Raw genomic sequence first — 144,179 nt, forward strand, 5'->3', positions numbered from 1 at the left:
AGAGAGAGAGGAGGGCAGGAGGAGAGCAGTGGAGGAGAGAGGAGAGAAGGAGAGAAACGGGAGAAGAAAGAGAGTGCAGACATTTCGGGTTACAGAGCAGCTCTGTGGAGAGGCGGTCCCCACTCAAAGTGAAAAGAATATTTTTGAAGTCATTGTTGTGCATCAGAATCACCAGCAACTAAAAAAACCCAAAAGATAGATCAGTTTAATGCCATATTGTGGGACATCGCAGGCAAAACAACACCTCACGGAGATCGGCAGGTTTATTTTTTATAATTTATTTGAATATTTACACTAAACCCACCTCACCCTCAGTGTCCTTGTCTAGATTCCTTGATGCAAAGCTCTATATAAAAATGTGTCTGTTTATTTATATGTGAAACTTTTGAAATGATATTTAGTTTGAAATTGCTTAACAAAAATCCATGGAAACAGGATGAACATTATATAAAACCCAACTGTTAATACCTCACGGAAAACTCTTCAGTCACAACAGGCGCCTCACAAATGTAACTCCAGATTGAGTAAAGGGCCGATCCCATTTGGCGTCATCGACCTCAGAGTTTTACCGTTTATCCAATAGTGAAAGAGTTTAATTATACATACAGCCTTAAGCTCATCCAACACTATTTCCCATCGGAGAAGCCAAACAGGGTAAAGGAAACTCGGATCGATTCTAGTCTGGGATTTTAGCCTGTTTTATTCATTCATTAAAATAAGAAAACAGTGAGAAAGACGAGGAAACGACTCTGAACTCTGACACATTTGTATTGAGTATTTTAAACCTTTTATCACTTTAAGGATGAATAAAAAGTTTTTATACTTTTTAAATGTTTAGGAAGTTGAGCGATAAGATTAAGTGCCTGATATTGATGTTTTGGAGATGAAAAACTGCATGGCTAAGACGGCAGGACGCGAACAAATACACACAAGTAACACGTACTTTCTGCTAGATGTGAAAGGTAGTGAAGTACAAGTACAAGTACAGTTCATCCTTTCACTACATTTGAGAGCAGTATCTGTACTTTCTCCTCCACTATATTTTTTTAACTGGACTGAAAATGCAGTTTTTAAGCCGATAAACCATCACAGAGTTTTACCAGTTGTGATGGTAACGCAAATAACAACTAGCATGCTAACCATTTACTTCCTAATTATTGAACAATAAAATACTCGGTCGCATTTGGTCACATTTAAATATATGGCACTTTTCCTCTTTCAAGGCACAAAAACAGACCTGGAGTTGTGTTTTGTTTCATTCACATGTTTGAGTCACACTTTATTATTAGTCTGTAACATTTCCAAAGCTCAAAACGCTCTGTTCCACCTTGTGATGTCATGAAGTGTTAGTTTTCAAGTTAACAGCTACGTTTTACCTTTAGTTCAGTTGAGATAAGTGGCAATTCCAGAGGTTGAAATGATCCAAATGATTCTAGAAATGAAGGTGTGTGGAGTTTAAAAACACAGCGGAGCACTTCCTGTTTTACCACATGATGACATCACAAGGTGGAACAGAGTGTTTTCAGTTTGAGAGAAGAACTCATCTTAAATCTGCAAAGTTTGTGTGTAAGACATGTGTGAATGAAACAAAACACAACTCCAGGTCTGTTTGTGACAAGGAAACAACATTAGACCAGATCAGAAAACAGAATAATATGTGCTCTTTAAGTCAAAGTTTCTCTCTGCAGATCTGTGTTTTATCGTTTATTTTCACACAGGCAGCTCTGGTTTTTCTAAACGAGAAGAAACATTCAAATTCAATCTTGTCTCGAGAACAAAAACAGCTGTGAGCAAAACAAACAAGAACACGCTCCATAAATGTGAAGTTTGTGTCTCTGCAGCTGCTCTGGAAACTGAAGCATCTGTCACTGACCAGAGAGAAACACACAACAACAACAACAACGTGAAACACAACAACAACGTGAAACACAACAACAACAACAAGAAACACAACAACAACGTGAAACACAACAACAACAACGTGAAACACAACAACAACGTGAAACACAACAACAACAACGTGAAACACAACAACAACGTGAAACACAACAACAACAACAAGAAACACAACAACAATGTGAAACACAACAACAACAACGTGAAACACAACAACAACGTGAAACACAACAACAACGTGAAACACAACAACAACGTGAAACAAAACAACAACAACATGAAACACAACAACATGAAACACAACAACAACGTGAAACACAACAACAACAACGTGAAACACAACAACAACGTGAAACACAACAAAAACGTGAAACACAACAAAAACGTGAAACACAACAACAACAACATGAAATACAACAAAAACGTGAAACACAACAAAAACGTGAAACACAACAACAACAATGTGAAACACAACAACATGAAACACAACAAAAACGTGAAACACAACAACAACATGAAACACAACAACGTGAAACACAACAACAACCATGTGAAACACAACAACAACAACATGAAACACAACAACAACGTGAAACAAAACAACAACACGAAACACAACAACGTGAAACACAACAACAACATGAAACACACATTGGACAGTTACCTCAGTGTGGGGAGAGAGATCGATCTGAGAGAGGGAGAGGAGGGAGAGAGGGAGAGAGGGAGGGAGAGAGGGGAAGAGGAGGGGTTGAGAGGGAGAGGAAAGGGGGGGGCTGGACAAGGGAGGGAGAGAGGGAGTGGTAAATAGGGACGAAGGGAAGCAGAGAGGGAGAAGGGGGAGAGGGAGGGGGTAGAGAGAGAGAGAGGGAAGAAGAGGAAGGGAAACAGGGCAAGAAAGAGAGTGAAAGAGGGCGGGAGAGGGGAGAGAGTGAGGGTGGAAGGGAGAGAGGCAGGGGGTGACAGGGAGAGAGGGAGGGAGAGGAGGGAGGGTGGGACTGAGCAAGGGAGGAAGGGAAGGGAGGGAGAGAGGAAGGCAGAGAGGGAGGGAGAGAAAGAGAGAGAGAGGAAGAGGGAGGGAGGAAGGGGGAGAGAAAGAGACTGAGTGAGGGAAGGAGAGAGAGAATGGGGGAGGGAAAGGGAGGAAGCGGAAGGCAGAGAGAGAGGGAGGGAGGGAGAAAGAGAGAAATATGGAAGGAGAGAGAAAGGGAAAAAGGAGCGAGTCATAGGGAGAGGGAGAGAGTGAGAGAGAGAGGAGGAGGAGAGAGCTGGTGCGTCAAAGAGAGAAAGTGAGGAGGGAGAGAGAATGACACAGAGAGGGGGAGGGAGAAGAGAGAGGGAGACAGAGAGAGAGAGGAAGAGGAGGAGTGGAGAGGAGGTGTTTTATGCAGCTGGAGGTTTTGTCACTGCAGGTTTAGAGTCTCACACTGTTGGACTTTATGAGACGTGAGAACTTAAGACGTGAGAAGAAAGAAAGAACTGAGCTTTATCGATTTGTAGACGCGTCTTTATCTAATTTAAAAATATTCTGTGTTAATGATGGATTCAGTAAGTCTCTTTTTTTTGGCATTATCAGAGCGACCAACACCATAAAACACATAATTATGCAAAAATAACAGCGATATTCAAGATATTCAAACACATTACATCACATTAAACATCCCACTCCTCATTGTCAGCCGTGGTTAAATACTTTCTGCATAGCCACAGCTGTCCTGGGGCAAACCGCTGAAAAAATGGCTGCCTTTTCTGCATCATGACCAGTGCCATCTATCACCAACACATTCATTATTACGCATTTTTATATATTTTATTTTCAAACAGTAGTGCAACATTTACTTTGCTGAAAAATATGTAGTAGTTATTTAACTTTTTTTCTTGCTAATTCCATATATTTTGATGTCTTCCATATGTATAAAATAGTAAATAGTATTTTTATTTTTATTTTTTAAGTCTATTTTTAAATTTTTTTTAAGCTATTATCTATTATCTTGTTTTATTGCATGTACCATTTTCCTGTTTTTTTTTTTTTTACTGTGCGGTGCAATACTGGAATTTCCCCACTGTGGGACTAATAAAGGCAGATCTTGTCTTATCTTATCTTAAAAAATAGTAAAAAATAAAGGAAAAAAACATACATTTAATAAGAAACTGCGTTCAAAAGTTCCATCTTGCACCTTTAAACAAATTAAATGTGCAAAAAGGATGTTGTTGTGCAGATATCAGTTTCCATTTTGGTGGTTTGCCGTTTTATCGACTGGTCAAAAGTGTGACTATGTTGTGGCCGAGCTGCTCTCGCTCTGAGGGTCATGAATGTTTTAAGAGAAAAGGAGACACTGGACTTAAGAGAGCAGAGAACTCAGAGCAAACAGGCCAGAAAAATGCACAGGTTTTAGCAAAAAGATCCAAAAACATGACTGAAAATGGCGGCAGTCGCGTGTTTGAACAATGAGCTGAATCGGCTGGTGAATCGAAACTCGCTCTCAATGTAAATGTCACTGGTGGAGTCCAGCAACCAGATGAATGGTGTTATTGTGTCCTCAGGCAAGACACTAAACCCACCCCAGTGTCCCCCAGGACTAAAAGAGGACTAAACCAGGATTAAACCAGGATTGAAACAGGATTAAATCAGGACTAAAACAGGACTAAACCAGGACTGAACCAAGACTAAAACAGGACTAAACCAGGATTAAACCAGGACTAAAACAGAACTAAAACAGAACTAAAACAGGACTAAACCAGGACTAAAACAGGATTAAACCAGGACTAAACCAGGACTAAACCAGGACTGAAACACGATTAAACCAAGAATAAAACAGAACTAAAACAGAACTAAAACAGGATTAAACCAGGACTAAACCAGGACCAAAACAGGATTAAACCAGGACTAAACCAGGACTAAACATGGACTAAACATGGACTAAACCAGGACTAAACCAGGACTAAACCAGGACTAAAACAGGATTAAACCAGGACTAAACCAGGACTAAACCAGGACTAAACATGGACTAAACATGGACTAAACCAGGGCTAAACCAGGATTAAACCAGGACTAAAACAGGACTAAACCGGGACTGAACCAAGACTAAACCAGGGCTAAACCAGGATTAAACCAGGACTAAACATGGACTAAACATGGACTAAACCAGGACTAAACCAGGACTAAAACAGGACTAAAACAGGATTAAACCAGGACTAAACCAGGACTAAACATGGACTAAACATGGACTAAACCAGGACTAAACCAGGACTAAACATGGACTAAAACAGGATTAAACCAGGACTAAACCAGGACTAAACCAGGACTAAACCAGGACTAAACCAGGACTAAACCAGGTCTAAACATGGACTAAACATGGACTAAACCAGGATTAAACCAGGACTAAACCAGGACTAAACCAGGACTAAACATGGACTAAACATGGACTAAACCAGGACTAAACATGGACTAAACATGGACTAAACCAGGACTAAACCAGGACTAAACCAGGACTAAAACAGGATTAAACCAGGACTAAACCAGGACTAAACCGGGACTGAACCAAGACTAAACCAGGGCTAAACCAGGATTAAACCAGGACTAAACATGGACTAAACATGGACTAAACCAGGACTAAACCAGGACTAAAACAGGACTAAAACAGGATTAAACCAGGACTAAACCAGGACTAAACATGGACTAAACATGGACTAAACCAGGACTAAACCAGGACTAAACATGGACTAAAACAGGATTAAACCAGGACTAAACCAGGACTAAACCAGGACTAAACCAGGTCTAAACATGGACTAAACATGGACTAAACCAGGATTAAACCAGGACTAAACCAGGACTAAACCAGGACTAAACATGGACTAAACATGGACTAAACCAGGACTAAACATGGACTAAACATGGACTAAACCAGGACTAAACCAGGACTAAACCAGGACTAAAACAGGATTAAACCAGGACTAAACCAGGACTAAACCAGGACTAAACATGGACTAAACATGGACTAAACCAGGGCTAAACCAGGATTAAACCAGGACTAAAACAGGACTAAACCGGGACTGAACCAAGACTAAACCAGGGCTAAACCAGGATTAAACCAGGACTAAACATGGACTAAACATGGACTAAACCAGGACTAAACCAGGACTAAACATGGACTAAAACAGGATTAAACCAGGACTAAACCAGGACTAAACCAGGACTAAACCAGGACTAAACCAGGACTAAAACAGGATTAAACCAGGACTAAACCAGGACTAAACCAGGACTAAACATGGACTAAACATGGACTAAACCAGGGCTAAACCAGGATTAAACCAGGACTAAAACAGGACTAAACCGGGACTGAACCAAGACTAAACCAGGGCTAAACCAGGATTAAACCAGGACTAAACATGGACTAAACATGGACTAAACCAGGACTAAACCAGGACTAAAACAGGACTAAAACAGGATTAAACCAGGACTAAACCAGGACTAAACCAGGACTAAACATGGACTAAACATGGACTAAACCAGGGCTAAACCAGGATTAAACCAGGACTAAAACAGGACTAAACCGGGACTGAACCAAGACTAAACCAGGGCTAAACCAGGATTAAACCAGGACTAAACATGGACTAAACATGGACTAAACCAGGACTAAACCAGGACTAAAACAGGACTAAAACAGGATTAAACCAGGACTAAACCAGGACTAAACCAGGACTAAACATGGACTAAACATGGACTAAACCAGGACTAAACCAGGACTAAACATGGACTAAAACAGGATTAAACCAGGACTAAACCAGGACTAAACCAGGTCTAAACATGGACTAAACATGGACTAAACCAGGATTAAACCAGGACTAAACCAGGACTAAACCAGGACTAAACATGGACTAAACATGGACTAAACCAGGACTAAACATGGACTAAACCAGGATTAAACCAGGACTAAACCAGGATTAAACCAGGATTAAACCAGGATTAAACCAGGACTAAACATGGACTAAACATGGACTAAACCAGGAATAAACATGCACCTGGACTAAAGTTCCCACAGTTTGCTTGAAGTCATTTTCCAGGACACTTTCGTCACATAATCACAGCGTCTACAAACAGATTACTCCATTTATACAGATTTTATAATAAAGACGTCATCTCTGAATTTCCCCTGCCCAATGGAAGCTGACGTCCATCTCCTTCGCCCTGTCTTTGCTCCTCCACCTCGCCTCCACCTCCCACACCATCACCCAGACCACCACGACTTTAGCGCAGTTTGCACGTATTTATTGCCACTTGTAAATAAAAGCTCCAGCAGAGAACTTAAACCCTCTGAAGCCTTTGTTGTGGTCTATTGAGCCGAGCCAGAACGCGAGCAGGGGCCGTTATTTCTCAGTGTATCAGGAAGAAACAACCCAAGAAGGAAATGAGAGATTCTGGGAACTTTGTTAAACATTTATATATTAATCTTTCTGTGGCTAAAGTCCTTTAAACTAATGACTAACTAAACTAATTTGATACAGTCCAGATAATGTATTTTCCCATATTAAGCAAAGGATTTTTCTGGTTTAATCAAACTCAACAAATCTTCTCTGTGGTGGAGACTCTCTAAAAAAGGGACTGACGATCCTTCAAACTCCACCAGATCGTCCTTCTATCCTCCGTGGTACAGTTCCGCTCGTCTCAGTCTAGTTTTCGTGCGTTTGAGCTCAGTACTCAGCTGTTTTTTCTCGTTTTTCGCCAGATACCCTGCTCCTCCGCCTCCGACCCAGCTCACCCCGACCGGTACGAGCACCCCAGCCTCCGACGCAGCGACCTACGACCTCACGCTCTGCCATCTGCTCCGTCAATCTACATTTACATTTCTGCGTTTGTAAATAAACTTTGTTCCCCCAGACATTACGGCAACTTTTAAAATTAGTCTGTCTACATCTCCAAAGCTCAAAACGCTCTGTTCCACCTTGTGATGTCACGACGTGGTAGTTTTCAAGCTAACACGTACCTTTTAGCTTGTATTCACTAGAGATTGGCAATTCCAAAGCTGAAATTATCCAAATGATTCTAGAAATGAAGGTGTGTGGAGTTTAAAAACACCCTGCAGCACTTCCTGTATTACCACTTGATGACATCACAAGGTGGAACACGGTGTTTTCTCAATCTAAAAATGAAGGGTTTGTGCGTTTAAACATGTGTGAATGAAACAAAACACAACTCCAGGTGTGTTTGTGATGAGGAAATAACATTAGAACATAGTTTGGCTGCTACAGGGAAGTTAAAAGTAGGTCAGCGTCGCATCTAAGAGACTCGTTACGTAAAACTTCATTTTTTTAATCAAAGGAACTACAGTGTGAGGCTGAGGGTGCAGAGTGATGCAGATGTTTGAGTGAGACGAGGCTGGTGGGAGTATTGTGTTGATTCAGTGGTTTATTATCAGCTGTGAATCAGATCAGAGGTGGAAGAAGTGCTCAATACTGTAACTTAAGTAAACGTACTCAAGTAAAAGTAAAAGTATCACATGAAAAAATCAAGTTAAGTAAATGTATTAAAGTACTTGTTTCAAATGCACTTAAAGAATAAAAAGTAAAAGTATTTCTGGCTGATTTGGAGTTTTAAAAAGCTTCAAATGTGGTGATTTTGATCAAGATTCAAGCTGAATTTTGTTCAACAGAAACAACTGAATCGATCATTTTAGTGTAGCTGTTTTTATTTGCATTTTTTTTACTTGCTCAAACTATGAATGTGTTAAAAATAAACCCTCAGCCTTTTCAGCAGGTGTCAGACAATGATCAAAAATACTTTTACTTTTCAGCCGTGTTCAAAAATGTAGTGGAGTAGAAAGTATAGATACTGCTCTCAAATGTAGTGAAGTAAAAGTAAAAAGTATTCACTGTGAAATGTACTTAGGTAAAGCACAGAAACGTACAAATTTGACTTAAGTGCAGTACTTTTAAGTTGTTATGTTCCACCACTGGATGAGAAAAACATTTGTTTGTTTGTTTTAAAATATTTTTTCATAAATCGATATAAAAATAGATCCATTGGCTGCTGGCCTCATCTGAAAATACAGGGAAGTACGGGGGACACTGGGGGTACGGGGGGACACTGGGGGTACGGGGGACGCTGGGGGTACAGGGGGACACTTGGGTTGACCTCCGAGTTAAAATAAAGGTTGAGTTGACTGGTATTTCAATGTAAAATATTAGTAGTAGAACATTCATCCTTCCTTCTGTTTTATTGGATCATTTGGACATAAATGTGATTAAAACAAAGTGTAATTGTTATAATTGGCATCACAGTAAACACATTTATAATGATTAAAGAAACACTGGTGCCATTAACAGGGAGGACTCAGAATGTGACATAAAAATTAAGAGGGAACTGCAGACAAAACAGAGAACAGAGCAACATATTTAGAACAATAGAAATACTTTACTTAGTAGAAATCAGTTTATTTTACTCATATTATTATTATTATTTATTATAGTTATCATTAGTTTTATTATTACAGTTGTTGTTGTTATACGGATTTGGTTATTTATCACAAAAGAAATGGACAAAAGCTGTTTTTTTCTTTAGAAAACACCTGGACCACTGAGGGATTACACATATTTTTATTTTTATTTATTTTCTTTATATTTTTTCTTAATTTTATTTGTATTTTTCTTCATTTTATTTTTATTTTATTTTTATTTTTATGTTTTTATTTTTATTTATTTAATTTTTATTTTTCTTTATTTTATTTTTCTTTATTTTGTTTTTATTTTTCTTTATTTTATTTTTATTTTTATTTATTTTATTTTTATTTTATTTGTATTTTTATATGTTTTTATTTTTCTTTATTTTCTTTTTCTTTTTCTTTATTTTATTTTTCTTTATTTTCTTTTTCTTTTTATTTATTTTATTTTTCTTCATTTTATTTTTATTTTATTTGTATTTTTTATATGTTTTTATTTGTATTTTTATTTATTTAACAAATAAGCCTAATACATAAAAAAATATTAGTTAGATTTTTTTAAACAATTGAATCCTAACAGTAAGAAGCAAAATAACCATAATCCTCCTTCTCGCTCGTGTGTTAAATCCTGTGGGAGTTTACCCGAGGCAGCTCCGTGTTCACAAAGACAAACACGACGCGTCTCTTCGTGATGTTTTGCCTCCGCCCCTGGAGCACCTGTGTCCGGAGGCTCCTCGTGACATTCAGCCTCTATCCCGCCTCACGCACTTCCAATTAGACACTTGTTCCTGGCCAATCCCGTGCCCCCTCCCCCCCCGTCCCAGCATCCCCATCACCGGGACTAAAACCGACACTAAACACATGATTATATTACTGTTTCCAATCAAATATCGACAGTCACTTGGTGCGATTTCATTCCCCAAATATCAGAGCTAATGAGGCGTGACATTAATGATCCTCGAGCCGTCCTCCCACGCGCTCCTCCAGCCCACTCCTCTGTGTATTTGAGGCGCCTCGGAGCTCCGGTCTCACAGCAGCCAGCGCACCGGACGCGCAACACACTCCCTGCGCATGGGAGTCGATTGAGGGGACTTTTTCAACGTTTCCCTGGATAAAAACCAACAACAACCAAGATGAGACTCCTGTTTGTGTTCGCTACCGTCTACAGCCTCCTATCCGGTGAGTACAACGCTCCAAATTACACATTAAAGTGAGCGGAGCCACTTCAGCACCACGGACAGAGACAGACGCTTTTTACGCACGCTTTTTACGCACGCTTTAATGGCGCTAATGGAGTTTTTCTTTCACCGCAGACAATCAAGCGCTTCCCGTGGGTAAAGAAGGGCAAAGAGAAGACGTGGTAATGTTTGATACAGCTGTTAAAAATGGATGATTTGAGCGGTGATGCTTTTTTTTTTTTTTTTAATGCTGCGTAAATGTCGCACACTGCAGGTTACGCGCTGTTTGGTGGAAGTCCTGTCCAAAGCGCTGTCCAAACCCGACTCAAAGCTCGACCAGGAGTGTAAAGACATCATATACGCGGGTGTGTATGACATTATCACAACTAATGGAGAGTATTTTAAGGTTTGGGGCAAGAAATGAGTAGCGCAAGACAAAAAAATAATGTTGGATGCTGCAGGGATTAGAGCATTTTAGTGATTAATTTAGCACAACAAGAAAGTTCAAACTCTTCTACTGTGCAATATGTAAAAATAAATAGGCTAGATTTAGAATTAGTTGATAAAAAATATGCTTATCTTGCTGTCTGATTAATTTTTGTTTCAGGATTTAAGATTTTGCGTTCAGTTCTTGGCTTTGGAAAATATATCTGCAGTTTTCTTTATTTCTTTTTTTTTTCCATAAAAGTAGAAAACTGCACAAGTAATTTAATTAAGGAGAGACAAAACTATTTATTTTTTAAAATGTTTTGGCCAGTTTGGACATAGTATACAAGCTACTGTCCACTCTGCACCAAAATATGTTTTAATATTTAATTAAGTGCACTCGCCTTCACAGAGTTATATGGGACAGTGGAACTTCAGAGGCTGTTTTCTCAAAATGTATTTTCGCCCATTGGGATGTAAGGATTGGTTCTTAAAGTAGCACCTACACACAACAAACTTTACAATCTTGGACTTAATAAGATAAAGGAATTTTTTAATCTAGTTCCAAGTTTGATATAGTCAAGTTTTAACTCCAAAAAATGAGGCGAAACTAGATTTTTAAAGCAAATTTTCAGTCCGATATAATTTACTCAAACACTAAATAAGATAAAAAAAAAAACCCTCTGTGTATATTTGTTTCTAAAATGACAAAAAAACAAAGAAATTTAAAACTGTCTCTCTCCTGTTTATGTTTTGATTTTCGATTTTGGTCATTTTTACACATAAAACGCCCTATTTTTTATATAAAAACATGACAGGATGAACAACTTGTAATACATTTTTTTCTTACATTTATGTGAGTGAACTACAGCACAAGTTTCAAAATGATATCTCTAAGTTTAATTTTTTTTTCCTATTCACCTGCAGCATCTTGCTTTAGTAAAACAAGAGAGGATCAAAATTTAAAGTGGGATATTCCTTGAAAACAGCTCTGCTCTGTTTATGATTTAAGGCTGTAAGACAAGTACAAAGTTTATTAAAAAAAATATATAAAAAATGAAGAAAATATATATATGATGTACATGTAATTGTGAGGAAAATGTGCCCTCAAATGAGACGATAAAAAAACAATTCGTAGCATTTATTTGTGCTCTGATCCGTGTGTTTTTGTGCTGTAGGCGTCAAACATGCCCCTGCAGTGGACAAAAAGAGCAGTGACGCAGCATTGGCTCCAGCAGCGGGACTCGCGGGTCAGGCCCAAGTCCCGGGATCCGACGGAGCGGACGTGAAAGACATCGAAAACCTGCTCAAAACTGTGGGAGAGAAGAGAGAGACACCGGGAGGAGAGGAGGAAGAAGAAGAACGCAGTCAGGAATCGTGGAGTTTGGGAGGAGAAGGAGGAGAGAGAGAGAAGAGGAGCAAATGGAGGCCGGGACGGTATCACCACAGGAGGGGCAAACGAGATGAAGAGGCTGAGGAAGACTTCGATCGCAGTCAGGAGAGCTGGGGACTGGACAAAAGAGGAGAAGAAGAGGGGGATGAGGAGATAGAGAAGAGGACAAGCTACAGGCCGAGGTAACGATGTTCATGTTCTAACGAGACTTTAACTTGAAACCATCCTCTGAAGTTGTGTTTGGAACGATTCATCTTTAATCGCTTCTTTTCAAGACGCCATTTTGTCGATCAACCCCCCGTTTTCACCTCCACCTGTGACGTACGCACTTCGTTATCCGCTTTTATTTTCTTAATCGTGATACTCGTAGGATTTGGCAGCATCGGTTAGTCATTTTCGCTCGCCAGTGTGATGTTGCAGCTGTCCATAGGGGGCGCCGACAGCTACACGGCTCTTTGTTGCTCGAAAATCAGTGGACATTTTTCTTTTTTTAACTTGTTTTTGATGAATATTGCGATTTAAAATGTGCAAATTTTAAACATAATGATCCACGAGTGTCACAGATTATAAATATAGAGCGACATAAGCACAACGGGACTGCTTTAAAGATGTGCTATGTAACTTTTCTGGTGGCGGAGACGCTTTCGTTACCCGCTTATCTTTGTGGAGATGTTACTGCTCGTCAAAAATCCCTTGAAAAACACGCATTTTTCCTCTGAGCAGGTTTGCCTCTCTACATATCTCACTTATAGCTTAATCTGGTGGCATGAGCTGCTTGTTTCTATGGAGTTTAATGCCATACTGCGGAGCATTCTGAGCACAAGGAAATGTTAGAAACTCAACGTGAAAACTTACAATTTTAGTGCAACTTCAGTCATTTTCACGGCCCAATATTAAAAGTATAATATAATGAAACGGATAAAGTAAATGTCCGTCTCTCCTGCTCAGATACCAGCACAGGAAGAACAAACGCGACGAGGAAACTTTGGGATCGATAGAAGGAGACGACGAACGAAGCCAAGAGAGCTGGGACAAAAGAGGAGGAGAAGAAGAGGAGAGAGAGAAGAGGGTGAGCTACAGGCCGAGGTAAAGACATGCATGTTCTAGACTTTAACTTTAACTTTAAGCTGTGACACTTAGGATCAAAACTTTCAAAGCTGGTTCTGATAAATGTTTCCTTTACTTCAAGGAACCAGTTACACCAAAGTTTTCAGACCTATTCAGCAAAATGGACTTTGCAAAGATTTTAAACATGTCATAGTTGTTTGGTTCTTATTTACACCTGTCGAAATTGTGTTTGGAGTCATTTGTGCATGTTTGAGCATTTCAAGACCTCCACTGTGACACGCCCACTGTGACACGCCCACTGTGACACGCCCACTGTGACACGCCCACTGTGACGAACACTCTTCATTCTCCAGTTTTTTTTAAATAATTTGAATTTTAATAGATTTTTATTTTGTAATTTCCATTTTTTTTTCTTTTTTTTTCTTTTTTTATATTATTTTTTTATTGAATTTTTGCTTTATACAGATTAAAGTAAAAAAAACCCCAAAAAAACCCCAAAAACACACAAAGAACAACAGCACAGCATATTCTTTCCCCAGTTTTACTTTCTTAATTGGTGATACTCATAGGATTCGGCAGCGTTACGTAGTCATTTTGGTACAAATGAACAAAATCTGCTACTTGCTCGTGTGGTAGAAGTAGTTCAGGTATCCATAGGGGGCGCCGACAGCTCCACGGCTCTTTGTTTGCGATGACGTTTACGGCGACGTCAGCTCCATTGGACACTGCAGTTTTCTAACTTGGAAGTCAGCGGGTTTGTTTCTTTTATTAAGTTGTTTTGGGTGAATTTTGTGATTTAAAATGTGCAAATTATAATTTAACGATCCACGAGTGTCACAGATTATAAGTATAGCGCAGACACGAGCATAATGGGTCTGCTTTAAAGGTGCACTGTGTAACTTTTCTGGTGGTGGGACTGCATTTGCTCATATCCATCTCGCAGTTACAATTAAAACTGCTTATTGCTCAAAAATCCCTTGAAAAACATGCATCGTTCCTCCTGTCTACATATCTAACCTGTACTGTAACTTAATCTGGCGTCTTGACCTGCTTGTTTCTATAGCGTTTCATGCCGTACTGTGGAACATTCTAAGCACAGTAATAACATCTCCCCATAGAGACAAGAAAATGTCAGAAACTCCACTTGAAAACCGACATCTTTAGTGCAACTTTAGTCATTTTCACAGCCCAATATTAAAGTCATAATATAATGAAACAGGTAAACAAAGTAACGACAAAAGAAAATCCATCTCTTCTGCTCAGATACCAGCACAGGAAGAACAAACGCGACGAGGAAACTTTGGGATCGATAGAAGGAGACGACGAACGAAGCCAGGAGAGCTGGGACAAAAGAGGAGGAGAAGAAGAGGAGATAGAGAAGAGGACGAGCTACAGGCCGAGGTAAAGACATAGCAAAAGACAAAGTTTAAATCTGTCAACTGGACAAATTGTTGTAAAAGTGAAGATGTTTTGCTGCTCGTCCAAGACACTTCTTCAGTTGTGGTCAGATTACTGCTGGACACTGTCTTATATCTGAAACTGTAAACAGCTTTTGTCTCCAGTTTCAGCCTTAATGACCCTATTTAACCTGTAATAATCCTCAAATTGTTCTCTTTGTTTCTTTTGTTTGCTTTGGGTCTGAGGGTGGACTCATAGATCTGTGAGAGATGATGTTTCAGGTCCTCATTCCGGTTTAAGGAAGGATTGTCTTTCCGAACAAAAATGCTTCTTTAACTCTCCTCTCAAACCATTTCTTTTCTCTGGCTAAGATCTGAACTTGTCGTGATGTTGGGTAATGTGGACCAAGAAGTGCAGTACTTGGGGAAGTTTTACAGTGTTTATTTACAATATGTGAAATGTCATTCAAAAGTGGGGGTAGATCTGGCGGGGAGCAGGAAGCTGGGTGCGGGCGGAGCGATGGGGCAGACGAGGCGGACAGAGCCGGGATGGGGAGCGGAGCGTGAGCCGGGGTCCGGGAACGGGGAGTGCTGAGATGGAAGCAAGGCAAACTGAGCCAAGACAGGGAGCAAGGTGCGGAGCAGGGTCCAGAGACGTGAGATGCAGGAAACAAGATGAGACAAGACAATACGAGGACAGGAACGAAGCCGGGAGCGCAGGAGCCGGGAGGAACCAGTGAATGGGATGTTGACACACGGACAATCTGGCCTCGAGTGTCTGGTCCTGGCTCCTCTTATCAGGACAGGAGGAAAAACATGGGGCAGGAAGAGTGCGGATCGTGACAGAACTTCACTCTCTTCAAAGGAGTGGTTAGTGTGTTTGAGATGGAGATGCACAGCAGATCGTGGTCCTGAGGAGCAGTGGTACATTGGAGAAAGTAAACAGCAACACTTCATAAAAATTTTTACTAACACCGTTGAGAGAGCAGCTCAGGACCCCAGTCTGCCGTCCATCTCCATCTCAAAGACAGAGAAAAGAAATGGTTTGAGAGGAGTTAAAGAAGCTATTTTTGTTAGGAAAGACAATCCTTCCTTAAACAGGAACGGAGGCCTTAGACATCATCTTTCACAGATCTATAATTCCATCCTCAAACCCAAAAACAAACAAAAAGACACAAGAGAACAAAATGAGGACTATACAGGTTGAATAGGGTCATTTATAATGTAATGAAACAGATTGACAAAGTAACTACCAAAGAAAATCCAACTCTTCTGCTCAGATACCAGCACAGGAAGTACAAACGCGACGAGGAACCTTTGGGACTGTCAGAAGGAGACGACGAACGCAGCCAGGAATCTTGGGACGTCGACAAGCGCTACTGGAAACCCACCCACCGCTACCACCACAAGAAGAGACTGCGTCCAAAACGAGGGGACGAAGACGAGGAAGACGACGGTGGGAGGAGCCAGGACTCGTGGGGTTTGGATGAAGAACGAGACAAAAGAAACTGGAGACCTGGGAGATACCACCAGAGGAGACAGAAGAAGGACGAGGAGGTGTCTGAGGAGGCCAGGGAGGAACCGGACGAGGACCGCAGCCAGGAATACTGGGATATAGACCCCCGGAGCAAGAGGGAGTGGAGAGCTGGGAGGTAAGAGTACAACTACTTCTACTACTACTACTACAAATACAACTACTACTACTAATGTCACCACTACTGCCACTACTACTACTACTACTGCTGCTGCTGCTGCTGCTGCTGCTGCTGCTGCTATGACTGCTACTACTACTACTAATGCTACTACTGCTACTACTACTAATGCCACTACTGCTACTACTACTACAAATACAACTACTACTACTAATGTCACCACTACCGCCACTACTACTACTACTACTACTACTACTAATGCCACTACTGCTACTACTACTACGTTACCACTACGATGACTAAGACTACTACTACATCTACTACTACTACTGTCACCGCTATCGCCACTACTACTACTACTACTACAAATATGACTATTACAGCTACTACTACTACGACTACTTCTACTGTCACTACTACTGCCACTACTACTACTACCAACTACTAGAGCTAGAACTACTACTACTACTACTACTACTACTCTGACAAGGACCACTAGTACTACTACTACCACACCTACTACCACACCTACTACCACTGGCACTGCTACCAACTACTACTACCATCTACTAGTGCTAACATTACTACTACTGCTATCGCTCAATTACTACCATTATCACTACTACTACTACTACTACCACTACCAAATACTACTATTAGCACTACCTACTACTACTACTACCTTGAAAAATGGTAAAACGTTTTAAACTATGACTTTTTTCAGGTATCACCAGAGGAGACACAAACGTGACGAGGAGTTCACTGAACCGGACAACTACCGGAGCCAGGAATACTGGGATTTCGACTTGGACAAGAGGGACTGGAGACCCGGGAGGTACCACCAGAGACGACACAAACGCGGCGAAGAAGAGGACGGGGAACGCAGCCAAGAATCCTGGGGCCTGGACAAGAGGGATGAAGAGGGATGGGAAGAAGAGGGGGAGGAGATAGAAAAGAGGATCTGGAAACCAACGCACCGGTACCACCACAAAAAGAGACTCCACAAACGCGATGGAACGTCGACTGAGGAAGAGGAGGCGAGCGACGAGGAAGCTCCTGTGGACAACAATGAGGTTCTAAGGTACTTTTACAACTCATAAAATACTACATAAAGTACACTGCGCTATTGGAGCGTTAGCAACCTTCACGAATATGTGCTGAAAAAACGAAATATAGACTGTTAAAGATGAATTGTGTAACTTTTCTGGATAAGGTTGAGCCATTGGCGTGTTTCCAAGGAGATTTTTGAATTTTCCGTTGGTATTAAACTGGTCAAACAGGCCAAGTTACAGGTAAGATCTGTGGAAACTGGAGAGACTCAGTAATACACCGTAAGAATACATGTTTATCGATGTATTCCTTAGCCATAAATGTAGGATATCCAAGTTTAATGCCATATTGCGGAACATTCTGTGGACTGTAATATGAGCTACGTGAGACGAGCAGGTGGCGAACACTCCTCTGGGAAAGTTACACAGTGCACCTTTATGTTGTGGATTTTAAAATATGTATATATGACTTGATTTTAAAGTACCAGTAAAATTCAGAATATTTACGATAGAAACCTGCCTCAGTGTCAAGGCAGCAGACAAATCCAATAGTCTCTGTGCACATTAGCACGCTAGCTAGCTCACTGAGTCTTAAAACTAACAGTCACTTTTATTAAAATCTGAAAACATAAAATAAACCTGTTAAAATTCACATTAATTAAAATAAAGACTAGCTAATTGGTTTTAAATGTAGATTACTTCAGTTTGTGGTGTTGTTTTAATGTTTATTATGCCTCAAAATTAGCATTAGCATTAGCATCTGTTTTTCTAAGCAGTTCCCTGTCCACTGTCTGACCTTAACCCCTCTAACCTCTGACCCCTGACCTCTAACCCATGCACAGCTTCCTGTCCACTGTCTCATCTTCAAATATTTATTCATTTTAGCGCAACTCTGCAAAAACCACAGAGATAAAACTGGACAGGAAGTAGTGACGCTAACAGTGACGTTGCCGGTTGCTTGTTGTGCAGATCCTATAGTTATTGGAGCAGCAATAAAAATGTAGTACTTTTAAATATCATTTTAAAATCTGTCATTTCTGTTATTTGCCCATTTGATAGGATTTTTAATAAACCAGGGGGTGACATAACATTTACTTTTCCAATTGTGCTTGAACCAGACTGGGAGAATCTCCATGAATCACTTTTGCAAAAGTTATTTAAATTTAAATCAGGGGGTTTTAATGAGATAATATTAAAAAAGAGAGTCATTATCTGTCCCATATGGAGAAACTGTGGAAACTGAATTTATACTTTACAAGGGTTTCAATTATTATTTTATTGCTATGAACAGAGACTGGGACTTAACACAGTGTTGCATAATAAAAAGATAATAAAATTTACAAAAAAATAAAAATAATAAAAATAAATAAATAAAAATAAATAAATAAAATTAGATACAAATTAAAATAAAATAAAAATCATTAAATTAGATAAAATAAAAAAATAAATACAAAAAAATAAATAATAAATAAAATCAATAAATACATGTTAAAGGTGCATATTATATCTATGTAGAGACACCCCTGAAAAGACTTTATGGTTTCCTAGGTATCATTAGTTATAAAAAACACCTGTACTTGGCTGAATTCTAGATACTCACGTTTAATCCCTCTAACATCTTAACATCTCTATGGAGACAAGTCCTCGGGAAAGTTACACAGTGCACCTTTAAGACATAATCTATTACTGGACCTCATTTCTTTTCAAAGTTTGCCGTTGTTTTTAGCTATAGTTAAGCTGTGGTTTCATATTCACTATTTTTCTTCAGATACGCGATGGAGAAACGTAACCCGTGGATTTACAAAGGATACTACCATCCCGCCTGGTACAAGAGAAGCCCGGAGTCTGCCGTTTCTGGGAAGGTAAAAACACAGCGATTTAAAGGACTATATATAGCGATCATTTAGCCCATTCTCTCCACTCTCTAATCTTGTAATTGTGCGCAGATGGCGGCTGAATTGTTAAGTTATAAAATAAACCAGCTGGTCGACCATTTTAATCAAGACGAGCCAATAAAAAACACGCCTCAGAGAACGATTACCCCCCAGGAGGCGAGTGCTTAAGTCAGAAATAGACCCGTTTACTTAATCACCCAAGTCCAATAGTCGAATATAAAATGTGCCGTTATCAAAGAGGCTCAACCAATTTGAATCTGGATTTGAAAATAATCTAACTGTGATTTTGCCTCCTCACGTTGTCGATTTAAAGCGTTGCTACTTTGCAGTTGAAGTTGTCAGCGTTCCCTAGCGGTGTGATGCTAATGCTAACTGTAGGCACTGCTCTGTCTGAGGTTTTGTTAGACTTTAATCTGAGGTTTGTTTTAACGTAATCTGGCCGGAAAGAACTCATTTAGCTGGAATTACGGCAGGGGAGATGATTTGTGCTGTTAAACAAGTCTCTCGCACATTATAGTCACAAGCTAGCTAGCGTTAGCCAACAGTTTTTCCAGTTAGTCAGGACCGTAAATGCTCCTCTTGATCACATCCTCCTAAAAATGCGTTGTTTAAATCTATTTTGTATTTTGTATTTCTATTTCGGACAATCTTAAAACAATTTTTTGGCTCTTTGCTAATGTTTGCATTGCGTCTCCATGGTAACTGCCGAACATTCCGCCATAGACATACGTGTAGAACATCGCTAGTGTGACGTCACTGCAAAGTATCAATAGTGAGATAAAAAATGGCTGTGAAAAAGTTAGAAAAAATATCATTGTTTTGTTGCAATTAGATTTTTATTTTATCTGGGCCAAAAAAAAAGAAAAAAAAAGTCGTTGCTGTGTGAATGAATAATGTGTCAAATAAATGGACGAGTCAGTTTATATGACAGAAGTAGAAATATCCAGTGAACTTGTGATCTAAATAGCGCCCTCTACCTCACTGTTAGCGTCACTACTTCCTGTCCAGTTTTATCTCTATGAAGTTTTTGCAGAGTCATGTTAAAATGAATAAATATTTATAGATGAGGCAGTGAACAGGGATCTGTAGGTGGGTCAGGGGTCAGGGGTCAGAGGTTGGAGGGTTAGGGTCAGACAGTGGACAGGGAGCTGTGGATGGATGTCACTGACAACATGTTAAACACAACACAAATAAAACAAATACTTCACCAGAGACACTTCTGTGTTTAGAAAGAGACATGTTTGTGTCTCAATGCTAACGCTGATGCTAATTGTGATAAAAATAAATATGAAAACAACTGAAGTAATCTACATTTAAAAACAATTGTGTAGTATTTTTTTTATTAATTTGAATTCTAACAGCTTGTTTATTTTACGTTTTCTGATTTTAATAAAAGTGACTGTTAGCTTTGAGATACAGTGAGCTAGCTAGGGTGCTACTGTGCACAGAGCCCATGGGAATTAGTTTTGAAATAGACTAAATGCAAATTTCCACATTTAACACTATAGATCCATAATGCAACAGAAATACCTTTAGCAGAATCAAATGTGTTTTATAATTTGTTTGTAGAAAACGTCTAAACTACAGGATTCGCCAGTTTTACTTCCTAAAAAGACGTTTTGTTTCATGGGGACATTTGTTACATAAATAGAAATTGGTTCATTCTTATCAAAGTGACCATTCCTTTCTTTTTTTCTTTCCTTCTTTACTTGCTTTCTTTCCTTATTTTTCTTTCTTTCCTTTTTTTCTTCTTCCTCTTTTTTCTTTTCTTTCCTTCTTTTTTCTTATTCTTTTCTTTTTCTTTCTTTCTTCCCTTTTTTCTTTCTTTCCTTCATTTTCTTCCTCTTTTCTTTTCTTTCCTTATTCTTTTCTTTCTTTCCTTCTTTCCTTTTTCTTTCCTTCTTTTTCTTTCTTTCCTTCTTTTTCTTCTTCCTCTTTTTTCTTTTCTTTCCTTCTTTTTTCTTTACTTCCTTTCTTTCCTTATTTTTCTTCTCCCTTTTTTTCTTTCCCTTTTCTTTTTCTTTTCTTTCTTTCCTTTTTCTTTACTTCCTTTTTCTTCTCCCTTTTTTCTTTTCTTTCCTTCTTTTCTTTCTTTCTTTCCTTATTTTTCTTTCTTTCCTTCTTCTTTACTTCCTTTCTTTCCTTTATTTTTCTTCTCCCTTTTTTCTTTTCTTTTTCTTTCTTTCTTTCTTTCTTTCCTTCTTTTCTTTTTCTTTCTTTCCTTCTTTTCTTTTTCTTTCCTTCTTTTCTTTTCTTTCTTTCTTTCCTTCTTCCTTTCCTTCAGTCCATGTCGTTTCCTTCAGTCCAAACTCACATAAAAATCATTATGTGCCGATTTTCACTCAAACACAGAGCAGCACAAATGAACTGGACGGATGTCGACACATTTGATTATTTAAAATGTACTTTTTCAAATTTCTAGTAAAATTATTCAGACTTTGCTCCCGTCTGTAGCTGATTCCGTCTGACGTGTCTAAACTGTGACTCGATCAGCCCTGAGTCCAGCCTCCTCGCCCCATGAGTTACCGTCGTATTATGATTCTTCAGCCACACATCACATCACTGCACAACACCGTTTAGAATAATGAGAAGTGCAGCGGAGACGTCGTGAATGAACCGTCATAACCAAAAGTGAATCTGAAAACAAGCAAATCATTCCTCTGCTCTTCCAAATACATAAAGACGAAACTGTTACGAGACGTGGGCTACACTCTCTCTTAACCGGACGATACTTGACTTTATTTTCTTGTTCAGGAAAATGGCGTCTACTCCACTCACTGTATTATAAAAGCAGCTATTTGTGAGTCACGTGTTACATTTGCTGCCGTAAATTTATCAAAACGGGCCAAGTTATGGGTCTGATCCGTGAAAAACAAGCTCACGCATAGTAAAAATGCAGTTTTTCAAGGCATTATTAAGCAAAAAATATCTTACAATAGCTTTAAAATTCACTATATTTACCCGAAAGACCTGATCCAAGGCAGTACGCAAACCCATTAGTCACTGAATGAATGAATTTGAGTTTGTTTGTTTATTTTTTTAAGACAAAACAGAACATTTTTTTCATTAATTACAACCAAAAAAAGGATCGGGTTGAAACCACGTGCTTATGTAAGACCGTCCTGACCAACACGTAACTCCACAATAGTAACGTAACACAATTTATTTACTTATTCAAACCTAAGTGAATAACAAAACATTTACAGCGCCTGCCGTGAAAAATAATAAATGTTTTAATAACCTTAAATCTGTCAAAGTTCGACCATGACGCTCACTAACGTCACGGATCAACAGAGGATTGACTTAACGACGACGCAGAAGAGGTTAACGGTTTATTCTGAGACGTGTTTTTCACTTACGGTTCAAATTTGGACAAAGGCGCTGAACTGGGTTGTCAAAAGTATCGAAAAATAAGGTAGTAATCGATGTTAAAACTGGTATCGAAACTAGATACTCAATAGAGAAGGTTTCGATATTAAAAAAGTCACATTCACAGGACAGAAATGAACCTTTCCTGAACAAATATAAAACACACAGACTCACACCATGGACCTACTGGACACTGAGCTCTGTTCTCCACTTTCTCTTTCCCCTCTTCCCTTCCTCTCTCTCTACATTCCTTTACGCCCTTTCTTTCCTCCACCTCTCCTCGACTTCCCCCTATCCCCCCCTATCCCTCCCTTGTATCTCTCCCTTTTCTCTTACTCTCTCTACTCTCTTCCCCCTTTACTTTCTCTTTCTTTCTCTCTGTTTCTCTCTCTGTCTCCGTTTCTCCCTTTCTGTCTCTCTCTGTCCCTACATTCCTTAACCCTCATTCTTTCCTACCCCTCTCGTTGTTTACCCTCTATGCCTCCTCGTTTCTCTCTTACTCTCTTCCCCCTCTCTGCTTTTACTCCCCATCTTTCGCTTTCTTTCTTTCTCCCTTTCTGTCTCTTTCTCTCCATGTCTCTCTCTCTCCCCCTCTCTCCCTATATTCCTTCACCCTTTCTTTCCTACCCCTCTCCTCGTTTCCCTCTATGCCTCCTCGTATCTCTTCGTTTTTCTCTTACTCTCTTCCCCCTCTCTCTGCTCTTACTCCCCATCTCTGTCTTTCTCTCCCCCTCTCTCTGTCTGTCTCTCTCCCTGTCCCTACATTCCTTTGCCCTCTTTCTTTCATCCCCCTCTCCATGTCTTCCCTCTATCCCTCCTTGTATCTCTCCCTTTTCTCTCTTACTCTCTCTACTCTCTTCCCCCTCTCTGCTCTTACTCCCCATCTTTCTCTTTTTCTCTTTCCGTTTCTCTCCCTGTCTGTTTCTCCCTTTCTCTCTGTCTCTACATTCCTTAACCCTTTCTTTCCTACCCCTCTCCTCGTTTTCCCTCTATGCCTTCTTGTAACTCTCCCTTTCTCTCTTAGTCTCTTCCCCCTCTCTCTGCTCTTACTGCCCATCTCTCTTTCTCTTCCTCTGTCTCTCTCCCTGTCCCTACATTCCTTTGCCCTCTTTCTTTCATCCCCCTCTCCGTGTCTTCCCTCTATCCCTCGTTCCTCTCCTCTCTCCCGTCTCCTCTTTCCCTCTTTTCATTCCTTTACTCTCCTCCCTCCTCTCCCTGTCTTCCTCTCCTCTTCCTCTTCTTCTTAGACTTAGTGCTGAAAATCACATTCCACTGTCCAAAAAGAGTGTTTTTTGTTTTTTTTTATATATCATTGTGGCATCGGAATCAGTATCGAGTTTATTCCTTAGTATCGAAATTGAGTTTGAAATTGACTTGCGGTTGAAGCAGCCGTTGGCGCATATTGGCAGCCACTTCTGTCAGTTTGTCCCAGGGCAGCTGTGGCTAAAGATGGATTTTCAAAACTGGAAAACTTTGCATTATTATTCAATCGTTTTGGCTGGAGCCTCTTTTGCTTTAGACCAAAGTGAGAAAGTTTTATCTGTAGTTTAAGACTGCTGATGCTGTACATGAATAATTAATCTATATAAACTCTGTATAAAAACAAATGCAGTAGTTTATGGCAGTGATTTTCAAACTCTTCACACTAAGCACAACCTAAGACGATATTTTTCGAGTATCGCCAGATCTAAACCCGGGACTATAGTGTTAAAAATGGTCTAAAATGAGACTAAACCAGGTCTAGTCTCAGCCTCGGGTGGGTACAGACGAGAAGAAGGTAGTTTTTTAATCTCAAAATACTCAAACTGCACAGAGTTCCACGTACCACAGTTTGAGAAACACTAGTTTATACGAATGGAAATCTTAAGAACTCATCATGTACGGGCAATAAAACTCAACAAAATCCTCGATCGACTTTATACGTGCTGCTGATCGATTAGTCAAGTACGTCTCTTTATGTATGTGACCCAAGCTGCACTTACAAGACTACACCAGCAGGGGGAGTTCACGCAAAAGCAACTGTTTATGCAGAAAACGTGTCAGATTAAAGCGCCCATATTACGATCTATGTTGTAATGTTGTTTCCTCATCAAAATCAGAGCTGGAGTTGTGTTTTGTTTCATTCGCACATGTTTAACACACAAACCCTGCGTATTTAGGCTGAGAAAACGCTCTGTTCCACCTCGTGATGTCATCATGTGGTAAAACAGGAAGTGCTCCGCTGTGTTTTTAAACTCCACACCCCTTCATTTCTAGAATCGTTTGATTGATTTCAGCTCTGGAAATTACCAATCTCTACTGAACTAAAGGTAAAAAAAAATAGATGTTAACGTGCAAAACTACCACTTGATGACATCACAAGGTGGAACGGAGCGTTTTGAGCTTTGGAGATGTAGACAGACTAATAACAAACTCACTCAGACATGTGTGAATGAAACAAAACACAACTCCAGGTGCGTTTTTGAGGAGGTAACAGCATTATAACAAGACTTAAACCTCACAAGAGTCAATTCTGCGTAATATAAGACCTTTAAACTTGTAAATTTTTACGTATAAATGCCAAAATATACCCAATCTTCAGCTAAGTTACTCATCAACTTCTCCTTTCTGCTTCCAAAGTGCTTCACATAAGTCAACAAAACAATAACACTTAAATATCCTCTCTAGCTAGTATTAAATGCCAGGGAGACGTGCACAAATACACCATCGACTACAGGACTGTTAGATACAAAACATGCCTTTCTTTTAAATGCATCTGTTCCTTTCTTTCTCTTTCAGGAAAAACTGGAGAATCTTGCTGCGATGGACCTGGAGTTACAGAAAATTGCTGGAAAGTTGCATGGAAACACGGCATAAAACTCCAGCGACGTCGACATCTTCTTAGTTCGTATCTGACCGCGTGTTTGTTCATATATTGTGCTTAGAATGGAAAAAAAAGACCACAAAAATAACATTCCTGGAGCGTTTTCATTTTGCTTACCTCGTATTAGTGATTAATCAATATATTCTGCATGGGAATGTAACTGTTTGTATAGAGAAAACACTAGGGAAATGTCAAAGCCGATCTATTGAAATACTGTAAATGTTTAATTATGTCCCGTCAACTTGTCTCAATAAAATGAAATATTCTGGGACCAAATGTTGAAGTATTTTAGTTTTATTTCTGTGCATTTGCAAATAGAATTCACAGGTTGGACTGGCAAATCTATGTAACAGATTATGGCACAGGAAGAATAAATAAACTAAAAGATTTTCAAATTAAAAAAATGGCCAGTGTAAAAATTGTTATAGCAAATGAATTTCTGAAAGCGAAGACGTTTTTCAAAATAAAAGATCAGAGTTTTAGCGTTTTACAAATGGAGGCAGAGTTTGAATGTCATGAAGTACAGTGATTCTCAAACTGTTTGGATTAAGTACTACCAGGACTGGATAAAATGGGACTAAACCAGGACTTATCCAGGTCTAAACCAGGTCTAAACCAGGATTAAAGCTGGTCCAACCAAGGTCTATACTAGGTGTTAAATAGCTCTTAGGAAGATGACTGAAAAATACACAAAGAATGTTCATCAAAATTGGAATAAAACCTGGACTAGACCTTGTTTACATCTGGTTTAGTCCAAGTACAAAACAGGACTAAACTAGGACTGAATAAGGTCTAAAGCAGGACTAAACCAGGTCTACGTCAGTCCTTAAACACAACTAAAAAAGAGCTAAAGCAGGACTAAAGTAGGAATAAGCCGAGCTACAATAGCATTAAAGCTGAACCAAAAAGGTCTAAAACAGGTCTACAGCAGGTCTACAGCAGGTCTAAAGCAGGACTAAAGGTGGTCTAAAGGTGGTCTAAAGCAGAACTAAAGGGGGTCTAAAGCAGGACTAAAGCTGGTCTAAAGCAGGACTAAAGCTGGTCTAAAGCAGGACTAAAGCTGGTCTAAAGCAGGACTAAAGCTGGTCTAAAGCAGGACTAAAGCTGGTCTAAAGCAGGACTAAAGCTGGTCTAAAGCAGGACTAAAGCTGGTCTAAAGCAGGACTAAAGCTGGTCTAAAGCAGGACTAAAGCTGGTCTAAAGCAGGACTAAAGCTGGTCTAAAGCAGGACTAAAGCTGGTCTAAAGCAGGACTAAAGCTGGTCTAAAGCAGGACTTAAGGTGGTCTAAAGATGGTCTAAGCCAGGACTAAGCCAGGACTAAACAAAGACTAAACCAGATCTAAACCAGGACTAAACCAGGACCAAATCAAGTCTCAACCAAGATTAAAGATGGTCCAACCAAGGTCTAAAGTTTTGAAAAATACAGAAAGAATGTGTTAATCAAAATTGGAACTAAACCTGGAATAAAACCTAGATGAGACTGGGACTAACCCAGGTCTAAATCAGGACTAGATAAGAACTAAAGCAGGACTAAAGTAGGAATAAGCCGAACTACAATAGCATTAAAGCTGAACCAAATAGGTCTAAAACAGGTCTAAAGCAGGACTAAAGGTGGTCTAAAGATGGTCTAAGCCAGGACTAAGCCAGGTCTAAATCAGGACTAGATAAGAACTAACGCAGGACTAACACAGACCTAAAAGGAGGACTAAAGTAGGACTAAAGCAAGAATAAGATAAACCAAACAGAACAAACCAGGTCTAAACCATAATTAAAGCTGGTCCAACTAAGGTCTAAACTAGGCCTTAAATAGTCCTTAGGAAAAGAACTGGAAAAAAAAGAATATTCATCAACACTGGAACTAAACACGGAGCAAAAACTGGACTACACTGGGACTAATCCAGGACTCGAACAGGACCAAGCCAAGTCTACATCAACACATAACTGGGCTCCAACTAGAACCAGACCAGGACTAGTCTGAACGCACCGTAAAAATGAACTTACCCGACCAAAACAGACAAAAAAACACGTCCTACAGTTAGAAAACCACTGTACTAGAGTCACACAGAGTCTTTCCTCTCATTTATTTGTGTCACGTCGGCTCAGCGTCCCGGGAGCAGCCGAGCGCAGCCCTTAGAACAATCTCACACTCATCCGTCAGTGTCCATCGTCTTCAGTCTCTTTGCTGCGGGCTCTTCTTTGCTTTGCGATTCAGCTGGTTTGAACTGGGCCGGGTTAGTCTGGACCGGTTTAGATTGGCCCGGTTTGGACGGGCCAGAGGCAACTGTCGTCCCTGAGAGAAGGTAGCCGCCGCCGCCGCTCATCAGGAGCACGGGATGGGTCCGATTGGGCAGCACCTAAAAATGCAACGAGTTATACAATGAGAAATACAGTCAGAATTAGAGACAAATGATTTTTCAGACGAGAACTGTGATTATAATTGAGATTTGTGTTTTTATAATAGGATTTGGTTCCAAGTTTACATTTTTAAATCAGACCTATTACGCAAAATTGTGTAAGGAGTGATTCATGTTTGAGAAACCTTAAAATCGCTTATTTTCCAGACGCCATTTTGCCGATAAATCCCCGTTTTCACCTCCACTGGGACACACCCACAGTGACGTATTTTATTTTTATTTTGTTCTATTTTTTTTTTAATCGGTGATTCAGGGTTTATCAGCGTTGCGTGGTCATTTTGGTATAAATTTAAAAAAACCCGCTGCTCGCTATTGTGATGTGCATCTGTCCATAGGGGGCGCCAGCAGCTCCCATTGGACACAGCAGTTTTCTAATTCTGAAGTTGGCGGATGCGTTTCTTTTATTAAGTCGTTTTAGATGAATATTGTGATTTAAAATGTGTAAATTGTAACATATGAAGCAGAAACAAGCACAATAGAGCTTCTTTAAACGTGGCCAGGAGACAAAAAGACTGATATGAACTGACAAACTAATACAAGAATCACATTTTTGTACAGATCTTAGCAGTTTTTATGCAGAATAAGACGCACGGGAAGGACATCTGAAACACAGGGACATTTCAGAACACGTTTGTACAGATCTAAACTACAGGGTTATTAGTTTTTATGCACAATAAGACTGGATATTTTCTTGTTTGTAGAGGAAATGATAGTCCATAGCATATAAAAAAGCAGCCATGCCAATACTCCTGCAACACCAACTCAGAATAGATGAGTTTTACAAGAGAAACAGAAATACAAGGGCAAGATATGTGGCGTAAAACTTAAATTCATACACCAGTGCACACAGACACTGATGGTGAGGTGGGTTAAGTGTCTTGCCCAAGGACACGATGACAGTATTCGTCTGTGGGAGCGGGAATCGCACCACGGATGCAGCCGCTCAACCAATGATATTTTTATGTCGAGAGCGGGAACTTAGACAAACTATTGATCCAGTAGGGAAATTACTTGGACGCAGCAGCTCACGATATAATAACAAAAAGACAAAAATATAAATTGTAAAATAATGAAATTCAAAATAAGGGTTTTGTTACAAGTCTAACATTTTCTCTGATTTATGAGACAGTTTCTCGTGAAGTGATGCAAAAAGAAAGTTATTAAATTTATCAAGCAAATGCATATGAGGATTTGGCAATAAAGAGAAGTCATAAAGTAAAAGAGATAACAACTATAGAAGGGCTGAGGCAAAAAGTCATGTTTTTTGGTGCCATCTCGAGTTTTGAAAAGAAAATCAGTTGACAAAGATAAAAAGATTTGAAAATATAATAAAATTGTACTAACTAAATAGACAAGTAAAATAATAACAATAATAACAACATTATTATTATTATAAAATCTATTTTTATTAACTTGCAAATAGTCATGTTTTTTGGTGCTGCCTCAAGTTTTGAAAAGAAAGAAAAAGATTTGAAAACATAATGAAATTGTACTAATTAAATAGACAACCTGTTCCCCGTTTATGGATGCGTATCCTTTGTGTTGGAGCCAAAAAATTAAGTAAAAAATAAATAAATCAAAAATTCTAAGTACAAAATCTTATTAAAAAAAAAAATAAAAAAAAGAAATCACAAAATTATTATTGTAACAATAACATTATTATTATCATCATTATTATTATTATTATTATTATTATTATTAATGATAATAATAATAATAAAGCTATTTTTATTAACTTGCAAATAGTCATGTGTTTTGGTGCTGCCTCGAGTTTTGAAAAGAAAATCGTTTGTCAAAGATTTAAAAAAAAAAAGCTTTGAAAACATAATAAACTTGTACTAATTAAATAGACAATCTGTTCCCTGTTTATGAATGCGTATCCTTTGTGTTGGAGCCAAAAAAATTATTAAGTAAAAAAATAAAAAATAAAAAACTCAAAGTACAAAATCTTAGAATTTTTTTTTTTTTTTAAATCACAAAATTATTAAATAAAATAATAACAATAACAACAAAATTATTATTATTATTATTATTATTATTATTATTATTATTATTATTATTATTATCATTATTATTATTATTATTAAATCAATTTTTATCAACTTACAAATAGTCATATTTTTTGGTGCTGCCTCGAGTTTTAAAAAGAAAATCGTTTGTCAAAAATAAAAATAAAAAGATTTGAAAACGTAATAAAATTGTACTAACTAAATAATCACTTTTTTTTTCTTCAAATTTGTAGCTGTGACGCATGTGTGTTCAAGTTGAAAACATGTAGGAAGAAAAGGAGATAAGAAAAAATAAAGACAACTGTTAAGAAAAGAAGCAAAGATAACAACTGTTTAAAGGTTTGAGGGAAAAATATTAACTTTTAAAGCGGCTGTTACGAACATAAACAGATGGATGAGCGACAGATAAAAAGTGCTTTGGAAATATAATACAACAGAACATGTTTTTCCCTGTTACCCTTTGTGTTGGATCAAATCAGGACTAGAAAACAGAAATGCACGGCACTTTCATTTAAAAAGTAAACAAAAAAAATATTTCTAATTAAAAAACAAATGATTTGAAGTTCGCAAACCATTTGAAATTATGTCGAAAGTATGCCGGAATAGGATTTGTGCACGGTAGCATGATAGCTAGCTCATGCTGTAAGCTAACTGTTTATTTTATGTTGCCCAATTTGAATAAAAGTAACTATTAAAATTCAAATTAATTAAAAAAGACTATCCCATTATTGTACACGTAGAAAAATTCAGTTTGTGGTGTTTTTTTAAAAATGTGTTACGCCTCAGAATTAGCATTAGCGTTAGCACACAAGAATCTATTTTGCATTAACTCACAAGAAGCTATTTTGGTATAGGATCTTTAAATATCGAGCAAATTAACACATTCTTGCAGAGAGCACATCTCAATTAGCTCTGTGTACAGTAGCACGCTAGCAAACTCATTCAACGCTAACAGTCACTTTTATTAAAATTGAAAAACATAAAAGAAAGAACAGCATTAATTAAAATAAGACTACCCAATTATGTTTATATGTAGAATACTTCAGTTTGTGGTGTTGTTTTAATATTTATTATCCCTTAGAATTAGCATTGGCGTTAGCATTGAGACACAAACATGTCTCTTTCTAAACACAGAAGTGCCTCTGGTGAAGTATTAATTGTATTTGTGTAGTTTTTAACATGTTGTCAGTGATATTTATTCATTTTAGCGTGACAAATCCTCAGAGATAAAATAGTACAGAAAGTAGTGACGCTAACAATGCTAATGAGGGCGCCGTTTACCTGATAATGCCTGAGCCAGGTGTTTGTGAGCTGGAGGTTGACGGTTCCTCCTTGTTCCTTGAGTTTAGAGTAGCACTCGACCAGCGGCTGCAGGGGGATAAGAAATCGTTATGAGAACCGCAGAGTCAACACAGTGACAATCAAGCCGCCGTTTTAGCGTCTGGATCACACACAGAAGCACCGAGGACATTAGCATTTACGCCGCTAGCCCGCGTCAGTCCGAGTACTTTTACTGTAAAGTGTCGCTGCATTATTCAAATTGTCCCATTACATTACTACAATACATTACGCTACAGCACTGTGTAACTTTTCTGGTAGAGAGGATCCACCCCATGCTTGTCACTATAAAAGATTCCATTGATTTGCCTGGGATGTTCCACAGTATGGCATTAAACACATCTATCTGTCCTTTTATTTCAGTACGAGTGTTTCCATTGCTCAAAAATACCTCGAAAAAACATTATTACTGACAGCTGGGTGGCCCGTCCGCAGCTTTGACGTATAACTTGGTTTGGTGGCTCAAATTGTCTCCATGGAGATCGATAAAAACGATGGAGCGAAGCATCAATTGGTGAATATATTGGGCCAATATTTGGACTTTTTAGCGTATTTGCCATCGGCCTTAAATCTGCAGTTTAAGCCAATATTTTGTTTTGGTCAGTTGCCTAAAAAATACCTACAAAGCTTTATTTTAACACTTTAAAACGAAAAGGTAGCTGCACAAAACATGACTACACAGCTCTCTCTCACAGGTTTGTGGTTAAAAAAAAAATGGTTTGGGAGGGAGTTTGTAGTAAATTTTAATTACATAGTTTGAGAAAAATAATTAAATCACCCCCAAATATAAAAATATCGTCAGATCGAATCAGCCATCGGTTGCTCTGGATTCTAAACAATCTGCATCAGCCGTGAAAACACCCACATCGCTTCATCTCTAATCTGTAAGCTTTACTGTGGAACATTCTAGACAGTAAGAACTTTATGGGGACAAGATTTGGCCGACCTTTCATTAGAAAAGTTACGCAGTGAATCTTTCAAGGTCCTATATCACACGAAACTGACTCGTGTGAGGTTTAAGTCGTGTTATAATATTGTTTCCTCATCAAAAACAGACCTGGAGTTGTGTTTTGTTTCATTCACACATGTTTGAGTCACACTTTATTATTAGTCTGTAACATCTCCAAAGCTCAAAACGCTCTGTTCCACTTTGTGATGTCATCAAGTGGTAGTTTGCAAGTTAACAGCTCCTTTTTTTTAACCTTTAGTTCAGTAGAGATTGGGCAATTCCAGAGCTGAAATGATCCAAATGATTCTAGAAATGAAGGTGTGTGGCGTTTAAAAACACAGCGGAGCACTTACTGTCTCACCACATGATGACATCACAAGGTGGAACAGAGTGTTTTCTGTTTGAGAGAAGAATCTAAACAAGCAGGATTTGCGTGTGTGAATGAAACAAAACGCAACTCCAGGTCTGTTTGTGACGAGGAAACAACATTATAACATAAATCAGAAAATTTAACGCAGGAAATTCCAAAGCTAAAGTGTCCAAAGAATTTAAAAATGTAGATGAATCATTGTCGGTGACGTAAATCGAGCCGTACGGACTCACTGAAGCTGTGAGCCGTAAAAAGACAACTCCAGCTAATGAGAGATCCCCAGAGTCCATAGTAACTAATAGCTGTCATTTGACGTGGCTCTAATACTGTTGTCGTTATTGCTCCCGTAAATTACAGCGCTCCGGACTCACCTCTTTGTACTGGGAATATACCACAAAAGGCCTGGAGGGGGCGAGGAGGGGGAGCAGGCCCATTAGAACGGGACACGGGTGAAATCGACTGGCGATGACCAACCTGCGCGGAAAGACAAAGAGACCGTCAAGCAAAACTGTCACTAGAGGGCGACTATCCGATTATTAACAGTACAGTGGATGTTTTATGTGTGAAATAGACAATATCGCCCGGCAACCGCACTGTTAGCGTCACTACTTCCTGTTCAATTTTATCTCCGTGAAGTTTTTCCTAAGTCAGGCTGAAATGAATAAATATTTAAAGATGAGGCAGTGGACAGGGAGCACACAAACATCTTTTTTCTGTGTTTAGAAAAATATGTTTGTCTCAGTGCTAACGCTAATGCTAATTTTAGAGCAGGGGTGTCGAACTCAATTTCACCGAGGGCCACATCAGCAAAATGGTTCGTCTCAAATTTGCAAAAATATAAAAAAATATGTCTGTGTAACTGCGTAACTCCTGATAAACTGACATTTTAAGACAGTCATACATTTAAATTTGCCTTGTCGCGGGCCACATAAAATGACATGGCGGGCCGCATTTGGCCCCCGGGCCTTGAGTTTGACACATGTGTTTTAGAGCATAATAAAGATCAAAACAACTCTACAAATTGAAGTATTCTACACATAAAGATAATTACGAAGTGTTTATTTTAATTAATGTTGTTGTTTATTTTGTTTTTTAATTTTAATAAAAGTGATTGTTAGCTTTGAGTGAGCCAGCTAGCGTGCTACTGTGCAAGAATAATTTGTTGATTCGCTTGATACTTAAAAGTTATATTACGCAAAACTGACTCTTGTGAGCTTTATTATGTATTTTTTATGTATTTATTTATTTTTATTTGGACATTACATTCAAATCAAACATTATTCAACTTGTGTAAGGTTGTACGTAACATTTCTATCATCACCGAAAGGATTTTTTAGGCTGAAGTAAAAAATACTTAAAATGTCTAACCCATTTTAATAATAAGGAATTCAAAGTTCTACAAAAAATTACTCACTATTTAAACAAAAAAAACAAACAAACTACAAACCACGACAGTTCACATGAATCATTCCCGAGTCCTGTAATTTTCAAAAAGTAATGTTTTATACTGTACCTCTTTTTAAATGTTTCGATTGCGTAGAAGCTTTTTAATTTATCGTCAAGGTTGTTCCACACACTAACCCCTCAAAAAGAAATACAATAATATTTTTTACTGGTTCTAGTCTTAATTTTTTGGAATAAACCTGTTTGTCTGAGATGATATTGATGTAAACAAGTCATGTCATAATGTTGTTTCCTCCTCAAAAACAGACCTGGAGTTGTGTTTTGTTTCATTCACAGTTTTATATTATTAGTCTGTAACATCTCCAAAGCTCAAAACGCTCTGTTCCACCTCGTGATGTCATCAAGTGGTAGTTTTGCACGTTAACAGCTACTATTTACCTTTTATTCAGTCGAGATTGGCAACTCGAGGGGCTGAAATGATCCAAATGATTCAGGAAATGAAGGTGTGTGGAGTTTAAAAACGCAACTGAGCACTTCCTGTGTCACCACACGATGACATCACAAGGTGGAACAGAGTGTTTTCTCAGCCTAAATACGCAGGGTTTGTGTGTTAAACATGTGCGAATGAAACAAAAAAACACAACTCCAGTTCTGTTTGTGACGAGGAAACGACATTAAAACATAGATCAGAGAATAGTGTAACATGAGCCCTTTAATCTGAAGATATTTTGGCAAAAGTTTGGTTCTGAAATCGTTATCGGGGACGCCTTACATAACATAACGCATCCGCCATCAGGACAACACCTTTATTTTTGGAAACGGCTCGTCGGCGTTATTGGACAGAGGCTTATGAATGGTGCACGGAAGGCTCGCAGATTTAGGAGCCATTGTTAAGATGAATCCCTTGTTTTATGTTGGTGAATGAGAGTTCATAAAATGGCTTGATTTACCGCCCTCCGGGAAATTGCGTTCCGCCGGTGCTCTTTATGAGGGCTGTGCTATCATGCGGAGGAAGTCGATATACGGTCCTGGCTTTGGAGGCTTTGGGGGACCTTCGTTCATCCATCAGAATATTGCAATATAAAGCAGATATTTCATTTCATTTGAGGTAAAAGTGCTAAGCCATCACTTTGTTCTCCTTGTAAGAGCAGTAAAAATCACGAGAGGCCGCGGTGACAAAGGGACACATAAAACAACACGGGGATCGCGCTTACAGTCGACGCTGCCGGGTTTGTCCATTAGCGACACTTCACATTAGGAAGAATTATCACAGCGACAGTAGCGTGTAGAGCGTTTGTCCACTGATCTGAAGGTTGGGGGTTCGAATTTACATAAACGTTGGATCTCAGTGTGACTCTGAAGTGCTGTACGTTTGCAATTTGTTTTCTCCCCGACAAAACCCACAATGTCGATGAAACGTTCTGCACCGACAAAGACGCCTACGAAGGTTTGAACTTTGAGAGAGTTTAAACGAGAGAGAAATGTGAGAAAATGTTAACGCCTGTGTGAGAAAAGTGTATAAAGTGTGTGGTGAGGGGGGTTTACAGACAAAAACAGAGAGAATAATGTAAAAAATAAAGCCGATACTGCGCGGATTTCGTCTATTGAGGGTCATTTACACTTAAACAGTTTCAACATTTTTTGCGTGCTCCTTTCCAGCTCTGTGTTCTGTTGATTTGAGAGTGCGTGAGTATGAAGGCGAGTCCAGTGATGATTATTACACAGACTAAAGTCGACACTCACCCGTCGGCGTTCCTCCCCTCCAGCACCGCTGCCGCCGCAGACAGCTTCTTACGCTTCTCATCTAATCGCTGCTTCTTCTCTTGCTCCTGATCGTAATCGTAAATATATTAGAAGCAAAAAGGAACGAGTTTGAGACATTGTAGACTGATTTTTACAGATTACACCGACGTGGAACTCTGCAACTTTTGGCAATAACTGTAAACAAGTCAAATCGGAATCAGAATCAGAAGACTTTTATTGCTATTGTCGATGAACAGACGAGGAACTTACTTTGGTGATAAAGTGCAACATAAAAAGACTGAATAAACACAAATAAGGGCATGCACAAAGTTAAAAAAGATATTCTGAAATCTCAAAAGGACTAAGTCAAAAATAAACTGTACTCGTTGCGCCTTTTCCATCCTTATTATTAGATTATTTAGTTTAGAGCACATTAAGTTTGTCAAAAAATGCACTACGACTTAGGGATGCACCGATTTAACTTCTTCTGATATTGACGATGATCCTACGGCTTTAAGTTTCTGCCGATCTCTGATATCAACCGATACGAGGGCAGAGACTGACACGCAAACAGCACAAGGTCAAAACTGATCCAAAGTTTAACATTATCAGAGGTTTTGGATCAATATTAGCCAGTAAATCGTCTTATTACACCAGTTTATAGACGAAAATGGGACACTGGCTGAACCGATATCTTGGAAACCAATATCTCACCCACAAAAAAATCAATATATCAAATGTTTCCAGGCTCCAAAACGGTTCTGTTTCGCTTTTATTCTGCACTTTTCTTCTGTTTTAATGTAATTTTATGATGATTATTTATGTTTTGAGTTGCTGTATTGTGATTTTAATGTGTTTCTTCTTCTGTAAAACACTTTGAATAACAATTAGTATCAAAGACGGAATTAAACAACTATCGACACTTAAAAAAATCTGATGCATTTCTGGTTTAGTTTTACATTGGTCTCGATCTACGCCTGAACTTTAAGATGATTTAAGGAAGATATAAAATCTGACTCATGCAAAAAATTATCCAGAGATTCACTTAAAGGGCAAATCATGTTACACAATGAGTTACGGTCATGAAGCCTGCTGGTGTGTGTTGTGTGTAGTTGTGTACGTACTTTAGCCTCTTTGCGTCTCTCCTTCTCCCTCTCCTCTGGCTCCTCTGGCTCCTCCGGCTCCAGGCTCTCAGTGTCAGCAGCTCTGGTCTCCACACTGAGCTCCTCTGGACTGCCCTGCTGTTCTGCTGCAGGCTTTCTCTGCTCTTCCTCCGCATTAGCAGCCTGTTCATCTGTACAAAGAGAAGCGAAAATACAAAGAACTGAACTTGGCATTTGGACGGTTTTATACACAACTGCTGTCTTTAACTTAGTGCAAATGTACAGACCTTTTACTTTTATGTGTTTACAGAAGGGCTTCAACTATCGATTATTTTACCTCCTCAAAAACAGACCTGGAGTTGTGTTTTGTTTCATTCACATGTTTGAGTAACACTTTATTATTAGTCTGTAACATCTCCAAAGCTCAAAATGCTCCGTTCCACCTCGTGATGTCATCAAGTGGTAGTTTTCAAGTTTACAGCAACTTACCTTTTGTTCCAGGACTGAAGAGATCCAAATGATTCTAGTGAAGCTGTGTGGAGTTTAAAAACACAGTGGAGCACTTCCTGTATTATCGCTTATGTAATACGCCTTTAAACGTAGTGATTTTGATGATGATTTGTGCTGAATTTTGTTCAACAGATTAATTCAAATTCTAGCCTCTATTCTCAAACAATAAACATGTTAAAAATTACCCCACAGCCTTTTCAGCAGGTCTCAGATAATAATAAACATATTTTTACTTTTCCTGTTCAAAAATGTAGTGGAGTAGAAAGTACAGATACTGCTCTCAAATGTAGTGAAGTAAAAGTAAAAATGTATCCATTAAAATCTACTTTAGCAAACTACAGATGCCTAACATTTGTGTAGTACTTTACTTATCGTCCATGGGCAGTTGTGGAATGTAATGTAATGTAAAGTACCACTATGGAACCTACCTGGACACTGAAGGATTAAACAGATATGGGAATATAAAAGAAAATACTACCATTTAATGTTGAAAATCACATTCTACTGTCTAAATAAAGATGATTTTGAGTTTGAAATTTTAATATCGTGACAAAACTAACACACAAACACAAAAAACATAAAAAAATAAATTAAAAAAATCATATTATAAAGATCATGACTCAAAACATTTCCAACCGTTTACATAACTTGGACACTGCACTATTTTCTCACCAGCGCCGGGGTCTTTGCCCGCAGCCTCCAGAGTCCCGTTCAGCAGAGCGTTGACGCGGCAGAGCGGGAACTCGTGCAGCGTGTGGTGGAAATGGGCAGGGAAGCCAAAACTGTCGACACCCGCTCGGACGGGCCCCCCTCCTGGGTACATCTGGACCACTGAGCCGAAGCCTGGATCAGAGCGACACGGGTCAGAGGAAGGTCACTGGAAAGACTTTCAAACTGTTTTAGATGCTGTTTTGATGACGACTTACAACTTTCTAATTTAAAGCTGCACTGTGTGACTTTTGCGGTGGCCTGCTTGTGTCCACGGAGACGTTATTGCTTTGATTACTGCGTAGGACGTTATTAAATGCGTGCCCGAGTTACAGGTCAGATCTCTAGACAGGCGAGCGCACTCACAGTAAAAATGCAAGCGATTTTGGAGCAATAACAACAACTGAAATTGAATAAATGTCAGATGGATGATTTTAATGCTATACTGTGGAACATTCCGAGCAAAGCAATTACATGTGCTCCATCTCAGCTCGTTTATACTTTAAAAGGGCACATATTTTACCATTTTCTTATGTTATAATGTTGTTTTCTCATCAAAAACACATGTGGGTTTGTGTTTTGTTTCATTCACACATGTTTAACACATAAATCCTGTGTATTTAGGCTGAGAAAACACTCTGTTCCACCTTGTGATGTCATCGTGTGGTGATACAGGAAGTGCTCCGCTGTGTTTTTAAACTCCACACACCTTCATTTCTAGAATCATTTGGATCATTTGAGTCTAGGAATTGCAAATTTCTACTGAACTAAAAAGGTAAAAGGTAATGGTAAACTTGAAAACTACCACTTCATGACATCACAAGGTGGAACAGAGCGTTTTGAGCTTTGGAGATGTGACAGACTAATAACAAACCGTTACTCAAACATGTTTAAATGGAACAAAGCACAACTCCAGGTAAGTTTTTGATGAGGCAACACCATTATAACATGCCTTATAGCTCACAAGAATCAATTTTTTCATAATATATAAAAATTGATCTCCTGCCAACATTCATTAAAATGTGAAAGATGTAAGTGACCACACCTCCCATCCTCTCCATAACGGCTCCCAGGACTAAACCGGCACAAGTTTCAAACACCACAACTTTGCTTCCGGCGTGAATGTTCGCCAGTGTCAACATCTGGGCCAGTGTGTCGTATCGAAGGTGACTGCAAGAAAATACAACCCACACATTTAAAACACAATAACTTTCATCATAATTAAACGATACTGAAAATGATACTGTTGAAGCGACTGACCAGATCTTTCCTGGTTCTCTGCCGTGGTACATCATCGCCAAGATGCGGCAGGAAGGTTTTAAAAGAGTCACGCTGTTTTCATATCTGTAGAAAAGAAATTATAGAACAAATATATTACTTTTGTGAGTGATTTGAAGTTAGAACTCGTTTGACAAAGCTGTTGAATTAAGAAGACAGAGGACTAAATGAGGAAACAGTAGCTCAGCTGGTAGAGTGTTTGTCCACTGATCCGAAGGTTGGCGGTGCGATTCCAGCTCCCACAAATGCATGCTGTCGTTGTGTCCTCGGGCAAGACACTAAACCCACCTCAATCCCCCTGTATGAATGCGTATGTGACTGAGTGAGTGAGTGGTTCCTTGCCTTGAAAGTGGAAAAGCGCTGTATAAAAATGTGACCTTTTACCAATAATTGTACAAATCAGATGAGGTAAAGTATATAAAGGGTAAACATTTTAACAAGAAGATAGATTTGGCACGTTTTCAAGGCAAATGCCATATTACTCTGATGGGAAATGAGTATGGAGGTGAAGTGTCTTGCCCAAGGACAGGTTCCCTTAGACAAAGTTCCATTTGCTTGTTTTCTGTGGATTAATTAGCTCGTCTGTTTCTGTTTCATTGTTGAATTTCTAACTTTCTGTTGGTTAAATCGATCCTCATCTTCAGCCCTAAGAGGCGAATGCTGTTGTGATATTATGAATTGAATTTAAACCGGCAAACTTAAAACAACACTATACCAGTAGTGCAATTTTATATTTCTCATCAAACTTACTTCTTCTTTTTCTTCTTGATGTATTTGTCCTGTGCATATTCGGTCTTGTCCTTGAATGTGGAGCTGTTATCTATCAGTTGCTGGATGATCTCCTAGAAATAAAACAAACCAAAATGAGACAAGTTGTATTTCACTTCAGAATCACAAATTAACTCCTAACGTGTCACTGTATTCTGTGTGGAAATGTAAGTTGGTCATCTCATTTAATACCAGATCACATGACTCTGTAAAGCTGTATAAAACTGAGATGGGGAAAAAAGGGCTTTTGGCGGTTTTGCCTCCCATAAACGGAATAAATTATACACTTTTTTGTTCTGTTTTTTGTGTGTATTATGTTTTTGAACAGGGCAGCCATGAAAACGAGTCTGGGTGTTCTCATTGGGTTCCCTTGTATAAATAAAGACAGGGAAAGAAAGAACTGTAAATAAATAGATAAACGTACCTGTCCCTTTAGTCCTTTCTCCTTGAGCATCTCTATATCGTCCCTGGTGAGCTTCTGTGACTTTCCATCATCTACAATATTCCTGTTATCAACACCTGCAGCCTCCTTTGAATCTGCAAACAACCGTATGAATAAAAAAAAGATGACACAAACAGTAAAAACGTATTTTCAAACAGTTATTTTAGAATTAAAGCCAGAGCACTCAGTGAAAAAAACAGCAATTGATTCAGTAACAAAAAAGCAAATATCAGTACAATTCAATGTATTTTTAGGGCTGAACATGATGAACTGATTTAACCAACAGAAAGTTAGAAAATCAACAATGAAACAGAAACAGACAAGCAAATGAATCAATAAAAAACAAGCAAATGGAGAACTGTCCCAGAGCGCCCCCTGTCCTTAGACCTTCCTTCTCAACAAGGAGTAAAAATGTGAGAAAAAATGTGAACCGTAAGTTGACCTCTATAAACAAGTTCTGGAATGTATTTTATTAGTTTAGCAGTTTATATTTCGGTCTGAGAGAAATTAACATTCTTGGATGAGCTTGAAATATAATAAATTATTTGCCTGGGATCCAGAAGACACACTTCTTCTTTTTACTTTATGAAGAAGGGCTGGATGAAGAACTTAATTTTGTTACTTAAGTAAAAGTACAGATACAGACGGAAAAAGTTACTCAAGGAAAAGTAAAGGTATCGCATGAAAAAATCTGTTTAAGTAAAAGTATTAAAGTACCTGTTTAAAAATGTACTTTAAGAGTAAAAAGTAAAAGTATTTCACACAAGTGTTTTTAATTTGTTAAAGCGTTAAATGTAGTGATACTGAAAAATGAGAAATATAACCACACTAACCATGTTTTGAACTGTGAATATTCAATGCTTCCATCTGGGCGACGGTTCAGTGTTCCACGATTTAATAAGGTTAGGCTGAAGCATTCTTTTGTTTATCAGTCAATGCTTAAAATAAACAAGGGGCTTAATCCATAGCTATCAAAGTGCTAGAAAGTATTATCTATCTATCTATCTATCTATCTATCTATCTATCTATCTATCTATCTATATTTTGGTCACAGTAACAATATGAATCAATTTATTCTGATGGGCGTGATTGATGGGTGGATTAGCCAATCAGGGACACACATGGTCTGTCCGTATTGGAACAAAATAAAGGAAAAAAATCTCACAGGAGGCTGAAAGACATTCTGGATTTCTGCAGAATCAATGAGAGAAATGTGATGTTAGTTGTAAATCATCAGTGCCCAATGAGCTCCTTCGTTTCACACGTGTCACTGAAAAAAGCAGATCTGATTGGACGATCATGTTTGACCGGACTTGACATGCAACGGAGGAGTGGGGACCAGACCGATATCAGTCTTAATTTCCCAAGTAAATAAGTGATCGCTATTGCAATGCTTACCAGAAAAATCACAATTAGTAAGACATTTTCTAAAATCACTCTTCTGTACACACCGGCTGAACCCCCTGTATCGCTGGTCTTCTTCAGCTGGAGTTGTCCACTGTGGATCTCAAACGTGGAGTTGTACAAATGTCCCACTGCGTTGTCAAGAAAGAACCACTGCTTCTCAAAGATCACCTTCCTGTAAGAGCAGAATACATGGATTTGATTTAGAAACATAAAAATCCAAACAATTATGAGTCAGTCAACAAGTCTAAAGAACAAGAAAACAGGGCAAAAACGTTTCAATTGTAACTGATATGGAAAAGCCTTAACATGCATGGTTTTAGTTATTTAAATGTGTTTTTACTGGGAAAATTGGGACATGCAGTAGTCCATAATATTGTGTGACATTTGGGGATGTTTAACTGTAACATAAACTGAAACTACACAGATTATCTCAACTTTTACACTTATTTGTATTGGAAAAACAAGGTATCTACAACAGCTAAACGTAAAATAAAGCCAAATCAGACTGTTAAAAGATATTTTTGTGGACGTGAGACTCACTTTTTTGCTACGATTTGTGCAGCTTTGAAGATATCTCCTCTCTTCAGCACTACGTAGTCCCCTTCTTTCATTCTGTACTGAGAGTCATCGTCCCCGTTGTCCGCCATAATAAGGCAGCGTTTCAAAGTTAAAAATAAAAAAACAGGTTATCAAGAACTTAAATATATGTGTAACAAGCAAGGCACGACGAAAAAAAGGCACTGTTCAACCCTGAAATGTAAGCAAAACACAAGCTGCAGCTACTTCCACGTGTTAGCCATCACTTCCGTAGCAACACAGGAAGGCTAATCGATCACAGATAGAATCAGGACAAAGATCACAGATAGACTCAGGGCAGACAAGACTAATGGATCATCGCTCAATCGAACATAAACGCACCAATTTACATAAAAAACATCTGAATAATAATAAACTAATTGTGCTGAAGCGTTAAAGTCTTATGATAATATTGTAATACTTTTGAAATATATAAATATATTGTGTTTTTCAGTACAGTTAAAGTTCCTATATTATGCAAAATTTACTCTTTTGAGCTTTTAGTCATGTTATACTGTTGTTACCGCCTCAAAAACATACCTGGAATTGTGTTTTTTTTTTCATTGACAGATTAGTCTGTCTACATCGCCAAAGCTCAAAATGCTCTGTTCCACCTTGTGATGTCATGTAGTGGTAGCTTTCAAGTTAACAGCTACATTTTTGTTTTTGTTTAGTAGAGATTGTCAATTCCAGGGCTGAAATTATCCAAATGATTCTAGTGAAGGTGTGTGGAGTTTAAAAGCACAGTAGAGCACTTCCTGTATTACCACACGATGACATCACAAGGTGGAACAGAGTGTTTTCTGTTTGGGAGAAGAACTCTGTCTAAATATGCAGGGCCTGTGTGTTAAACATGTGTGAATGAAACAAAACACAACTCTAGGTATAGTGTTTAGCAAATAAAAATGCTAAAAAAAAATGGTTTGGGTAACTTTTTTTAACGCCACAGACAATTTACAATTTGGGGGAAAAATAAGGCAAAAATATATAAAACCATAATTAAAAACAAGAGTTATAAAAACACTTTAATGTTTGCACAGACTATTTTCCTGGTTTGTATCAAAGAAAGTCTTCACAATATGACAGAATGAAGTGAGAGAACATATTTACATTAGTCCTGTTTGTAAAAATAACATCAACAGTGGTATAAACTTAAAATAAAAGCAACAATTGAAGTTCAAGATTACACAAATGGAGGAGATCCTTTGGACTTTAATACTGGGGCAGATGTTTCTTAGGTTGAGGTTGGAAGTTCTATACCTGCTACAAACATCGTGTACTGTCAAAGCAAGACACTTCACCCACCTTGCCGTATACTTTAGTGTGACTGAGTGAAAGTTTATAAAAAAGAATGAATAACGGACGAGAATGTAAAGCGATTTTGTCTGTAAAAAACATTCTAAGTAGGGGTGGGACAAGATACAGTTTTCACAAGATGAGACATGAGATTGGATCCACAAGAACGAAACAAAAGAAGATTTTGACATCACTTATAATGAAGAAATTGTGTAGTTCAGTTCACAGTTTTGGCTTCACCATTTTTGATTTATTTTCATTGCAGCTCTGCTTTTTGGAACTAAAGCTTCTCAGCACCACTTAACTTTTCTGTTAGCCAATGTAAACGCAAGGGGAACTTTTATAACTCACACCTACACCTGTTTTTAATGTTTTATATGGACTCGTTTGCTTACGTTTTGCTTGTTTGTATTGTATTTTTAACAGGGAGGCCATGAAAAAGAGAGTCTAAGTGCTTTTAATGGGTTTCACCGTATAAATAAAGATAAAGATGAAGATAACTATCATAGACTGTTTATATAAATGGACATAGCTAACCTGCTAGCTGCTAAGTTCCAAACAGGAAGTGATCATGGGTTCACTTCCGGCTCCTTCGACTCTCTCCAATTCACTTTCTATTGAAAACTGCTGCTGTCAGACTCGTCATTTTGGTCTTAAATGTTCGTATTAACCCTCTACATGATCCTGGTGCTTTTATTTCACTATTGTGTCTGTAAATCAAGATATGAACATTAACAACAGACAAATCAGGCGCCTTCTTTCCACAAGGTTGCTCCCGCTAGCGTTAGCAACAGGTTTGATTGACAGCGTTGCTAAGTGCCTGTTCCCTGCTAAACCAGTGGTGTGGGAAGGGGCGTTACCTTCAACAGCCTCGCTCCGGATTGGCTCTTTGGCTCCAAACTGGCCCCTATAACTGCTCTAGCCTCGATTAGCTTCATTTGACTTGACCGAACGCTACGGGTGACATTGTGCTCACTTATTCCACTTCTTTACACAGTCTGTGATAAAGACAGAGAAAAAGATGAAGACATATGTACAGTCTTGTGGCAATTTTCGTCTCGCGAGATCTGGTCCCATCCCTAATTATAAGCCTAATGCGTTTCTATTGCTACACGTGTATATTGAGGCAGTCACATCAGCTTAAGACGGGAGTTTGGCCGACTCTCCTCATTCTTGACCTCCAGTGAGTTTATGGAACAGTTCTTCGTCTAGAGTTTCGTTTTGGTCCTTGGATCGTGTGGAGAGGAAAATATATCCTCCGATGAACTCGTGGACCACTTTGCAGTCGCAGCTCACGCAGCAGAACGCTATTGTCACGTTCTGGTCAAATTCTATGGTCACCTGTAAAAACACACACAGAAAAGAAGTAGCATGGTAAAGGGTCATGTTTTTATGTAGCACTTTCCCACCTTCAAGACACTTAGAGTGCTTTAAAGAACGAACCACTCACTGATTTGCTCACGCATTCATACGCCAGAGTACATGCAAGGTAGGTTAAGTGTCTTGCCCAATGAAAATTCATTTATGGAGCTGGAAACGCATCACCAACCTGTGGGTCAGTGGACAAACGCTCTACCAACTAAGCTATTGTTGTCCTAGCATGGGATATATTATGTACATTACAGCCAGAGTTGGTAGTAGCCAAAGTTTGAACAAATAAATTGTATCTGTGTTTGCTTTTAAAATCTGGAAATGTATAAACCCAGTTAAAAGTTTTCAATAACAAAAAAAAAAGGTATATAGCCTACAGTTTATTCCCGAAATAACCTGAGTAAATGCATTTGAGTGTAATAGCAGCAGTAGCAGAAGACTCATTATTTCCCATATTTATGTTTGTCCCTGTTGGCAATTCTTTCCTCTGCGTTTGATCCATCCATCATCCCAGAGTCGACCTGTCAGGAGCAGTGGGTGACCGCAGTGGACCCACCTCCAGATATTGAGTTAGGTTTTGTCAGGACTTAACTCAGCAAAACACAATTGAAAATAAGGCTAGCTGGTTTATAATATCAATCTGGAATGACACCCGGTGGAATTGTTTGGGAAGAGGAGAAACTGTGTCGGTGTAACTCAAGTCATTTTGGAAATAAACTGTAGGCTATATAGTATTTTTATTACACTTTTTTGGAAAACTTTAACTAGGTTTCTATGTTTCCAGGTGTTATTAGCAAACGTAGAATACAAAAACAAAACAATAGAGTGAGCCAGGATGCCAACAGGTGTGGAAGCATCCATTAAGAGCTGAATGAATATGTTAAGTACGTCTCAGGCACAGTGCACACTTAGTTTAGCTCAACAGACCTAGCCTACATACAGAAACTGTAAACAATAGCTATTTCCAGTTTCAGTGTAGTTAGCTCCTCCCTTCAGACAGATATAAGGCAGTGTCCAGCAGTAATCTGACTAAAACTGAAGAAGCGCTTTGGACGAGCAGCCAAACGTCTTCACTCCTACAACTTTTTGTCCAGCTGACAGATTTTACGTTTGGCTTTTACAACGCACAATACAATTTATGTGTACAAATTTTAGCTACTACCAACTCTGGCTGTAATGTAAATAAAAGAGGAGGAAGGTTCAGCTGTGTTTTAGCCAATGAGCTAAACATCAACAATATCGCTTTGGCTTCATTATACATTGCTTCCTTTTTAAAGAATTATTTATGAAATGTTTTTGTCAGAGAATTTACACTTTCTGCTCTGCACCAAAAGTTGAGCGGACTCGAGGGATCAGCACAAGCCAAACGAGATAATGAATTACTGTCAAACTCAAACCTTGGCTAATCATGACTAGCTAATTTTGCTTGGTTTCAGATGACATCACGACATTCTATAGGGAAGGTATATTTGATACAGATAGACAGAAGTTAAAATTTAAATAGTTAAACTGCAGATTTTCGTTGTAACACAGTGATTTTTAGGGTACAACATTTGTGCATTTACCTTTTGGACATTTCATGGCAAAGTAAATGGTAAACGGTCACATTATTATCCAGCGTTTTTTGACTTTCGAGGGATTCAAAGCACTTTACATCAAGGAACCGCTCACCCATTCACACACACACACAGGCGAGGTGGGTGAAGTGTCTTGCCCAAGGACACAACAACAATATTCATCTGTGAGAGCTGGAATCGCACCGCCAGTGGATCTGACCACTCAACCAATGATGTTTATGTCGCGTGCGGGATTCGAAACGCCACCTTTCGGGCCAGTGGAGCGCTTTACCTGCTAAACTACGTAATAAAACTCTCTTGCCCCCCCATCTGGCCGTAGACGTCATTACATTTTACAATCGGAAAACCACCAATGGAGTTTTTGCGTTTTGTGTTTTAAGTTGTGTGTGTCTGTTGTGTTTTAGTTTGATGCAGAAAGGCAGAACACCCATATAAAACCCACCCAGACGCAGAGAAAATACAAAAGCCACACATGAAGGGTCCACAGCGATAACAGTTATATCGATTTTCAGGGTGTATAAATTTATCTCAGATGCCCCGGTCTCCTCTCACCTGTCTAATTTCCCAGTTGACATTCCACTGCTTCATGTTGGCGAACCTCCATGTTGTGACAGGCAGCCCGGAGGACATGTCGATTCGAATCATCCGGTTGTACGAGATGCCAAGGATTTCGTCTTTCCTGCAGCCTTTAAATCTAAAACATGCACACACATTAATAATATTATAGTCCGACAATATACGCAGATGGTGAGCACATGTTGTAAAGGGTGAGCACGAGGTAAGAATGAAGAACCAGAAAAATCTATGGGTTGTTTTTGGAGTGAAGAATGTGCTGCTGAAGTCAATTTATTACTACTTTGAAAACCATTAGCTTCACTCTTTCACTCAGCCCTTCGTTTCATAACAGGTGATGAATTTCAAACCCATCACTGTTCACTCCATGAAAAAGCAGGTTGGCCATCGCTGTCTGTCAGAACAACCCTGTATAAAATGGATTTATGAGGGACTACGACGATGGACTGACTCAATATCTCACTTGTTTGTCGAACTTTGATAGAGAAACTTTGAATACAAATGATGTGTTTTGTTTGGTTTTGTTGGATTGTTCTGTACTTTAACTATCTGGAACATTGGGTTCTCCGTGTATAAATAAAAATAAATGAAAATTATGGGGGCTGTGGACCTAGTGTTTCTGTGATATTTTCCAAAGAAATATTCCTCCTAAAAATGTTGTACCTGACCATTTAAACGAGGTAATATGCACTTAGTTCTCTCTCTTTTTATATTTATTATTAATTATTTGTATTTATTTATTTATTTGCCTTGACAAAATATATCCAACTATATCCAGTGGTGGAAAAAGTAGTCAATTTTGTTACTTAAGTAAAAGTACAGATACCAGAGCAAAAAAAACAAAAAACAAAATGTATAATTCTCAAGTAAAAGTAAAAGTATCACATGAAAAAATCTACTTAGTATTAAAGTACCTGTTTAAAAATGTACTTAAAGCGTAAAAAGTAAAAGTATTTCATGCAGATTTTGAGTCTTATAAAGCTTGTAGAGAGTAATGTAGTGATTTTGATAAAGATTTGAGCTGAATTTTGTTCAATAGAAACAACTGAATTATTTTTTTTCCATCTGTTTTCATTTGTATATTTTTGTTTTGCTCAAATTATGAACGTGTTAAAAATAAATCAGAAGGTCTCAGACAATAATAACAAACATATTTTTACTTTTCAGTCCAGTTAAAAAATGTAGTGGAGTAGAAAGTACAGACACAGCTCTTAAATGTAGCGAAGTAAAAGCAAAAAGTATCCACTTAAGTAATGTTTTAAGTAAAGTACAGATACCTAACATTTTTACTTTTTACTTTTAAGTACATTACTACTTTTACTTCATTACGTTCCACCACTGCCTATGAATAGAAACTTCCTTCAGAACACAATCAGCATATTAACAACAGATATTCACGTCGTATTTAAAAAACTATCTTGATATTTCAATATTGTTAGACTGAATTGTGTATTAAATGTCTTGAGAGCCATGTTCTAATGCTGTTTCCTCCTCAAAAACAGACCTGGAGTTGTGTTTTGTTTCATTCACACATGTTTGATTAACACTTTATTATTAGTCTGTTACATCTCCAAAGCTCAAAACGCTCTGTTCCACCTTGTGATGTCATCAAGTGGTAGTTTTCAAGTTAACAGCTACATTTTACATTTTGTTCAGAAGAGATTGACAATTCCAGGGCTGAAATCAAACAAATGATTCTAGTGAAGGTGTGTGGAGTTTAAAAACACAGTATCACCGCATGACATCACAAGGTGGAACAGAGAGTTTTCAGTTTGAGACAAAAACTCAGCCTAAACATTCAGGGTTTGTGTGTTAATGAAAAGATCCACAGCTGAAATGCATGTGGCTCGGAGCAGAGTTCAGACTTTTTGTTAAATTACAATCATTAAAACTCTTATAGATGTTCAGAAAATTAATATTTGTTTTTAGTAAGGCAAAATAAAATAGAATAAATACATGTTTTCCTATAGTTATTCCGATGGACGGTTGAAAATGGAGTTTAGCCATGAACAGATTAAAATCCCACCATATTCTATTGTTCATTGTTAATATGCAGAGTGCTGTCCTCTTAGAAACACAAAACAATATGCAAACAGCTCCTCATCTCAAAAGACCTATAAATACGATGCCAAGCCAGAATTACCTGACGATGTAGTAGTTGATGCCAAACTCTGGGAGCGACTGCCAGGCCTGAATGAAGCGCATCTTGGCGTCCATTAGCGACAGACGCGCGATGTTTTGATGAGCCTCCAATAGTCGAGTTGTCAGCTGAAAAATAAACAAAAATGCAAATTAAGTTGAACAAACTTCCAAAAGGATACGAATACCAAATGCTGTAGTCGCTGCTGGCATTTGTTTCATTCGTTAAAGGTGTTTTTATGTTACGCAAAACTGACTCTTGTGAGGTTTAAGTCGTGTTATAATGTTGTTTCCTCGTCAAAAACCGACCTGGAGTTGTTCCACCTTTTGATGTCATTAAGCGATCAAGATAACAGCTACCTTTTACCGTTTGTTCAGGCTAGATTGACAATTCCAAGTCTGCAATACTCCAAATGATTGTTGTTTTTTTAACTATACACCTTCACGACACAGTGGAGCCACATGACATCACAAGGTGGAACAGAGTGTTTTCAGTTTGAGAGAAGAACTCAGTCTAAATCTGCAGGTTTGTGTGTTAAACATGTGTGAATGAAACAAAACACAACTCCAGGTCTGTTTGTGACAAGGAAACAACATTGTAATTACAGCATAGATCAGAAAAGTGCGTAAAAATGGGCTCTTTAAAGGTGCACTGTGTGACTTTTCTGGTGGAGGGTCTTCTACCTGCTTGTCTCCATAGAGCTGTTACAGTTTTGTGTGGTGTTTTGCACAGTATGGCATTAAAATGTGTCTGCTATGCATTTTTTTTCAATTCCAGTTGTTTGTTTTGCCTAAGAAATACCTACCTAATTGCCGCTCCATAGATCTTATCTGTAATTTGGCATAGTGGGAATACCTGAAACACTCTACCAACTGAGCTACTGTCGTCCACTGTCACTTGGATCCATTTGAGGACATTGGAACGTTCCAGATCAAGCAATAACATCTCCATGGAGACAAGCAGATGACAGAACCTCAACCAGAAAAGTTAGACAGTGCAGCTTTAATAGAAAAATACATTCTTGAAACAGTGTCCAGATGAACTGAAGTGTTATTGTCTGTGTTATTTATGTAATCGTTATGCACTTGTTTAAACGGCTTTGGACTGGTCAGACCTGAAGCACCCACTTTTTGTGCCCGGTGTGCTATGTTTTTAAAATATGTAATATGTTTTAACTTTTGTAATGTCAATGTTGAGTGTGAGCTGATGAATCTATGCTACGGTGTGGTTTTTATATTGTTGAATGTGTTTAGATATAATCTGGTGCAGTACATCTCTGTTTTATGAGCATAATGTCTATGTACATTGTCCCTTCAAATAAAGACTAACTAAAATTTAAAAAAAAAGTTATATTTAAAGGTCCTATATTATGCAAAATTGACTCTTGTGTGCTGTAAGTCGTGTTATAATGTTGTTACCTCCTCACAAACAGACCTGGAGTTGTGTTTTGTTTCATTCACACATGTTTGAGTAACACTTTATTTTTAAAAGTTATATTTAAAAGGTATAGGGCCTTATTTCTTACAGAACAGATGTGTCGTTTCAATGTATAAAAGCTACAGGATTCACATAATCGCTTGTAGGACGCACCTGTTTAGTTTTGTGCTTCTTGGCGTAACGTGGAGAAACAAAGCATTCTGCATTCATGTCCATGGCCTCAACATCGGGAGCTTCTTGACCAGGAGGTGGCGCTAGACTCTTCATTTGTAAAAACGACTGAATATTCTTCACTTCATGCTTGTACGAGCTGTAGGCCATCGTCTTGCCTTTGGACGCTAGAATGCACGCGGCTTTCCACTTTGCATACTGGTTTTCCTGGATAAAAAAGCAAGATAATCATTACGTTTGGTTAATATCGTTTTATATTTTTATTACATTTTATATTCCAACAAATATATTCAGGGTTTTACACTCAGAAAGTAAAAATAGATGGATGCAAATTTTAGCTAGTTAGCAAAACATTGAGTTCACTTGGCCACTTGGATTGACTGGTTGGATTTTCAACACATTTTATCCATATAAGAGTCAGATTTTTAGCAGTTTTGATGGTATTTAAGGTCTAAAGCCTAAACAGTCTATGAGCTCTGTAAACCACTACTCATAAATATCAATAGAACTAATGCCATTACAAAATATATGTGAAAAAATGCAGCAATTTGAATTTTTGGCATCACTAAAGAGTCTAATAATACTGTAAATCTGCCAAATTTCAGAACATTAGACATTAAAAGGGCTAAAATCCTAAAAGGCAGTGGTGGACGGTAACAAAATAAATGTAAATGTTGTCTTTTTAATTATGTAACTGTATTTTTTATTTTGGCCAGGACTCCCTTGAAAAAGAGGTTTTTAATATCAATGGGACCTTCCTGGTTAAATAAAGGTTAAATAAAAAAATTTAAAAAAGTATAAAGTACTGAACTTAAGTAAAAAATGTAGGTACTTTACTTACGTAAGTTGAAAGTTTGTCTGAGTCTAATTGTGATAATGTTCATGTTTCTGATGAGGTCAACAGACAGTGGGCTTATTTCTTTATAAAGTTTATGAAAATATTTAAAAACAAAACAAAAGTTGATCTCATTCAGTGGTGGAATGTAACAAAGTAAAAGTTGTAAAGTGCTGTACTTAAGTAAAATGTTTTGGTATCTGTACTTTACTTAAGTACATTTTTACAGTGGATAGTTTTTACTTTTACTTCAGTACATTTGAGAGCAGTATCTGTACTTTCTACTCCACTACATTTTTGAACAGGACTGAAAAGTAAAAGTACAGTTTATTATTGTCTGAGACCTGCTGAAAAGGCTGAGTGAATTTGACCAAAACAAAAATATACAAATATAAACAACTAGGAAAAAAAATTACTATTCTGCTCTATTAGATCTCAAAATCTGTGCAAAATACTTTTATTTTTTACTCCTTAAGTACATTTTTAAACAGGTACTTTAATACATTTACTTAAGTAGATTTTTTCATGTTATACTTTTACTTGAGTGTTGTTTTTTTTGCTCCGGTATCTGTACTTTTACTTAAGTAATAAAATGGAGTGCTAAACGGCATCTTGCTTTATGGTCCCCCTTCAAAACGAAATACTGCAGCTGTTCTGAGGGGACTTTCCATTCATAAATTTCAGTTTTGCTGAAACTTTTGAAGCTCTAAGTACAAACTGAACTTGGTTTTCCTTAGGCAGGACTTACATTGTCACACCTGATGTAAACCTCGTTCATCCCATCAGCCACTGGGAGCAGGAGCTTTATACCAAACTTCTTATCTGTCACATTAACATCAGGCACAACCTCACAACCTGGAATAGGAAATATATGTTTAGTTATTAAAGACTTTTAACTATAGTTTTAATCTTTTTGATGTAATGATAAGAATTTAAAAAACCTCACCTCGTAAATGCAGCTGGTCGATGGGTTCTCCCTGCGCTGCGTCCTTGTTCTTATAATAGGAGATAGTGGTGTCTTTGAACACAAACCAGTAATCTTTGTACGGCTTAAGTGTCAGTCTTTTTGGTCTAAACATAAACATAAACATACATTTTTATATATATGTATTTCAAAAAATGTTTAAAAAGTGCAAATCAAACACCACAGAAGCGAATATCAATGTGCAGTGTATAACTTTTCAGCTGGAGGGGGGTTTTTGAGGTGTTTCTTTGGTATAAAAACACCTGTAATTTAATAAATGCAAGATGGATAAAAGGTTTAATGTCATATTGTGTAACATTCTCAGCAAACCAATAACAAACCGTGTGGCAGATCTGTAAAGTTACACGGTGCACCTTTAAAATCTTTGGAGTTCAGAATATTAATCTTAACTCACAATCACTTTTCAACATATTTGGAACTGAAAGCCACAATAATCAAAAAGCAGGTCATTTTGCTCATTTCAATCATACAACAGGCTTTGTACTTCCTGTCCAGTTTTATCTCTATGAGGTTGTTGCCAGATCACACTAAAAATGAATAAATATTTAAAAATCAGGCAGTACACAGGGAGCTGCGGGTGGGCTAGGGGTCAGGGGTCAGAGGTTAGGAGGTCAGGGTCAGGCAGTGGACAGGAAGCTGTGGGTGGACGTCACTGACAACATGTTAAACACGAAGCAAATAAAATTAATACTTCACCAAAGGAAAGAAACAAGAGAAAGAGACATGTTTGTGTCTCAATGCTAACGCTAATGCTAATTTTGAGGCACAATTAATATTAAAAAACAACACCACAAACTGCAGTAATCTACATTTAAAAATAATCAGATAATCTTTATTTTAGTTCATTTGAATTTTCATAGGTTGTTTATTTTATGTTTTACGATTTTAAAAAAGTGACTGTTAGCTTTGAGACACAGTGAGCTAGCTAGCACGCTACTGTGCATAGAGCCAACTGGAAAAATACTTAAACTACATTAACTTATAGCTAATACTTCTGGGTATATAACATGGAAGTATAATAACGTCTGGAAGGTGAATCCAAGATGGCGTCATATTGTTTTCAACGGCCTGCGCTCGTTGGCGAATGGGCCCAAAAAAAGATTTCCTGTTCTTCTAATTACTTCGCATTACTCTCTCAATACGAGCTTGCGCCTCCCAACTTGCAAAAAATGTTCATGTTGTGAAAATACAGAAGAAGCCCTACAAGACCCGACCTTTGTGAAAGCTGTGGATGCCCTGAGAGCCGAACACGGACGGTTTAAATTCTTTTAAAAAGTACATTGCGCTGGGCTGAATCTCCAGAGAGCTGCAGTACCTGGAGCGGCCACTAGTTGATCTCTCCCCAAAACGGACGGGGAGTGTCTAATCCAGTTCTGATTATAAATCCTGGGTACATAAATCTAAAGCTAATGTCCGGAATTCAATCATGGAAGTTTTCAGCGTAATTGTAGAAAATACATAAATAAAAAAATAATGAAATGATTATTCTGAATGATAGTGTTATTACTTGAACAGCCGGAGGGTATCAGCCAGCTCTGGTATGTCCGTAATGTCTTCCTGAAAGTGAGATAAACAACCGTGTGAGTAATTCTTTAGCTTTTAAACATATCATTACGTTAGACTTGCTCGCTAACCCTAACCTACGCTCAAAAAAAAAACAGCTGTCTTGCTGTATTCAAACGAGAATTCAAATAGCTTAAAAATGTGTTTACCAGGATCCGGTCGGCGTGGCCTCCCTCCAGCGTCACCTCCAGGTTGGACAGAGCCGCCTCCACTTCGTCGATCTCCGGTTCGTCTGAGTTGTCCTGTGGTTCGCTGGTCATAGTGAGCTTACAAATGTGATACTGGGAAAATAAGAAGGCAGAATGTATTAATATAAGCTGGTATTTAAAGGCACACTATGTAACTTTACTGGTAGAGGGGTTGTCAGCTACTTGTTGCCATAGAAATGTTGAAATGTCCCAAGAATTTTTCACAATTTAGTATTAAAGTTATCTATCTCCCAAGTGTTTTTATTGCCAAGAAATACCATGAAAAACCTGATTTTAATGTGAGCAGGGCTGCCTCTCCACAGATCTGACCTGTAATTTGACCTGGTGGTGTCAAAATGGGTTATCTTCATGGTTTCATAAGTTTAAAGCTACACTGCGGAACACTCCAGGCAAAGCTTTTCCATGACGACAAGCAGGTTACACTATTTTCTGCTCTATAATGTTGTTTACTCATCAAGAACAGACCTGGAGTTTAGTTTAATTCACACTTGTTTAACACACAAATCCTGCATATTTAGTCTGAGTTCTTCTCTCAAACTGAAAATACTCTGTTCCACCTTGTGATGTCATCATGTGGTAATTCAGGAAGTGCTCCACTGTGTTTTTAAACTCCACACACCTTGAATCACTAGGATCATTTGGATCATTTCAGACCTGGAATTGCCGATCTCTATTGCATTAAAAACTACTATTGTACTAGATGTAGATCAGGGGCGTCAAACTCATTTTCATCAAGGGCCAGATGTGACTGTGCGGCAGGATAAATGTCACTAAATGTAACCAAATGCCATGTAAAATAAATGTAACTACTTTTAAACTTTTAAACCGTGTAACTGTGTATTTCCTGATAAACTGGCATTTTTAAAAGTGTATATCTGGTCAGAACCTTCAGCTCTGCTTCAAAAAACAGCCTTTTAATTACTGGACGATTTGTTGTTTTTCTTGCAGACAAACTTTTTCATACTTAGCTCCATGTTTGGTGTCAAAATGTCGACATAGATTGTACCGACCGCGCCTCATAACACAAAAAACATACAGATTTTCTCCTTAAAACACAAACTTATATTCACCTTTAGCACCTTTCTTGAAACTGCCTTCCACACCGACAATTTTCCTCTTCCTGAACAATTTGGCATGATTATTTGCAAATATTTCTCAGTGTCACTTGTTGGGGAAATCTCATTAGTTTATGGTCAGTGCAAACTTTAAAGCAGCACAGACTTATTTTAAAATGACGGTCAAGCCTTAATTTACCTTCTCGGGGGCCACGTAAAATGATGTGGCGGGCCGCATTTGGCACCCGGGCCTTGAGTTTGACACATGTGATCTAGATAGTTAGGTTTAATGCCCTACTGTGGAACATTCTACACAAAGCAATACCATCTTCGTGGAGACAAGTTCCATAATCCAGCTTTAAACGATATTAAAAAGCAGTAGTTTTATGTCATTAATTACTCAAAAACACAACTGTATTTTAAATAAACCCGTGTACAAATCTATCATCTGCCAATGTCTACCACTTCATGACATCACAAGGTGGAACAGAACATTTTGAGCTGTGGAGATGTAGACAGACTAATAAATCAGGATTACTCAAACGTATGCAAATGAAACAAAACACAAATCCAGGCACGTTTTTGATGAAGTAACAACATCATAACGTTGCTTAAAGCTCATAAAAATCCATTTTGTGTAATAACGGGACCTTTAACCTACCCACAATTTCACAATAAATACGTTACTATCAAATTAGCAGTAAGATTTTGTTATTCGCACCTTGACAACTTTATCTATTTCGTATGACACTATTGCTAATCCGTGTTTTAAAATGATACGTTTGTGTGTGAGTCATAGAGATGGTACAGTAAGTTCTTGGTACAGCACAAACTCTCCCTGTGAATCAGTTTATTATCAGCTCTGAATCACATCAAACTTCTTGTGAAATACATTTACTGTACTGTTACTGTAAGAACGAAATAAAACGAGAAGAAAACCCTCGTCTCCACCCGCCCAGATCCGCCCACCACCTGATCCGCCGCACCCGGACCAGTGACCAGAGGGTTCTTGGCTGTAGTGACCTCAGCTGATCTTAAGTTAGTAGTTTATTTTAGTATTAATGAGTTATGCAATTTATACACATACACATTTATAAACTTTTGGTAAAATAAATATATGATTGTTTATTTTTAAGACTCCACGCTCCTGTTTTTGTTCTACGCTCAGTTCTACATCTTTTAGTTGCCGTACTATGTCATTTTACTTAATTTTTTTTAAAATTTCGAGCACATTAATGAACACATAAACACATATATCCACTACACTTAATGCATATTTCACATATTTTTTTTCTTAAGCTCAAAAAGGAGAGGAAAGAACAAAACGTATTAAATCCCACCGTTATCTTCTATTAGAACATAAATTAAACCTAAAAATGTACCATAAATTTAACCTTCCTAAACCAAGGGGCGCGTAACAAAGTACTTGATACGTTTTGACGTTTTAAATAGAAAACTGCACTGTGTAACTTTTCGGGTGGAGGGTCTACCAGTTGCTCGTCTCCATGGAGATGTCATTCAGCTTATCGATCTCTATGGAGACTTCGCAGGGGGCTAAGGTCAATATCAGATCTGTGGAGAGGAGACGCATCTTATTTGTTTTTCTGGGTAATTTTGAGCAATAAGAACTACTACTAATTGATCAGATTAATACCGTACTGTGGAACATTCTACACAAAGCAATAACATCTCCATGGAGACAAGCAACCAGCAGACGCCCTACCACAAAAGTTCCATAATACACCTTTAAACAATGACTGAAACATATCTGCGGTGTATTTTTTTAGTTTATTTATTACTGAAAAATCGACTTATGTGTAAAATAAACCAGTGCGCAAACGTATCATCTCCTCTTTTTACAAGTTTTGACGACTTTCTAACTCATCTTTAAAGGTATATATTTTGTTGCGTATAATAACACGACAATCTGGATATTATCTCGAAAGCAACCTATCATTTCTATTACCGCCAATCACATAATTTGTATTTATATACGTTCTGTTTTCTTCTCCACTTCCTTAACTCCCAGCCTCTTTTCCTGCTCCGGCAAGTCCACGCACACAGTAAAATACCACTTCTTCTCAGTTAGATAACAACAGGAATTCGACATTTGGTCGCGTAATATGAATAATTTGTGACGTTTTAAGTCTGTTTCTTGGTTTAAATGGCACATATTACTCTATTTTCTGATCTATGTTATAATTTCCTCGTCACAAACAGACCTGGGGTTGTGTTTTGTTTCATTCACACATGTTTAACGCACAAACCTGAATATTTAGGCTATTATTTCTTCTCTCACAAGGTGGAACAGACTCAGAAAACAGTCTGTTCCACCTTGTGATGTCATCAAGTGGTGATACAGGAAGTGCTCCACTGTGTTTTTAAACTCCACACACCTTCACTAGAATCATTTGGATGATTTCAGCCCTGGAATTGCCAACCTCTACTGAACTAAAGTTAAAAAAAGTAGCTGTTGACTTCAAAACTACCACTTCATGACATCACGAGGTGGAACAGAGCGTTTTGAGCTTTGGAGATGTTACAGACTAATAATAAAAAGTTACTCAAACATGCGAAAATGAGAGAAAACACAACTCCAGGTCTGTTTTTTGAGGAGGTAACGACATTAAAACACGGCTTAAAGCTCACAAGAGTTCATTTTGCGTATGGTATCATAGTCGCTTTAATATTCCAGTGTTTGTTTCTCACCTGTAGAGACGCAAACATCAGCATTTCTTCTTCTGTACAGTCTATCTCTTCAAGCAGAATGGCCCAGCGAGCCTGTTCATAGAGCTGAGTAATCCTAACGGCGTCATACTGAAAAACAAGCAGATTATTATTATTATTATTATTAAAAAGTTAAAATCATGATTAAACGTTTGGGCGGTATTAACTCTGTGGCGCTTACTTTGGGATTAAGATCAAAGAAAACGTTGTACTTGAACCGAAGCAGCATCTTGTCATCCTCAAAAACATCTTGCTCCATCAGAGAACGGGAGGAGTCCAGCCAACTAGAAATTACAAACACGTTTTTGTATTGGGTTTATTTTGCTGTACCAGTGACCATTACAGACACTTTTAAAGGAGCACTGTGTAACTTTTCTGATGTAGGGTGTGCTGTATGTTTAATGTTCAGTATGGCCTTCAATCAGACCTATTGTCGCTCTTTCGTTATAATCTGACACTCGTTATAATTTACACGTTTTAAATCACAATATTCATCAAAAACGACTTAAAAAAAAAGAAACAAATCCGCTGAGTTCCGCATTAGAAAACTGTGGCGTCCAATGGGAGCTGACGTCGCCATAAACGTCCTCACAACAAAGAGCTGTGTAGCTGTCGGCGCCCCCTATGGACAGCTGCACATGACACTAGCGAGTGAACAGCAGATTTTTTTTTCCAATTGCACCAAAATGATGACGTAACGCTGTCAAATCCTACGAGTATCACTGCTTAAGAAAATAAAATTCAATAACAAGTAAGTCGGTCACAGTGGGCGTGTATCTGTGGCGGTGAAAATGATTACTAAAACATGCACAAACCACTCCAAAAACAACTTCAGAGGGTAAATAAGAACAACTATACATGGTTAAACGCTCTGAAAAGTCCATTTTGCAGAATAGGTCAGATTTAACCCTGTCTATCTTACGTTTATTCAATGACAAGTGTTTTTATAGCTGAAAAACACCTTAAAAAACATGCATTCTATTGTGTGAGTAACCGCTCCACAGATTAAACCTGCAAATTGCTCTGGTAGCAACAATGCCATAATGTGGAACACTCCAGGCAAAGCAATAACATGAGACGATTAAGTGGTGGGACCGACATCGGAAAAACATATTACACCATTCTCTGATGTCTGATATAATGTTTCCTCATCACAAACAGACCTGGAGTTGTGTTTTGTTTCATTCACACATGTTTAACGCACAAACAAACCTGTATATTTAGGCTGAGTTCTTCTCTCAGACAGAAAACACTCTGTTCCACCTTGTGATGTCATCATGTGGTGATACAGGAAGTGCTCCACTGTGTTTTTAAACTCCACACACCTTCACTAGAATCATTTAGATAATTTCAGCCTTGGGATTCCTGCCAATCTCTACTGAACTAAAGGTAAATGGTAGCTGTAAACTTGAAAACTACCTCTTCATGACATCACAAGGTGGAACGGAGCGTTTTGAGCTTTGGAGATGTAGAAAGTGTTACTCAAACATGTGTGAATGAAACAAAACACAACTCCAGGTCTGTTTTTGAGGAGGTAACAGCATTATAACACGACTTAAAGCTCACAAAAGTTCATTTTTTGTACTATAGGTTGACAGGTCATTATTACGTTAAAGTACATTACCCTGCGTTGATGTTGGCCTTGTCCACTAGAGACAGGGACTGGTATATTTTGGCGAGCTCAGCGGGAGGCAGGTTGGGTTGACTTTCGGCAAGAGGGTTTTCTCCAAACCAAAGACTGGTGGAAGAAAGTGGCATCCCGTTCTCTGGGTCGTATGTGGCTGTCATGGTTTTACTGTACATGGGACCTGATTGGAAAAAGAGTTAAGATCATTCGGAATCAATAATGCATCTTCTAACATGGCTTAAATCTCACAAGAGTCTATTTTGCGTAACGTAGGACCAGCGCTTCCATTTAAAAGTGCATTTCAGAATCGTACCTGACCCCCCAGCGCCTTTCGTGAGCACGTCTATGTCCCAAAGCTCCTCCAGCGCTGAGTTTTTGTCTTTCTTCTTCTTTTTCTTATCTTCAACGGGCCTCAGGAGGGACAGTTCCTCTGATCTTCTTATGTCTGAAGTGGGTCAAAAACGCAAAAAAACTGGTCGGTCATGTGTTTTATTATACAACTAATGGAGCGGCAGGATACAGGTAAACAAAACTATGATATTGAACAAAAATGTATAATACTGTTTTCATTTAAAGGAGCACTATGCAACTTTTATGAAAGCTTTATTTGTCCATAAAGGGAACAAACGCTTAGCAATACTATCAATCAAACCGGTTGATAACGCTAGAAGGAACAACCTCTGGGAAAGAAGGATTTGTCTGTTATTAATGTTCATATCTTGAGTTACAGACACAACAGCAAAATAAAAACCTCAGGATCACGTAGAGCGGGTTAATACGAACATTTAAGGCCAAAATGTTGAGTCTGACAGCAGCAGTTACAGAGAGAGGAGGGTAACAATTTGTCGATGGAGCTGGAAGTGCGCTCATGCTAGCAGGTTAGCTATGTCCATTTTTATATACAGCCTATGCCCAGCACAAGCGAATTACAAAAAAGTAGGTATGAACAAACTGTTTATAATCTAGGAAATAGTCTTTTTTACATTTTTTATTCTGTTTGATTGATTTTGAGAAAGATCAGTACAGACAAAAGCATTGGTTTAAGCGCTGATATTGTAAGGTATTAATTAAATAAAAAGGCAGGACTCACTTAGGATTTGGCAGATCTCGGCCACAGCTTTGAAAACCACATTGGAGAAGCTGACGGTCATTCGGACGGTTTTCATGTTTGGGAGCTGCAGTAACAGAGGCTTGTGCTGAGGAGTGTAGCGCAGGAAAGCGTCGGCCTACGGAACAAAACAGTGAAAATACAGTCGTTAAACAAGCAATTTAGATTAAGACAGGCTGTGTTTTGTTCATTACAGTTTGTGTTAAGACGACAATCCTCAGCCGTGTTTCGCTGCACTCAACAAAAATAAATTACAGTTATGAAACACTATTTTTGTACCATTGACAGAGCAGATACCAAGTGGATCGGATGAGTGCTGTCGCTGTGTCTTTGGGCAAAACACTTCACCTAAATTGCTTAATGTGAACACTGGATTGGCAGCCTCACTTTATGCAAACTACCCCACGGCAGCTGTGGCTAAGCACGGGACGATACTGACCAAAATAATAATGAAGATAAAATCACGATAATTATTAAAACTACTGCTAAATATTATGAATTTATAACTATAGTCTTAGTATTATCAATAAGTGATAATGATAAGTGATAAATGATTAGACAACTATTATAGTATTGTGTTGTAATCCACAAAAACATGTTAGCTAGCGCGCGGTGTCTCAAAGCTAACAGTCACTTTTATCAAAATTGTAAAACATAAATTAAAATAAACTAAAACTAAACTAAAATTCAAATTAATTCATATAAAGTCTACCCAATTATTTGTATATGTAAAATACAGTTTGTGGTGTAATTTATTATGCCTCAAAATTAGCATTAGCACTAGCATTGAGACATCCACCCGCAGCTCTGTCGACTGCCTGATCTTTAAATATTTATTAAATTTAGCTTGATTTAGCTTGGGAAAAACCTCACAGAGATAAAAACTGAACAGGAAGTAGTGACGCTAACAGTGAGGTTGTCTTTTTATAAACAGCTATAAACAATATTACATTTTTGTCCCATCCTCAACTGCACTTACGATAACAAAGGGTGGCGTGAATTAAAAAAAATACTTGAGTTTAACTCTAGGACAGATTTTCAAAGCTGTAGTGAACCCTGACACCTGAATGCCGTATTTGTCCAAGGTCCAGTGGGTCTTAAGGAGCCAGCATTTTCTTTGTTCCCACCACAGGGCATGATCAGACCAGTCCTGGGGAGCCCCTGTAAACAGATTTTATTAGTAAAGCCATTGCCTTTTATTACAGTTCCAAGGCAATTAAAACACAAAGTTACTGAGCTTTACGTGGCCTTAAGGCAGAGATCACATGCATCACTACCAACAGTTACTTCCTCTCTTCTGTTATGGTCAAGTCGTATTGAACTGTTTTTATGAGAGCGCGTGACATCATGGAGTGACGCCAATCTGAAATCCGTCCGTCGGTGACAAGCTATTAGTCATGTATTATGTCTCACTGGCTTAAGTAATGTAAGATAGTGGAAGGTAACGAAGTACAAGTAGTAAAGTACTGTACTGAAGTGGTACATTTTACAGTGGATACTTTTTACTTTTACTTACACTACATTTGAGAGCAGTATCTGTACTTTCTACTCCACTATATTTTTGAACTGGACTGAAAAATAAAGTACTTTTCAGATGATTTGAAGGGTTAGTTTTACCTCCTGACTAAAGTTTTCGAGTTTAAGCTTTTTGAGTTTTAAGCTTCGGCTTTGAGCAAACAAAAATAAATACACGAAATTCACAAGAAAAATTAAGAAATTGATTTGTATTTTTACTGCTGGCAAAAAGGGACACGCGTGGTCCCACCCGTTTCAGAAAAAAAATTAAGAAAAAACATTGTGGATTTCTGCAGAATCAATGAGCGGAGCACTAAACTCTTAAGGTTAATCTGAGGTGAGAGAAATGTGATTTTATTTGTAAATCACAGGTGACCACTGAGCTCCTTCGTTTCACATGTGTCACTGAAATAAATTAATCTGATTGGACGAGCACGTTTGACCGGGTTGAGACATGATGGAGGACGTGGGGGGCCAGACTAATATAAAAAGCACAGAGCGATATCAGTCTGGATTTGCCAGGTAATACTGAAGGTATTTTCATAAGAAACATCCATAAAGTAAACTGACTAATGTCGAATCTGATCATTTCTATTTGTGTCTAGACCTTATAACTCACTGTACTTCATAAAAATCAGCATTTTAACTATCTTTTTTTTAGCTCCCACCTTCCTTCCCTCACCTGTATTTAAAACATTATTGGTCTAATGTTATGTCATTTGAAACCCAATAATATCCCTTGAGTTCAAAGGCACTTCAAAAGGATCTGATCTTAGTTGAACTTTGGACCCGAGGGTGAGTAGAGTTGACGCATTGTAGTAAAACAAAGAGACCACGAGGAACACAGCGAAGGCAAACACAGGTGTGGCTCACGGGGGAGACTTCTTAAGGAGTTCATAGTAAAAAAAAAACAACCAAATGTGGAACTGTAGCAGTATTTGTATGTTTATAGGCTCGAACGTGATTCTTTTTATATTAAGTAAGCAATGTAAGCCAAAGTTGGTATATGCATTTATCAGTTGAAAAGTAAAAAAATCATCAAAACTGGGACTAAACAAGATCTAAACCAGGATTAACGTCTCAAAACCAAATCAAGAATACCATCAGGTCTATCAAACAAATCAGGTCTAGACAGGACTAAACAAGAACTAAACCAGGACTAAATGAAAACGAAAGTGTTCCTTATCAGTCCAATTGTTTTTGGTTCAAGGTTCAACATTAATGCAAACTTTGATTTGGTCCCGTTCTAGTCCTGGTTTAGTCCTGTTCTAGTTCTGCTTTAAGATGTGTTCACACTTGCACACACCCCACATAAAAATAGGGACTAAACGAGGACTGAACCAGGAACTGAACCAGGACTAACCCAGAGCTATTACAGGACTAGACAGGACTAAACTGGACTCAAACCACAGCCAAATTAGGAGTGCGAACGCAAGCTTAATTGTAGGTTCAGTCCTGTTTCATTCACTCCCAGCTTTGATTTACATGACCTACATCAAGACTAAACCAGAACTGTACAGACACAGATCAGTATATTTCAAATTTAATAAAGCAGAAGTAAAAACAAAATGATTCCTTACTTATCTTCTCCACCAGTTTGAGCATCAGACCACCAATATGCAGGTCTCCTTTGACTCGAAGCTTAAATTTCATTGACTCCATCTCTCCTTCTCTGAGGTCCACCTGAATGGACAGCTCCCATGACGTATCTCCAGACATTATGACCCTGTTTCAAAAAGAAGACAGAAGATACACTCAAAACCAGAAGAACACAAACTATAATGTACTTTCTTGTGTAGGGATGGAGGGTCAAGTTAAATCAGACCATGAGTCAGTGAATTATATCCTTGGGGAAATTCCACTTTTGCAAAAAAAACCATCTTGTCTTTATATTGGTTATATTGCTTATTAGTCATCTGTCACAACTAATTAATCATGACGTAGCCCATTATAAGATATGACTAAAGTTGGGACCACGAAATAGATGGGTGTGTGGAAGGAAATAGTTTTAACTCAATAAATAAGTTATGAAATCAATTTGGAAGTTCATTGGCTTTGTAAAAAATGCATATTGTGACCATAGACTGTATATATAAAACGATACATACTTCTTTATTAGAGATAGGCTGATATTTGGACTTTTTAGCTTAATGGCTCTCACCCTTGCATCTCCAGTACAAGCCGATATTTTGTTTTGGTTGATTTGCTGCCTAGAACATACGCACAAAGCTTTATTTTAACACTTCAATACAAAGAGACAACGGCACTAAATGCGATACACAGCTCTCTTCAAGGTTTGTGGTAAAAAAAAAGGGTCCGTGGGTCAATTTGTATTAAATTTAAGTTACAATATTTGAGGAAAATAATTTAAAAATGGTCCTATATATTGGCCCAAAGCTTATCGGGCATCGGTTGGTCTGGATTCTAAACAATATTACATACATATTGGTTGATCTCTGTTCTTTATAGTCTATGATTCTGGCATCCCCGATATCTGTTCATGTGGATACAAAGAAAACTACAATGGCATTTACTTAGATGGTAAATTTGTCAGATATTTATATTGCGTTTTTCCACTTTCAAGGCATTTAAAGTGCTTTACATCAAGGAACCTCTCACCTATTCACACACACATTCATACACCGGTGTATATAGATGGACACTGGGGGCAAGGTGGGTTAAGTGTCTTGCCCAAGGACAAAATTGCAGTATTCATCTGTGAGAGCTGGACTCGCACCACTAACTTGTGTGTCAGTGGATCTCTACCAATGATACTTTTTTTTTATGTCGAGAGTGGGATTCAACCTGCAAACCTTCGGATCAGTGGACGCTCTACCAGCTGAGCTCTCTGTTTAGATAAGACAAAAATAAAGGAGGTTTCCATAGGGATGCTATTGCTTTGCCTGTATTGTTCCACTGTATGGCATTACCAAACGTATCATTATCCATAAAAACAGGCAGGTGACAAATTACAGGCCAGATCTGTGACAAGTTACAAGCGGAATCTGTGGAAAGGTGACCCCCTCACAGCACAAATGCACCTGGAATTGAATAAATCCAAGCTTACTGTGATACTGCAATAACATCTCCATGGAAACAAGCAGCTTGCCTATGTTTTGCCAGAAAAATTAGATTGTCCACCATTAACAAAGCTGGTACACATTTTCTCCAGGACAATACCTCACACAACAATTACAACACTATCATTAGCAATTGAAAAACACTTACGTTATTTTATATAGTATTCAATTGGTTATAGACTAGCTTGATTAGACGGGACAAATAAGAGAGGAGAGTAGGTGTACCGGTAATAATGTTGAGGAGACGGTAGAGAAGGGAGGTTTCAGGTCTGGAATGTGTGACGAGCTCAGACACGAATTTGGAGCAGCAAAGACCACGCAAAAAATCCTTCAAATCCCCTCGTCGCAAACGTCCTCGTGACTGTGAAAAAGTTTGCACGTAGACAAACTTTAAAACTTGTTACATTTATTCATGATGATGGTAGTCCGCAAAGAATGTATAATAGAGCTGCGGGGTGCACTCAAAAAGATGGTACAGTGGTTCAACTTAATACAGCTGCGGGCTACAGAAAGTATGAGTGTGCATAGTAAATCAGGTCAAATATTTAGCTTGGAGAATGCAGTATTTATATAAGATCAATGATACAATGGACATGAACTTTCACAAAAACAATATAATTATAATAATCTAGAGCACTGAGTATGAAATAATCAGGTTTTTGATCTGAGAGTAAGTAAACAAACATGCTTATCTCTACATTTGATTAATCTAAATGCATTTGTTTACTCAGAAATCAATTTTATCAAGCTTTATAAGGCACATTAACTACTAAAACTGCATTATAAACACAGCAATAACCTACTGGCAGCCTTTAAGATTGTTTTAGCTGCTTTTAAAGTAAGTTTGATGGATATCTAAAGAGAATTTAAGAAGTAAACATTAATTTGACTCATTGAATTACAAACATAGCCTTAAACAATGAATGGAGAAATACGTGGTAATAGATTAGCTTTATAATATGGGAGAATCTTGTCTTTTCTGTAAAATAAAAACGCTAAAATAGTCTTACCTCGCTAATAACGGCCACTCTTCAGATTCTTGTAATATCTACGGAAGAAGAAGTAGGTCAGGAGCAGAAGAGCGGCCCGGGACAGACACACACACACACCCAGCTCACAGGTCGTCTCCCTGGGCACGGCTCAGGTGGGAGTCGGCCGACCGGAAGTGGGAGGACCGTTACCGGAAGTGCGGGTTAGCGTGCCTGATTTGTTTCACACACTTGCATCTTCATATTATAACGACAATAAGCCTCAACTCCTTTTACAAACGTGTCCACCTGGTTTCAAGTCACAGTTATTTTAAAATTAGGTAAATTTCAACGTGGTAATTCTAATAATACCGAAATAATACAGTGAAGTGTACTAAATTGCATTATGCTAACATGCTAACTTGTGGACCGTTGCAGGAAGTGCGGATTTACGGTATTTGATTAGCTTGCCTTATTTGTTTTACACATTTATATTTTCATATTATAACGACAACAAACTTTAACTCATTTTACAAACGTGTCCACCTGCTTTCAACTCATTTTATTTTATAATTAGGCTGCATTTTCAACGTGGTAATTCAAATAATACCGAAATAATACAGTGAATTGTACTAAATTGGCATATGCTACCGTGCTAGCTTGTTGACCGTTGCCTGATTTGTTTTACACACTTATATTACAACGACAACAAGCCTCAACTCCTTTTACAAACGTGTCCACCTGGTTTCAAGTCATACTATTTAAAATGATGTTGCATTTTCAGCGTGTTAATTCTAATAATACCGAAATAGTAAAGTGAATTGTACTAAATTGGCATATGCTAACATGCTAGCTTGTTCACCGTTACAGAAAGTGCGGATTTAGAATATTTGGTTATCTTGCCTGATTTGTTTTACACACTTATATTTTCGCAAGCTTCAACTTTTACAAGCGTGTCCACCTGGTTTCAAGTTATGTTATTTAAAATTAGCTTGCATTTTCGACGTGGCAATTCAAATAATACCGAAATAATAAAGTGCGTTGTACTAAATTGGCATATGCTAATAACTGATTTGTTTTACACACGTATATCCTTATATTATAACAACAAGCCTCAAATCCTTTTACAAACGTGTCCACCTGGTTTCAACTCATATTATTTAAAATTATGTTGCATTTTCAGCGTGTTAATTCAAATAATACTTAAATACAAAAGTGAATCGTCCTAAATTGGCATATGCTAACATGCTAGCTTGTTGATAGAGCAACTGTTTATTATGCAAGTATCGCTAACTTCCAGAAATCAGGATCCTATTGGAGTAAATACTTTAGAAGATTATTAAAATATAGGTTAATAATTAATACTTTTATTTTTAGCCAACAGAAACAAGTTGAGTCTAACTTTTAATGTAAATGTTTTAATTTAATAACATATAAATGGCCATGTGGGTTCTTTGTATTATTTAAAAGGCCGTATTATTAGAACAATGTTTAATTATTTGTTTGTATTACAGAGACTGATGCCATTTTCCAAGATGACCTGTGTTGAAAGCCTGACCCCAGCTGGACTTTACTGGTATGAACACAACTACAATTAATTACAGGCTTATTTATCATTAAGTTGGCTGTATAGATTAACCAAAATTAAACTATTTCAACAATTGAGAAATTTGTTTTTTATTGTAACTTACAGACAAAAATATACAATAAAAATAATACTGTAAAACCCTATTCTTTGCATATAATTTTCACTGATTGTAAGCAGGTGTTATAGCCTGTTCTTACCACAAAGGGGCAGCATTGCTCTTTACTCTGAGTTAAAAAGTTCCTGCAGCACATGGTTGCAACCTGTTTTTGCACAGATCCAAGCCCCAGTCTCTGGATAGAGTTATGGATATTATTATGTTGTGTGAGTTCATTTCATAAAAACACTAAGTTGTCCCCTGGAACAAGCTGTAAAAATCTCACCTCATATTTAGCCAAGTTTTCATGCTACCACTTACTGCTGTTATTTTTTTGCCTAAAACCAAATAACTGACCACTTAGCGTTGACGATTAAATGTAGAAATATAGAAAGATTTATGATGTACTGCTGGATGAATGTATTATTTTTACTTTTCCCATCCAGAAAGAAGAAACAACATTTGAGTGCAGTGCAAGGCAGCCTAAGATGGTAAGTTTTCAGGATACGAAAGCTCGCCAAAATAAGAGCCTTAACCTTAAAAGACAGTTACTCTGACCGCTTGACCATTCTGACCACACCCTGCAGATTAAGTTAGACAAACATGCCTGACAGTCGTCTAAGCTCTCTGTTGCAGCCCAGCGCACTGCAAAAACTGAAGATCAACATGGGTTAAACTCACTTGAATTGAGCAATTTTGATTAGGTTACATTAATTTAGTTTGTTGGATGACTTTTTGGACGGTTTTAATATGTTTTCTAGTTTCAATCAAAAGCATCTGTCCTAGGAGTCAGACTTTTTTCACATTTAGGTAGTTGACCATTTAAAAGGTTCACTCTGTAACTTTTCCGATGTGGGATTAGATGCCTTCTCGTCTCCATGGAGATGCTATAGCTTCGCTGAGAATGTTCCACAGTATATAACATGAAACTTGGACACAACCAATCAAACATTTCTCATTCAATGTTTTTTTTTTTTGTTTATTTTTAGTAATTTCTACATTTTATACACAACAGGAGACATCAAATATATGAAGTAAGATATATGGAATTATGTAGTAAAGGAAAAAAAAGAGAAATAACTCAACTAAATACTGTTTTGACAAAGCAAAGGGTGAATATTTAGAGGATTTGAATATAAATTATTTTAAAAGTATGTAGTATTTTCTTTACTACATAATTCGATTTATCTTACTACTTTTTATATTTTAAATGTACAACATAGTAAAAATAAAATAAAATAAAAAACATTGAATGAGAGAGTGTGTCTAAACTTTTAACTGGTAGTGTGCATCTCCATGGAAACACGATGGTGATGCTACCACGCCATGTTACAGGTCAGATCTGTGGAGACGCTAAACCATTACAGCAAAAATGTATGTTTTTTTCTTTTTTTTTTCCTTTGAGCAATAAAAATACCTGAAAATAAACTACTGCAAGATGGGTAAGAAGTGAGTTTAAGGCCAATATTCTGGAACATTCAAGACAAGCGATCAATCAATGTCAATGTCAAAGTTAAAGATTCTACAGTATATTATGGAAAATTGACTCTTGTGAGGTTTAAATCATGTTGGAATGTTGTTGTCTTTTGAAAAACAGACCTGGAGTTGTGTTTTGTTTCATTCACATGTTTGAGTCACACTTTATTATTAGTCTGTTACATCTCCAAACCTCAAAATGCTCTGTTCCACCTTGTGATGTCATGAAGTGGTAGTTTTCAAGTGTGTTTTCTGTTTGCGGGAAGAACTCAGCCGAAATCTGCAGAGTTTGTGTGTTAAACATGTGTGAATGAAACAAAACACGACTCCAGGTCTGTTTTTGATGAGGAAACAACATTATAACAGATCAGAAAACAACATTTCTTACTCCCAGGACGGCCATTTTAACCCAGGCAGATCTTCTTTTTTGCAGTGCACTTGCAGCTGGCACTCGGGGTTGTCTTGGCTTCTTGTGCAATAGAGGAAATGTAAATTCCATGACAAAAACAAACAAATAAAGCCAGAACCTCATAAAGTGCCACTGCAGAGACGTGGAAAATAAGCTCATTCAGACCTGACAGACCTGGACCCGGCTCAGAGTCGGGCTCATGTCACTGTGACACCTGCAGCTCCCACGGCAACAAGGCAAAAGCACAGGGGGGTGAAGACGCCAAACACGTGCTCGGAGAGGGGACAGGGTTTCCCACAGGGGTTTACCGAGGCGTTTAGGGCTGGAGACCTTTAGGCATTAAGTCGATTAATCGGTTAAGTAATCGGTTAATCGGTTGGAGACTTAGTTGAACAAAACTTGTATTAGTCGATAATGTTTTTGTTTAGATTATAAGGATTTGTACAGTGTGAGCGAGCTGTGATGATTTGGGAGTTCATTTGTCTTTTACATGTGAATACACTTCTTTTTCTTCCTCTTTTTCTTTTTTCTTCTTCCTCTTCTTTCCTCCTTTCTCCTTCCTCTTCTTCTTTCTCTTCTTCCTCTTCTACCCCTTCGTTCTATTCTTTTCTTCATCTTTCTCATTCTTAATCTTCTTCTTCCTCTTTCCTCCTTTCTCTTTCCTCCTCTTTCTCTTCTTCTCCCTCCTCCTCTTCTTCTTCATCTTCCTCCTCCACCTTTTTCCTATTCTTCCTCTTCTTCCTTCTTCCTCTTTTTCTTCTTCCTCTTTCCTCCTTTCCCCTTCCTCTTCTTTCTCTTATTCATCCTCCTTTTCTCTCCTTTTTCTTCATCTTCCTTATTCTTCCTCTTCTTCATCTTCCCCCTCCTCCTCCTTTTTCCTATTCTTCCTCTTCTTCCTTCTTCCTCCTCTTTTTCGTCTTCCTTATTCCTCCTTTCCCCTTCCTCTTCTTTCTCTTCTTCCTCCAATTCTTCTCCTTTTTCTTCGTCTTCCTCATTCTTCTTCCTCTTCTTCATCTTCCTCCTCCTTCTTTGTCTTCTCCTTCCTCTTTCCTCCTTTCTCCTTCCTCTTCTTAATCCTCCTCCTCTTCCTCTTCTTTTTTTTTCTTCTTAGTGAATGAGTTATCTGAAAATTAGTTTTTTTAAAATATATTTATATGTAAAACGGAGGATTAAACAAATGATTTAAAGTTGAATCTGTCTTTACGTAAGTAGATTATTTCTTTGTACTTTTTTTCTGCATTAATAGTTGTATTTTGCATGATCGCCCCCTGCAGGTGGAGTCGTGTGAGTGCAGTTTAGGTCAGATACATGGCCAGATCAAAATAGTTCTGATCTTTTTTTTTGTTTTTAATATTTTGCCTCTTTTTTTTCCTAGAATAATCGATCAGCAGGACGTGTCTTAAGTTGACCCAGACTTTCTTTGACTAAGTAGGTTAAATTCATCCGTGGATCCTTTAAGTGTAAAATCAGGCGCTTCTTTAGGACGAGAGAATATCATTAAATTACAAAATCAGCCTCTTACTGTCGTAGCACAAAATATATGTCACACGGGGCTTGAATAAAATAAAATATCTGAGGAACTGATTACATAAACAAACAAGTCCTTTATCATAACAAATGCAACGCCAAGAAGACGTCGAGAGTTTCTTTAGTTGGCCGCAGCTCTAGAGACTTCGATATAGCATGAAAGATGCCTGTTTATTTAATACAATTTATGGAGTTTAAATGTTCTGTCTTACCTCTAATCACCAAAAAAAGATTATTCAAAACGCAATATAGCTACTTTTATCTGTTTGTGACAATAGAAGCCGAAAGTATCATTTTTTTCATATTTTTTTTCCTTTTGTTCATCTTGTTTTTAGATTTTATGAGAGCAAAAATTAGATTACGGAGGGCTAACGTACGCTCAAATATTTATGGAAACACGCACGTACTTTGACTTTAAAATAAGGCGACTCGAGTAAGAAGTACTTGAGTAAAAGTATTTGATAATAGTACTGAGCTGGTCGTTGCAGTGCTCATCCGCTAACTCCACAAGTCACAGGTTTGAATCTTTTTGCCGTGACTTTTTATTCAATACATGATCAGTGAAACAGTTATTTTCATTTTTTTATACTAGTGGGAAAGTTTGAGTTATATTTCTGTACTACAATGCTACGATGTGCGGTAGAGGGTTGAATCAACAACTTTTACAGCTCGTTAAATGTTTAAATTATTAATTGCAGCTCATGTTTATTGAAATCCTGCTTTGGGGCGATCGTATCAGTCACATAATACCATTAAATATTATCGTTTTCTTTAGCAGGTATGGTTATGGTGACGGGTATAATTGGCCGTCTCTCTTCCGTCAGTCTACCCCAGGGCAGTTGTGGCTTGGTGCATATATCGCTTACCATCACCACGTGCGGAGTGATGGAGTAATTAACACAGCTCTGCGCTTTGAGAGGCTTGTCAAATATGGTTAGCGCATTATTATCGTTATTAAAAGTTTGGAGGTAACGTCTGATTTATGATTTAGAGATAATGTAGTACAAGAGATAAAACATGATAAGCAGAAAAAAGAAACCACACCCATCGACTGTATGTATAAAGGGACGTCACTAACCCGCTCGACTCTGGCTCCAATTCACTTTCTATTGAAAAAGTGTGTCCCCCTCTCCCCGAGACTCGTTATTTTGGTCTTAAATGTTCGTTTTAATCCGCTCTACGTGATCCTGGGGTTTTTATTTCACTGTTGTGTCTGTAAATCAAGATATGAACATTAAAAACAGCAGACCAATCAGGCGCCTTCTTTCCCTGAGGTCCCTCCCACTACCGTTAGCAACCAGTTTGATTGACAGCGTTGCTAAGTGCTTGCTCCCTGCTAAATCCTGCTATGCTGACGTTTACTCTATTGGAAGAAGTACTTAATATTGTTATTTAAGTAAAAGTACAGAGCTATAAAGTAAAGTAAAAGTATCAAAATCTATTTAAGTCAGTAAAAATGTACTTAAAGAGTAAAAGTTTAATTATTTTGTGCAGATTTTGAGGTCTAATAAAGCTTGAAATGTAGTGATTTTGATCTTTCTCTCTACCGCCCTCTCTTTTCATCTTCACTCTCCCCTCTTTTTCAATCAATCACCCTCTCCTGTCTCTCTACTCTTTCTCTATGCACCCTCTCCCTCAGTCTTCTCTCTATTTTCCCTTTTTCTGCTTTCTCTCTCTCTCTCTCGCCTCCTTTCACTCTCCCCTCTTCCCCCCTCTCTCTCTTTCTCTTATCCCCATACTCTTTCACTTTGCTCTCTGCATCTTCTCACTATTTCTCCTATCTGCTCCTTCTGTCACTTTCTTTTCTTCCCCATCTCTCTCTTTCACTCTACATATCTCTCTTCTTTCTTTCTCTCTCTCTCGCTCCTTTCTCTCTCCTCTCTCCTTCTTTTGCTCTTCTTTCTACCCTCTCTCTTCTTTCTGGGCCGATTACATCCAGGAAATCGTCTCGCGAACGTACAGACGGTGGCTCGCTCTTTTCTACATCACTCGAGGGAAAAAAGTAAAACTAAAACACAACTCTGCCAATGCCAGTCTATCTTTCCCACAATCAGGGAATAATCTGGCTCCACAAAACGATTCTCTAACTGTCCATTGTATCTCCCAGTGTCTCTAATCTAAAGTCAAGGCGCAAGAAACACAAATTTTCACGTTACGTAATATTGTCAACATGATGCTTTTCCACTTATCGACCTACTCACAGTGGGAATAGAACGCGAAACTTTCTACTCCAATAACACGACTGTTCCTTTAATAAAATATGAATCAGGCGCAAGTGAAAGTATTGCTTCCATAAAAACATATATTTGCTTTACTACAGCACCTATGAGAACGATAAAATGCTGTCTAAAGAGTGATGAGGAGAGAAAAGAGGAGCGTTTTGGCCCTGCGGTTTACTCGAAAATAAATTACATCTACGGCCTGAAGCTGGCTTAAACCTGGTTGGGAATTGTAATAGGCCTTTTGCTGCAGAATTCCTGTATTTACGGAAACTGGAACCTCACGGTGACCTGGGAACACGCTTACCCAATTAGCGGCCTCGTCGACGGATCAAATGGAAGTGAAAACATTCGCTGCCTCGGTAGAGACTCATCACAATGCTCCATTCATGAGTTGTGAGTCTTTGCTTTGGGCTTGAGGCGGAGGGCGAGAAACGGAGAAAGAGTGGGATTCGACTTGTCACGATAACGCGTTTTGAAGTTTGATGTGTCGCTGAAGTAAACAGACGATAAACGATCATATTGAAACGAACCCAAGAGCAGATTTAAACCACGAAAACTGTTCTGAATCTACAATATAATAAAAAAAATATGAGCTGCAATAAATAAACAGCAGAATGAAACACTTTGGTAGTTTGTTTGCGTCTGTAATGAGTCTTACAAGTTATTAATTCAACATTTTACAGCTTAAATCTCATCGTAGAGCCACAAAATAACTAAATTTTCATCAGTAGGGCAAAGAAAATATACAGTACACCTCATAAATATATTTTTCCTGCTTTAATATAGTGAAGGATAAGTTGATATAGTGATTATTGTGACACTTCAACTGTGTTTTTATTTGGTTGAACTTTAAACAACGATGTGTCACTACAGAGAAATATTGTGATAAACCATAATATTGATTCTACTTTATGCCACTGATAGAAAGCAGGATAATCCCAGTAAAACCAATTTTTAAATATATTACGATTAAAAGATATGAGCTGTAACGAGTTGTAAATGGCAGAATGAACCTGTAACTGGCCATAAAATTTAGTTATTTTACCCTCTGTAAAGTACTGTACTTAAGTATACATTTTAGGTATCTGTACTTTACTTAAGTACATTTTACAGTGGATACTTTTAACTTTTAACTACATTTGAGAGCAGTATCTGTACTTTCTACTCCACTACATTTTGAACAGGACTGAAAAGTAAAAGTGTTTTTATTATAGTTTGAGACCTGCTGAAAAGACTGAGGTTTTATTTTAACATGTTCGACATTTAAACAAACAAAAATATATAAATAAAAACAGATTAAAAAAAGTTTCAGTTGTTTCTGTTGAACACAATTCAGCACAAATCTTTATTAGACCTCAAAATCAGCGTGAAATGCTTTTACCTTTTACTCTTTAAGTACTCTTTAAACCGGTACTTTATTACCTGAAAAATCTACTTAAGTAAAAGTATTTCTTTCCCATATTGAACAAAAAGTTGATATAGTAATTATCATGACAGACCCACTCTTCACGGCTTTACGTAGTTTTGCCAAGTTTATAATGAAACACTTATTACATGTGTTCAATTTCCAGTAAGTAAAGCACTTTATTTGTCATTAAACAGTTTTATAACAAAATCAGGTTGAAGGTTTTTCTGAACTTGACGACTTCTTCAATTGGTCAATCTGATTTTAAAAAGTGCTTTGCAATTCACCTGCTTAAACTTTGATTAAACATATTTATTTATCATTTATTTGATTACACGTGGTTTAATTGAGTAAAGATGTCATGGAAAAACATGTATTCTGCCTGTGAGTGGCCTCTCCACAGAACTGATCTGTAACATGGCCTGGTTGAATCATGTTCTTATCGCCATTTTTGACAAAGAAATGAAATGATTAATCGTTGAGACGAGCAGGTGGCGGACTCTTCACCAGAGAAGTCACATTGTGCACAATTAAGTGAAGTGCTTTTCAATTTGATTTTCATTTAATTTTCCTTCATTAGTAACAAATATTCTAGTGAAATCAAAGTATAGACAAAACAACTTGAATAATGATTGATATTCTGGATTTAAATCATTTAACTAATAGTAATATATTTGGGGGTTTTTTTTGCCAGGAAACAAACTGCAGTGCACATTCATTTTGATGTCTGGATTACATTTTTTGTTTCACCATTTTGTTTATTTGCTCCACAGCACTATTTTGCAATATATTTTTTTAGGGATGCATCAATCCGATACTGGTATCTGATATTGTCGCCGATTCTGAAACATTGGCTGGATCGGATATTGGCTTCCAGATATCAGTTCAGTTGATATTCTACGTTGGAATGTAAATAGATGTAATGAGATGTACGGCTCATAATTAACCCAGAAAGTTTTGTAGTGTTTGAATTTTTATTTATACAAAGCTTTTCTGTAGTTACTTTTGGGATAAATAACAGCTACATGACACATTTGGATCGGATTTGTCTCATTTTATTTTGTATAAACGAAAATAAATGCTGTTATGAGTCTCTGCACTGGTATCGGTTGATATCGGGAATCGGTAGATACTTAAACATATTGTATAGCATCGAAAAAGCTGGATCAGTTCGTCCCTAATATTTCTCGGTGTTCTGGGCTGTTCTTCCTGAGCATAGTTAAAGTGTATGTACAGATGTCCTTATGCATTTCCTAAAATATTCCGGATCTCATCGCAGATAAACAAACTAAACATTGATCGTCAGGGGTGAAGTATAGAGGCCGCTTTATATCGAAGTTATTTTTACAAGATTTTTTGGGGGAGAATGGCGTCTTTGGCTTCACTTGACGATGTTTACTCTGATAAAAATATGTTACGGCGAGGACGAAGCTGTGATGAACTCAAAAAGGTTAAACTTAAAACAACGTGGTGATTTGGATATGCCTTTCCGTGTTGCCGGGTATGATTTCCCCTCTTTCTGTTTACCTGTCTTTTACCTGGCAACATCTGATAGAAATTAAACTTTTCATAGTGTCAACTCAGATAAAGCGTAAATAAAATCTCATTCCCAAAACCAGAGTGACCCCTGGCTTTGGGAATAGGATTTTACAGCTTTCTACATTTTATTTAAAAACAAAAGACGTCAGATATATGGATTTGTGTAACCAAAAAACTAATGTAAACAACTCTACTAAATATAGTTTTTATGTTTTATGTTCAAATCCTCAAAGTAGCCACGCTTAGCTTTGTCAGAAAATATTTAGTAGTAATTTAACGTTTATTTTTTACTACATAATTCCATATGATCAATGTAAAGTGCTGTGTCTTGAAAGTGAAAAGCGGTGTATAAAAATGTGACTATTTATCACTAAAGAGGGGATTAGGGATTGGACAATAAACAATAATATCGTTTATCGTGATAAAAAGGGTCAACAATAATCATTCGTGGGAGATTCTATATAATCGTGATAATCGCCAACAAAGATAATCGTCATTTCACCAGAACGTGCAAAAAAAAAAAGCTACGTATCCACAGGGGATTTGACAGGGAGGGGTTTAGGGGCCCAGAATTGGACTCTCTTCCTATTAATTTGTATCAGAGGGGGGCCCATGTGAGATTTCTTGCTCCCGGGGCCCCCAAATTTCAGTTGACGGCCCTGTTCATCCAGAATATTCTCCGCTAAATCGTAGTTGTTTGACTAAAACAGTTCTGTAAAAATCAAACTCATTGATAAGATTAAAATGATAATTATTCATATCCGTAACATTTTAAACTGTCAACAGCTTTAATAATCATCGTGATATAATCGTTAATCACAATTATTTTAGCCGTGACAATCGTGACACAAAATTTCTATACGGTCCCACACAATATCTATATATATTTTTTAGCTTTCTACCATGTTACGACGTTGTTCTCTCATCAAAAACATGCCTGAAGAAGTTTTAGATGTCATCCCTGCAGGTTTGAGTAATCTAGGGATCTCTCTCAGGCCCTATTTGAACCCTCTTTATGGTTAGCAGTACGATTCTGTGCAAAGCTCCGCCCACAAGTCTACATCACCCACGCTCCCGCTCGACAATTCTCCATAAATATACAAAAACATGATCCAAAACTGTACACTACAACTTCACAAACCTGATGCGATGTGCAGGAGTTTTATTAGGGTGATGTACGCTGATTTGTGTTGTAATCGCTCTCTGCGCTAAGTCACTCCCCCTTCAGAGTGCTAAGGGAGGCGCGGCTCAGAGCGTGAAGAATGAAAGTGAGACGTTATTAGATGTTATGTTGTTTTTCGGTGAATATAGCATTTTCAAAACAATAAAAGGAAACATGGTGAGCAGTTAGCAGTTAATACCCTTAGAAGTAAAATACCTCCTCTTTAATACCCTTAGAAGTAAAATACCTCCTCTTTAATACCCCATAGAAGTAAATACCTCCTCTTTAATACCACATAGAAGTAAAGTAACTCCTCTTTAATACCCTTAGAAGTAAAATACCTCCTCTTTAATACCACATAGAAGTAAAATACCTCCTCTTTAATACCACATAGAAGTACATTAACTCCTCTTTAATACCCTTAGAAGTAAATACCTCCTCTTTAATACCACATAGAAGTACAATACTTCCTCTTTAATACCCCACAGAAGTAAAATACCTCCTCTTTAATACTCCATAGAAGTACAATACCTCCTCTTTAATACCCTATAGAACTAAAAACTCCTCTTTAATACCCCACAGAAGTAAAATACCTCCTCTTTAATACTCCATAGAAGTACAATACCTCCTCTTTAATACCCTATAGAACTAAAAACTCCTCTTTAATACCCCACAGAAGTAAAATACCTCCTCTTTAATACTCCATAGAAGTACAATACCTCCTCTTTAATACCCCATAGAAGTACAATACTTCCTCTTTAATACTCCATAGAAGTAAAATACCTCCTCTTTAAGGAAAAATATGTTGTAAGTTTGAGTCTTCCATAACTTATTTTAGGACAGTATGGCGGACACACATCTGTACTTTCACTTTGCGTTCTACATCACTTTTCTGTTCTTTTTTTGCAGAGTTCCCTCAAAAAACCTCTGAGACCGTACTCGGGTAGACACCTAGATTCATCCCACCTGCGTCTCAAGAAGTCTTATATAAAATGACCCCCGGAAAAAACATCATTGCAACCTTAAACCCAAACAGGTAAGAGGAAGTCTGTTGGATTTTCCTTTCCTCACCTCCTCAATTAAACCCCTCGCTCTGAAAAGACGCCATTTTTAAATCATGCAAATTTGAGCTACCTCTCTCTATATCAGCTGATGCCTTGTGTTGTTGTTGGCACCGGCTTAAAGACCTAAGGGAAAAAGACATACATAGAGTACGAAAGGTCGCTTAAACTGTAGCCGGATTACTTTAGCAACAGTTTCCACGGTTAAGGTCATGTGAATGGATTCATTGTGGGATGGAAAGTTAAAGCTGTCAGTACTCGGTTCATTTGCACCTAGTTTAGTGTTTGAAGTCTCCTGTTTATCCGCTGTCTAAAGGGAAACCCCACTTTGACACCAGGTAAGTATGAAAGTTCGCACACACACACACACAGAGGCACACACAGGTTGGGTTTCCGTGCTTCTCGGGGACGTTACATTGACTTAAGTTCATTTCCTGGAGCTCGAGCCATAGACTGTATATATAAACGGACATAGCTAACCCGCTAGCCGTCGCGTTCCAAAGAGGAAGTGAGCATGGGCGCGCTTCCGGCTACATCGATTCTAGCTTCAAATCACTTCCTATTGAAAAAACGTCTATTTGTCCGTAACTGCTGATGTCAGGCGTGTTTTAAAATGTTCGTATTAACCCGCTTTACGAGATCCTGGTGTTTTTATGTTGCTTTTTTTCCCCGTAAATCAAGATATGAATATTAATAACAGACCAAAGAGCTGCCGTCTTTCGCTAAGGTTGCTCCCGCTAGCGTTAGCAACAGGTTTCACTGACATTTTTGCTAAACCAGTGGTGCGGGCGGGAAGAGGCGTTACCTTCAACAGCCTCGCTCTGGATTGGCTCTTTGGTTGCTATGATACTCGCGGACAGAATTGCAAATATTGAACTTGGGTCCAAATTAACCGCTATAACTGCTAGCCTCGATTAGCTTCATTTGACTGTAGCCAAACGCTTCTTTTATACAGATTATCGTTACAACAAGGTGCACTATGTAGCTTTTCCCTCAGTGTAGCATGAAACGTTACGATTTGCGTTTTTTTCCTATTATGAGTGTCTTCACTAGTCAAAGTTATCTTGAAAAACATGCATTTTTACTGTGAGTGGGGTTCGCTTCTCCACAGATCTGACCTATAACTGCATGCTGGCGTCATTTATTTCCATGGAGATAGGTGTGTGGAACATTACAGCATTTTGAGAGATAAAAACCCATCTAATTGAATACAGTTATTGGCTCTGCACAACAGCATCCAGCAGCCTCACCGTTAGCGTCGCTACTTCTTGTCCATTTTTATCTCCATGGGTTTTTCCAAGTCACGCTAAAATGAATAAATATTTAATGATGAGGCAGTGGACAGTTAAATGTTAATGTTAAACACTACACAAATAAAATGAATACTTTAGAAAGAGACATGTTTGAGTCTCAATGCTAACGCTAATGCTAATTTTGAGGCATAATATCAAAACAACACCACAAACCGAAGTATTCTACATTTAAAAACAGCCAGGTAGTATTTATTTTAATGAATTTCAATTTTAATAGGTTATTTATTTTATATTTTACAGTTTTATGAAAAGTTAGCATAAGTTTTGAGACACAGCAAGCTAGCCAACGTGCTACTGCGCACAGAGCCACTTGTATTAACTAGTAATTGTTTAACTTTCCAGGCAAAACTATACATTCTGTAATAAGATAACCAGCTCTAAATAGAAATGTGACAGTGGCGCTTTAAACCATGTTGTTGATCTAATAATAAAGGATTTCCATTTTTGCTCCATGAACGAGACGGCTCCACGTTACTTCAGAGCGTATACAGATTGGAGTCCCCACACTGTGACAAGTACTCGCGCACACTCTTTAATATCCGTGCGGTGGGAGCAGGTAATGTAATGTGCAGCAGCTCCAGTGTACAGGGCTCCTGGGATATACTGGGGGTTTCCAGTGCAAATTGCTCAAATGCAAATAAAAAATCCCATGTGCTATAAAACGCATGTACAGGGCAGGAACAAGAGGACTATTGGCAGCGTTTAACATCGGAAACAACCTCTGGGGTTATAAAAAATACAGTATTCACCTTGAGACATGGCTATGAATAGAATTTAATGCATTTATTTAACTAAGCAAAATAAAGAAGTAAATTGTAAAGTACTAAACTCTGTCAGTTATAGTCTGTGTAATTCCTCAGTCGTCCAGGTCTGATCCAAAGCAAAAAGACGAAGTTTAAATCTGTGAACTGGACGAATCGTTGTAGGAGTGAAGACGTTTCGCTGTTCATCCAAGTCGCTACTGAAATACGGTTTATCTCTTGGGTTATTTTGTGTCGTTGGGCAACATACTTCAACTACTTTCTCGACGTAAGAATATGTCCATCTGAAAGTGCAGTTGGAGATTTGTAAACATCTTCGATAAATGGTCAGCGGTCACATTTTTACGTAGCGCTTTTCCAACTTCCACATTCATGCACCAGTGTACGCAGACACCGGGGTTAACCCTTTAGCGTCGGATGCTGTCGCCGCCGATAGACTCGCGGTTACGGACTTTCCGCGACCAATTGTGCTTCATGTAAATTCAAACGGCGTCTCAAAGCAGAGGCATGGGGCTCTTAGGAAAAATAAGGATGGATATGTAAAATAGAGAAAGCTGTGTGAAAAAAGGCAAAAGTACACGCTGATACTTCCTTTAACATGATTTTTATTTTTAAAGAATAAAAGTCTAGTTGAGCTATAATGTGCTCAGTCATTAAAGGACAGGTGAGTTTATTCTGTGGAGCATTCCAGACCATGCAAAAACATCTCCGTGGAGATGAGCCCACGGTGAATACGCCACTAAAAAAACATACAAAACATACAAAAACATACAAAATACACCTTTAAGTTTCAACTATCTACAAAATGGATATATGTTTTACCCTGTTTCTAATAATTGTGTTAGAATAGTGATATCACGATACTAACATTTCAAACTATATCTCGATACTAAGAAATAGACTCAATACCGAATCTGATACCTCGATGATAATTAAAAACTCTTTCTTTAGACCAGGGGTGTCCAAACTATGCCCCGGGGACCAAATGCGGCCCTCAGATCAATTTTTATTGGCCCAATTGATCATGAGCAGTACTTTTACAGCAGATTTGAGTAATCCTACCAATATAACTTAAATCACATCACATTGCATTGTCATACAGACCTAATGTTACTATTTCAAGCCTTATTTAAAGTTTGAAGTTAAATGCACCATCTGAATTATCCTCTGTATTGACCACTGGCTCCGTGTTGAATATTTTTCAAGATATGGCCCTCGGTGAAGAGTTTGGGCCCCCCTGGTTTAGACAATTGAATGTGATTTTCAACATGGTAGTACTTTCTTTTATATAATGGTCCATGGGCGTATGATAGTCTGTACGTCTTGTGATAGATACAGCTCAAGATCGTCAGGAAAGGAAGTCAGGAAAGGTTCATTTCTGTTCAGTTTATGTGAATTTTTTATATCAGTACTTGTTCAAATTCGAATTTCGATACTAGTTTTTGCATCGATTAGTATCTGATTTTTAATACTTTTGACAAATCCATGTTGGAATGAAATGGAACGTCTTCCTCTTTCTGTCACTCAGAGTTAGGCTGTGAGTTTAACAGTGAGCGTCTTCTCTTCTTTCTTTTGTGTTTGTTCTCTGGAAGCCGTCCCTGTCTCTTTGGTCAGACAAAAGTGCCGCGTTGAGCAAAACCTCCACTCCACTTTTATGGTCCATGTGGGCTGTCCTATTTGTACATGCTTAGAGCAAATTAGACCAGCAGCTGTGCATGGCTCTCCCTCCTTGTTGGCTTTTCTCGATAAAAATATGCTTCGGTAAACCTCACAGCTGGGATCTAGAAATATGCAGGGCTTTTTGGAATTCGTCGTTGCTCTAGGGCTGCAACTACCGATTATTTTAGAAGTCGACTAGTTTGCGATTACGTTTTCAATCGGTAGACTAGTCAAACGATTATTTCTATTGGACGGTGAGACTTTTAAAATACATTCTCAACCAAATAAAGGACGACTGAAGGCTTCTAGATGGAGAACATCCGCGAATGAAGTGTATTTTTGATGAAAATTATCCATCGGGACAGCAGTCTAAGCAGAGAGACTCAGAGTTCCCTCACCCCAGACACTTTTTCCGGCGCTCCTGGTCCGACTCTGCGTTCCCAGGCCAGCCGAGAAACGTAGTCCCTCTCGCATGTCCTGAGTCTTCTTCAGGGTCTTGATTAAAATTAGAAATGATTTAATATTTTTTGACGTTTCAATTTAAAAATGCCATTTTCTTTGTTATAAAAAGGTGTTTTCATATGTATTTTAGAGTCTGTGTTGTCAGAACGATTGTCAAAATACAACGAAATGTTTATTTTATCGTTTACTAGTTGGTAGGATTGTTGGTCTTTAGTTGTTTAGTCGATTAATCGTCTTAGTCAGCCAAAAAGTTGAATCTCTCCACTGATCATTTTATTCAGATTGTAAAGATGTATATGGAGCGGCAGAAACAGGAGAAGTGAGTGTTTCTTCTACTACTTCCTTTTTTCTTCTTCCTCCTCTTCTTTCTCTTCCTCTCCTCCTTCTTCTCCTTCTTTCTCTTCCTCTTTTTCTTCTTCCTCTTCTCCTTTTTCCTCTTTTTCTTCCTCTTCTTCCTCCCCTTCCTTCTCTTCCTCCTCTTCCTCCTCTTATTCTTCTGCCTCTTCATCTGCTTCTTCCTCTCCGTCTTCTTCCTCTTCCTCTCCTCCTTTTTCTTCCTCCTCTTCTTCGTCCTCCTCTTCCTCTTCTTAGTGAGTGACACAGTAGTTGAAGGTTTGGTATTTTTCTGTATTTATCTGTAAAAAACTCGAAGATTCACAAGTTTAATCTCTCTTTAAATGAATACACTGTTAGTGCTTTTTTCCTGAGTAAATAGTTGTTTTTACATGAACTCCCCCTGCAGGTGTAGGACTTGAGCGCAGTTTGGGTCAGATACAGATAAATAATCATTTTGAGAACTTTTACCACTCTCCCTTTTTAGTTTTTAGAATTTCTTCAGCCCTCAGTCAGTCAGGATTATCCAGTTAATCATTGTAGCTCCTGTTGTATTTTGACTTTGTGCTTCTTTACTCCATCAAAGAGCGATGGGAGGATGAGTTTGCAGTAGATTTGAGGTGGAGAAGGGGCCACCTGGGCAGATGTTTTCCATAAACTCCAGAATTGAACATAAGACGGAGGATGCACCTGCTCTGACCTCTACATCTGGCACTGAGACCACGGATCACAGTCCATTCTTCACTGTTTTTTTTTTTTTTTTGTAGCTGGAATATTTTCTACATTTAGTTGTAGTTGCGTATTCATGTTTGTCTGGTTATAAATGCCAAGATTATTTGAGTGACAGTTAATTGTGATTATGTAGGTCACGACATATTTGTGAGAGAGAATGAAAGACAAATTTAAAGATACATTAAAGGCTAAACGTTTGACTGCTTTGCTGGGGTGGAAAATCATTGCAGCCGCTTGTTTCCTCCATCTTGTCCTTTCAGTTATTGCCCAACGCTCAGGATCAGGTGAGAGTAGATTCGTATATTAAAAGAGTAACTGTTGTGCTATTCAAAATGTTGGATTTCATAACTCTGGTCAAATCGCTGCTAAAGGAATCATAATAATATATCACTTTTTACCAGTTGTTTAGTGCTTTGAATGGTTAATTACCATGGCAACATCCAAGTTTTGTAATCTGACCGAAACCATTGGATAAACATAAAGTTGTCAAATGTTAAACTAAACAACAGAGGTGGAGAGACTTAACAAAATGGACTCAGACTTGAAACTCAACTTGGACTTGGAGTCACTATTTGAAGGACTTGACTTGACAAAATGGACTCAGATTTGAGACTCGACTTCGCTTTGAGTCACTATTTTGAGGACTTGAGACTTGACTTAACAAAATGGACTCAGACTTGGGACTCGAATTGGACTTGAGTCACTATTTTGTAGATAAAATGGATTCAGACTTGAGACTCAGACTTGAGACTCAGACTTGAGACTCAGACTTGAGACTCAGACTTGAGACTCAGACTTGAGACTCAGACTTGAGACTCAGACTTGGACTTCAGTCACTATTTTGAGGACTTGAGACTTGACTTAACAAAATGGACTCAGACTTGGGACTCGAGTTGGACTTGAGTCACTGACTTGGGACTTGAACTTGAGGCGTGTGACTTGAGATGACTTGATGATTCTCCTCAAAAATATATATATAATAAATACATTTGATAAAAAAAACACACTTTTCTCCGCTTAATTTCAAAGAATGTAACTGAAACATGTCCCTCCGGTTTCTTTATTTGACATTTTTAAGAAGGACCATGGACAAAATCATATGAACTGCAAAAATACGGTTGTTCAGTTTAAAGTCTTGAAAAGAGCTTTGAGGGTTGAGGGCAGTGACTTGGACTCGACTTGGACTCGAGGCAAAATACTTGAGACTTGACACTTGCAAAAACAATGACTTGGTCCCACCTCTGCTAAACACTGTGCTCATTCTGATCAAAATACACAGATGTCTCCCTGTGAAAATGGGTTAGTTAATATTTGAACAGTGTCACGGGAATAAGAAGTAAACTCCAAACTGCAAAGTGGGGGTTTTTTTGGTTCTTTGCCGAATCATCTGTGATTACAGAGCAGCGCGCCAAAGCACACTCTGTGAAAGAGGCCGTTTCTACCAGACGATCCATCTGAGTGGTCCGGTCTCCTGAGGGCTCCGTGTGCCTCGGTCTGACCCAAGACGATGCCCCGGGACACCTGCACGGGCCTCACATCAACAGCCCAGACAAGGAGGGTGAACGTCAGAGCTAATGTCAATATCGCTGCATATGTGGTAGGGCAAGAGGATAGTTTTCTCCTCGTATCCATCAATCTGTTTTCTATTTGATTTACACTTTTCTCACTAAAAACAAAAGCTTTCAGTATGCATCTCCAAAACAGAAAAAGCTGGATCGGTGCATCCCTATTTTTTAATTTCGATATCTATACTTTGACTTTAAGTATCTGCCCTTACCCTTAAAATGGCACTTATTTATTTAAAACACAGTTAACTTATTACACAAGAGCTGCAACTGTGTTATGCAACTATTATTTATCGTCCAAATAACCACTGAACAGCTTCGTATGAGTAAAATTTCAAACTTTATGAGACTTTCTAGACCAAAATCAACTTGTAAATAGTCTTATGTCCATTTAAAGGCCCAATCACAATATTAGCTTAACCGATACCTGATCCAGCTAATTTTAAGTATCGGCGCATTCCTAATAAACAATACAGACTTTTAATCGTTGCCATTTGACATAAACAAATAGTTGCGTTTCTTCCTCTAAAGTCTGAACTCTTCTCCAAACCATCGTCTGTAGACCTCTGGATTAAAAATACTCAAGTAGATCACTGACTATTACAACAAACTGAATTTTGTTTACAATTTGACCAATTCCCCAGCCCTAATGAGTAGTATTTTTTAATATACCAGTATCGGTCCAGAGATATCCAGATATTAGCTAATTTGAAAGTATTAATACTGAGCAAGAAAACAAAAATTAATTGGACAGATTTTGACTGTTCCTGAATAGTTTTAGTCTGTATTCTGTCTACTGTGTATCAAAACTAGCATAATATTAATATTATCCACATGATAATATTAAACTATTATTTTGTTGCCATAAGAACAACATTTTATTGTTTATATTAAGTGTATTCAATCTGACCTATTCTGCAAAATCGACTTTTCAGAGCTTTTAACCGTGTTATAGTTATTTCCTTGTCATTTACTCTCTGAAGTTGTATTTGGAGTGATGTGCGCATGTTTGGGTAATATTTAATCGTTTATTTTCAAGACGCCATATTGCCACCAGCATACGCCCACTTCTCTGACTTTGTTCTTCAGTTTTAGTTTCTTAATCGGTTAAATGCGTAAGTTTCGGCAGCGTCGGATAGCCATTTTGGGCCAAATCTTTTAAAAAATCCACTACTCTCTAGTGCAGAGGTGTCAAACTCATTTTCACCGAGGGCCACATCAGCAAAATGGCCGCCATCAAGGGCCAGATGTAACTGTGCGGCAGGATAAATGTCACTAAATGTAACCGAATGTCATGTAAAATAAATTTAATTACTTTTTAACTTGTTAAATAACAGTTTCTGTGATAAACTGACATTTTTAAAAGTGTGTATCTGGTCGGGACACAGTTGCTCACAGACCTTCAGCTCTGCTTCAAATACGGCCTTTTACAGCCTTTTAATTATTGGACAATTTGTTATTTTTCTTGCAGACTAACTTTTGCATACTTAGCTCCGTGTCCATGCCAACAATTTTCCTCTTCATGAACATTTTGTGATGATTATTCGCAAATATTTCTCAGTTCCACTTGCTGGGAAAATCTCATTAGTTTATTGTCAGTGCAAACATTAAAGCAGCAGAGACTTATTTTAAAATGACAGTCATGCCTTTTAATTTAACTTCTTGTGGGCCACATAAAATGACGTGGCGGGCCGCATTTGGCCCCCGGGCCTTGAGTTTGACACATGTGCTCTAGTGTGACGTGCAGCTGTCCATAGGGGGCGCCAACATCTACACGGCTCTTTGTTGTGATTACCTTGACAGCAACATCGGTTCCCATTGGACACCACAGTTTTCTAACGTAGAAGTCATCAGATTTATTTGTTTTATTTAGTCATTTTAGATGAATATTGCGATTTAAAACGTGCAAATTATAACTTAATGATCCACAGGTGTCAGAGGTTATTACTATAGACCAGACACCAGCACAATAAGTCTGATTTAAGTTTAGTTTAGTCTTTATTCGAAGGGCCATTAAGCTTTCCCGCACTAGATTCCACGCCAGATCATAACTAAACAACTTTTGACTTCTGCAAATAACAGTAATACGCTACAACAGTAAGACAAATATAGATCATATTCGTATTAGCTGAAAACACACAAACAAAACTCCAGCCATCCCTCGCCTCTCCGTAGCTCTGACTGTGGAGACCGAACACCTGCTCAGGCCTCAGAGCAGCAGCAGCCCACACTGTCATTTCACTGTGGTAAACGCTGGACAAAAACGCGTCTTGTTGTAGAATTCTGTTTGTGGCGTTTCTTCCAACTCGGTGTGGAAAGAGAGTGACCGAACAAACAAACCTGCTTCGTTCACCTGCGCCTGTGGAACCGAGTGACCCACATCTGGACGGAAACCATTGCAAATATTTCCCTGCAGCCAGGTTTTTTGGAACAAGTGTTTAGCTGGGCCTCTCAGTGGGGAATTAACTAACTGTAAATGACTCTGCTGCCTCCTGTTTGTGTCATGTGTTCCAAAACAGACGTAAACAGTGGTTTTACCCATAGCGCATAGGGAAGGCAACAACTTATACGTAAAGAAAAGCTGTGGATGAAGCTAACTGGAGCTAACGCTGCTCTGTCGGAGGCGCTTTTACTCACGTTCGAGCTTTTTTTCCAACAACAATCAAGACCAGAAATGAACAAACCAACAACGGGATGAGCCGATGTGCGCTGTGAAACAAGTCCCTCTCAAATAACATCGCAGTCACAAGCTAGCAGTAGCGTTAGCCGACAGTTTTTCAGACACTTTTTTGTTCAGTATCAAACCTTAAATGGAACCATAACTGCGTTGTTGTTCCAAATTGATCACCTGAAAATGCGCTGTTTAAATGCATTTCATATTTCGTTTTGGGTTTTCCCGATGACTTACCAGACATTGTTCGCTGATGTACGCGTTGTCACCATGGTAACTGCTGAGCATTCCTCCGTAGACATACATTAAGTAACCCCTCCTGCAAAATGTCACCTAATATATTTGTGCATAAAAGGGCTGAGCAATTTTGGAAACAGTATCTAATTGCAAAGCTTTGAGACTGCGAAAAGTTTTGTGATTTATGTTTTGATAATAGGATTTTGTTCAAAGTTCACATTTTAAACGCAGCAAGAATAGTTGACATAAAGACTAAGAAATTAACGGACAAACTAATACAAAAATCACATTTCAGAACATGTTTGTACAGATTTAAGCTACAGGGTTATTAGCATGTCACGATAATTACTATATTAATGACTATATTTTCTTTGCACTACTGGGATTTTTTGGTTATTTTTTGTCAGTATGATGAGATTTAAGTCATAAAACGTTGAATTAGTAACTTCTATGACTCATTACAGATGCAAATGAACCACTAAAGTGTTTCAATCTGCTGTTTATTTATTGTAGCTCATATTTTTTTAATAATATTGTACATTTAGAATATTTTTTGTAGTTTAAATCTGCTCTCGTGGCATAAATTGGTCTCCGTATTATCGTTTATCGTCTATATTTACTGTTTTTTTTGCAGAATAACGCAGGAGATTTTCATGTTTGTGATGGAAATTATGATTCTTCAAAATGTGCAGCCTTTGTGATTTGCACTCGTGTTCAAATGCATCAACTTTAAATATTAATTCATTTGCGAATCCTTTTGCAAACAGTTTACTTTGTACAACAGAAGAACGATATTTCTACGTTGTCTCTGAGTCTGAAACTACAGCCTTGTTTATTACATCCGTCCGCAAATATTTGGCTTGACGACTGAAACGGAAGTCATTGGCGCAGAATCCTTAAAATTGGAAAAATTGCAACCTTGGGAACAGTTGGGAAAATGAATCATAAAGTGCTACTGCTGTTCTTCTCTGCCTGGATGTAATAACAGACTCACACATTTTAAGCACATTTGAAATTTTTCTTGGGCTTTTGAATTTATGTATGCAATTATAATACTCAGACTGGCTTGTGTCTATGGAGATAAATTTAATGCCATATTGTGAAACATTCCAGGCAAAGCAATAACAGGTGACGGAGCCTCCATTACGTAAGTCACATCATAAAGCACCAGTAACTTGAGTTGTTTTGAAATTTTGGAGGAATTTATTCAAGTTATTTACAAGAGAACGACCCAAAAAGCCGTTTCCCTTTCATGCATAATCCCATCAGATTGCCCGGAGTGGCCTCTCTAATGGCCCATTGAATGTCCACCTGCAGAACACAGAGCCCAAACTCACTGACACTATCAGAGCCAGGCTAAGCTAGCATCATGCTAACTTTTAAGCCGGCTTTGTTTGCTCACAGCTGAGGCTTAAAAGAAAGGCAGGGCCAGTACAGGAAAGGGCCAGCTTTGACAATTCTCACACAAAGAGAGCTCTGTTGGCTAACAGTGAGCAGCCTGTTTCTGGGAGGTTTGCACTGTTCCTGGGGCCCATTTCATGGAACAGTTAGCAGGGCCAAAGGCAGCCGTGGCCTGGAGTGATAGTGAAGGCGTTTGGGTCTGGCCCTTTGGCTCTGCTCTCTGTCCCTCTCAGACTCTACAAAGTCCAGAGCAGCTGTCCCTCATAAAGACATCACATGGTCTGCTGAGCTGCACTGCTCCCTCGCACCAGGTGCTGCTGTTTACTCCTTTAGATTTCTGTTTTATGAGCTGTACTTTATAATATGCAGATTATTCACAGTTTGACTGAACCTTGAATGACTGCAGATATCTAGAAAATGTTCCTGCAGAGTCTAGAGTAAGAATGCATGCGAGTGAAGAGGAGGATTATAATCCAGGGCTGTCCTCAGGACCACAGAGTGGGCCTTAGGACTGCGTCTCATTGAAGTCCTGGGGCTGAGTCTGTCCTGTAGTTTTCAGTTTGGTTTGGACAGAGCAGGCGGCCTGGCCTGAGGGGCCCTGGGTTTCCCACATCACTCAGAGACTCTGATAGGTGGTTACACTCGCCGTAATGACAGGGGCCCACATTTAGTATTAAAGTCTGTGTGCTGCCTCCGCTGCTGCTGCCTGACGTCAGCCTGGTAAATATGGGGATGAGAGCATGGCATGAGGAAGGCAGCTAGACCTGTGTAAGTACACGGCTTTGTGCTCCACAAACGGACTACGATTTGGGGTGTTGTTAAGGACACGGACTGTAACAGCGACTTTTATTTGTGTTTGAATATTTTTAGATATTTTTTTTCCAATTCCACTGAGCTGTTCTAACTGGAATAGTCTGTGATTTGGCTTGACATCAGAAAATGTTGACACTATTAACACATTTCTGTTGTTTATCAATTACCATTTTATTATTACTCGTCTACGTGATGATTGAGGACAGGTTTTAAAATGTCATGCGATCCAACCTAAAAGACCTCATTGTTTTTGTCAGTTACGACTCGGCCGTAGCGGCGAAGTTGCTAAAGCAGCTGAGAACATGAAAGTGTGCGAGCGTCTGCACCTGCACGGAGCCCATCGCACCATTGTGGCATTTAAAGCAAAGGCCTCAGTCAAACGCGTCCCTTGACCTTCTGCCTCTAACATAAACTAATTAGTCCGGCTCTGAAAGGCCCGTCATGGATCAGCCCTCACCCGTCTACATGAGTCCCGCTGCAGCCATTACGCCCTCACAGCCAGACCCTCATTATCTCATATGTTCAAAGGGGCTGAACAGGAGCAGAGGAGGAGGAGCGCACTGCAAAAAAGACGATCTATATGAGTTAGACTGACTTGAATGTTGTTTTTAATAGTTTTCTCGATTAGATTGACCAGTTAACAACATGGCGGCTCCGGGATTTTTAACTGGTTTGAATGTTAAAGCTCACAAGAGTCCATTTTGTGTGATATAGAACCTTTAAGTCCTGTTCTAATGCTGTTGCCTCCTCAAAAACAGACCTGGAGTTGAGTAACACTTTATTATTAGTCTGTCTACATCTCCAAAACTCAAAATTCTGTGTTCCACCTTGTGATGTCATGACGTTTGCAAGTTACCTTTAGTTCAGCAGAAATGGGCAATTCCAGAAGCTGAAATGATCCAAATGATTCTAGAAATGAAGGTGTGTGGAGTTTAAAAACACACTGGAGCACTTCCTGTATCACCACATGATGACATCACGAGGTGGAACAGAGTGTTTTCTGTTTGAGAGAAGAACTCTGCCTAAATATGCAGGGTTTGTGTGTGTTTGTGATGAAGAAACATTAGAACAGATCAGAAAATGGCATAAAATGGGCCCTTTAAACAAAATTCGTTACTACATTCTCAGCCTAATTACAGTTTGAGCAGATGTGATTAAACAAATTCATATTCAGTTGCACCAAATCAAAGTTACATGTTGAAAACACTGTTGTGTAATATGTGTTTTTAAATAGCTCTTATATCTTATTACAAATGAACTTGCCACACCACCAGTGGAGTTAAAAAACACATGGAGAACTCAATAGGAAAAACAAATCTTACTCCATGGACATTATAAACCAGGAGTAACCAAACTTTTTCTCCAGTGGGCCAATCTTAATATGTTCCGTGTTCATGGTTCAAGGGTCAAACCTGATAATACTTTGTAAAAATATTAATAGAGTAGGTTATTTTCAATTTTTGTGCTTTTTAGGAGGATTGGTTTGGTCTTCCTTCATCTCCTTTCTTTTTTTTTGTGCATAGATTAACTAAAATGTTTGCTCCCTACAAATTTTAGCGCTTGTTCATGGGCAGCCGGGTACTACTTTTAAACAATAACAATTAAAAAAAAACTCTTTAAAGGTCCTATATTATGCAAAACTGACTCTTGTGAGCGTTAAGTCATGTTATAATGCTGTTAACGCCTCAAAAACAGACCTGGAGTTGTTTTGTTTCATTCACACATGTCCACCTTGTGATGTCATGAAGTGGGAGTTTTCAAGCTACCTTTTACCTTTAGTTCAATAGAGATTGTCAACTCCAGGGCTGAAATTATCCTAATTATTGTAGTAAAGCTATAAGGAGTTTAAAAACACAGTAGAGCACTTCCTGTTTTACCACACGATGACATCACAAGGTGGAACAGAGTGTTTTCTCAGCTTAAATATGCAGGGATTGTGTGTTAAACGTGTGTGAATGAAACAAAACACAACTCCACGAATGTGCTGATGAGGAAACAACATTTTAACATATCAAAAATAGCGTAAAATTGACACTTTTATGCAGCCAAACTAAACCAGTGAAACTAACTCAAATCAAGACGAATATTCTGAACACAAGTCGACGCACGGACCTTCAGTTTTTACAGTGCGGGCGGCGACTCAGGCTGGGACTTCCTCGGTTCATTCCCTGGTTCATCTTCTCTCACATCGCTGTAAGAAAGGAAATGTCAAGCGTGAAGCGGCAGGAGTGGCCGGCGCAGCTCCGTCCAGTGACCGGCACACAGGGGGCCTTTGTCCAGGATCACTTAGCGCCAATTACCGCCCGTCAAAACTGTTTTTCTACAGCAGGGCGACGTGTTAATGGGCTCGATGTTGGGTGTGAGGAGCGACCTTGTCCACGCACACCAGCCAGAGTTCAGGGGTTAACAGGGCCCCTCTGATGTAGCGGATGAGATTTTGGCAACCTTTAGTTTGCCGTGGAGCGCGAGGACAAAGCAAATAGAATGTGATACAATTAAGCTTCGAGCAAAGAGTCGTGATTGTGTTGAGTGGAGATGGCTGTGTTGACCGGCACTTAGCGTTGTCAAAGTAGTAAAATACTGTACTTAAGTGGAATTTTTAGGTGTCTATACTTTACTTAAGTAGATTTTACAGTGGGAATTTTTTTACTTTTACTTCAGTATATTTGAGAGCAGTATCTGTACTTTTTACTCTACATTTTTGAACAAGACTGAAAAGTAAAAAGTACTTTTCATCTGATTTGAGGGGTTATTTTTGCCATGTTCGAGTTTAAGCTTTGGCTTTAATACATACACAAATACAATACAATACGTAAATACACAAAATTCATTAGAAAAAATAAGAAATTGATCAATATTGTTACTGTTGATCAAAATGTGGATCATTTTAAAATCAAAATCATGACATTTACATATTAACTAATGAACATGTGAAATACTTTTCATTTTTAAACGGGTACTTGCATATTTCCGGAGTATAAATCACACTGGAGTATAAGTCGCACCAGCCAAAAAAAATGCATAATAATAAAGAACAAAAAAAACATATCACATAAGTCGCACCCCCGGACAAACTATGAAAAAAAGTGCGACTTATACTCCAGAAAATATGGTAAATATTTGTACTCAAGTAAAAGTACAGGTGCAGAGGTAAAAGGTTACTCAGGTAAAAGAAAAGGTATCACATAAAAAACTTAAGTAACAAAATTGAGTACTGGAAAAAAATATCCAAAAAATCACAAAATCCAATCAAAAACTCGTCTGTATTTCTTTTTTTTGTTGAATTCTGTGTGTATTTTAAATGTGTTGTATAAAATAATATAATAAAATTGAAAATGAATTGAATAAAACCAATATAGAAACTTACCCATAGCACACAGGGAAGTTAACAGCTTATTCATTAAAAAATATATATGTATATATTGATGAAGCTAACCAGAGGCACTACTGTCTGAGGCTCTGCTACTCATGTTTGACTGTAGTCTTGGCTTCATCTGAACAACAAGCAGAAAGAACAGACTGACAAAATGAGGAGCTGATGTGTGCTGTTTAACAAGTCTCTCTCATATAACCTTACAGTCACAAGCTAGCTAGCGTTAGCCAACAGTTTTCCAGACACTTTTTGTTCAATATCAAAGCCTTAAATTGAACCATAACTGCGTCGTTTTGATACTGATCGATGATTAATTGAATATTGATCAGAGGTTCATGAAAATGTGTTTTTAAATCCATTTAGTTTGTTTTTTTCCCTCATTGTTTGCTTATGTGTGCATTGTGTCACCATGGTAACTGCTGAACATTCCTCCATAGACATGCATGCAGTAAAAAAAAAAGCTAACAGAAATTAACCTTTTTGAATAGCTTTAGAGTGATCTTGAGCTGTTTCAGAACAAATATAAGCCCACATGGAATAATTTAAGACTACATGGTAAAAGAAAGTAGTGTTAATTCATAAAAAAATAATAGTGTTTTTTGTTGTCATGGGATCGGAATCGGTATTAGATATTGAGTTTATTCCTTAGTATTAAAAATGTAGTATCTTGACAACATGACTAGCAGGAGATGAACCGAATTCTCGCAAAAAATGTGTGAGAATTTTAAGATTTTTGCCACTAGGGCTGAGCGATTTAGGAAAAATATCTAATTGCGATTTTTCTGATGAGTATTGTGATTGTGATTAGACTCATGATTTATGTTTTAAAAATAAGATTCTGTTTAAAGTTCACATTTTTAAGGCATGTAAATGTAGATCACATTTCAGAACATGTTTGTACAGAGATAAACTACAGAGTTAGCAGGTTTTATCCAGAATAAAAGTTTGGAGGAAATGATGGTATTAAAGATTTAAATTGTTTGTGATTTGCAAATTGCGATTTTGATTTGTTTGAGATTAATGTTCCAGCTCTAGTCTGACACGACAAAGCAAGTAGTAGCAGCAAACGCGCTATTGAGAATGCCTTTGGTTGGCTTCATTGACGAGCAGCAAATCGAGCCAAACAGGTGCGATTTGAGGTCAGAGGGCCCCATTTAGTCCAGTCAAAAGAGAGCGCAGGTGAGAGCGGAAACACCAGCCAAAAGCTTTATCTGAAATGAGCAGCAATTAAAAGTCCTCTTCAACAAATGACGGGGCACAAAGGAGGTCTTTGTATTTGTGAAAAGGTTAGGGTCAGTTTTCTGTCACGGCCCCATCCAGCACAATACAAAACAATGGATTTGTTTATTTGCACACCAAAATCTAATTATAATCAGATTTTTGAATTATTTATTTATTTATTTATTACGATTATTTAAAGGGCCTATTTTAATGCTAGTTTCTAATCTATGTTATAATGTTGGTTTCTCATCAAAACCATAACAGAAAACACTCTGTTCCACCTTGTGATGTCATCCTGTGGTAATACAGGAAGTGCTCCACTGTGTTTTTAAACTTTAAACCTTCATTTCTAAAATCATTTGGATCATTTTAGCTCTGGAATTGCCAATCTCTACTGAACAAAAGGTAAAAAGGAGCTGTTAAAGCTGTTGAAAACTACCACTTCATGACATCACAAGGTGGAACAGAGCGTTTTGAGCTTTGTGGATGCAGACAGACTAATAATAAAGGGTTAAACTTGCGTGAATGAAACAAAACAGAACTCCAGGTGTGTTTTTTAAAGCAGTAACAGCATTATAACATGTCTTAAATCTCGTAAGTGTCAATTTTACCTAATATCGCACCTTTAAAGTTCTATATAAACCTATTCAGATCGCTGCGTTTCAATTCTTGTGTAAACAGTGATGGGAATCTGGCCCCCAGCTTCATCTACTTAAAGATGAAATAAAGAAGGTGATTGAACTCTGGCTCTAAATTGGATTTGTTTAATCTGCATCAGTCCGAACATCCTGTGTAAACATCAGCGTGTGCAGATGCCGGAAGCTTTGCGGCAGGAAACCTAAATGCCCGTGGTTGACTTTGGCCCCAAGTCAAAATCTGAGGAGAGGGACTGAACGGGAGCAGGAGAAAGACTATTGTTGCCTGATGTTCTGTTAATGATCTGTTAATATAGAGTAATTTATTGTTATTGCTGTTAGAATCTGAGTTTTTTTGGGGGGTTGAAGATAATTTAAAGGGCCCGTTTTACGTTATTTTCTGCTCTACGTTCATTATAATGTTGTTTCTTCATCAAAAAGTCAGAAAGTTACATAGTGCCCATTTAAATTTAATTGCACTATGACATGGATACACCTCCAAAACATAATAATGTCACAAAGAACAAGATCAAAATCATCTTTAAAAGGCCCATATTACACTATTTTCTGATTGTTTCCTTATCACAGACAGACCTGGAGTTGTGTTTTGTTTGCTTTTCTTTTCCACCTTGTGATGTCATGTGGTGATACAGGAAGTGCTCCACTGGTTTTAAACTCCACACACCTTCACTAAAATCATTTGGATAATTTGCGCCCTGAAATTGCCAATCTCTACTGAACTGAAGGTAAATGGAAGCTGTTTAGTTAAAATCTGAGAGGAGAGACTGAACGGGAGCAGGACTATTGTTGCTTGAAGTCCTGTAATGTGATAATATAGACTAATTTATTATTTTTCAAGTCAAAATTACTTAAAGACAATGTATTCAATGTTTAAAAGGTCATGGTAACATTTTTATACAGTGCTTTTCCACCTTCAGGTCACTCAAAGCACTTTACATTAACCAACCACTCACCCATTCACACACACATTCATTCGTGGGTTAATTGTCTTGCCCAAGGACACAACACCATTTATCTTTAGGACCTGGAATCGCAACGCCAACCTGTGGATCTTACAGCTTAACCAATGACGTTTATATTGAGAGTGGGATTCAAACCACCAACCTTCAGATCAGTGGACAAACACTCTACAACTGAGCTACTGTCGATTTTGCCGGTTTTAAAAGCATAAAAAACAAAGTAGTTCATTTTAAACCGTTTACAGTGGCCCAAACGTTATTCTTGTGCGTTCTGAGTGTTATATTTTTTCACCGCAATGTGTTTATATGCTTCTTTCAGGTTGAGTCTTGCCGTGAATGCTAAACCGCACGATAATCGCATTTATTGGACATTAAAACGGTTTATAATTAGATACCGACAGCACACCACAGACACATGTTGACCTCTTTTTTTAAAGTTTTGTCAAAGCATTGGCTGTCCACGCAACGAAACATCCTAAAAAACACATCTAAGTAAGTAAACCAGTTAAAATTAAGATTAGTATTTTCAGTATTTTCAGACAGTAAACGGTGATAATGTTTATGTTGATCAACAGGGTCGACATTAACAGTTGCTTAAACATGGAACCTATTCATAAAGTTATAATTATTCATATCCATGTCATTTTTAAACTGTCCACAGCTTTAATAATTATCCTGATATAATTCGTTAATTGCAATTCATTTGGCTTTGATAATCATGACACCAAATTTGGATATCGTCCCCTGTTTACTAATACGCAGATAGTTTTTTTGCAGTGTCATTGCCTCTCTGCCTGTGGGAAAGACCTCCCCCTCCTCCTCTTCTCCTCCTTCTCCTCCTCCTCCTCCTCTTCATCACACGAGCTTGCACTTTGGTAAATGATACAGAAGACACTTGGATAAACACAAACATCATTAAGCGCCTGTGCCTCGTTCTAACGGCCCTTTGGTTGTACTCATTTCCTTAATGACTTTGCAGCTGTACTCGGCTCTGTGTGAAGTCGCTAATCACCGGCCACCAACACTGAGAAAGAGGAACAACTTTGTGAATTCAAGCTTCTGTTTTATGCCCGTTACAAACGTTTTGGACTTTGGCAACCTGTGTTTTAACAGCAGTTTAAAACAACATATAGAAGTAATTCTGCGGTGACTTCTGAGGAGGGATGGGGCAATAATAAAATAAAATATCGTTTATCGTGGTAAAAAGAGTCGCTAATGATAATCATTTGTGGAATATTTTATATGATAAATGGTCAGATTTTTATACAGTTGTCCCTCACTGTATCAATGTTCACCTTTTGCAGCCTCGCAGTTTTGCAGTTTGTTTTTTATTTCACATGTTTGTTTGTTTTTACATCGTATGAACGTGCATTGTGTTGTGCGTCCTGATTGGCTGTTGGACTGTAGACCATTGTGTCGTGCGTCCTGATTGGCTGCTGGACTGTAGACCATTGTGTAGTGCGTCCTGATTGGCTGTTGGACTGTAGACCATTGTGTTGTGCGTCCTGATTGGCTGTTGGACTGTAGACCATTGTCCATCAGTCTCCTCCGTGCCGTGTCTCCTGTCCAGTACAGAATGTGTTCAGACAAATTTACATAAACGTTGGATCGCAGTGTGACTCTGAAGTGCTGTACGTTTGCAATTTGTTTGCTCCCCGACAAAACCCACAACGTCGATGAAACGTTCTGCACCGACAAAGACGCCTACGAAAGTTTGAACTTTGAGAGAGTTTAAACGAGAGAGAAATGTGAGAAAATGTTAATGCCTGTGTGAGAAAAGTGTATAAAGTGTGTGGTGAGGGGTTTTACAGCAAAAAATATAGACAATAATTGTAAAAAATAAAGTTGATACTTAACAGATTTCACCTATTGTGGGTTATTTTTAGAACTTAAACCCCCGCGATAAATGAGGGACCAGTGTATTACAATTCAAAATGTCCAAATTATCACAATGATCCATGGGTGTCATAGAATTTAACTTTATGGCACAAAAAGTCTTCATTAAACTTGTCTTTTGCTAAAAAAAACCCCAACATTTCCATGGAGATCATAAGAGACATGTCGACTTTTAAGAAAAGTAATATTAATAACTAGTCAAAACCACTCACGATGAGACAATAATCTGAATTTTTAGAACATAACCCCCGCGATAAACCACTCACCCATTCACACACTAGTGCACACAGACACTGGGGGCGACATGGGTTAAGTGTCTTGCCCAAGGACACAACAGCAGACCGCTCAACCAATGATGTTTATGTCGAGAGTGGGATTCCAACCACCAACCTTCTGATCAGTGGACACTCTACCAACTGAGCTACTATCAGATAATCGCTATAATCGACACAGCTAATCGCCGTTACATCACCAGAATGTGCAAAGAAAAATACTTCTTCGTGATGGTCTCTTCCAGATCATTGTTGTTTTATGGAACCGATTCATAATATTAAACTTATAACGATTCATATCCAAAACAGCATTTTACACGTTTAGGAGAAAAATGTAAGAAAAACATTGTGTACACCATCTTTTAATAAATAAACATTTACCACTCAATGAGATCATAAAGTGTACCAGAGAATAGCAAAAGACAAAGTTTAAATCCGTCAACTGGAAAAAAAGTTGTCAGAGTGAAGAGGTTTCGCTGCTCGTCCAAGTCACTTCTTCAGTTCTGGTCCGATTACTGCTGGACACTGCCTTTTATCTGTCCGAAGGGAGGCGCTAACTACACTGAAACTGTCAATTTTATAGTTTCAGTGTAGTTAGCTCCTCCCTCTGGCTTGGATGAGCAGCTAAACGTCTTCACTCCGATAACGATTTGTCCAGCTGACAGATTTAAACTTCATCTTTTGCTATGAATCAGACTTGGACGACTGAGGGATTACACAGACATCTTCATGTACCAGAGAATATAATATATGTCATTAATTGGGAACGCCTTGGGGTCCCACCGGAGGAGCTGGAGAATGTGTCTGGGATGAGAGAGGTCTGGGAGTCCCGATTTGGACTGCTGCCTCATGAATTTGCTTCGAAACGTCGCTTTTTTTTGGTCATAAAACGCTACTTCTTCCAGTGCAATTTGAAATAACCGGTAGAAAATCTCACAAAAAAGTTACCAAAAGTGCCAAAAAGTAACTTGATGTCAAAACAATACCAAAATCAACATTTGAAAATTTTGTTTTATGTAAATTCCGCCTGTCACGGTAACAAATTTTAAAGTATGATTTATTGGTGAAGTAATGATAATAATATTGAAACTAAACCATAAAACAGAATTATCCCTCCAAAAACTAATCTTAATGTGCGATATTGTTAAAAATATGAGCTGCAATAAATAAACGGCACAATACAACACTTTCGTAATCAGTTTGTATCTGTAATGCGTCATAGAAGGTCATAATTTGAGGGTTAGTTGTTCTAATCCGAAGGTTGGCGGTTCGAATCCCGCTCTCGACGTAAACATCATTGGTTGAGCGGTCAGATCCGTTGACCCAAAGGTTGTCGGTGCGATTCCAGCTCCCACAGATGAATGCTGCGTCCTTGCGTCCTTGGGCAAGACACTTCGCTCAAGGACACGTGAATGGGTGAGTTTTTTCTCGATGTAAAAGTGCTTGAAGGTAGAAAAACACTTTATAAAAAAACGTGACAATTTAACATTTCCAGCTTAAATCTCATCATAGTACAGAAAAATAACCCAAATTGTTTCACTTGTCCAATGAAAAACTCTCCACGATAAAAAATGACCCCCAAAAATTCTCGTTCCACCCGTCACGTACTGAACAATAAGTCGATGTAGTAATTATCATGACAGGCCTCGTGGAAGTGGAAGGGCTTTTTTTCCCCACTGATCCTGACCTCTTTTCACTCTTGTTCCTCCGAGATGAGTGAAAGTATGACTTAGCCCTGATAGGATTTGTTTGCCTTCTAGCCAAAGCCTCACCTTTTAAAGCCCTGCTCATTAGGCTGTGTGTTTTGGGGAATGAGAGGTCACGCCGGGTTAATTCCGATTGTTGTGCCTCTTTGAAGCAGCTGACAGCACGTCTCCTTCGCTCACGGACTGGCTGAGTTCTTGGCGTTCGCAGCGAGAGGATGACAACGTGCGAGAGCGTCATTCTGCATTTCCTTTGAGTTTTTTTTCCGTTTAAATGTCATAATTTTGTATCACCTGCCTCCATCTGATTCTTTCTTCTGCATCTTTGCTTTTCCAACGCAGCTGTTGTGTTGCGTTTTTGAGGGTAAACAGAACTTTGTATCTGTATTTTGGGATTTTTTTTCTTTGTTACTTAAGTTTAAGTACAGATACAGAGGTCAAAAGTTACTCAAGTAAAAGTATCACATGAAAAAATCTACTGAAGTACCCGTTTAAACCTGTACCTTTAAGAGTAAAACCTAAAAGTATTTCACACAAGTGTTGTTGAAGTCTAAACATACTGATATCGATTCAAAACTGATATATATTTTGGTCAACTGTAGTAATATTAATCAATTTTGTATGAATTTTGTGGATTTACTTTTGTTTTGCTCAAAGCCGAAGCTTGAACTCAAAAACTTTAGTCAGGTAAAATGGTAAAAATAACCCGTGAAATCATACGAAAAGCACTTTTTACTTTACAGTCCTGTTCAAAACTGTAGTGCAGTAGAAAGTGAAAAGTATCCGCTGTAAAATGTACTTAAGTAAAGCACAGATACCTAAAACTTCTACTTGAGTACAGTACTTTACTACTTGTACTTACCTTCCACCACTGAAAATGAACCAAGACATTTAAACTTCTCTCTCTATATATTTATATTTCCCAATTATGTTACATTTTCACCATTTATTTATATATGAAAACATTACCTGATGAAATACTTGTAATACATTTTTTATATTAAATTCTATCTACGTAAACTGCAGAAAAACGTTTCAATTGGATACCTCTAAACTGAAGATTATTTCCTCTTCAGCCGCACAGTCTCACCTCGATTGGTCGCGAGTTCTGCAGCCAGTCGTGTCAGTAAAAACATGTGGTTTGGACCAAGAAATTTGACTTTTAGTGTTGTTTCAATTGGCAATTATTGAAAGTCCGTTCAGTTTATGTTCAGGAAATTAATATTAGAAGCAGGGGCGGCGCCAGGGGGGGCTTGAGGGGGAACCAGCCTTTCCAGCTCCTCTAATGAATTTTTCCCACATTTTCATTGGACTTTCAAGCACGACTAAAATGTTAGGGTTAAAATTCAAATAGTGACCACAAAATGTACAAAATTAGACTACAAATAAATAAATAAATAAATGTATATAATAAAATAAATATAATTAAAAAATAAAATAAAACAAACAATAAATAAATAAATAAAACATATAACATAAATAATTAAATATAATAAAATAAATATAATAAAAAATAAAACAAATAACATAAATAATTAAATATAATAACATAAATAATTAAATATAATAAAATAAATATAATAAAAAAAATAAAACATAAAAAATAAATAAATAAAATATAACAAATAATTAAATATAATAAAACAAATATATAAATAAATATAATGAATACATAAAACATTTATATTAGGTTTTATAAATCACTGCAGGGGCTAACTACATTTAAACTTGTCTAAAACAGCGACATAAACATGACAGGAGTCTCATATCCAAAGAATTTAAATGAACATGTTAACTGTGCACCGCCATTGAAGAACTTGGCACCTCCATATCTCCTCCAACCAAAAACGTCTGGCGCTGCTCCTGATGAGAAGCTTTTTTAAAAATTTTTTTTTTCAATTCAAGTTTATTTATGTAGTAAAATGAAAATTAAAAGCTGTCAACTGGACTAAAAGTTGTAGGAGTGAAGACATTTCGCTGCTCACTGCCCAAAAAATACATTAATTAATAAACAAAAATACAGATCACACGATATATAGGTAAAGTACAATAAAACACAGAGATATCCTGTCTAGCTAGTATTAAATGCCATTTCATCATAAGTTTTTAATGATTTGTATATGAAATAAAGTCAAATGGGAAATCTTGAATGGTCAGTATAAGGGGGAACAAGTTTCTGAAGTTTTTTTCTTTTTTCTGACGTAGCTTCAGGTAAAGAACTGCTGTTTAACTGTCTAAATCTTCCGCACGCTAAACACTGTGTTTATCTGATTACAGCAGTTGGTTGCACTTTCATGTCTTCTCAAAAAAAGCCAACTACTGCACACCTTGAAGTATATATCCTAAGAAGATTGAATTTACGAACAAAAAGACAATAGACTGACCACCATGAAGCAAAGACATAACAGAGAAGAAAGGTTTAAGGGTGAAAAAATGTGTGACAAAAATGGAAAAAAAAGGGGGATTTATAAAAAGCGCGAGCAAGAAAAGCGAAGGATGTGGGCCATTCATAAGCAGACTTCTCCAAGAATCTAGAGCCAGCACACCTGCTACTATTCACTTCAGAGGAAATAGACACTCTGTGGAAGAGAGGCTTTTGGCCCCAGGACAAAACCGCTGCAGCGCCAAATTAGAAACAGGAAGGACTGTGGCTAAAGCTCAGATTAAAAACGCACTCCCCACATGGACCCAATATACTGCAGCCCTGATCCCGCTCTGGAAACCTAAAACCCTACAGCACTATTTTATGTCCTAGTCAACAGAACGCCCACTGTTTGCATGGTGACACTATGGACACTCGCTCCAAAGTCAACCTTCTAAATGTTGGTAAACTGTTCGTATACTGGGGCTGTGTAAATACTAGACGGGCTAATAATGGAAAGAGCCTCTCCACCTAGTTTCAGCCTTGAGGTCCGTCTGAGGTTGTGCAACGATTCAACCTGTTCAAAAACATGTGCGATACTGTTCCCAATACGGTGCCTCTGTGACACTGGCCTCTTTCTAAAGCCTGTCGTCAGTCGGTGACTAAACCGGGTGGATCTGATGGCTTCGGTGGACAAGCGACTGTAAGGAGCGACTACCGAGTTTTACGTAGATGCTGTAGAAGTTCTGTTTCATCCCTACCGACCACCAGAGGGTAATGGTTTCAGCTGATCGTCAGAGGTTATCTCGGTCCGCTGGATGTCATGGGTTTCGTAGAACTCTAGTTACATTCGTGGTTCATAACTTTCTTGTCACCAGAAAAAAATTAAAAAAAATAATAGTATATCTAAATTCTTTCTCATTGCAATATGAAGTCGGAAGAAGTTCATTAGACGTTGCATAAACTTGTTGGAATCGAAGCACTGTTTGTCGGAGTCTGTCTATTTAAAGGTCTTATATTACGCAAGTTTGACTCTTGTGAGCGTTAAGCCGTGTTATAAAGTTGTTACCTCCTCAAAAATATACCCAGAGTTGTGTTTTATTTCATTCACACATGTTTGAGAATCCCTGCTTTTTTAGTCTGTCTACATCTCCAAAGCTCAGAATGTTCTGTTCCACCTGGTGATGTCATGAAGTGGTAGTTTTCAAGTGAACAGCTCCTTTTACCTTAAGTTCAGTAGAAATTGGCAATTCCAGAAGCTGAAATGATCCAAATGATTCTAGTGAAGGTGTATGAACTTGAAAAACACAGTGGAGCACTTCCTGTATTACCACATGATGACATCACAAGGTGGAACAGAGTGGTTTTTTTCCTGTTTGTGATGAGGAAACAACATACATCAGAGAATAGTGTAATACGGGGCCTTTAATGTATGTGTTTAATGAGAGGAAGGATTGGCGTTTCAGTTTCCACAATCGACTTTTGTTAGATACTCAGTTCCGTATTTGGGGTTTTCTGGGTGCTTCCTACTGCTTAGAAGGATTAATTAAATGTAAAGACTAATTTCTGTGGACAATAAACCAATATTTCCCATTAATAGAGGAGATTATGCTGACCCCTGTGCTCTAAAAACAACTTGGAATAAACACTGGCTTCACAAAATCTCACTTTGTTGGTGATTTTATTAACCTATTTCAAGAAACCTTTTAAAAGTAAGTGTTCTGTTCGCAAAAGGACAGCTTAAAGATTAAATATATACAATAAACATTAACATTAAACTCAGTGGTGGATGAAGTACTCAGTTTTGTTAAGTAAAAGTACAGATACAAAGCCAAAAAGTTACTCAAAAGTACAAGTGTCAAATGAAAAAATCTGTTTAAGTATAAGGAAAGAGTAAAAAGTAAAAGTATTTCACACGTTTTGTTCATTTGTTAAAGTGTAAATGTTGTGATATTGATTCAAAATTATTCATATTTTGGTCAAACAGTAAAAATACAAATCTTTTTTTTTTAACTTTTCTTATGAATTTTGTGTATTTATTTGTGTTTTGCTCAAAGCCACAGCTGGAACTTGAAAACTTCAGTCAGGATGTTTCCACGAACATGGTAAAAATAACCCCTCAAATCAGATGAAAAGTACTTTTTACTTTTGAGTCCTGTTCAAAAATGTAGTGGAGTAGAAAGTACAGATACAACTCTCAAGTGTAGTAACGTAAAAGTAAAAAGTATCCCATTTAAAACTGACTTAAGTACATTTTTTTTGGTATCTGTACTATTTAGGTGCAGTACTTTACAACTTTTACTTTGTTGCCTTCCACCACTGATTAAACTACACAAATTATATAAAATTGTATTATTCTAACTAAATTATTCTAGGGGAAACACAACTATACCTCATATTATTATTTATTTTATTATTTAAAATGGCAGTACTGGAAATTTACTCTTGAGAGCCGCTCCGACCCAACAGCGCGGGTTTTGCCCCAGTAGATTTTGCTGTACTTGTTCTTGTTTTCGCTAAAGCAACGCTGCGTAGACGAGGTCATCGGTAAATAACAGTCCGCACACTCCCCCATTTGCCGAGTGACTGATGGATTACACCAGACGGGAGCCGAGCTGTGAGAGGGAAAGCGTCCATGACATCACCCAGGGGAGTGCAGGTGCAGGGCCCAGACAGGAAGCGTGAGTCATGGGGAGCTGACAGGAGCGAGAGGGAGAGGTGCGAGCTACACCTAAAACTGACCACATTCAACACAAACATACCTGCGAACTGTCTGCTGCGCCACGGGAAAACACAAAATCATTTCATATGTGGAACTAAAAACTACAAGAAGGAGCGCTCCGTTTTTAACTGTTATCTGTCCAGTGGCTAACCTATTTTTTAATATTTACGCAAAAAATAAAAGGGAATCTACTAGTTAGAAGAAGTTTTTTATTTTTGTCTGGCTAGCGCTCTAATCTAGTTCATGTCTTAAATAAAGTTTCAAAATTTAGCTTGGATCAAAGAGTTAAAACAAGTGATAAACCATAGCCTAACTGTAATAGGCTATATGCACAGTAGCATGTTAGCTAGCTCACTGTTTCAAAGCTAACAGTTACGTTTATTAAAGTCGCAAAACATCAAATAAACAATCTATTAAATTTCAAGAAAATGAAGACTACCTGTTTTTAAATTTAGAATATGTGATTTGTGCTGTTGTTTTAATACGTATTATGCCTTACAGTTAGCATTAGCGTTAGCATTGAGTAATGACCAAAAAGGACAAGATCGCAAATACGGTCGGCAAAAACGGTCAAAAGGAGTTTCCTCCTCAGGGTGGCTGGACGCTCACTTAGAGATAGAAGGTGAGGAGCTTGATCACACTGGAGGAGCTCAGAGTAGAGCCGCTGCTCCTCCACGTTGAGAGGAGCAGCTGAGGTGACTCAGGCATCCGTTCAGGATGCCCCCTAGACGCCTCCCTAGGGAGGTTTGCTGGGCATGTCCCACTGAGAGGAGGCCCCAGGGAAGACCCAGGACACGCTGGAGGGACTATGTCTCTGGGCTGACCTGGGAACACCTTGGGGTCCCATCGGAGGAGCTGGAGGACGTGTCTGGGGTGAGGGAAGTCTGGGAGTCCCTGCTTAGACTGCTGCCCCCGTGACCTAACCCTGGATAAGCGGAAGAAAGTGGATGGATGGGTTAGCACTGAAACACAAACACCTCTCTGTCTAAACACAGAAGTGTCTCCGGTGTTTTCGTTTTATTTGTGTCGTGTTTAACATGTTTTCAGTGACATCCACCTGCAGCTCTCTGTCCACTGCCTCATCTTTAAATATTTATTCATCTCAGCGTGACTCAGAAAAGAGTCGGAGTTGGAATTGGACAGGAAGTAGTGACGCTAACAGTGAGGTCCTAGGCCTCACAAGTAAATTTAACTCGTCAAAATGTATGCAGTTATTTAAAGTGCAATGTGTCACTTTTCTGGTGAAAGGTTCACCGCTGGCTTGTTTCCATGGAAATGTTTTTGCTTTGCCTGCATTTTCCAAAGAATTTTATGTTAAACTTAGGCTATTTCTCTCCCTGAAGACAAGCATGTGACACCACCACACAAAGTAACAGATCAGATCTGTGGAGAGATGCACCCGCTCTCCATCAGAATGCATGTTTCCAATGTAATAAAAAGATATAATTGAAAACGTGCAAATTAGATGGAACTTTATAGGCAAGGAAATAACACCTCCATGGACACAAGCACGTGAAGTTATATAGAGAAGTATGCAGATAAGTGATTTAATGAACCTTTTACTGTTTTTGAGTGTCTAAAAAGCATTTCTACTTCCAACCTCCAATGCAATGTGTCATATATTAAACGTGAACTTTTACATATGTTCAGCGCACGGACGAGTAGATTTTTGATGGATGATTCGATTACGAGTCCCGCTCCTAAATATCTATTGTTTTATTCTGTGTTTATTACAGTAATGGGAAAAGTATGGGTGATAGATCTGCTCCATGCCACCCAGAGGAGCAGAGGCTGTCTTCTGTGCATCTGGAAGCTACACTGTGGTAATCTGCTTTGAGTACATACGGTTCAGAGCCAGCCTGTTCTCATAGACCACCAAGTCAGATCATTACAGGTCCTCTGTTATGGCCAAGATGCTCCAAAGATGCCCAGTGGAGTCAAGCTTCTCCTATTGCACAAGTGAATATGGCAAAATAATAGTAAAATTAAAATTAAAGAGGCTGTTCCTAATGATTTTCATGTGATAAAGTAAAATTTGTCTTACCCCAGTAACATAGACATAGTACATATAAATGAACATGGCTTCCGGCTTCATTTACTCTGGCTCCAATTCACTTTCTATTGAAAAACAGTCGCCCCTGCTGCTTTCAGGCTCGTCATTTTGGTCTTAAAATGTTCATATTAACCCGCTCTACATGATCCTGGTGTTTTTATTTAGCTATTTTTTTTCACTTAGTCCACTTGTTAGAGTCTATACCTGGTACAGATGTATTGTAAAAGCAGCTTTTATCATCAAACGGGCCAATTTAGCTGTAGATTCTTAAATAATTATGAAGCATTTTTTATCATCCGTGAACCAGGAAGTATTTTATGAGTTCTTGTTAATCAATATCTTCACTGGGCTTTTAAAAAATATATTCAAAATGTTTTCTCTAGTCTAACTTTTACTGTTAAAGTCACATGTGTCAAACTCAAGGCCCGTGGGCCAAATGTGGCCCTCGATAAGGTAAGTTGAAAGGGTACGATGGTCTTAAAATGTCATTTTATCAGGAGATATGCAGTTACATGGCCGTATTTTTACATCTAGGAAAATGCATATGTAATATTTGTAACTTGAATAAGTAATGAATACAGAAACACTTAACAAGTTTAAAAAGTAGTTACATTTATTTTACATCTTGAGGGCAGCCATTTTGCTGATGTGACCCTCGGTGAAAATGTGTTTGACACCCCTGGTTTAAGTAATTTCAATAATGACCTAAACAATCAGGATACAAATGTTAATGTTAACGTTTACACTCTTTTGTTTATTTAACCCTTATTTAACCAAGCTTTTTGTTCTCTTTTAGACTTAGTTAAGATTACATAACTATCGACTAGTAAAGGGACATGGATTTTAGTTTCGGTTTAGCTGAACTTATAATGAACTTACTATTATGTTAGTTTTGGCAGAACATCGAGACTTTTTATAAAATACTAGAGGCTTTGTGCAGTCCGATAAAGGAAGATGAATTGTTGCCACCTGCTGGCTGAAATTCAGAGGTCAGATAAGATCAACTTGTGCCTTTGACAGCAGTAAACAACCATTATATAAACATTTAAAGATTATGTGGGTAAAACTTTATAATAACAACGCTGTAATTAGCCTAAACAGAGACTTGGAATTTATAATGTTCACGTTTGGTTCATGCTCTGATGATGGAAAGTTGATGTTATTTAAATCATATTGTTCATTATACTCTGCACAACTCTGGACTCATTACAAAAAAGCCAGTGTCCAAATGCTGCAGGTGGATTAAAATGACACTTTACGAGTGCCGCGATGGACTAGTGTGACCGAGATGTTTGTCACTACACAAGCGAACACTTTGCTGTTCTAAGAGCCTTAATGTACGGTTTTATTTGCAGCTGAACAAGTAAAAAAAATGAAATAATAATGTCACTCACAAACATAAGATTCAGTGCAATTCGTTATCAGTCCAAGATGTGGAGACACTGGTGCGGCTCTTTTTAAAACGTAGATGTTACTGTTTTTATTGTCACTGTCCTGGTCTGTTTTTAAAAATGGACTATGAATCTGAAATAAAGATGAATTGAAATTGAACTGAATGGACAAATCGTTTATTAAGAATGAGTCAGACTAGAAACTACTTAATTAAAAGGTTAGGAGTTTGGGTATTAATTAAGTAAGCCCAAATTATTCTTAATAAACTGTTGTACTTATAACGTAACAAAATGTGTATATAATGGCTGTTCATTAAATTCTGTTGCTGTCAAACGCACTCATGTACATGGAACGAATTAATGAATGAAGACTTTGTTTGGGCGACAGTTTCTCCGTTAAGTTCTTTCAAGACCAATTTTCTATACATTTTATATTATTTTTATTGCTTTTACGTGTTATGTTGGAGTATGACTGTAGAGTTGTTCTTTATGTGTCGTAATCGTGACTAGGGGGCGACAGTGGCTCAGTTTGTAGAGTGTTGCCCACTGATCCAAAGATTGACAGTTCGATTCCTGCTTTTGACATAAACGTCATTGGTTGAGCGGTCAGATCCACTGACTCACAGGTTGGCGGTGCGATTCCAGCTCCCACACATGAACGCTGTTGTGTCCTTGGGCAAGAAACTTAACCCTCCTCGTCCCCGGTGTCTGCGTACACTGCTGTATGAATGTTTTTGTGAATGGGTGAGCGGTTTCTTGACGTAAAGTGCCTCGAAGGCGGAAAATGCTGTATAAAAACGTGACCATCGAACATAACTTTGGCTCGGTATTGTTGCGTGGTTGTGGACTCGCTCTGTGTTGTAGTGACATTTATTTAGCTGGCGGGCTCGAGCTTGTCATGTAGCTTTTGGGTGATTGATGTCTCCACTTCCTGCTACACAGATGAGGACCGCTCCCGTTACCACAATGCTCCTTTCAACTCGGGGTGTAGGAGACGCCCATCGGCACTGCTCCTGGACCAGCCGGACGCGCCCTTCCCCCCAAAACCCAACTGTAACCATCAGAGGAGCAAAACTGACCCGGGACCAGCATTCTCCGGTCTTTAAGAAGGCCATCTGTGACGCATATGGGAGCTGTCAAAACCTGGTCTTCCATGCAAACAGGTACACATCATTACAGAGCCAAAAAGACGTTTACGGGTAGAGTTTGGCGACTGAAATTACGGTTATTCATTTGTTCGACCCACTTTAGCCAGTAGAATTTTACATAGTCGATTTAACCTGGACTTAACTTAATGAAAGCCATATTTTTGTTTGATTTGACCCTTGTTCAGACATATAACTTTATAGATTATAGCCAGAAGTGCATAGTTTTATTACAAACTATCCCCCAAAGCCTTACAACTAATGTAATTGTTAAAGTTAAGGCAAGGAAACTTAATTTGTATTTATGCACAAAGTCACAAAGTCATTCAAATCACTTTACAGACTAAGAAAGACATTAAATTAGCAAGACAAACAAATCAAAACATAAATAATCATCACAAAATTAACATTAAAAGAGAAGAATGCAGAATAAAACCCTATTTGACCAGGTTAAGTTGCCTCAGTACGTTACTTTAGTATGTTTTTATTAGGATAATGCCATTAATTTAAACCAAAAAAGCTCTGAATTCTTATGTATGAATTATGTAGGTGATGGTTCTGTACCTCTAAACTAGGGATGCACTGATACTGCTATTGAATATTGGTGCCGATACTAAACATTTTTTGCTGGATCGAGTATCAGTATTGGTAAAGTCGATATTCTAGTTGGTTTAATTGGATATAATAAGACGATTTGCTGGCAGATTTTGACCCAGAACGTCTTAAAATGTTTGAACTTTTATTTGTATGACGTTCTTCGGTGTCATCTGAAGGATATATAACAGTTACATAACAGCACTGACTCTCTTGTGCAATAAGTTAACTGTGTTTTAAGAAAATAAGTGTCTCTTTCAGTCCCTACATTGGTATCTGTTGATATCAGGCATCAGCAGACACTTAAATCCAAAGTTTCTATACTGGTATTTGAACTGACAAAGCTGGATAGGTGCATCTCTACTCTAAACCTGTAAAACAACTTGTCTAACAGGGGATTTTAAACATGAATCACAACAATATAATGATTTTCTAGTCTATTCCTCAGCTTTTGACTTCATTGCGCTATAGTGTGCAGTAAAACACATCAGTTATGTCCTTTATTTAGCTGATAACCTTACTTCTTGAGCATTTAGTAATACTGTATCTTTACTCTAATATAAATAATACACCAGTTGTTTGCTTTAGCTTGTTTTAGGAAATCAAGAACTATATAATGATATACTAATGAAGACACTGGTCCACCATGATGTTCTTGTGCTCTAATAATGGGATACACTGCATTTATTTGACATTTAACGTCTCCTTTCTGATTAAATTTGGTTTCTGCGTCTCATCAGTGCATCTTTGGCCGTGGCTGTGACAGTTTTGTTAACATTTTCACTCCCTGTTTGTTATTAGCTGATAATAATACTTTCAGAAACAGACTTTTTCAATTAAAGCTCCCATATTACGCTATTTTCTGATCTGTTATAATGCCGTTTCCTCATCACAAACAGACCTGGGGTTGTGTTTTGTTTCACTCACACATGTTTAACGCACAAACCCTGCATATTTAGGCTCTTAAGTTCTTCTCTCAAACTGAAAACGCGCTGTTCCAACTTGTGATGTCATGCGGTAATACGGGAAGATCTGGAATTGCCGATCTCCACTGAACTAAAGATTAAAAAGGAGCTGTTAACTTGAAAACCACCACTACATGAGCATTTTGAGCTTCAGAGATGTCGGACAGACTAATAATAAAGGGTTACGAACAGTTAAGACACAAAAAAAACACACCTCTGGGTACGTTTTTGACGAGCTAACGACATTATAACTCGACTTAAAGCTCACAAGAATCCATTTTGTGTAACGGAGATCCTTTTAATATCGCTCTCATTCTACAAACCTACAAGCACATGTCTTTCCCTCACTGTACCGTCACATAAGGCACATGTTGTGGACTCGGAGGCTATGGTCCGTTCAGTCCCTCTGGAAAATCCATCTTGAGATTTGCTCTGCCTCAGAATCGGTGAATACCTGTTTGATGTGTTCAGAGCTGGAGCACAGATGCGACAGGCTGCAGCTAAGGCCATGTTGTTGGACTGCACTATAAAACCCATGTGCGGTATGGATGTATGCACTTTAGTGTCGTGTTTTTATTATCATTCTGTGTCAAAATTGGTATTGAGTATCAAACGGGGACGGGACAAGATCTCGTGGCGGCAACATCTCGCGAGACAAAATTGCCACAAAATCTGAAAAATTGTCTCGTGGCATTTTTCTTTTCCAGGTGTTTACAATTAGACTGGGCAAATATAAAAGGTTACGTGATGGAACCATAGACTTGTGTATATATAAATGGATATAGCTAACCTGCTATCCGCCACCGCTGCTCCATCAACTCTGGCTCCAATTCACTCAACATTGAAAAGTTGTGTCCCCTCTCTGTAACTGCGGCAGTGAGCCTCATTATTTTGGTCTTAAATGTTCATATTAACCCGCTCTACATGATCCTGGTGCTTTTATTTCACTATTATGTCCATAAATCACAATATGAACATTAATAACAGACAAATCAGGCGCCTTCTTTCCCTGAGGTTGCTCCCTCTAGTGTTAGCAGCAGGTTTGATTGACAGCGTTGCAAAGCGTCCGCTCCCTGCCAAACCAGTGGTATGGGTAGGATAAGTAAGGCAGATTTTGATGATTTTCCCTCAATTATGTAATTTATATTTACTACAAATTCCCCCCAAGCCCTTTTTTGTCTCTTTGTATGAAACAATATGAAGCTTTGTGTGTATTTTCTAGGCAGCAGATTGACCAAAAGTAAACACTGGCCAATAGTGATGTGTTAAAATGTCCAAATATCTCAAATTTTTCAATCTCTTGCAGTCTTCATTGTCCCAGTTTTGCCAAAATTCTAGCGAGTTCTGGGGTCAAAATCTGGAGTTATATTCTCATTTCAAGTCTTATAGCGTCTTCATAGTCCCTGTTTCAACAAAATACTATCCAGATCTGGGGTAGATATCTAGAGTTATATTTCCAATCTTTTATTGTCTTCATAGTCCCTGTTTCACAAAAGACTAGCCAGTTCTGGGGTAGAAATCTGGAGTTATATTTTCAATCTCTTAGAGTCTTCATAGTGCCAGTTTCACCAAAATACAAGCCAGTTCTGGGGTCTAAATCTTGAGTTATATTCTTATTTCCAATCTCATAGTCTTCACCAAAACACTAGCCAGTTTTGGGTTACAAATCTCGAGTTATATTTCCAATCTTCTATAGTCTTCATCGTTCCTGTTTCACCAAAATTCTAGCCAGTTCTGGGGTCAAAATCTTGGGTTATATTCTCATTTTCAATCGAGTCTTCACCAAAATACTATCCGGATCTGGGGTTGAAATCTAGAGTTGTATTTCCCAATCTCTTACAGTCTTCATAGTCCCTGTTTCACCAAAAGACTATCCACTTCTCGGGTAGAAATCTGGAGTTGGTCTCTGCAGTTTTAATTGTTAGCTGCTGTAGATAGTTTAATGTGGTCGGTGCAAACTAAACAAACGAAAGAGCGGTGCCACGCTGTAGGCTGCTCCTCTGTGCGGCCGCTGTGTTGTGTGTTTGTGCGTAAACAAGGACAGCGAAGGACACCTTAAAATCATGCGCCAGATGTTGGAGGAGCAGGGAAAGGAAAATCTGTTTTAGCAGTGACTTTGCAGAGGTCTGTGGAGCAGGTGAAGAACATGCTGCCAAGACAACATATCTTTCTATTGAGTTTTCATTATGACAAACATGGGCTGGTTTCTTGTCTCATACCGACATACTTTAAGGTTTAGTATTGTTTCTTTATATTTCACACACACATCCCAGACTTTTCTGCACTGACAAAACTAAAATAACTTCTTAAAATAGCTTGAAGCCCCAGTGTTTAATCTATTTTGTGCCTAAAAAGTTAAAGTAAAAGCATGTTTTCTTTAGTGTTTTAGTTTTTATTGCACTTTTTGTCGCCATGTCACTTATGATCTCCATGGAAATATTGGTATTTTTCAGCAAAAGACAAGTTTAATGCAGATTTTTGTGCTAGAAAGTTATAATCTATAGTTATAATCTATTATAATTTGGACATTTTGAATCGTAATACAGTGGTCCCTTGTTTATTGCGGGGGTCACGTTCTAAAAATAACGTAAGTATCAGCTTTATTTTTTACAATTATTCTCTGTTTTTGTCTGTAAAACCCCTCACCACACACTTTATACACTTTTCTCACACAGGCATTAACATTTCTCACATTTCTCTCTCGTTTAAACTCTCTCAAAGTTCAAACCTTCGTAGGCGTCTTTGTCGGTGCAGAACGTTTCATCGACATTGTGGGTTTTGTCGGGGAGAAAACGAATTGCAAACGTACAGCACTTCAGAGTCACACTGAGATCCAACGTTTATGTAAATTTGTCTGAACACATTCTGTACTGGACAGGAGACACGGCACGGAGGAGACTGATGGACAATGGTCTACAGTCCAACAGCCAATCAGGACGCACAACACAATGGTCTACAGTCCAACAGCCAATCAGGACGCACAACACAATGGTCTACAGTCCAACAGCCAATCAGGATGCAGGACACAATGATCTACAGTCCAACTTTGAAAATAGAACAGAATAGGCCTGCTTTAATGCCATACTGTGGAACATTACAGTCAAAGGTAATACGTCTTCACAGAGACAACATAGTGCACTTTTAATGGACTTGTATAATTTAACATGTTTCAAGCTGTTTCTGACTTATTTCAACACTTATTTGCCAATGAGGTAATAAAACTGCTCAAAGTCATAGAGCTATTAAACCTGAAACTACTAAAATCAACATTAATATTCTGCATTAAAGTTATTTCAACCCCGTTCTAGACAAAATGTGTAAAACTCTTCAGTATAAACCAGTATCTGACCACACCACCAGCAGCAGCAGCAGCCCCAGCACTTTCAGCCTTTACTCCGTTCGTAATGGTGGACATAATAGCCCCTTATTGCTTCGACCTTTGACCCTTGTCCTTAGCGGGGAGTTTAGCATGACTCCCAGCGGATACAAGAGTGCCTCCTTTCTACCAGAGACCCCTAAAACATGGCGGAAAAGCAGCTAAATCACATCGGGGGAACGCTGCCCATGTGTCACCCACCCAGGGAGCTGTATTTCTACCCAAAGCAATGAAAGCTTTATAGACTTGAACTACACAGCCAAGCTACTAAATCCTACATTTTAACTCCTGATTTTTACTTTTTTCAATCAGCTCCCGAAATGTTTTAAGGTTTGGTTTTATCAAATGTCATTAAGTGTAGCAGCAGACCGGCTTCCGCTTGGAGTTCGTTAGGGAGTTTTAGGGTGAAGTTTGCGCTGCCCTGTGTGCGGAGAAATGAGGACCAGATGAGAACAAGGGGTGGAGAGGGATGGTAAAAGCAACGGCAGATGCGGACGATTGAAACTGAGATGTAATAGAGCATGTGCGCGCCGGGCAAGGCTGTCAGCGGGCTCTGATAACCCGCGAGCTAAAGGTGGTATACTTTTTTACTTGAGTACCTGTACTTTTACTTAAATATCACGTGGAAAATCTACTTAAAGGTCTGATATTACGCAAATTTACTCTTGTGAGCTTTACCTCCTCAAAAAACAGACCTGGGGTTGTGTTTTGTTTCATTCACACATGTTTGAGTCACACTTTATTATTAGTCTGTAACATCTCCAAAGCTCAAAATGCTCTGTTCCACCTTGTGATGTCATGAAGTGGTAGTTTTCAAGTTTACAGCTACGTTTAGCTACATTTAGTTCAGTAGATTTGGATCGTTTCAGCAATTCCAGAAGCTGAAATGATCCAAATGATTCTAGTGAAGGTGTGTGGAGTTTAAAAACGCAGCAGAGCACTTCCTGTATTACCACATGATGACATCACAAGGTGGAACAGGGTGTTTTCGGCGTAAATGAATGAAACAAAACACAACTCCAGGTCTGTTTGTGGCAAGGAAACAACATTATAACAGATCAGAAAACAGCGTAAAATGGGTCCTTTAAGTAAAAATATCAAAGTACCCGTTTAAAAATGTACTTAAAGAGTAAAAAGGAAAAGTATTTCACGCATATTTTGAGATTTAATAAAGCTTCAAATGTAAAATCCAAAAATAAACCCTCAGCCTTTTCAGCAGGTCAAACAATAATAAAAAAAATACTTTTACTTTTCATTTCAGGTTGAAAATGTAGTGAAGTAGAAAGTAAAATTTAAGTAAAAGTACAGATACCTAAAAGTGTTACTCGAGTACAGTACTTTTACTTTGTTACAATCCTCCACTGGGTATGTGTAGTAATTTTCTTAAACTTTCGCTATTTTTCTTTTACCGATCTTATTGATATTCATGACTTTATTCATAATTGGTAAATAAATCTCTGAAAACCCAATAATTAAACAAACATTCTCATAAACATTGTGCATCTGTCTCTCTAGATATTAAGTAAACACATTGATTTTATTATGTTTTTATTCACAATTACTGCATTTTTTTTTATTATTTTGCATAATATTTGAAAAGTTTAAATCCAAAAGCAGAATAAGGCTCTTCACTTTGGGTTGCCACATCTCGTATCTAAAAAAATCGAGTTAAATGTAGCAGTTATGTAATAATAAGGCATTTTCATAAACATATGTCTGTATATATATGTAAAGTAAACACGCTCATATCAAATATTTATGTAGCATGGTTTTATAGAGGGCTGTCCAATCAGAAAGCAGAATGAGGTCCTCACTTTGGGTTGCCACATCTTATAACTAAAAAACAGTTTTCAGGAGACTCAAAAGTGCTGTAAATACACTGCCTGGCCAATAAAAAAAGGGTCACACACTCTAATATTTGGTTGTTCCGCCTTTAGCTTTAATTGTGACATTGTTTCGATTTCGCTTCTGTAACGTCACAGATTTATTTCCATCCAGTGTTGCATTATTTTTTCACCTGTTGTGTTGATTCTGGTCGAGTCTGACGCTGCTCAAAGCTTCTCCAGCTCATCCCAAAGATTCTCAATGGGGTTAAGGTCTGGACTCTGTGGTGGACGATCCATTTGTGAAAATGATGTCTCTGTCTCTCCCTCTCTAAGTCTCTCTCTTTCTGCTTCTTCCTCTCTGCTTCTCTTTCTCTCTCTGCCCCCGCCTCTCTCTTTCCCTCTCTGCTTTTATTTCTCTCTTCCTCTCTCTCTCTGTCTCTCTCCCTCTTTCTCTCTATCTGTCTCTCTGCTTTCTCTCTCCCTGCCTCTGTTTCTCGCTCTCTCTGCTTTCTCTCTTCCTCTCCCTCCCTCTCTCCCTCTTTCTCTTTCTGCTTTCTCTCTCCCTTTCCCTCCCTCCCTCTTTCCCTCTCTCTACCTCTGTTTCTCCCTCTCTCTCTGCTTTCTCTCTCCCTCTTTCTCTCTCTCTCCCCCCCCCCTCTCTGCTTTCTCTGTCTGTCTCTCTCTCAGCCTCCCTTTCTCTCCCTTCTTCTCCCTTTTTCTCTCTCTCTGTCTCATGCTCCTGATCCTTTCTTTCACACTTTGATCCCGATGAATCCTGGCATTGTCATCTTGGAATACGCCCGTGTCATCAGGGAAGAACAAATCCATTGATGGAATAACCTGGTCATTCAGTTTATTCAGGTGTCAGCTGACCTCATTCTGCTGAACCTAGACCGGACCAACTGCAGGAGGTTCGTACCTGTTTGCTTAGTTAAATCCAGCCGGCGACTTTTTTTTTGGCCAGGCAGTGTAAAATGATAAATGTTTTGTGCACATTTCGCCTGGTTCTGAAGGCGACTGTCCAATCAGAAAGCAGAATGAGCTTCTCGCATTGGGTTGCCAGATCTTCCACCTAAAACGAATTTGCAATATACCCAAAAAGCTTGTATATAATGTGATAAATCCTCAAAATATGACAGCGAATGGCTTTCCTGGATCATTCATTTACGATTGTATTTGTAAACCCGTCATCACGTTAAAAGAACTTGATCAGAAACGGGTAGAAGAACCAAAAACGTCTTCGGTTGCACTTGTCAAGAATAAACTCTGATGTTCTCTGTATGTTTTGATTTACATTTTCTATATGAGCAACAAGCCGATCTTTGTTCATTTGTTTTTGAAGAGAAAAAAGCCCACCGGGAAACCTTTGAATAGATGATTTAAAAAACAAGCACCACATTGGTTTTCCATGCAAGCGTATGCATGTGTCTGAGATTGAAAACCAACATTCCTGGGTCCCAATGTGCACTCATATAAAAAACATTCTATTTTTGAGCTGCCCCTGTGATCCCTCCAAACCCTGTCTAATGCAAACACAGCCAGGCTCACTCAGTTCAACTCACTTTCCTCACTGCAGTATCGAAAACGACTTGAATTTAGTCTACTTTTTATTCCATTGTAACTTTTATTTCAGTTAAAGCCGCACCGTGGAACTTTTCTCATTGAGCCTAGAGCCCACCATCAGTTTGTCAGTAGAGGGTCGGTCAGTTCAACTCGCTTTTCTCTCTGCAGTTTTTAAAGCTTCTTGTATTTACTCTTATGTATATTTTACCACTATAAGTTTTGTTTTAGTTAAAGCTGCACTGAGGAACTTTTATTTCAGTTAAAGCTGCACTGTGGAACTTTTCTGGTGTAGCCCACGGTCCACCTTCAGTTTGTCAGAAGAGACTCGGTTAGTTCAACTCGCTTTCCTCATTGCAGTATCGAAACCGACTTGTATTTAGTGTAATGTATATTTCATCATCTTAACTTTTATTTCAGTTAAAGCTGCACTGTGGAACTTTTCTGGTGTAGCCTAGAGACCACCATCAGTTTGTCAGTAGAGGCTCAGTCAGTTGTTGGTCTAGCCTCAGTCAGTTCTCACTCACTTTCCCTCCTGCAGCATCTGAACTTACTTGTATTTAGTCTTTTGTATGTTTCACCATTTTAACTTTTGTTTCAGTTAAAGCTGCACTGTGGAACTTTTCTGGTGTAGCCCATGGTCCACTTTCAGTTTGTCAGGAGAGGCTCAGTCACTTCTTGGTCTAGTTTCACTTAGTTCAACTCCCTTTCCTTACTTTGTTTTAAAGCTAATTGTTTTTAACCTACTTTGTATTCCATTATAACTTTTATTTCAGTTAAAGCTGCACTGTGGAACTTTTCTGGTTGGACCTTTACTGACAAACTGATGGCGTAACCTAGGACACGTCAGATCAACTCACTTTCCTCACTGCAATATTTAAAACTAGTTGTCTTTCGTTTATTTTATTTATTTAAGTCTTATATTTTACCACTATAAGTTTTGTTTTAGTAAAAGCTGCACTGTGGAACTTTTCTGGTGTAGCCTAGAGACCACCTTCAGTTTGTCAGTAGATGCTCAACTCACTTTCCTCACTGCAGTATTTAAAACTAGTTGTATTTATTTTACTTTATATTCCATTATAACTTTTTTTTTCGTTTCAGTTAAAGCTGCAATATGTAACTTTTCTGGTTTAGGGTTCACTGTGTTTGTCTCCATGGAGATGATATAATTTTGCACAGAATGGAGTTTAATTGTATAATCTTGTGTTTATTCAATTACAGGCTTTAATTACTCAACTGCCCTGAAATACATGCAATCTCCTCTCCACAGATCTGACCTGTAAGTTTCCCATTGGGTTTATTAATTTAAGGCATACTGCAGAACCTTAGTAGTAGTAGTAGAAGTAGTAGAAGTACTCGGTTGTGGTACATAAGTAAAAGTACAGATACCAGAGTAAAAGTACCACATGAAAAAATAAGTAAAAGTATTAAAGTACCTGTTTAAAAAGTACTTTAAGAGTAAAACTTTAGTCAGGTAACCCCTCAAATCATATGAAAAGTACTTTAACTTTTTAATCCTGTTCAAAAATGTATTTGAGTAGAAAGTACAGATACTGCTCTCAAATGTAGTGAAGTAAAAGTAAAAAGTATCCACCGTAAAATGTACTTAAGTAGAATTTTTAGGTATCTGTGCTTTACTTGAGTACAGTACTTTACTACTTGTATTTCGTTATCTTCCACTTGTTGATGGTACTTGGGCTACTTCCGATTGGACCCAGAACAACACAACAGAAAACACCCTGTTCCACCTTGTGATGTCATCATGTGGTGATACAGGAAGTGCTCCACTGTGTTTTTAAACTCCACACACCTTCATTTACAGAATCATTTGGATCATTTCAGCCAATCTGTAATTTCCAATCTCGATGGAACTAAAGGTTAAAGGTAGCTCAGTTAACTTGGAAAACTACCACTTGATGACATCACAAGGTGGAACGGCGCATTTTGAGCTTTGGAGATGTTACAGACTAATAATATAAAACTGTGAATGAAACAAAACGCAACTCCAGTTCTGTTTTTTTTTGTTTTGTTTTTTTGAGGACGTAACGACATTATAACACGACTTAACGCTCACAAGAGTCAGTTATGTGTGATATGACCTTTAACTTGAAGCTCTTCCGTATGGTTTTACTGTAACGGAATTAGCATTAGTTTGGCTTCTTTTTTTTTTTTTTTTTTTTGGTTCAGTAAACGTTGAGCTTGTAGAGATGGCGTTCCCCGCGCTGGAGGTCACTTTTAATGACTGTTTTTTTTGCTAATGTCCCATGTAAAAAAACAAATTTTTCTGCTTCTCAAATTCAGAAATAAATGAGCGCGGGATGAGTCAGAGATTACAGGGGAGAGCTGGTGAGGAGAATGTGTTGGAGCATGTGCCTTGTGTAGACAGGTGCAGCTGTTTGTTTGTCTTCTTTAATTAAAATGCCAGTGAACTTCTTTTTTTTTCTCTCGCTCCAGGCCTGTTGGCTCGGCGTTCTTGAATGGGCTCAAATCTCATTACAAATATAGCTGCGGCCATGACGATAACACAGGTTTTCATCTGCAGAGGCCTGCCGCGGTAACGTATGTTGACGCGCGATGGAAACGATAAACGATAAAACGGAAACGAACGTATGCTGTGTGTCGTTTTCGCAGAGAGTCACATCGGCAAAAAGCTTTCTCTCAAAGGGCCGGATGTAACTAAGGCAATATAAATGCAACTAAATGTAATGTAAAATAAATATAACAATTTTTTTATTTCTTGTTAATTAATCGTTTCTGTATTTATTACTTATTCAACGTACAAATATTGCGTATGAATTTGCATAGATGTAAAAAAAGTCTGTGTATCTGCTGATAAACTGATATATTAACACAGTCATACCTTTAAATTTACCTTGTCGCGGCCACATAAAATGACGACGTGGGCTACATTTCGCCCGCGGGCCTTGAGTTTGACACGGGGCCTGTATGTTCTAATGTCGTTTCCTCGTCACAAACAGACCTGGAGTTGTGTTTTGTTTCGTTCACGCATGTTTAACACACGAATCCTACAAATTCAGACTGAGTTCTTCTCTCAAACTGAAAACACTGTTCCACCTTGTGATGTCATCGTGTGGCGATACAGGAAGTGCTTCGGTGTGCTTTAAAACTCCACACATCTTCACCAGAATCATTTGGATAATTTAAGCTGTGGAATTACCAATCTCTGCTGAACTAAAGGTAAAAGTAGCTCTTAACTTGAAAACTACCACTTGATGACATCACAAGGTGGAATAAAGACTATAAATAAACAGGAGAGTGAAACACTGTAGTAGTTTGTTTGTTTTAGCAATGGCCTGATATGGATTTTTGTTTGTGCCAACTTTTAAAATGTTATGTTTAAGATATAATGAAGTTTACACATTTACTTATCAACTTTTGTGAAAATAATAAAATGTGTTCGTCTGAAAAACTATCCGTGCTAAATATCGTCATAATGTTCAACACCGTCGTCCGGGAAAACCTTCCGATATCACAGATAACCGATATACGATTCCTAGTTTCGGTAGTGGATGAAGTGCTCTTTTGTTAAGTAAAAGTACAGATACAGAGGTAAAAAGTTACTCAAGTAAAGGTAAAAGTATCACATGAAAGAATCTAGTAAAAGTATTTAAGTTCCGTTTAAAAATGTAAAAACTAAAAGTATTTCACTCAAGTTTTGTTCATTTGTTGAAGTGTAAATGTAGTGATATTGATTCAAAATGAGACATATTTTGGTCAAACGTAACAATACGAATCAATTTCTTAACTTTTCTTATGAATTTTGTGTATTTATTTTTGTTTACTCAACGTCAAAGCTTGAACTCGAAAACTTTAGTCAGGATGTTTCCACGAACACGGTAAAAATAACCCCTCAAATCAGATGAAAAGTACTTTTTACTTTTCAGTCCTGTTCAAAAATATAATGTAGTAGAACGTACAGATACTGCTCTCAGATGTAGTGAAGTAAAAAGTAAAGCCCAAATACCTTAAAAAATACAACGTAAGCGCAGTACTTTCCTCGTAGTACTTTTGCATAGAGTGTTTGTAATAGACAGAACAACACAGGAGTTCCCAGGGATCCTTGCACTGACATGTAATGGATGAAAACATTCTGGGTTGTTTTTCTAAACCTCCCACAAGAGCTGATCACATTTGCTGCTTGTAAGTGACCCGAGCCCCCCCTCATCCCCCATCCCCGCCCCCCACGGCCCCCCCTCAGAGCCCCCGCCCCCCCTAGCCCCCGCCGCGGTTCATTACAGCGGTGGCACCTTGACCCCACCTGTCACAGCTCTCTCCTCACTCGTGTTGTCGCTGGTGTTTGGTTTCATTTTGTAATGCTTAGTTTACAATCAAGAGTTAGAAAAAAATTAGCCCCGCGTCCAGTTTTGTCTATTATTTTTGCAGCTAATTTGAAACGTTGACATTTTGTTAGTTTCCAAACGGAGCCACGAGATTAATCGTTGAATCGAATTGAAATCGCACTTAGAATGGACGCAGTTAGCACGTTATAAAGGCTTTGAAGTACACCGATTCCCTCCACAAACAGCAAAATATCTGGTTTTATTCTACATAAAAACTGTAGATAATCACTATATCGACTTAATGTTCAGTATATGAAAGCTGGAACAATATATTGTGTGCGTCAGTATGTATAATAAGTACTTTTTCTTTACAAAACTGGGGAGATTTGGGGTATTTTTGTTGCACTACGATACGATTTGAGCTGTGAAGGCGTGGGTAAGTCACTTTTATGGCTAAATATTGGAACATTCTGCCGTTTATTTGTTTCAGCTTAATGAAATAGTCAATTTAAAATAGTTTACTGGGATTATCTTGCATTTTTAAATCTTAATTATTGGCAAAAAGTAGCTTCAATATTATCGTTTATCACAATATTTCTCTGCAGCAATACACGGTGCTTCAAAATTTGTTATTGTGACAGTTTGTATGTTCTGAAAATGTGATTCTTGCTTTAATTTCATCGGCCTATTTCAGTCAAATTTCAAAGCTTGTCTGAAAAATCCCTATTCCATATTTTTCCCAAAACACTCATCCCTGTTTTCCATTGACACAAATGCGTTGGTCTTTACTAGAAAACTGTATTTTTAATTGGAGTGAAGGCGTCTTATGATAAATACACATTTATTTACAAAGTGGTTATTATAGAAATAAATACAAAATAAAAATCTCAGCAATATACTTCATGTGGTATTGCACCCTATTTAAAAATGTACAGGAAAGGAATATTCCTTTGATAAAAATTTCCCAACTTTACGTTTAGACATAAATATATCGATATATATTTCTTCTTTGATAGCTCTGTATAGTTTTTCTCATAAATAAATGTCTTCATTGGGAAACTGGGTGTCCATTTGAACCTAAAGTCTTTTTCCGAGGTCCACTCTAGTGTCTGTGGGCGTCTCACCGGCAGCCGCAGCCCTCCACCACCATGTCCTGGTAGTTTTTCAGAATGACCTTCTCGTACTCGTCCAGATACAGCAGAGAGATGGGGCTGAGGTCTGTGGGCACACAACAGGCTCTGGGGATGTTTGAGTTGACTGAGTTGACCAGAGTCTGAACTATGGCGTGATTGGTAGAATTCAGGTGATCTGCTAAAGGGAAAGGACACTCCCCCTGGCAGTAGAAGGCGTGGTACCCCGGAGGAGCTACTATCCACTCGTTCCATCCCACGTCGCTGAAGTCCACGTACAGGTCGTGTCTCCTGCAGTTGGCTTTGTTCTGTTTCCTCCTCTGTTTGCGGAGTGTGGCTTGGCGTTTGTCCCGCCTGTGCAGCACTGCGTCCCCGCGCCCGTCGTGTCCATATGTGACCAGGAGGGGGCGCGCCTGAGCCCACGAGTCCCGGTCCTGGTGCAGGGACCTGCTCACCCTCACATGTCTGTGTCTGTGCTCCCCGCCCTCCCCCTGCTCCTCCGGGTGAAGCACCTCCACCATGAAGCCGCGGTTGTGGCTTTTCCCAGAAGTCCACTGAGCCACGGCCGGACTCACGTCGAAACTCTCCCAGCGGCTGAAAGAGTCCCGCACCAGCCGCGTGTCCAGCAGCCGGGCCAGAGGCTGGTCTGCTCCAGGACGTCCAAAGAGCTCGTAAATGTTAATACGGTGGAGCCCGCTGCTGCTGTTGGAGGAGGAGCTCTGGACCTGGTCCCTGTAGATGCGCAGCTCTGCAGACGTGACCAGCTCCTCCTCGGGCACTGAGGTCAGGTTGAAGTAAAACTGTTGAGTTGTTTTGCCTTTCAGACTGGCCAGCGCCTCCATGGCCTCTGCAAGAGAAACGCACAGTCAGACATGTCGCATCAGAGCGTTCGCCGTTCAAAACATCAGCTCTTTATTTGCAGATATAATTAGCCCGATATGATCAGAGACATGTAAAACTTGATTTGTGTCAGTAACTCATAAATTTATTTTATGTCGAACGATAAAAGTCACTTATCCATGGATAGGATCAGACATGCTGTTCAGATTCCAAATGCAGCTTTGCCAAACAAGCAACAGCACAAAAGTGATTCACAAATGCAGCTTTACAAACGACTAAAGTGAAATATTCAAATTGAACTATTATCCTCCTATAGAAATGACTCTTCAGACCACAGACATGATGCAGCTACAAAAACATACACTTTATTATATTCAGTTAAATCAGATATTACTTTGACACACTGAAGAACGTGGCAGGTTTTGTAAATCTTCAAATATCTGTAACGTTATTGAACTAAGGCATATTCCAGCCTATAGCGGCCGTGCTCTTTGAAGCGGTCCCACCTTGAAGTCCACAGACCTATAGGCGTGCATTACGATCTGTTTGGTGTGGTCAAATAAACAACAACTTTGAACTCAGCCTTTTCAAAAGAGGCATTTAGGAAATTCCACCATCTCATCCTAAACCTCCCTCTAGAGGCACAAAGACTTCAATTAGGCCTATCTCTGCTCATTTGATGTGGGAAAGCCCCCTGCCTCTGGTTCCCTCTTCCCTTTCCTAAATCCTTTCTTTTAGTTTAAAGTCGTCCCTTAAATCCACTCTCTTCTGTTGCTCCCAAATCCTCTTTTCTCCTCTTCTCCCGTCGCTCTCTCCTCCTCCTCCTCTCTTCTTCTTCTCCTCTCCATTTATGTTTTCTGGGTAAAACTACTGCGTGAACAAGTCGAAGCTTGTCAAAAACGTGTGAACCTCAGATATGAGTGTATCAACATTCCTAATTTCTTTTTACGCCACATGCCAAAGCTAAAGATAAAGCCCATTCATCAGAGAGCTGTCTATGCTAGCCACTTCCTGTGTATGTAATAGTGGAAATGTTCTATTTGGCAAAGAACACGCTTATATTTAAATTGCTGCTAAACCAATTCGCTTGCAAAAAAGCCAATTCCTCAAGACAGATGGAACGAAAGATTACACGTTTTGACTTTGATATGTTAAACTTACAAGTGCAGAAACAAGTTTATTTTACACGCTATTGGCTATCACTTCTCCTGACAAGACTAGCCTTCTGTTCCCAAGGAAGCACTAACGAAATTCACGTTTTAACCAGGTATTAACACAACCAAGCCAGAGAGTAGTACTGGGACTAAACTGGTTCTAATGCGCAACGAAACCAGGACTAAAACTGGACTAAAACTGGACTAAAACTGGACTAAACAGGTACAACTCTCGCTAGTGGAAATGTGACTTAACCAGGACTTAACCAGGACTAAACCAGGACTAAACAGGTACAACCCTCACTAGTGGAAATGTGACTAAACCAGTACCAAACCAGTACCAAACTAAGACTTAACCAGGACCAAACCAGGACTAAAACTGGATTAAATCAGGACTTAACAGGTACAACTCTCGCTAGTGTAAACTTGACTAAACCAAGACTAAACCAAGACTAAACCAAGACTAAACCAAGACTAAACCAAGACTAAACCAAGACTAAACCAAGACTAAACCAAGACTAAACCAAGACTAAACCAGGACTAAACCAGGACTAAACCAGGACTAAACCAGGACTAAACAAGGATTTAACAGGTACAACCCTCACTTGTCTAAAAGTGACTAAACCATGACTTAACCAGGGCTTAAGTGAGACTAACTTTCTTGCATTGATAACCCCAGATATTCACAAAGATATTTTTAAACTAAACTAGTTCTAATAGACTAAACCAGGACTTAACCAGGAATCAGGTGAGAGTAACTTTCTTACATTGATAACCCAAGATATTTTTAACCTAAACTAGGTCTAATGCACGACAAAACCAGGTCTCCAAACTGGACTAAACCTGGACTTAAGAGGTACAACCCTCACTAGTGTAAACAGGACTAAACCAGGACTAAACCAGGATTTAAGTGATAACCAGGATTTAAGATATTTTTAAACTAAACTCGTTCTAATGGACTAAACCAGGTCTCCAAACTGGATTAAACCAGGATTAACAGGTTCAACCCTCACTAGAGTAAACTTGACTAAACCAGGACTCAGCTGAGACTAACTTTCTAAGACCAATGATAACCCAAGATATTCACAAAGCTATTTTTAAACTAAACTAGTTCTAATGCATGACAGAACCAGGTCTCCAAACTGGACTAAACCAGGACTTAACCAGGACTCAAGTGAGACCAACTTACTTTTACACTGATAACCCCAGATATTCCCAAATATATTTTTAAAACCTTAACTAAACCTGGATTAACTTAACTCCAGCAGGTCTGGATCAGAGTTAGACTAATTTGCTAATAGCTGCAGGTGTCTAGGTGTGGAGTCTCTTGGCACACACACAAGATCCGGCTTGATCCCCCTTGGCAGTCCAAACTGGGCCCAAAGTCCCAAAATTTGTAGTGTGTTAGTTCAACCACTGGGTGTCATTGCACTAGGCCTCTGGAGAGCACCCAAGCAGCCCTCTGACTCAGCCATGGTGATGGAAACTTCCCACTAAAACACTCTGGACTCTGTAAACGCCACTCTCCCCACTGCCTATGGACCAATGCAGGAGCTGTCAGCTGATACAAAATGGAAAAATGTTCAAGGTGGAGTCGTTGATGAATAAACACGCGGGGCAATAAACCAACTATATTTATCCAAGTCCAGAAATAATAGGGATTTAACATGTATAAAACAATACCTAAAACATTATATCCTTGGGAGTTGCATATTCATCCTGGGAGGTAGAGAGACTGAGCTACAGCAACAATTTCTGCGTCAATAAACATGGCGTAAGTGAGCTATTCTGGTGTTATTGGAACGTGCGTAATGGCGCAAAGCGCGTTGAAAAGGGTCAATTTGGAAAGAATACGGCACGTAACCCCCCTCCCCTCTGCGAGTTTTAATGTGGCTACTATTAAAAGTGACTCAGAGCTGATGGGACTTGGTCATAGTGCTTGTTGGTCTAGTGTCATGTCGTGTTTTCGGGAGCAATGGAGCGATGACTATCACCTCCACAGAGGCGCACCGCCTTTTATCCCGCTCCCGTGGTGCGTGTCTGGAAAAACTGTTTTCAGCGCCCACGCAAACATCATCAATTATTAAGTAACAAATTACCCGAGTGATACCTCCCCCCCTCCACCAGAAGTCAAGTGTCTGCAGCGAGGAAATGTATGTATAAAGTTCAACTGATTAGGGCCCATCAATTTGTTTAATTACACTCGTGTGCGTGTTGGAAACGGACATTAAACACTTAGTAACACGTTTTACGCGTGTCACCTGTAAATGAGTAAGGCTCCCTGAAACACTAAAGCTGTGAAGCGCCCTGAGTCACTATTAAACATAGGTTAGAGCTGTCTGAGAGAGCTGACAGCTAAAGGTATGTCACTAATACGCACCTTCATGGTGAAAGCTTCTAATCGTGTTGGCCTTGCTGGCGGCCTTCTCTGCGTGCTTCCCCATGCTCCGGGGCCGCTTGGTGCTGTGGTCTCCGTTGGCTGAGTGCATGTGGTACAGGTCCAGCATGTACTGAGGCACCACAGCGTGCTTGCTGGGGTTCGGCTTGCGCTTCAGTCCAAACATATTGAGAAGCCGGAGCTCGAACTCGTTTAGAAAGTTCTCCGACTGCTGCGGACTCTGCTTCCCGGATTCACTGTACTTCCTCCGGCCAACCTCAGGGATAAGTCCCGATGCACCTCCCAGCAACACCTGAGCCAGCAGCAGTACCATAAGAGAGCGGACCACGGCGACCATGATCAGTCAGTCCCTGCAGAGAAAGTGGCGTGAACACTGAGACATGAGGCGCAGCTGAAAAAAAAACCCCCTCCTGAATAACGATGCCGCGGGCCACGTTTGAGATAAAACACACTTAACACAGAGATGAGGGGAAAGAGTCACGGACAAGCAGCTTAAAACGCATTTAAACTCCCTAAACTACGCGCATCAGCTGCAGATAAAACCTGACGCACGACACTGGGCTATTTACAGCATAAAAAGTTGTGAGTGAGATCCATTCCACAGGGAAACGTTTCACAGAAATCCAGAAGTAATTTGAGGAAAAGAGCACAGAAGTAAAGCCAGACTGCTACAAGCGCCTATTTGCAGCCTTTGACGGTCATGTATAATCACAAGGGATAGAGTTACTTGAAGAAGCTCGCAGGTGTTAGATCTGACGTACGCACCAGCGCCAGATGTAGCCCGGGACACTACCAGATCACTTCAAAAGCCTCAGCTATGCTCTGTTTAAACACTCCACACTGCGCGTAACACAACTTTTGGAGCGCACAGAGGGAGATTATATAAAAGTTTTGGCGTAAAAACACTTGGAGATCACACTTACCTGACGAGGAAGCGCTGTGTCCGGTCGTCGTTCCGCCTTTGGGCTCCGATAAAGTCCACATTAATTCGTGTTTAGTCCAAACTGCTTCTCCCTGAAGGACCAAAGACAGCGCGTGCCCTTCTGCTTGCGCCTCTCGCACATATTCTCACCAGCTGCACTTCGGGTTAAGTCTTGGTCAGCGCGTAAAAGGGGAAAAAAAATGTTAAGTCTACGAGGAAGCGGCTTTGCGTAGGCAGGAGCGGTCTAAGTATAAAGAAGTTTGTTTGAACATCCTCAGAAAAAAAAAATAAAAAAGACTGGCCAAAGTTGAGCGAAGCTGCGTCTGGTTGCGTGCGTCTGCGTCAGGGAGCGCCTCGGCTCTGTGCGCAGCGGAGAAGTGGCTCAGTTGATTGGTGCGTTCTCTTCCCCCTCTTTGCTTTTTGTCGTGCTGTGATGTCACCGAGGGGCTGTCAATCTCCTGCGCTCCACACACAGGACCACGGGCTTCAAACGCGCCCCAGCCGGAAACATTCACATGAGCAGAGCGGGAGCAGAAGGATCTGGGGTCATCCTCAAAAAAGGGAAGTTTAAAAAAAAAAAAAAAATTACCAGTAAAAAAAAAAAATCCCTGAATATATAGGTCTGTTTCCTTTTACACAGCTGAGACCAAAATCAAGCCACATTTTTTTGTCTTAAAATCAGTGACAGTTTGGGCTAATCTCATATAAATTAATTTACTTTTATTAGTTATTTTCAACATTTTTAATTATTATTTTTACATGTTTGGATCATATTTTCTCTCTCCTCCCTCTTTCTCTCTCTATCTCTCTGTCTCCTCTTTGTCTCTGTCTCCTCTCTCTTTTTCTCTCTGTCTCTTCTCTCTGTCTCTTTTCTCTCCTGTCTGTTCTCTCTCTCTCTGACTCTCCTCTCTCTCTCTCCTCTGTCTGTCTCTTCTCTCTGTTTGATTTTCTCTCTCTCTCCTCTCTGTCTTCCCTCTTTCTCTTCTCTCTCCTCTCTGCCCCTCTTCTCTCTCTCCTCTCTCTTCACTGTCTCTTCTCTCTCCTTCTTCTCTCTTTCTCTTATCTCGCCTCTCTCTCCCTCTTCTCTCTGTCTCTTCTCTTTCTCTCCTCTCTCTCTCCCTTCTCTCTATCTCCTCTCTGTCCCTCTTCTCTTTCTCTTCTCTCTCCTCTCTCTCCCTCTTCTCTCTGTCTCTTCTTTCTCTCCTCTCTCTCTCCCTTCTCTCTATCTCCTCTCTGTCCCTCTTCTCTTTCTCTTCTCTCTCCTCTGTCCCTCTTCTCTGTCTCTTTTCTCTGTCTCTTCTCTCTCCCTTCTCTCTATCTCCTCTCTGTCCCTCTTCTCTCTCCTCTCTCTCCCTCTTCTCTGTCTCTGTCCCTTCTGTGTCTCTTCTCTCTCTGTCTCTTATCTCTCTCTCCATCCATCTATCTGTTTCTTCTTTCTTGTGCCTTGTGTCTTCATTTAAGTAAATATTGACCTGCGCTTTATGCCTTTAATCAGCGGAAACGATAGAATCAGGAGCTTTTTTTCAGCTGCTAAACTTTAAATAAATCCTAATTAAATCTGTTTACAATCCGACTACAACCTTCACCCAAGTTCTAACTCAAACTCTTTACAAACGAAGTATAAATTTCACTCATACAGTTTTGCATTGATCTTGTCGGATGTAATTCATATCGGCATCGGGGTGTTTTTGCGTTCGTGGTCACAGATTTCCTCGGCGCTTCCTCTTGAGCCTGTGTGGGCGTGTGTACATGTGTGTTCCAGCGTGATTTAGGCTTTATTGTGGCTGGATTAATCTTTTCATTTAAGTCCAAGCTACTTTAGCAACGTCCATGTGCAGCGTTCTTCCTTATAGACAGTGATCGTGCTGAAAATGTTTGGTTTTGTACGTTTTGGATGATCCAGCCCCAAGATTTCGACCAGACTTATTCTTTAAAATTGACTTTTCAGAGGTTTTAAATGTGTTATAGTTGTTTCTTTCTCATTTACCCTCTGAAGTTGTGTTTGAGTCATCGTTAATAGCTTATTTTCAAGACGCCATTTTGTCCATCGACTCGTTTTTACCTCCACCAGTTCACGCCCACTGTGACGTACTTACTTCATTCTCCGGTTAAATGTTCGTCAGTTAATCGGTGATTTTACTGCACTTGTCCCTCGTTTATCGCGGGGGTCACGTTCTAAAAATAACCCGCAAAAGTATCAGCTTTGTTTTTTTACATTATTCTCTATGTTTTTGTCTGTTAAACCCCTCACCACACACTTTATACACTTTTCTCACACAGGCGTTATCATTTCCTCACATTTCTCTCTCGTTTAAACTCTCTCAAAGTTCAAACCTTCGTCGGCGTCTTTGTCGGTGCAGAACGTTTCATCGACGTTGTGGGTTTTGTCGGGGAGAAAACAAATTGCAAACGTACAGCACTTCAGAGTCACACTGCGATACAACGTTTATGTATGGCCAACAGTGCAACATATAAGGATTTTTAAGTGATATAAATGAACGAGGGATCAGGAGTTTGAACAGCTTTGGGAATACTGCACATGTGGGATTCAAATCAAAGTGAATTAGACTTTTCACACATTTGAGAGAAAACTGAAACACGAACGTCTAAAGTAACAAGAATCCCATGCACTTCAGAACACGTTTGTAGAGGTTTTATAACAACAGGGCGAGCGAGTTTTACATATAACCCGGATACATCGCAGGATATTTTGTTGTTTGGAGAGGAAATTATGTAATTGCAACCACCACGATCTGTTAATAGCACATTCATTGAAACGGCAATAAATCTTATCTTGTAGCCCTGAGCACAAGTTATTTAAAGCAGATCTATTGTGCTTGTGTCGCTTTGTAGTTAGAATCTGTGACACCTGTGCGTCGTTACGTTAGAATCTGCACATTTTAAATCGCGAAATTGATCTAAAACGACTTAATAAACGAAGAAAGTCCGCTGATTTCTGCGTTAGAAAACTGTCCAATGGAAGCTGACGTCGCCTCAAACGTCATCGCAACAAAGAGCAACATCAAATACCTACGAGAAACGATAATATTGAAACTAATTTACGCCACTGACACAAAAACAAGCAGATTGAAACCACAAAAACTATTCCAAATCTACAATATTGTTAAAGTGTCATGAGCTGTAATAAATAAATAGCAGAATGAAACAGTTTAGTCGTTGGTTTGCTTCTGTGATGAGTCATAGAAGTTATTTATTCGACTTTCTAGAGCTCATAGATGATTGTACGGCTAAAAAACAAACAAGTTAAATAGATTTACAAGTTCTGCAAAGAAGAAGTACAACGATAAATACTGAGCTGAAAAAATATTGTTCCATCGATGATATATACAACAAGGTGATGTACAGTTGTCCCTCGCTATATCGCGGTTCATCTTTCACGGTCTCGCTGATTTATTTTGTTCAGTTTTCCATGTTTTGTTTTTTTTACATCGTATGAGTGTGCATTGTGTCCTGCGTCCTGATTGGCTGTTGGACTGTAGACCATTGTGTCCTGCGTCCTGATTGGCTGTTGGACTGTAGACCATTGTGTCGTGCGTCCTGATTGGCTGTTGGACTGTAGACCATTGTCCATCAGTCTCCTCCATGCCGTGTCTCCTGTCCAGTACAGAATGTGTCCAGACAAATTTACATAAACGTTGGATCGCAGTGTGACTCTGAAGTGCTGTACGTTTGCAATTAGTTTTCTCCCCGACAAAACCCACACCACACACCCACACCATGTCGATGAAACGTTCTGCACCGACAAAGACGCCTACAAAGGTTTGAACTTTGAGAGAGTTTAAACGAGAGAGAAATGTGAGAAAATGTTAACGCCTGTGTGAGAAAAGTGTATAAAGTGTGTGGTGAGGGGTTTTACAGACAAAAACGGAGAGAATAATGTAAAAAATAAAGATGATACTTCGCGGATTTTGTTTATTGCGGGTTATTTTTAGAACGTGACCCCCGCGATAAACGAGGGACCATTGTATTCATTTGCACGTACATTCATCATTCATTTTCTCATCGAATTCATGAAAAAAATATTTATATTACAAGTTGGAAAGTTTGAAACCTCAGGGCTAATCAGTTCTGTGGAAACTGACAACAGCAAGACCAGAACTGAAGAAGCGGCTTCGATGAGCAGGGAAACGTCTCCACTCCTACAACTTTTTGTCCAGTTGACACAGATTTTACTTTTAGCTTTTACTCAGGATCACTCAGGAAGTTTAGAGATAGACTTTACATAAAACTCTATAAGGTTTCCAAGTTTTTAAAGCGTTTTGCCAAATCTTCTTTTTTTTTAATGTGTTTTTTGACTCATAAAAACATGGAATGGATAATAGTTAGCATGTAGCTTGTTAGCGTCTGCGATGGCTTTGAACTCGTAATACTTGAATTTTTTAGAAAAGTCTATGGGAAAGTCTGTGTAGCTCCATTTATAAAACTAAAAAAATAATACAAACTGACAGATTAACCTTTGTGATTCCATTGTAATAGAAATTTGGAATGTTATAGTCAAATCGAGAGCGTTTCAATGGAAAAAAAAAGATCCTTCAGGTCAAATAAGAGTCAGGTTTGTGGAGATGCAAGCCCGTTCAAGGTAAGGATGTTTTAAGTGCAATAAAAACAAGCAAAATTAACAAAAACACTTTTATTTTAGCCTCTTTGAGAAGTTGCAACATGTAGCTTTAAACAGTGAAGTAGTATCCGCAGTGATTTAATAATAAATACATGTTCTTTGTGTTATAAATGTTTAATAATTATATTTAATGACATGACATCACATGAAGGTGGAGCAGAGTGTTTTCTGTTTGAGAGAAGAACTCGGCCTAAACTTGTTTGAATGAAAAAAAACACAACTCCAGGGCTGTTTGTGATGAGAAAACATAACAAGGATCAGAAAATAGTGTAATATGGGCCTTTTAAATAAAATAACATACTGGTTCTTTAGCACTTCCTTTCACTTTCCAACACATTTATACTGGGTGACGTGGTGAAGCGTCTTGCCCAAGGACACAACAACAATATGTACTACTGCTACTACTACTCAGAGCCAGGATTAAGTCACTATTGTCCCTAATCTTATCAGAGCAGTTTTCATTTTGGCCTTTCTGTTTTATATATAAATTTCAGCTTGTGAGAAAAATATAATAAATAAAAAAATAAATATAATACATAACATAATACATAAATAAAAATAAATGAATAAATAAATAAATACATAAAAATATATATTATAGTAATATTGCACTTTAAATCTGTAAATGACTCTTACACTTTAATAAGAATTTAAACTTTTTTTTTTTTCCTATGTATTGTTCCTTTGTAGGGTTAGCTTAAATAAAAAAATAAATGCACAGAGCGCGTTTTTCAGATGTTACCGCTGTAGTATATGTGCACGGTTTTATATAGACCTTTCTTCCACCCACACGCATGCACAGTACTGGAGGCGTTCTCTTTCTAATCCAGTGCGTGGGGTAATTAAAGATACTCAGTGCTTATCCCCCAATCTAAACCACCTAAATACCATGTAGCCTTTACCTAGCTTTGGTTTGGAGCGTTAGCTTAAGCAAGGGGTGTTTTGGCAACATCTGTATCCCAACTGTCACTGGCAAAAATGGAGGAACGATGCAGCAAAGTATAACTGAGGAAAGATTCTTTATGGCAGTGAATGACGGGAAAATTACAGGTTTGTAGCCAAAAGTATGGGTGGGATTTTTAGGGAAAGACCCACGGACCTTGTACACTATCGCTAACGTTAGCCGAGTGGCCACCTCTGTATTTTAATGTGGATGAGCCTGGATAATCCCTCATAAAAATGTTATTGTTTAGACAGAAGACAAAAGTATCTTATGATCTTCTCTGGATCTAATCTATGACTATCTCTTCAAACCAAAGATAAACAGACTCGCTGCTTTGGCCAAAACACAGAAACTGCCCCGCCGTTTTCATCTAATGGAAATCGCTAAACGGGATGAATGGGGTTTTCTTATGCAGATGGCGCAATCATTAATGTTGTTGACTACACCCAGAGGCTACGAAAACACGAAGATAGTAGAAGTACTGTAACTGTACGCAGCCAAAAGTACCACATGAGAAATTTTAAAGAGCCGATATTACACCAAAAGGACTCGTGTGAGGTTTAAGTCGTGTTATAATCATGTTAGCGCCTCAAAAACAGACCTGGAGTTGTGTTTTGTTTCATTCACACATGTTTGAGTCGCACTTTATTATTAGTCTGTTACATCTCCAAAACTCAAAATGCTCCGTTCCACCTTGTGATGTCATCAAGTGGTAGTTTTCAAGTTAACAGCTCCTTTTTACCTTTTGTTTAGTAGGGATTGTCTGAAAATATCCAAATGATTTTAGAAATGAAGGTGCGTGGAGTTTAAAAACACAGTGGAGCACTTCCTGTATCACCACATGATGACATCACAAGGTGGAACAGAGCGTTTTCTGTTTGAGAGAAGAAGAACTCAGCCTAAATCTGCACGGTTTATGTGTTAAACATGAAACAAAACACAACTCCAGGTCTGTTTTTGATGAGGAAACAACATTATAACATAGATCAGAGAATAGTGTAATGTGGGGCCTTTAAAGATGCACTATGTAGCTTCTCCGGTGGAGGGTCTGCTACCGTGTTTCCTGGAATGTTCCGCAATATAGAATTAAACTTACTCATCTCACATTTATTCAATTACAGGTGTTTTTACTCATCAAAAATACATTAAAAACATGTTAAATCTGACCTATAACTCGTAACTGCTCGTCCACAGATAAATAAACATGTTTATATTGGAGATAAATATGTTTAATGCCACACTATGGAACATTCAGTGCAAAGTAATAACATTTCTGTAGAGTCAAGCAGGTGGCAGACCCTTCAACAGAAAAGTTATCCAGTGTAGCTTATCAAATATGAGGAAAAAGCTAAACCTGCAAAAAAACAAAACAAAAACCGTATTATTTTGAAGGATATTATGCCCAAAAATCACAAATTACAAAACATATTCTGACTTATCCTTTACAATTTCATGTTTAGTATTATCGATGCTGTTAATATGATTTTGCCTTAGCTTGTCATGTAATTAGCCCTGTCACAATTTTATCATTTATTGTGATATTTCTCTGTAACAATAATAATAATAATACTAATAATCAATTTTATTTATAATGCACTCGTCATTAAACAAAATCCCAGAGTGCTACAATAAAAGAACATTAAAATACTAATTGCTTAAAACTAAAAACATCAGCAGTAAGCTTTTCTAAATAAAAATGTCTTTATTAGCTTTAGCTTGATTAGCTTTAAAACAGTCCCATTACAGTCCTATTGCCAATATATTACTATTAGGGACGACAGTAGCGCAGTTTGTAGAGCATTTGTCCACTGATCTGAATGTTGGAAGTTCAAATCCCGCTCTCAACATTAGCATAACTGGTTGGCTAGCTCCTGCAGATGAACGCTGTTTGTCGTGTCCTCGGGCAAGACACTTAACGCACCTCGTCCCCCGTGTCTGCGTGCACCGGTGTAGGAATGTGTGCGTGATTCCTTCATGTTAAAGCGCTTTGAGTGACTTGAAGGTGGAAAAAAAACCACCATTTTACCATTTACAGACAACAATCCCAAAGTTCCTTACGTAAATAGATTGAAGTAGAACAAAAAAACAGAAGAAACAACCCATTTTTCCCACGTTATTGCGATGCCGTGTCTGGCGTAGCTCTGAGGAATGCGTCTTCACTGCGGTTGTTGAGGGACTCGATTGAGCCGTTCCCAAAAGTGTCCCCACAAGATCATACAGGTTTTTTTTTGATACGGCTTTTACCATTGTTCCCAACCAGCTACAAAATACTTATCTTATCAACGGGGGATGATCCAATTACGCTGTGATTGAAAGGACAACATGACAGGTCAGGACCTTGGCAGAAGCGAGCACGAGCGGAGCTATCAGATACGAAAATCAACAGCTCTTTAGGTACTGACTCAGCCAAACCAGTCACAACCGGCTTCACCCACAAACTGATTATTCACACTTTCACCGCACGCTTTTGTTACGACAGGATAACAACAAGTAGTGAAAGGTACACCCAAAATCCCAAGGTCATGAAGAGGTAATGCAGTGTTTTGGTTTTATTAGGAAGCTTTACGACTAGTTTTCTGCCTCCAAATCTTCCAAAAGTCATTTCCACACCCATTTTCTACACATTTCTTAGTTGATTTTATTGTTTTTGCTTATTATTGTTGCGTTCTGGTGTAAGAAAACACAACAAATGACTTCTGGTTGTTTATTTTCTGAGCACAAGGGCTACCGTAGGACGTAAACGACGCCAAAACAAGAGCGTAACTGACCAGTAGAAGCTTCTTGTCGTCATAGCAACCAAGTGTCCAATACAAAAGCAGCAACATAAACGACAACAGATAAACGGGAGAAAGAACAACAAAAGACGTCAACTCCGGGTTAAACATAAAATATCACGTCATTACATTATGTCGGAGCATGATTGTACAGTTGTTGTTTATGTTTTGTAATGACGTTGGCCGTTTAAATCCCACTGAACGTCATCGGTTGAGGGGTCAGATCCACGGACGCACGGGTTGGCGGCGCGATTCCGGCTCGCGCAGATGAATCCGTGAGTGGTTCCGTGACGTAAAGCGCTTTGAGAACCTTGAACGTGGAAAAGCGCTGTGTAAAAATGTGGCTTTTTAACATTTAGTGAAGTGAAAAACAGTCTGAAATATAGACAGATAGTGGATTGGTTAAGTTTTATTACAGTAACTACATTTGTTGTTAGAAATGTTCTTTTGAGACCTACTTTATTTACATTTTTAAACGTTCGATATTACGCAAAATTGACTCTTGTAAGGTTTAAGTCGTGTTCTAATGCTGTTTCCTCCTCAAAAACACACCTGGAGTTGCGTTTTGTTTAACTCACACATGTTTGAATCACACTTTATTATTACTCTGTCTACATCTCTAAAGCTCAAAACGCTCTGTTCCACTTTGTGATGTCATCAAGTGGTAGTTTTCAAGTTAACAGCTACTTTTTTTACCTTTTAGTTTAGTAGAGATTGTCTGAAATGATCCAAATGATTCAAATGAAGGTGTAGGGAGTTTAAACATGTAGCGGAGCACTTCCTGTATCACCACATGATGACATCACGAGGTGGAACAGAGTGTTTTCTGTTTGAGAGAAGAACCCGGTTGAAACAAAACGAAACAAAACACAACTCCAGGTCTGTTTGTAGATCAGAAAACAGCGTAATATCGACCTTTTAAATCATTTTATCGTATTTACTTATTCCGTTGGAGTGTGATCATACATTTGTTTATTTTTTTAGCAGATTTCTTTCACTATATGAGCTGCTATAATGATGAACTCCGCCTTCTATATCGATATGATTGATCTGAACCATCTCAAGTCCGTGCGTGACTTTAGAAAACGGTGCATCAGAACAGCTGTTTAGGCTCACAACAGTGGTTAGCTATAGGCTGTGGTTATCAGCTCAAACTCTGCTTCTTGGAAATCCTTTTGTCCCGACCAGCGCAACAATCCCAGATCTGTCGTCTTCTGGCGTGCGGTGGTTTTATACTCGGGTCTTGACGAAACCTTACTTTCCCGTCTTCAGCTAGTCCAGAACGCCGCTGCCCGTCTTTTAACTGGTTCTCGGAAATTTGATCACGTAACTCCCATTCTCAAATCTCTCCACTGGCTGCCTGTTCAGTTTCGCATTGATTTTAAGATTCTTCTATTTGTTTTTAATTGTCTGAGCTGCTGGTGCCTCACACTCCCGCTCTCTCAGGTCTGCAGGTCGGGTTCTCCTCGTGGTCCCTAAGCCAAAAAAAGGAAACTTGGGGGCGATTGGGCTTTTTCAGTGGCTGCTCCAAGACTCTGGACTCTGCACTTCCACTGAATGTTAGACTGGACGACTCACTTCCTGTTTTTAAATCTCTTCTTAAAACTCTTTTTTTTTTAGCTTGGCTTTTAACTCAATGTAAAGAGTTGACATTTATCATGGTCTGTTTTTAATATTATTGTATCTCTACTACTACTACTACTCTCTACTATTGTATCTGGGTTTTTTGTTTTTTTTGTGTGTGTTTTAATCTGTGTACAGCACTTTGGTGGACCGTGTTGCTTTTAAAGTGCTTTATAAATAAAGCTGGATTGGGATTGGATTGGTTTTATCGCAAAGTCTGTAGTGTTTATTTATTCATTTAGTATTTGAGGAGGATCTGACTGTTGTGGTGGTCTTTAGACTGAAGACCACAGTCCAAATCCAGAGATGCGGTACAGGTTGTGATTAGAGATTGAGCGATTACGGGAGTTCCGATGACATCACAGCGTTCAATAATCCAATAATGTTTAATACAGGTGCGGTTAAAGTAGGTAGATAAAATACATGCTGTTAAAATGCTGATTTTTAGCCGCCCACAGCGTTCAGCTCATCATGAAGCTCGTCAAGGCTAGAGCAGTTATAGCGGCGAATCTGGAGCCGATTTCCATACTAGGAATTCTGACTCCGAGTATCATAGCAACCAAACAGCCAATGTGGAGCGAGGCTGTTGAAAGTATCGCCCCTTTCCGCCCGCAACTCTGGTTAAGCAGGGGGCGGGCGCTTAGTAACGCTAACTCTGTCAATCAAACCTGTTGCTAACGCTAGCGGCGGATTAGCTATGTCCATTTATATATACAGTCTATGGTCTAGCTACTAATCGAAATGATCAGATTCAGCATTTGCGAATTCACTTTTTAGATATTTATGGCAAAGTACAATGTTATTAAAACGGGAAAACTGGCTCTTGCCGCCCATCTGCGAGTTTGACATCATCACTTTCTAGAATCTGAAAACCGCCAATATATTTTTTTTCTTGGCTGACGCTGAGACCGATTGTTTAGAATATGGAGAAAGCGATGGGCGATAAGCTCTGCCGATATTTTTAGGTCAATATATCGGGCTGTTTTTGATTATTTTCGCCAAATTATGTAGTTTTAATTCACGACAAACTCACCTACAGTCCTGTTTTGTGTAGTCACGTTCTGAGCAGTTACCTATTTGCGTTTAAGTGTTTGAATAAAGTTTTCTGTGCACTCTTTAGGCAGCAGGTCGCCCAAAACAAAAAAAAATGAAGATATAAGGCCGATTGCAGATTCGCTAAAAATGTGCAAATATCGTCTGTCTCTAGTTATGATAAACTATTGTCTGGGAGATGGGACAATAAAAAACAAAAACATTATATCGTGATTAAAAAGTTAGACAATAATCATTCATGGGAAATTTTATGTAATCGTGATAATCGCCAACATAAATAATCACCATTACATCACCAGAATGTTCCAAAAAAGCTTCTTATCCAGAGAAGAGTTGACATTGGGGGGGTGCAGAGGGGTCTCTTGTCCTAGGCCCCCAAATTTCTGTGGACGGCCCTGCTCGTCCATAATATTCTCCTTTTAGATCGTAGTTGTTTTTACCGATAAAGTACAATTATATAAAAGTTGTTTAAACATGTAGCTTGTTGATAATTATTAATATATGTAACATTTTTAAACTGCCAGCAACTTTAGTAAAAAAATAAAATAAAATCTGTCAACTGGGCGAAAAGTTCTAAGGGCGAAAACTTTTTGTCCAGTTGACAGATTTTAAAATGTTTCTTTTACTATGGATCATATCTGGGCTACTGAGAGATTACACAGACAAATATTTAATAAACTTTAATAATTATCGTGATATTATCCTTAATTGCAGTTATTTTGACCATTATAATCATGACACCGAATTTAAATATCGTCCCAAACGTACTCAAGATCTAGAGATGAGTCCCAGAGTTTTTCCAGGAAGCTAATTGCAGATAAACAAATATTCCTCTTTTTGTCCTTTAGGCTCGTCACAATAATCACTATATCAACTTATCGTTCAGTGTAAGAAAGATGGAACAATATATTTTGGGGCTCAGTATTTTTCGTGTTTACAATTTCTTCGCAAAAGTTGGGAGATTTTTTGCCATTTTTAAGTTATATGACACAATTTAAGCTGTAGGAGGTAGAATAGATCAAACTGTGGGTGATTATTGGTTCATTTTGTTGTTCGTTTGTTGCAGCTTCAGCCTTTTAATGATACTTTTTAATGATTTACTAGGTTTATCTCACTGTGTGTCGGTGACTAAAGCGGTTTCAATATTATCGTTTATTGTAATATTTCTCTGTAGCGATATATCGTGTTTCGAAATTCACCTTTTGTCCTACTCGTCCTCCATGTCAATAACAGCACGCACTCAACTGAGATTCAAACCGGCTACCATCTGATTGGCGGGCGAACACTTACTTCCCTGTTAATACACATGTACAGGAAGAGAAAAAAACAAACAATTATTACTAAAAAAAGCTACTTATCTACAGCGGGGGACAAAGGGGTCTGTTGTCCAAGGCCCCCAAATTTCTGTTGACGGCCCTGCTCATCCGTGAAAAGTGGGCGAACACTTACTTCCCTGTTAATACACAAAAAAACAACAATTATTATCAAAAAAGCTACTTATCCACAGGGGAGGACAATGGGGTCTGTTCTCCAGGGCCCCCAAATTTCTGCTGACGGCCCTGCTCATCCGTGAAAAGTGGGTGAACACTTACTTCCCTGTTAATACGTAAGTGTACAGGAAGAAAAAAAAGATTATTACAGAAAAAAGCTGCTTATCCACAGGGGGGACAAAGGGGTCTGTTCTCCTGGGCCCCCAAATTTCTATTGACGGCCCTGTTTATCTGTAATATTCTCAGCTACATCGCAGTTGTTTTTGCTGATAAAAGTGAAAACTTAGCCACAGGGGAGTCGAGAAGGTGGGGACAAAAGGGTCTGTTCCCCAGGGCCCCCAAATTTCTGTTGACGGCCCTGCTCATGCGTAATATTCTCGGCTAAATCGCAGTTGTTTTTGCTGATAACAGTGAAAAGTGGGCGAACACTTACTTCCCTGTTAATGCCTAGGTGTACAGGAAGAAGTAAAGATTATTACCCTCTTTTCACTGCTGTCGTGTACGTGCTCATTTTGAACATGTCTGAGTTTCTGTATCCCCCGTGCCGCTTTTGGGGATGTGGTCCGTCCAGTCGGCTCTTGTCATCGGTGCATTCCAGGAGTCAGGGGCAGACGAAGCCTTAGATGACACTGCAGATCTAACCATTAGCCTTTCACCTGCTGTTAACAGTAACTTGGCCAGACACAAGCCCTGCATTCCTCCAGCTCGAGACAGATGTATTCTAACACATGCAAACACGCCTATAATCTAATGCTAATGCTAAGCTAATGCTAATATATACTGCGCTGTTTTCTGATTTATGTTATGATGTTGTTTCCTCATCACAAACAGACCTGGAGGTTTTGTTTTGTTCTATTCACACGTTTAACTCACAAATCCTGTGTACTTTAGCCTCCGAAACGAACGAAAAATGCTCAGTTCCACCTTGTGATGTCACACTGTAATACAGGAAGTGCTCCGCTGTGTTTTTAAGCTCCGTACACCTTCACTAGAATCGTTTGTACAATTTTAGCCCTAGAATCTTTACTGAACAAAAGATAAAAGACGCTAACCTGAAAACTACAACTTCATGACGTCACAAGGTGCAACAGAGCATTTTAAGCTTTGGAGACGTAGACGAATAATAAAAGGTTACTAAAACATGTGTGAATGAAACAAAACACAACTCCAGGTCTGTTTTTGATGATTTAACAACATTCTTACACGACTTAAAGCTCACAAAAGTCAATTTTCTGTCATTTATTATTATTTGTTTTAATTAAAGAGAACCATACCTGCACTGAAGAACATGATTGACTAGTTAGACTGCAAGATAAATCGCAATTTAAACGTCTTCTATGTAACTTTACTGGTGGAGGCGTCGCCATCTGCTTGTCGCCATGGAGATGTTATTGCTTTCCCTGTAAAGTTCTACAGTGTGGTATTAGGACTGTGCAATCCGTCAGTCATTCAAGTGTGATCCATAGGAAAATTTTTGTCCAGTTGACCGAAATGAATTTTTCTCTTGGTATTATACATATCTATCTCCATGG

General features: G+C 38.5%; 4 protein-coding genes across 5 annotated transcripts; 1 reads left to right on the top strand and 3 right to left on the bottom strand.

Moving 5' to 3' along the window:
- The first annotated feature begins 10,359 nt into the window (after positions 1-10,359).
- chgb (chromogranin B) lies at positions 10,360-25,892 on the top strand. The gene is made up of 10 exons (XM_055232061.1): positions 10,360-10,508; positions 10,643-10,689; positions 10,782-10,872; positions 12,112-12,508; positions 13,275-13,412; positions 14,658-14,795; positions 16,072-16,443; positions 17,168-17,524; positions 19,261-19,354; positions 25,535-25,892. The coding sequence occupies exons 1-10, from the start codon at positions 10,463-10,465 to the stop codon at positions 25,610-25,612; spliced, it is 1,758 nt and encodes a 585-aa protein (XP_055088036.1). The 5' UTR covers positions 10,360-10,462; the 3' UTR covers positions 25,613-25,892.
- A 4-nt stretch (positions 25,893-25,896) lies between these two features.
- On the bottom strand, positions 25,897-42,880 carry trmt6 (tRNA methyltransferase 6 non-catalytic subunit). The gene is made up of 12 exons (XM_033990874.2): positions 42,604-42,880; positions 42,108-42,235; positions 40,639-40,751; positions 40,197-40,288; positions 39,429-39,512; positions 39,214-39,338; positions 38,133-38,303; positions 36,972-37,141; positions 35,848-35,933; positions 33,072-33,174; positions 31,325-31,411; positions 25,897-27,974 (listed from the first exon to the last, which is right to left on the bottom strand). Exons 1-12 carry the CDS (start codon positions 42,708-42,710, stop codon positions 27,768-27,770), a joined length of 1,473 nt encoding a protein of 490 aa, XP_033846765.1. The 5' UTR covers positions 42,711-42,880; the 3' UTR covers positions 25,897-27,767.
- Positions 42,881-43,640: 760 nt separating this feature from the next.
- fermt1 (FERM domain containing kindlin 1) lies at positions 43,641-67,045 on the bottom strand. 2 transcript variants are annotated; one of them, XM_033990873.2, is made up of 17 exons: positions 66,919-67,045; positions 66,134-66,269; positions 64,409-64,554; positions 62,377-62,474; positions 61,296-61,431; positions 60,519-60,650; positions 60,203-60,386; positions 58,760-58,862; positions 58,561-58,668; positions 54,737-54,868; positions 54,532-54,581; positions 52,986-53,110; positions 52,788-52,894; positions 51,187-51,411; positions 49,600-49,724; positions 47,436-47,577; positions 43,641-45,276 (listed from the first exon to the last, which is right to left on the bottom strand). In XM_033990873.2, exons 3-17 carry the CDS (start codon positions 64,545-64,547, stop codon positions 45,103-45,105), a joined length of 1,980 nt encoding a protein of 659 aa, XP_033846764.1. In that variant the 5' UTR covers positions 64,548-64,554; positions 66,134-66,269; positions 66,919-67,045; the 3' UTR covers positions 43,641-45,102. The 2 variants fall into 2 exon arrangements, with proteins under 2 accessions (XP_033846764.1, XP_055088034.1); XM_055232059.1 differs by lacking the exon at positions 66,134-66,269 and having other exon boundaries at positions 44,671-45,276; positions 66,919-67,035.
- Positions 67,046-124,520: 57,475 nt separating this feature from the next.
- On the bottom strand, positions 124,521-130,497 carry bmp2b (bone morphogenetic protein 2b). The gene is made up of 3 exons (XM_033991176.2): positions 130,127-130,497; positions 129,186-129,553; positions 124,521-125,658 (listed from the first exon to the last, which is right to left on the bottom strand). The coding sequence occupies exons 2-3, from the start codon at positions 129,538-129,540 to the stop codon at positions 124,802-124,804; spliced, it is 1,212 nt and encodes a 403-aa protein (XP_033847067.1). The 5' UTR covers positions 129,541-129,553; positions 130,127-130,497; the 3' UTR covers positions 124,521-124,801.
- Positions 130,498-144,179: the final 13,682 nt, after the last annotated feature.

Source organism: Periophthalmus magnuspinnatus, chromosome 24 (genome assembly GCF_009829125.3).
Source record: "Periophthalmus magnuspinnatus isolate fPerMag1 chromosome 24, fPerMag1.2.pri, whole genome shotgun sequence".
NCBI lineage: Eukaryota > Metazoa > Chordata > Actinopteri > Gobiiformes > Gobiidae > Periophthalmus > Periophthalmus magnuspinnatus.

Bases quoted from the DNA above. Each gene is read 5' to 3' on its own strand.
- fermt1 (XM_033990873.2), bottom strand. From the start codon at position 64,547: ATGTCTGGAGATACGTCATGGGAGCTGTCCATTCAGGTGGACCTCAGA. The intron at 62,475-64,408 runs GTAAGGAATCAT...ATCTGTTTACAG, and splicing joins CAAACTGGTGGAGAAGATAA to GGGCTCCCCAGGACTGGTCT. The intron at 60,651-61,295 runs GTGAGTCCTGCC...GACCCACTTCAG, and splicing joins CGAGATCTGCCAAATCCTAA to ACATAAGAAGATCAGAGGAA.
- chgb (XM_055232061.1), top strand. From the start codon at position 10,463: ATGAGACTCCTGTTTGTGTTCGCTACCGTCTACAGCCTCCTATCCG. The intron at 14,796-16,071 runs GTAAAGACATAG...TCTTCTGCTCAG, and splicing joins AGGACGAGCTACAGGCCGAG to ATACCAGCACAGGAAGTACA. The intron at 17,525-19,260 runs GTACTTTTACAA...ATTTTTCTTCAG, and splicing joins GACAACAATGAGGTTCTAAG to ATACGCGATGGAGAAACGTA.
- bmp2b (XM_033991176.2), bottom strand. From the start codon at position 129,540: ATGGTCGCCGTGGTCCGCTCTCTTATGGTACTGCTGCTGGCTCAGGTG. The intron at 125,659-129,185 runs GTGCGTATTAGT...TTTCTCTTGCAG, and splicing joins TAGAAGCTTTCACCATGAAG to AGGCCATGGAGGCGCTGGCC.
- trmt6 (XM_033990874.2), bottom strand. From the start codon at position 42,710: ATGGCGGACAACGGGGACGATGACTCTCAGTACAGAATGAAAGAAGGG. The intron at 42,236-42,603 runs GTGAGTCTCACG...CTGCTCTTACAG, and splicing joins GCACAAATCGTAGCAAAAAA to GAAGGTGATCTTTGAGAAGC. The intron at 40,752-42,107 runs GTGTGTACAGAA...GGTTGTTTGCAG, and splicing joins CGATACAGGGGGTTCAGCCG to ATTCAAAGGAGGCTGCAGGT.